Source organism: Erithacus rubecula (genome assembly GCF_903797595.1).
Source record: "Erithacus rubecula genome assembly, chromosome: 3".
In the NCBI taxonomy this organism is placed as follows: domain Eukaryota; kingdom Metazoa; phylum Chordata; class Aves; order Passeriformes; family Muscicapidae; genus Erithacus; species Erithacus rubecula.
The window spans coordinates 103,930,034-104,074,212 of NC_136689.1; the positions used below are offsets into that span (position 1 = coordinate 103,930,034).

General features: G+C 39.0%; 2 protein-coding genes across 7 annotated transcripts; both read right to left on the minus strand.

Annotated features, from left to right (window-relative positions):
* Nucleotides 1–8,157: 8,157 nt before the first annotated feature.
* On the minus strand, nt 8,158–19,290 carry AQP4 (aquaporin 4). 4 transcript variants are annotated; one of them, XR_013773568.1, is made up of 6 exons: nt 19,201–19,290; nt 14,887–15,301; nt 13,791–13,955; nt 13,364–13,444; nt 9,472–11,653; nt 8,158–9,409 (listed from the first exon to the last, which is right to left on the minus strand). XR_013773568.1 is itself a non-coding variant. In XM_079300044.1 (5 exons), exons 1-5 carry the CDS (start codon nt 19,230–19,232, stop codon nt 11,375–11,377), a joined length of 972 nt encoding a protein of 323 aa, XP_079156170.1. In that variant the 5' UTR covers nt 19,233–19,289; the 3' UTR covers nt 8,158–11,374. The 4 variants fall into 4 exon arrangements, 2 of the variants coding, with proteins under 2 accessions (XP_079156170.1, XP_079156169.1); XR_013773569.1 differs by having other exon boundaries at nt 14,887–15,178; nt 19,201–19,270; XM_079300044.1 differs by having other exon boundaries at nt 8,158–11,653; nt 19,201–19,289.
* A 16,420-nt stretch (nt 19,291–35,710) lies between these two features.
* On the minus strand, nt 35,711–120,344 carry CHST9 (carbohydrate sulfotransferase 9). Of its 3 annotated transcripts, none has more exons than XM_079300329.1 (5): nt 119,818–120,344; nt 119,614–119,717; nt 113,463–113,671; nt 51,346–51,383; nt 35,711–37,257 (listed from the first exon to the last, which is right to left on the minus strand). In XM_079300329.1, the coding sequence occupies exons 3-5, from the start codon at nt 113,560–113,562 to the stop codon at nt 36,160–36,162; spliced, it is 1,236 nt and encodes a 411-aa protein (XP_079156455.1). In that variant the 5' UTR covers nt 113,563–113,671; nt 119,614–119,717; nt 119,818–120,344; the 3' UTR covers nt 35,711–36,159. The 3 variants fall into 3 exon arrangements, with proteins under 3 accessions (XP_079156455.1, XP_079156453.1, XP_079156454.1); XM_079300327.1 differs by lacking the exons at nt 119,614–119,717; nt 119,818–120,344 and adding exons at nt 41,942–42,022; nt 116,104–116,222; XM_079300328.1 differs by lacking the exons at nt 119,614–119,717; nt 119,818–120,344 and adding exons at nt 41,942–42,022; nt 113,795–113,876.
* Between the last annotated feature and the right edge of the window lie 23,835 nt (nt 120,345–144,179).

Below are 144,179 nucleotides of genomic sequence, written 5' to 3' on the forward strand. Positions count from 1 at the left end.
TAGACTGCTTAACCAAGGTTGCTTTCCTCTGAGGAGCACTCATTTGCTTCTTCCCAAGTTTTGTGGGAGATAGCTAATCCAGAAAGAAGTGTCTGATAGTCTGTGCTTATGCTTGTGAGAAAAACAGTCACTGAAAACATGTTGACAATTTCTTCTCAAGGTCCCACATCCTTTGTCTGTGTCAATGACAGAGAAAAGGACTTGGAGAACTTTGGCTCCAGAGCCCTGATATCAAGATTAAAGACTTTTGCTTCTTCCAAGAAGAAGCTGCTTTATGGAGTCCAATAGGGTAACCTCAGTTTTGTTAATGAGGACTTAAAGCACATCATGTTGTAACTAGAAAACTTATTTTTGCAATCACTAGAGAGAATCCTGACTTAACCTCCCAGCATAACAGCATTGTTTCCAAATATTGGTTTGACTGAGTAGGAGCAGCAGAAAAAGGAGATTTCCTAGCAGAGATTAGAGCAATTTATTGTTGCATCTGGGACTTTGAGCTCATCTTCAAGTTAGCCTTTCTAATTAGCAGCATGAACTCCTGCTTCCCTTATGAGATAGGTTTGCAACTGGAATTTGACAGAAGCTGTAAAGAAATGTTCTGAGAGACTACTCAGGATGACAAATTGAAGAAAAAGCCCTAAAATACAGTGTAATTCCTCATTTGAAATTATTAGCATGAGATATTACTTGCTGTGAAATGTCTTTTGAAGTGTCTACTTTCATGCTCTTTATTTCACCGTCTATTTTTATACAAATTTTATTCTTAGCACAAACAATTTCCCCATAGTCCCTCTGAATTTATGTTAGCAGTGTCACACTGCACAGAAACACACCACCACCACTACTGCAGCATCTCTGGCAATTTTTGTTAACAATTTTCTGAGACAGCTTCCAAGCCACCTCCTACTATGCAGATCATCACTTCTGTTTCCAACAGATCTAGCCCCATCCAGAGGTGTTTTGAGCTCCCTTTCACTGCTGTGAGAGGCACCACCAACATAATCCTCTGACAGAATTTAATCCCTGAATCATTCCTGGTGGAGATGCTTTGCATGCTTCATCTGCTACAGAAGCATTGCATCATTAAAAATAAATTAATAATGCAAGTGTATAACATCATTGCTACTTGAAAAGTGTTTCATCATCCTGACTGCATTCTTTTAATCCTGGAGCCTCAGATCATGATGTTTCCAGCTCTCACTGTTTTATCAAATGATCGCATGAGATTAAAAAAAAAAAAAAAGGAAACAAAATGCTTTAAATTTTAAACTTGTCTGATTTACAAAAATAATGTTTTGATTCTGAACCTTACAGCACAACTCGCAGTATTTTGGATTTTACACAATAGCTATTGTAAAGCTTTCCTAATGTTATTGCAAATCTGGTGTGTTCTTACCAAACAGAGAGCACAATCCAAACAAGACAAAACTAACCTCCCTCCTATTTAACAGTAGCTGTCTGTCTCCAAGTACTCATTAACATTCTCTTTCAACCCCAAACTCAGATCTGTGAGTCTAGGGCAGCTCAGTAATACAGATAACCTCCTGCAGCCTTGTCAAGCAGGAGAGCTGGCACTAGTGAGCAAGTGGAAGGGAGTTCTGTTTTATCAATTAAAAACTCACCTCATGACTGAGCAGGTTTTTGCAACCCTGCTACCACCATTAGGGAGGGATGGGAGAGGCACAGACACTATGTAAATGTATATATAAATGTATATTCAATCAGGATTTAATTTCTGGCACTGCTCTTCCTTTAGGTTCATATGTAGGTCTGTAGAAGAAAAATAGCTGACCTGCATAAATCATCATGCTTGGGTTATACAGATGCCTCTCAAGCACCTCTCAGCCTCACTAGAAAAATTTGGTCTGTGAAAAAATAACCCTAAAATCCCCATGATTATTTTTGTCGATGTCTTATCAACACCAGAGATGCTCCAAGTAGATAGAAGAATCCACACACACACACACACACACACACACACACACACACACACACACACAGAGAGACAAGTTTAAAAAAAGAAAAAAAGAAATATCTGTATTAGTTCTGTTGATATTCTAAAAGAAACAATCTGGTAAGACCTGCAGTCATGGCTGGAAACAAACTGGCTGATCTTCAGAACTTCTTGACCTGGACTGCATTCAAGAAAGTACAAAGCAGGTAAGCAGGTAAGAAAAATCCGTCATGTTTCAGCACAAGCAAGCTGTATTAAATTCACTCAGTGCAGGTGTAATTATTTGTTACTTATAGAGAGCATTCATAGCTGCATGTTAAATCAAACCACAAGGAAAACACTGTCTATAACAACCATGAGAGCAGACAAGACTTCCTCTTTCCAGATTTATCTGCAGCATAAACATTTTATGTTGGCTGGAGAAATATTAACACTTGTAAGAGAGAAAATACCAATTTTTAGAAAAGAAAGACGGGAGTCAGAGTGCCTGTGTTATCTTTCCTGTCAAAATTTGCTATTAAATCTGTGGGGTAACAAGAGTGCTTAAAGGCTTATTAGCCATTGGTTTTATACATATATATATGTATATATATATATATATACACACACCTTATATTCTTATGTGTGTGTATATAATGTAATATACCTATATATATATGACATTATATACACACAAATGTTATGTAAATTTAAACATTGAATTACATATATAAACATAAAGAAATGTAATAGCAAAAATAGTTTTGACCATTCCTAGAACTACAGAACCCAGCATTTGAAACCTGCTTTAGCTATAGCATTTACTTCTGGCCACTGGAAAGCTTAGAGATTTCCCAACCTCTGAAAATCTGGAAATTACTGTCTAGGTTTTTACCTCATGTTTTTAGGATTATTCATTGCCCAGTTTACCCTGAAACCTGAAATGTTTCATTATTGGCAGAAGTTTGTGTTTACAAGGATATAACATGTCAACTTTTCATGCTCATTCCATCACCCAAGACTCCAGCACTGCCATATATTACTGCCTAAATGTGAATTTTCTCCCTTTACACAATTTTTAGATGTTTTAGAAAAACTGCTGTCCCCTCAGACACTTAAAATGAGAAACAAATGGAGAGGAATATAATATTTAGGCAATTGTCTCAAATATGTAGGTTTAATGATAAATTCTAAATAATTAGCAAAATGTTGGGAAAATGGATTAAAGAGGGCTGGATTCTGAATAAAATTTTGGCACACCATGAAAAAGAGCTCACAGAAACTGTGTATTTTGTTAAGAAAAATGCAATTTGAAATGGAAGTGAAAAATCTGAATCACAAATTCACATGCTTGGAGCTTCATTGTGAAAACCTTTGCAGTTTCCATAGAGTCCCAAATTCATTGAAGGGACAGTTGTCTGTGCAGGAAATATAGAGAAAAGGAGATCATACAGGAAGACCATACAATGGAGGATGCCATCAGATTCTGCACAGCAAACCTGTCAAACAGCCAGAAAAGTTTATCCTCTTTGACAAAAAAAAAAAGGGGAAAAGAAAATAAATTACTGTTCTACTTAATTCCATACAATGTTTGAGGATGCAATCTGTAGGAAAAATAAAGCTAAATGTGGACAACCTGCAAAAAACAGAACACTGTAAGAAGAAAAAAAACCAAACTGCCCCCTCCCCCTAAAGCCTCCCAAACACATAGAACAATTTTTCTTACTGGGGGATAATAAAATCATTTTGCCTTGACCTTTTCCTCACCACTCAGACACTATAGCAATAGCTGCTATATATAAACCTTAGATGCTCTTCAGCTTTGCTCTACCAAAGCATATTTATTTTAACTCAGAAAGGCTAGTGGTAAAAGAAGTTGGGGGACATTTTATTTACACAATGATAAATTAACCTATGGATCATTTCTCTAAGGATAGCTCTAGGAATGACTAGGATGCAGAGGGATCCAGATGGAGTTTTTGACCTCTTTTGTTAAAGCTCCCTCCATGGCATTTGTTGGGCTTTTTCAAAGCTAAAAGCTTGGAGGACACAAAGCTTTATTCTCACATTTTAGTCTTGAGGCTAGAAAAGCTTCTGCATTCATGCCCTAGCAATGCTTGCCTCCAGTAAATCTGAAGTATGCTGGGCAGCTGTGGAAGGAGCGAGAAAAACAAAAAAGCCTTGTGTCTGAAACATTTGTGTTTGTGTGCATCCTACCCCGTACAGCTGGTCTGACTCAGCTCTGAGAAGATGCTGTGCAGCTGTTTCTCTGGAGCAATACCTGTGGGCAAACAACAGCAGAGTCCAGCCTCTGTGTACATCTTCCTGATCTCCAGAGTTCATTTTGTCCCTGCTCTGTCATCTTTAATCATAGAGCATTAGGCTTTTTCTTACTGGATATTCATGCACATATGTTCAGAACTTACAGGGACAATCAGCCATTGTTCCAGTTTTCCTATTGATGTTTTTCTTGCAAATCAGAGCCCAGGGACTGGCCACAAGCCCAAATCCCATCTTTTCAAAACTGATTACTTCTTTGCTGGGAAACTGTTTGCTCTACTGCAATTGTCTAAGACCGGGTTTGGCTGGTGCAAATCCACTTCACCTCTTCTGGAAGCAAAGGCAGGATTTACCCTATGTACTGTACAGCTCTGGAAGGTCAAAGCATAAGAAATGCCCCCCATGATGGGGTAACCATGCTGCTGGCTAGAAAGAGTGACCCCAAGTCTGAAGTGGCAGTAGCAGCTTGAGGAAGCTCACAGAAGGCGGATCTAGAGACTAAATCATCTCATTCCAGCTCTGATGAGCTCATTCAGCTGGAAAAGCAAAACAAAACAAAATATGCATGCATTCTTGTCTGAATATGGGACCACAAGGCAGCTAGGCACTGAGATACCATGCAAATGGAAATAATTAAGTACTGGAACAGAATAGCAGAGATATCACTAGGAACTATCAAAGGAAATTTTCGAGGAGAAATGGCTCCAAAGCCCTGAGATTTGCTGTTCTAAAATAATGAAACAATTCCCACAGAATAAATGGAATTAATGCTAAGGTAGAGTGGAATAATGGTAAAATATTTTGCATGCTAGAAAGCTACAAAATGTCTAAAGTAATCAAATGTTAAATGGTTGAAACGTGGGGAAAGAAAACCTTGTGGCAAATGAACTTTGGGAAGAAGAGCAGCAGAATCCAATTGGCTCCATGACAGTAGGGGATGGCCATGACCCCATTTCAAGCTGGAAGGCATTTGGCTCAGAAATAAGTGAAAATAAATGACCAAATCATTAGGATCCCAGTGGGGCATGCAGCAATCTGAAAAGGCAGATGATCTCCTACAGTTTTACCCACTGATCTTGTCCACTGTTGGGAAGAAGTGAACACTGTGGCTGTGCCACGTTGTGCCTCCCTGCACCTTTCACACACAGGCTTGTGCACACATACACACACAGGTGCACATTCCAACAGACATGTGTCTATTAACAAGACACTCTGAGCATACTGTGAATTCCAGAGGTTTTTGTGAAGACTCATATCAGCAGGGAAATAGGGGTGAAACATCACAGGAAGCTCATGGCTGTGCATGAGTGGGGAATAGCAGCTGGGAATTCTGCCAGGCACGTGCACAGAAAACCTCTGCCTCTCTCCATACCACATGGCAAGGTGAGAGACAAATAATACATCTTTTACCTTTCCAAAGAACATTAGGATAGCATTTTCAGTCAGATTATGCCACAGTTCTTGTACTTGTAAGGATTATTTTTCTAACGAGGCAAGAAAGGTCAAAAGAAATTAATAGCCAAGGTAACAGTTATCAGACTGATATAAATAAAGCAGTGTATAAAGTTTGCAATACACTACAATCTACAACTGATAAAGGAGTCTAAAGCCAAATGAGCATTTAGAATGAAACTGATATTGGAAATATCTACTCTCCAAGTTCTCTTTTCAAGCAGATGAGTGGGTCAAAGTTGCTGTTTGTAGCAGTTGCTGCTGAAGCCAATGTTGCCACTGAAGCCTAGAGTAAGGACATTACTCACTCAGCACAGCTCAGCCTTTCCACGGGGTCCAAAAAAGGCTCAGGTGATATCCAAAAGCTTCATCCACATCCTCATACAATGGGGACCATGTTTTAATGCTGTGACACCTTAGTGCCAGTAGCCCCCAGGTAAGAGGTATACTACAAAGATCTCCCTTACCCACATGGTTGCTTTTGTGCTCTTCATCTTAATACTGCAGACAGCTGATCACCATGTGTTTGTCTTTGTAACTCTCCAGACACCTATATTCCTGTTTTGCGCTTGTCTCAAAATGTCAGAGTGGCTCCTTCCTCATGTGAGTGTGACACCAAAATAATTTTATTACTTCGTGCTAAATTCCCTTGGGAACCTGTTCCAGCAAGGTACAAATAATGTGTGTATAAAGTTATATGCAACATACACACTCCCCTAAGCCTCTTGTGAGGTGCCTCTGGAGCTTGAAGAAGCTGATGGCAAGAGCTGAAGCACTGCTAAGGGTGAATGAATATCAGGCATGAGCTGATAGAAGCTATCCCAGGTGTTTTCATATTAGTCATTTTCAGGATCCTAATTTACCTCCATTAATGTAATAGGACCTAAACTTTGCATTTAAAGCAAAGAGATAGACAACCTGAAATGTAAATGCCACAGGATCTGATTTCAGTTGCTGAAGATGGTCTTGGGAGCTGAGTCTCACAAGCTGTGTTATAGTGAAGAGGGTCTGAGGTGCCAGTATCAATTCTATCACCTTTCAAAACCTTGGCTCTCCACTATTCCTGTGAGTTTTTAATACATTTAGCAATATCAGTGATGTACATATATGACCTGCTTTCAGCTGCGATAATTTCTTCTCAGTAGTTGGTACAATGCTGTGTTTTTGGATTTAGTATGAGAATAATGTTGATAACACACTGATGTTTTGCATTTTTTTTTTTTTTTAGTAAACTGCTCTTATCGCAACATAAAAGTTTTAGTTTTGATTCCCCCCATTTTACTGGGCTAGGAGTGGGGGAGGTGAGCAAATGGCTGTGTGGTTCTTAGTTGCCAGCTGGACTTAAAACACAACAGCATACCAGCATAATTTTTACTTTAATTGGTTCAGCTCATTTCCTTAAAGATATGAAGTCTTTTGCACAAGCAGCTCTCTTCTCTGACGAATATTTTTCCACTAAATCAATAATTTTCCAGTAAATCATTCATTCTCTGTTGCATACACTTCCAGACTCCTCTTAGACATGTTCTAGGGGTTGGACACAGGATTTTCCCTTATTTTTCACTACTGAGCTTTAGGATCATGAAATGTTTCCAATGATTACAAGATGCCTTTTTTTTTTTTTTTTTTTGAGATGTTTATTTGCAACAGTAGTGTGAGATACAGTAGAATACGTGTGGGAACCAAATAATAATGTATTATTTTATAGTGAATTTTTCAGTAGATTATTCCAAATATTACATATGGAAATTTTAAGTCCTATTACATTAGTTCTGATATTATGGTGACTAAGCACTTAAACAATAAGCAGTCTTGTGGAAAAATCCATATACACAGTTTGCGTTACTCCATTTGTCCTAAATTTCAGACTGCAACAGGATGACCTAGATCATACAAGTGGGTAGCAAATACTTCAGTCTATATTTACATATTGTCTCTTTAGAAAGTCCTTGAGAAACCCAGATACACACAGGCTAAATTGAGATACAAAAAATTGTGCATGGTGTTTTCACCTCTCACCTTGAAAAGACTCACAATGTAAATTCTCACGTATTTTAAAAAGATTAAAAATATTGGATGGTGTATAATATCCTGAATGTGTTACACAGCCAGCAGATAAGATGTTTCAGAGCACAGCAGCAGCTGCTCTGCCATCAAGCACTAGAAAGGTAGATGGCCATCTAGCTTTCTAAGCACATCCTGTGGTAATTACTGATAATCAGAAACAAAGCACATTTTGAAACGCTGATATGCAAATACACGACATGAGATGAATCTCACTCCTACTTCCACTGAAAGGTGGAACACTTCAACAGAAGGGTTATGACAATTTCAATGCTGCAGGGTTTCTTTTTTTTTTTTTTTTTTCCTGAGAATAGTTAGAGTTTGGGTGATGAACTCCTCAGACTACACACAATCTAGAAGGTATTTGTGTGGAATCACCCTTAGCTTCCATGCTTTCTTTTCTGAAACCCAGTGACTGAATATTATGAAGGTGCTTTTTAAAGTGCAAATATAGCATTGAAAACAATCGTGCCATCATAGAGGAGTGAGACTCATCCAATTTTTTGGAGCCCCAAGATGATGACAGACCTGACAGTCTTCCTGCAATATCCATCCACCATCATAAACAAAAAACATTTCCCACCAAAACCAAGAAATGTTTTAAGGGGACATCAAGTATGTTATAAAGTGTCATAGGCAGAGCTGAAGAGCTTTAGAACACAAATCTCACTCAAACAGTACCAAAGTATATATATAAAAAATACTAAAGCAAAAGTATCTTGAATCCATAAAAGGGTCATACTAGTCTATTATTTAACCAAGTATGACTATTGTACAGTGATGATACCATTGCAAGACAGCTTAGAGAAGCACATATCCCTGTGCTAAACTAAGTCCTAATAGATGCTGAAGAGTGATGTTCCCTTATATGAATGGTGATGTCTTGTGGTGGGGCAGAATCACCTGTTATCACAGCCACTCCTAAAGATTTACTTTAGGGTGGGTCATAAACCTCAAATTGAATGCATCTTCTAAAATTAAGTATTGTGATGAAAGCCTTGGATTTTAGAAAAAACACATTGAAGTGTGTGAGAGAAGCCATCAGGCCCCAGAAAAGCTCAGTATTATTTCCACTGTATTCAATGGCAAACTCCTCCACGAGTTTCATCTGCGGGATCAGGAGCAGACCTACCACACATTGCTGACCTGCTAATGACTAATGGCATGGCATCAACCTTTACTGTCTGGTGGCCCTTCTTTCCCCTGATCTTTTCAGAAGTCTCAGGATCTTATCCTCAACAAAGAATTCTGCTGGTTCTGGGGCTGGCTCTGAGTATTTGCCACAGTTCATTAATACACAGTATTTCAGGAAAAAGATCCTCTAAACAGAGGTGGCTGGTGCTGTGCTCACATTATGCTCACCTCAGCAGCAGAATCAGGCTGGGTGAGGAAAACACACATCAAGCCATTTATGTAAAGGACCCTTAAGCATAAAACAAATCACAGCTTCTTATTCAAATAACACAGTACCATGCAAAATTCACAAATCAAGGAGTGTCTTTAAATAAAAAAAAATCCAAACATTTGCTTAAAAATCCACCAATTCTTGTATATTACTCTTTAACTTTTTAAGCCATGCAAAAGGTTTAACCAAAATGTCCCTTTAACAAATGCAGATTGGAACTATATAAAAAAAGTTCCCAACTAAATGCCTAGACAAATCCCTCAACAAGTTTTGATCTTTCTCATTGAATCTCTTCATCTTGGTATTTATCCATCTGAGCAGAGCTCTAACACCACACCTGTGCTGCCCTTCCCTGGGGAGACTTAGTCCTTGCTGTGGGAAGGAGCTCTTATCTGCAATTTGACATTGCCCATTGCAGGTCCCCAGCCATGCTCAACTGCAAATGCACAAAGGAGTCATGAATCTCATGCTCAGTGCAGGGAACCTGCACCACACTAACAGGGTTTAAGACAAGAAAAATGTGAAACGTCAAAAAGGACTATACAAGGCTGCAAGCTGGGATACTAGAATTGCCCTTGGATCATAGTGCACAGATTTGAGGGTTGTAGTGGTTTATTATCTCATTAGAAACATCTAATTCCCTGTAATAAAAATTGCATGTAGAGTATGTCAAAGAACAGATGAGGCTAATACAGCCCACAGTCAGGACTAATACTTTTTTCCCTCTCTTGCTGCTAAATAAACTGGGGTATCTTTTCAATTTAAAAATAAAAACTATATAATTACAGCAATAATACCATGCTCCTGACTGCTCTGCAGCTGCATATTGTAAAACTCAAAGCCACTGAACAGAAACAAAAGCATTAAGTAAGTAACGGCTTTACAGAAATGTTCTGCTGAGGTGATTATGTCTGGCAAAAACCTCTATAGGGGAAAGACTGTTTACCAAACATATTTCATGTCCTTTTCCCCCTAAAAAACCCTGCAAGCACATGAACCTTTTTCTCACAATAGATAAAGAAACCTTTGCCAGAGGTGTAGTTTATGACTATAGGAACACTGGAACAAGCAGGGAACCTGTTCAAATAGTTAGGCATCAGTTGCAACAAAAAGCCAGAAGCAGTCATATTTTTATCATCTGTTATAAAAAAATATTTCCCAATCAGTGTCTCAATACAGTTAAAAGTTAAAACCCCTCTGCATTACTAATAAATTAAAAAAACACTATCTCCAACCATCTCGTAAGAAAATAGGTAAGTAATTTAAATCTTTAGTTTACATAAATTAGCACAGAAATGTGTATTCAAACAAGTGCACTGAAAACAGATATGCCTTCTTTTCTTCTGATATCTCTTATTTAAGTTATTAAGTAACAGGAAAGCCTTTATACTTTTTGCATGACCTTGAGAGTCTGCTAACACTAAATGGTCAATAGCCAAACCCCAGGAGAATGTTTCACCAGATAGACAATGACAAGAGGGAGCATGAAGTACAATCAACTGCTTTGCAGCCTTATTACCATACCCTTCAACATTCCATTTCAGCACATTTACTCTTGGGGATGAAGGTAATGTATTTATATGGCTAATCACATGAGTGAAATTTGATGGGTTGATACAATTTTTTTTTAAGGCCTGTTAAACCATCATTTTTTCAGAGGTAGTTTCCAAGGCAATAGTGATATACATGAGTGGAAACAATACTCCTTTGCTTGACTGTGGATAAAACTCTTAAATAGTGCTGGTGCTGCCTCTGAACCTCGCAGAGAACGTTTAATGGGTAAGATGTTATAATCGGAGCTGACAACAGCCAATTAAGTGTCAGAAGAACAATCTGATAAGTAGGTCTTCATGTCTATAGGCATTTCCTGATATGTCTTAACTGTCAATCTGAATGTTACACATCTCTATCTTTATCTCATTATTGACTGATTTACTAAAGGAGAATGCTTTCACCTCTTTTTTTGACTTTAGGGCTGCTCCAGAAAGAAGGAAAGGAAAATAGTAGGAATAAGTCTAAATTTGGAATAATAGATGGGGAATCCTAATTACAGAAAAAGTCCTAATCTTCCAACTGAGCAGGCGTATGGTTTGGTGACACCACTCCATGCAGCTGCCCATGCCATACCTTTCAAGAAGTGGAAGGTGCTCATTCTATAGAAGGTCTGTTTCTTTAATGGGTGGAAGGATATCTGTGGACGTGCTAGCAGGCTGCTCTCTGCTTTCAGTGCTTCTTGCTAGTCATACAGAAGACAACACCTCGCTGGATGGATCTCTTCCCTTCTTGTCCTCACCCCTGTCAATATCAATCACATGAACTATGCCAGGCTTCAGGATCAGGTCATCAGTCTCCACGTGGCTCCTGTTGTCATCCACCTCGATGTACTTGCCCTTGGAAGGCTGGGTTGCCTTACCAAACACGTCTTTGAAGCGGCGCTTGAGCTCAACGTCTGGGCAATAGACGTACTCGTACAGAGCACCAGCAAGGACTGCTCCAATTATTGGTCCCACCCAGTATACCTGCAAAAAAGGGGGTGGGAAAACCCCCAGGCATTAAGCTTTTAAATTAACCATGATAAGAAGACTAAAAAGTTTCAAAGCGAAATAATTTTGTCAAGTTTAATTGATCTATCTCTTTAGAGGAGACCTCTTCTAAACTTCTCCACAAATATGGACTCTTTGCAAGAAGATACACAAAGGAAACACCAATGTAGAAAAGTGATTTTCTTTCTGAATTTTGACCCAAGATGACAATGAACTTCCAAGGAAAAAAACCCCTTCCTAGTGTACACACAAACAGTTCCGCTTTGGTATTTCACACTTATGTTTCCAAAATATTTCAAATTTGGCATTTAACCCTACAGAATACAACAGGCAGTCAACCACAACAGGCAGTCTGATAATCTAATTTGAGTAAGTGAATACAATGGACATAACACAACTTTGTAGGTACCTATCTATTTCTGCCTGACAGGAAGCAGTGCAGTAACTTTAGTAGGTGCCCAAAGCCCACAGGCTCCTGTTGATGGTATGCCAATGTCACTACTCAGGAGGAGGAGAAAAGGCTGTCTTTCCAAGTGGCCAGAATAGTAACTAAGCTTCTCCTGCAAGTTTCTCCATGGTACATTTGTTTATTGTTTATAGATTTAGTTATAAATTACAGGCTTCCTTGGAATATGGATAATTAATCTTGTGAAAAACTACAGCAGTTTTTCATATGAACAAGCCATTCACTGGTAACTGGGTAAATCTGCCTCAATAGGATAACTCTTGGGAACAAAGTTACACATGGTATCATGTTTGCAGAATTGAAGCCTTAGGGCCTGAAGACAATGCTATTTCTATTATTAGCTGCAGTGGGAGCAATATGGGCTTCCTACTTTAAAAATCAAGAAAATCCTTGTATGCACTCTAATATGCAGCTCTTTCAGTTAGCACTGAAAGTGTCCCTAGAAGTGACTTCCCTCTCTATAATTAGGTGAGGCTGAGCTGTGATCCATCTCTCCCTTATAAAATATGAAATGTTTTTTTAGAAGTCAGATTGTTAGATGCCATAGAAATTTACTGCATCATTCACAGCCTGCTTATAACATTGCTTCCTGAGCAACTGCTCCTGGCTAAGATGACACTTTCAAACTGAAGCAGGCAACATCTGGCCTGGTCTGCAAATACCAGACTGCAACCTCTTCATCTCTCACTGCAGGCATTTGTCGAGGCAGGTTCTCCCCCAGGAACCAGATCACAGAGGGTCCCTGTTCTCATTTTATACATCTGCCCCAGTTTGCTGCAGAACCAGGTGAAACGTGAATTCAACAGAATTACTTCCATAACTCCTCACCAGCGCGATCAGCAGGGTTTGCAATCTGCCTTGGAGGATTTTTCTTTCAATTCTTTCAGACTCCCTGGATTGCTTTATTTTTTGTTTGAACTTTTCATATTATTTCCCTTCTACCACAGCTATTACCTCCACAAAACGGCACCTAAATAGTAAAATAGTAAGATGCTATTCCAGCATGCTGCATGCTGCACTGCAGTCCCAGGTGAGGAGCATGATGATGTCTAAGCTTGGGGCAGGTCAGTGCCTGTCTTCCTTGGGGATGGTCTCTATGGGATGTACTAGGAGAGATAACTGAAAGCAAATGATGTATGAAAAATCCGTAAATCCTGACATATGAAAAATCTTGATCACTGTTTGTTGCTGTGATGAAGGAAGTATGAAAGGAGAGTTACCCATTGGTTTTCCCATCTGCCCATGATGACAGCAGGTCCGAATGATCGAGCTGGGTTCATACTGGCACCGGTGTAATTGATCTAAAGCAGAGAGAAAATGTTGCCTGTTATCAAAGTCTGGGAGGTAGTGATTTGTTTTCTATGAGACACCCTGGTTTTGTACAGCTCCTCCTCTTTACAGCACATAGCATCACTCTCCTGACTCTTAACACAAAGTTAAAAGAAGCCATCACATGAACAGCCAGAAAAGTTCTGGTGCAACACCCTACCCAAGGGTACTCCTGAGACTCAAAAAGGCTTTTGGCATAAAGAATACAGCAGCTATATAGCTGTAATTGCTCTAAAGGTCACAGAAGTTTCCATTTACTTCTGAAGTAGTCATAAAGGGTAAAGGGATCTATTTTTTAAAGAGAAACCATTAACTTACAGCAAATAAATGTCCAATTGCAACAGAAAATCCAATTGCTAAAGCTACTGAACCAGTGACATCACTTCGTTTTGAATCACAGCTAGCAAAAATAGTAAAAACCAGCTGGAATGTAATTATCAATTCCACCAGGAGTCCATGCCCAGCAGAAAGATCTCTGTGTACCTGGAAGAAGGCAAAGAAACACCAGAAATGAAGAAAAGGTGATTTTGTAAATCAGAAATCCATTACATGCATAAATTGTATTTCAATGAATAGTATTTCTAAATAGCAGAAAGTGAAAGACAACAATGAAATTTAGAGGTACAGATTCCCCCCTCTTCATTCTTCTCCTTTTTTCTTTTATTAACTTTAATATGTTTTTTTTTTTTTTTAATTTTAAGAGCCATGGAAAATCACTGCTGGACTGAGAACAGAAGGTTTAACAGTAACATCCAACTAGAACTTCAAAGTTACACTGCAGAAGTATAGTTTATTTTTACAGAGGGATTTGCAAATGCTGCACTTCCCTTTCACCATTTTTTTTTTTCTTGGGAGCACTGTAATTTACTATTCAATTATAAATTCATTAATTAGCCCTGACTTAATTAATTTAAATTTCAATTAAAAATTAAGCAGTGTGCAGCTCAAGTGCATTTTTAATAAGTCCTGCAACGGGGCTAACTGATGGCATTCCTTATTAGTGTAGAACAAAGCTGAAATCTAAGCCACAATCTATTTCAAAAGTATGTCATTTTAAATTGATGTTTTTTCAATCCCCATCGTAATAGCACGGAATTAATTTCCCCCCTTCCCAGACCATATAAAAATGGCATTTCACGCATATATTATTTAAATTTTGTGTGTAAATTAACATTACCTGCTATCATCAGATTTGGGGAGGTTCTAGGAAAGAGAGCTTCTATAAAAAGAAGAGCTACAGCTATTACACTGCATAAACCCATCCTAAGGAGAGCTTTAAGCCCTGCCTGGATGCTGCAAATAAACCAGCAAGCTGTTAAAGTCGGTACCTGAGCTCTCCTCATTCTGTGTGACACTGATTCTATTTGTCAGGGTCTGAGCTAGCCTAGTGAAGAGGCAGAGGAGGAGGGATTACCGCAGTGACTCCCAGGCCTCCCACCACGCTGGGAGGTGTGACAAGGTAAAGGATGCCTGCCCCCACGATGGCCCCCAGGCACTGGGCGAGGATGTAGAAGACGGACTTGGCCAGGCTGATCTTCCTCGTGCACACCATCGCCACCGTCACAGCAGGGTTGATGTGGCCTCCGCTGATGTGCCCAAAGCACTGCACCATGGTGGCAATGCTCAGTCCAAAGCACAGGGAGATCAGGACCATGTCTACAGGCAAAGGCTTCTCTGCTCCACCCCAGTTGATCGTGGAGCCGAGGCTGAGGAGGACAAAAATGAGCATGGCCAAAAATTCTGCCGAAACGGCTTTCCAGAAGGGCTGAGTCCAGACTCCTTTAAACGCCACCATAATTCTCTCACACCTACACAGACGTCCACACTTACTGAAAAGGAAAGCAAATCTTCATCAGAAGTCACCAAATAAACCTTAGGCTCTCTTGTCAGGGGTTGCTCTTCAGCAGACTTTGGAGAGAAGGTGGCAACAATGAGTATCCCTGGGCTGGGACAACCACAGACTACACTCTTAGAGCAGACTGCCCTTAAAACATGCCAGTGTTGGAGGGTCTGCAGGACACAGGGTAATTAGTCACTCCTTGTGATAACTCTATAGTTTCAGCTCCCAAAAAGCAACCTCTGTGTACTCTGAAATGATCATGAAATTAAGTGTGTTCTTCTGTGCTTGTTGGCCTCTGATTTAGAGACTCTATATATCTATGTATGTATAGCTCTATCACTTCCTGTTGATCATCATGTTCATTAAATCAGTGAGTATCCTCTTCTTCTATAGGCTAGATAATTCAATAAAAAAGCAATATCTTAGTCAATCCTAGTGGTTTTGATGACAGTGTAGTGTTGGGGAGCTGCCCTGAGAGCTAGAAAAGAAAGTTTATTTGCTTGAACACTCACACAGACCAGTATTTCAATTTATATTTATGCAAAGAGAAGTTTCTTCACTGAGGATGTTGGGTGAAAATTGAATTCAGGCAGGAGAATAGATGCAATCCTACATTATGACCTTTAAATCAATTGTCTAATCAATAAAGTGCTTTCTTTTGGGCTAATGGCATCCACAACCTTGGGAATATAACAATATTTTCTGTATGTGTAGTGTGTAAAACTCTGCATGGCAATGAAAGAAGTGTCTTGGCTTTTCTTCCTTTCTGGAAATGCTGTTTATCAGTCTATACTGCCTTCCTGATGAGTTAAAATTTTGCTAGATGTTCAGATACCTATGAAAGTGGGTCACCAAAGAAAAGTTATTTGTGGTATTAATAAATTAGGAGAATAAGCCAAAAGGGAAGCATTTTAATTAGTTTCTAAGGAATGCTAAAAAGATTCTTCTCTCAAAACAAAAGCAAGAAATATCCAACCCATCCAAAAAGTAGAAAACAAAAGAGAGAATATTCAGCTGCTACATTTGGGAACAGAATTTCAAGTGGAAGACGGATGAATTTATGCTCAGTTATCTGAGGTAACTGAGCTACAGTGCATATTTAATACCAGTTACATCAGAAAGAAGCATAAAAGGCATGTCTGCCCGTTTCAAGTCATTGCAAGAGGAATGGCCCATGAATTTCTTAACAGTTCTAGAGAGTTAGGGAAAAGCAATTTAATGCTGTGACTGGAGCAAATAAGTTGTTTCCCTGACTAATTTCCTATGCTAATTTACTCTGTATTTTGGATAGGTCTTTTGAGCTCCATCTCAGTTCTCTAGACTCTCAGATGAGAACAGTTACATTCTCTCCTAAAAATGGCTCTGGCTTATGAAGGGATTTGAGACACTTGAATGAGACTTGTTCTTCTAGAGAAGTGAAGCCAGAACCTCAAAAAAAAAAATAAAGTAATACCCCAAATCTTCTGATTTTAGGTTGAACTTGAGACAAATGGAAAGATGTTTTTGTAAGATCTCATATTAACAATCAGTTAATGACTAAACATCCAGACTAGACTTTTTGTACAAAATGAACCCAAAATCATTGCCTCCCTCAAAGCTGAAGCTCACAGGTATTTAGTTGTTCCTAGGTTTGAACCCTAGATTCACACTGAAAGGTTTACCTCTGATTCCCTTGCTGCTTCCTCACTAAAAATTTATCTTAGTGACCTGAGTTAAATACAGGTGCTATATCCATACTGAGAAAAGCTCATTTTCCCAGCTCCCTGGGCATGTTCCAGGTGAACACAGGGATGACACATATAGTGAAGCCCATGGAAGAGAAATCTGGGACTGGGTGCACAGACAAGGGAAGCAGCACTCACCTACTCTTTTATCGTTCGGCTCAGCTGGGATGTAATCTGGATTTCCCTGGTGCAAGCCCTGGTGTTACATTTCAAGAGGTTTGAAAAATTTCCAGCCACCAAGGGCACTGAGAAGGGAATGTAGGTTTATGGAGCACGGTGACTCCTGATGCCTTTGTTCAAATGTGCCTGACCATCTCTTTCTGTACTCAGAGAACAGTGAGACCAGCAAATTAATTCCACACCTTCATTCCAGAAAGTGGACAGAAAAAGGTGTTTGCATTTGGCATTAATATCATGCAGTTGGCTTCTCACTAGTTGTGGAACATCTTGGAAAATCACCTCAAGAGTGAGTGTCTGTGCTCATGCATGTGGAAGATCACACCTTCTACTGGGCTGCAGGTGGGCCTGACTAGAAGGAGTCTACCACTTATGAAAGGCAGATCTCGTATTGTTTCTCCAGCTGAGAGCACGTGCAGCCAAATCAGTCGATATTATCTGCAGCCCTGAAAATGCAAAAATGCCGCATGCAAGCCAAATGCTTTGAACACAAAAGCTGGCTCATCAACCTGAGTTTTTGTTTTTCTAGAAAATCATACTACATAGGACTCTGTCAACCATATTGACAGTTAATGAGCTAAACATCTATTTTTAATCCATACATGTTTTTTGAGGCAGTCTGTTTTTCTATGATTTCAACACTAAGCAAAATGCTCAGCTGTCAGGGCTAAATTTTTCTTTTAAACTGCACACCTTTCCTCCCAACAGCAAACTCCCCTATAAATGTTAATAAAAGCTTAATACTGTGTTAGAGTCCTGAGCCCAGACTTTCACTTAAATCCAAAGCCAATCAGCAACTTTGAAATTAAAACCATCTAGAACATCCACTATTTGTTCAGCATGCAGTTTAATTTAAAGGCTGGAGATGAGACAGCGATGGCTGTGACAGGTCTGAAACTGAAATGGGACCACTCAGCAGCTAAGATTTGCCACCAAAGCTGCAAAACAGTTTGTTTTCAGCAGCCATTGTTCACATTTTCCTTTGATAAATTCAAAATACAACAGAAAAACACTTGCATGTGATGGTCACAAATTAATTTCACACGTGGCCACACTGGAAATTCTCTGGTCTGGGCTACAAGATTACACAGTAAATTGCGTCTGATAGGACGCAAGGTGCGTTTTGCACATAACGTTGCCAGCAGGGCTTCAGGCACGGATTTGGCTCCAAAGCCATAACAATATAAATCATAACAAAGGTGTCGGGACAAAAATCAAAAGGTATTCCAAAAATTCTTCGTTTTCTAGCTAATATAATTTCAAGGAGCAGAGCACACATCCTGGAGGCAGCCTTGCGGCCAGCCACTGCACAGGACACTGCTGTCACACACAAGTTCTGTTCGTGCAGTGACCATTTACAGCGGCACCTCCGCTGCAAACTCGCACGCTGCCCGACTGAGCTCGCAGCGCCGGCTGGAGCTCGAATGGCCACTGGGCACCTGCCAGCCAACTTCGAGCGAGGAGGCCACTACTGCAAAACCAGGGCTTGCTTGTAACAATTTTGCCTCATTTCCAAAAAAGCTGTTAAATGAGCGACAGGCGTGAATTTCTACAGAAGGAGGGGAGCCTCGGGATGTCAGTACCGCAACTTTTTCCGCTGTGCGGTACCTGGGCTTTTTCCAATGCAGGACCGCAAGTGGACAAGAAAGAGAGTTTTAACATGCGAAGAGAGAGTTTGCTTCTCTGCACCCTTCGCACCTCTGATGTTAAAACTCCAGAGCGACGCTGCGATAGTTCCTTCGGGAAGGGGGAGCTGCTGCCCGGCTGCCATCCCTCGGTGCAAAACGCAGGAGAAAGGCACCACCGCGGAGCCCCACAGCTGGCTGCGCACCCCTCCCGCGGCCGTGCACCCCCTGGCCGAAGCTTTCCCATAAACTCATCTTTGGTTTGGGGGGGCTGTCCCTGCCCGCCTGCCTGTCTCCTGCCTGTCTCCTGCCTGTCTCCTGCCTTCCCTCCCTCCTCCCCGCTCCGCTCCCCGCGCACTCACCCGCGGCGCGGAGCGGCCGCTCCGTCGCTCATGCCTCCCGTGCGGGCGCGGCGAGCGGCGGGGCCGGGGCGGGGGCTCGGGGCGGGGGCTCGGGGCGGGGGCCGGATCGGGGGCCGGGGCGGGGGCTCGGGTCGGCTCCCGAGCGGGCAGCGCTGCCCTCCGTACCTGGCGCGGCGGGCGGGCTGGCGGCACTCGAGGAACGGGCGGCGGAGCGCCGGCGGCGGGCCGGCTGCGGTCATGTGCCCGTGCGGGGCTCGGCAGGGGGGTCCCGGTGCCGGGCGAGCGCAGCGGCGGCGCCGGAGCGAGAGCGCTGCGCTCCTGCGGCGCGGGGCCGCCCGCCTGTGCGGAGCACTCAAAGCCTTCCCAGCTTCTTCTCTGCCACTCGCTTGGTTGAAAGGGAGAAAAGCCCTAGTAGCTCAGCGGCCAGGGAGTGCATTATTGGAACGCTACTCGTTACAAAATCATAGAAACATAGAATATCCTGAGTTGGAAGCGACCCACTAAGATCGAGTCCAACTCCAGCCCCAAGAATCACGCCATGTGCCCGACAGCATTGACCAAACACCTCTTGAGCTCTGGTGCTGTAACCACTTCCCTGGTGAGCCTGTTCCATTGCCAAACCACCCTCTTGGTGAAGAGCCTTTTAATAGTGTGAAATCTAAACATCCCCTGACACACTTTAATGCTGTTCCCTCGTGCCCTATCATTGGTCACCATAGGGAAGTGATCAGAAATTGCTGCTCTACTACCTCTCATGAAGAAGCTCTAAACTACGATGAGGTCTCCCCTCAGTCTCCTTTTCTTCTGGCTGAACAAGCCAAGTGACCCCAGCCACTCTGCATATGGCTTCCCCTCTAGGTCTTTCACTCTCCTTGCAGCCCTCCTTTGGATGCTTTCTAGTAGCTTTATATAATTCTTACACTGTGTTTTGTTTGTTGAAGTTGCTAGCTAAATTGAATGAAATTTTGACTAGTATGAAATGCCAAATGGAGGCCACTGAAAAGTAGTGTTTAAATTAGACTGTGATGCTGTCTGTTGAGGAAATTCACATGGTCATTACTCAGTGCCTCTATAGCATGAAAACAATTCAATGAAAAACAGCCCTCATGTAATAAGAAAACCCACAAAGTTGCCTATGGCCCCAGGCACAACTATTTCATTAGAGAATGCACAGACACTGTCACTTGAAGAAGACATGGTTGAAAATGGAACAAAGTATATAGAAAATCTGGCTTAGACCTTTGCATGCTGTAAGAGAATATATGCATAAAATATACAGAAAACATTCTAAGGAACATATTCAACTGCTAAATGAGGTTAAACTACAGATAAAGCCATGCATCCATACAGCAATAGTGAAAAATCAAAGTTTGGCATGATCAGCCAGCCTGTACAAGACACATTGTACTAGATAATCCTCTAACCATGAGTAAACAGTGACAGATCTGAAGAACTACTCCAGGAAACCACAGACAGAAAGTCCTCCCTAAGCTTCTGCTAAGAGATTACAGATAATAATTTACAACAGTGAAAAGTGAGGATAATGTATAACACTATCAATTAAGGATACTCTAGACAAATTTGCAGACACTGCAATAAAAAAGTAATGTATTTTTATTAAATGCTGACCAATCACAGTTTATGGCAAATACAGGCTATCATAATGTACAAATGTAGGTGTTTTTCTCAATTTGCCTGCTCCTCCTCTGAAGCCATGCCATAAAGGATGCCAAAAGACACTCACAAATTGATGGCAAAAGAGAAACTGCAAGCTTGATGCTTGCTTTTTTTGTTTTTCTCTTTTTTTTTTTTTTTTTTTTTTTTTGTGTATCTTGAGCTAAGTCAAGGGATGGGCAGGGGGTGGTTGTGTATAGTTATCATTGCACATATCTGCTCTTTCATTTTCTGTGTTTGGGTTTTCAATCTAAGCCCTTCACAACCTGCTACAGTGATTTCAGAAAAAAACTCACTTATTCTTTGGCACCTTGTGGACTCTGCTCCTTTGGCATGTTTGTTTGTTCACAAGCAAAATTCACTTAGCAAAACCAGTAATTGCTTTTTCTTTTCTGGCAGATAGTGTATATCTGCTCTTTTTGATCTGCAGAGCGGATCAGTGCCACACAGAGAAGCCAGAACATTGATAGCTTCTGTCACTGCTACCATTCTTACTGTGAAAGATCTTCTGGAGGATTAGACAAAGGTTGTGGCCACATAAAACAGAGAAAGGCAATGCTTCGGGCACAAAACCTGGAGCGAAGTGCACTGTGCCAGCTCTGATCAAACAGACTATGTTCTGTTGAAAGCACAGAAGGCATCCCTTGAGATGGCACTGAAAATCAGAGGAAAGCTGCCCCAGTTTGTCCAGGGATAAATTTGTCATTGTTGGGAGTTGGGACCACATGCATTCTTTTTTTTTTTTGTTTGTTCATAATTTTCTTCTTTTTTTTTTTTTTTTCCTTGTATATCACCATCTTTATAAAACCTGGGTTAACTCATTTTGGATTTCTATCCAACAGTGAAATACTCCTGCTACTGTGCTCAACATAGCTATGGAAATAACTTACAAAAGAGTATTATGAAAAATTTAAAGATGGTGTTAAAACTTAATCTATGTCAGGGTGGGGGGAAATGTGTGGGGGAATCTTGCTGTGCATCTGCTTCTCCTTCACTGAACATTAAATCTGAGTTTCTACAGTAATTTCTAGGACATCATGAATTAAAGATCTCTGTAGGAACTTAAGCCATGGTGAGAAGATGCTACAACACATAAGACATCCCCATTCTGAACAAGAACTTCCCAGACAGTTGAAGCGGTCTGGATCTGGGATTTCAGTTTGGTCGGTTATGGAGGAGAGGGCACACTGCCAAAGTCAGAGAGGAATGTGCAAACAGCTAATTCCAGTTAAAACAATATGAGGGAGAGAGGCAGAAAAACTCTCAGCACAAGATTCTGTCATCTCACTGAACAACACTGTGGGAAGAGTCCCTTTGCTGCTATGGCAAATCTCATAGATATCCATCCTGGGCAACTCTGCAGACTGTGGGGTTTGTCAGCAAAGACTGAAGCAAATTAAAAGAAAGGTCAACATCTGAAAAAAGAACACAGTTTAGAAGCACTGTGTGTTTTCTAAGTGTCTTAGTCCTTTCCCACTTGTACCCAGTGGATCTGGATTCTATCTTTCCTTATGTTGCTGTTAAGCTCTTCAGCTTGCTTAACTCCTCAGCATTACTTCAGGCTTTTAGTTTCCAAATGCAAGGAGGTTTACATGCCTGTGTCCTTTCTCTCTCCCTCTCTCTCTCTTCCCCCCTCTTTGTTCTGGGTGTTCCTACCCTTTTCAACAGATCTTGAACCCACCAGCCAGTTTCAACTACAGCTGATGGAGGATCAGAAATCTCAAAGCTGTTTAGGCTCCTCCCAGTCCCCCGGGCATGAGTGGCTGCAGGTAATCACAGCAAAAGGGACACTTGTTGTCACTGGCAGGGCAGACTCCAAGAGGATTTGTAGAAGTGCCCTAGTGATGGAGGACTTTGTTGCTGTTTTCAAAGTGGTGCAGACTCCTAGGAGACCAAATTCCTTTGACCTTCCTTGGCTCCTGTCGACAAGAGTGTTTAAGAGCAGGCTATGAGCCTTTTCAGAAACCATTTGCAGAACTCCAGGTTGTTTTTTTTTTTTTTTTTTTTTTTTTTTTTTTTAATCACGAGTGATAAAAAGTTTCATTCTGTTGCGACTAATAAATCCCCCTCCCCTCATCAATTTATGTTTCATAAGTTTGGTTTAAGCTTTGTATACTAAAAGGATCGTACATAAAACACCTCTTACTGAAATGTGATCTTTGCGCATTTCTGAAGTTTTAATTTTCCTGCAGTGTAATCTTGTTACTTAGGTCATTCATTTTGTCACGCCTTGGTATCAGTCTTGTCCAGGTTTGGCTGCAGGGCTATGTTCTCCTGACATTTAGAGCAAGAATTCCCTGGGAAATCAGTCAAGAGATTTGACATTGCTGCTGGCCAAGCTCCAGTAGGTTTAGTTTTACTCTCCTTCTCTATTTATTGTGGAATCTGTCTGTCCACAAGCTGCACATTGAGTTCTGTGCTAGAGAAGGAAAACTAAAAGGGACAAAATGGCCATTCATTTGAGGGATTCATTCAGGCTTTTCAGAAAGGATTTACAAGAAGCTGTGCACTTAAATGACTGCTGAGCTTCCTTAGCCCTGCTCTATTATCTCCCTCACAAGACAATTTGGATTGAGTGCTTTTTCTTTGCCCTGTCCCCCACCCCAATAGGCTTCAATTACTGTTGGAAAAGCAAAATTAAGAGCTAGGTAGTACAAGAACCACCTGGAGGTTTTTCATCTTTAGAAATAGTTTAATTTGAACTTGGCATGGACAGACCCTTTGCTTGGAGGAAAAAAAAGAAACAAAACAAACCAAAAATCTTTTACTCTCCTCCTGCCACAAACTGCTGCAATGTCAGTTGCAAAAAGTTGCATCAGTGGCATAGCTTGGCAGGATTTGATGAACTGGACAGAAGGGGCAGGGAAGCTGCTCTGGTCACTCGTGGGGACGCAGGAAAGTTAGGGGAAAAGCCCAGGTCAACTGAAAATAGAGAAGTGAAGTCTCTTGTGGAGGGGGGCGGTGACATACAGCAGCAGCACAGAGCAAGATGCAGTCAGCTTTGAATGTGCTGGGAGGGAAAACCAGCCCATCATACTGTGTAAGGGCTGTGTACCCTTAGCCAGAGGGACCAAAGAGATTTGTCCAACTTTGCCAGGTGAGACACTGAAATTCAGTTAAGCACTCACAGATTTTATCAGCCACAGAAAATGTAGCACTTGGTAAAGACCACTGTTACACACTCTGTGACATCCAGCTATGCCTTCCTGACCAGTCTGTGTTGCTCTCACTTACAGTCCTTCTGCTGTTTCTAAGCTCCTCAGCTTGAAAAGCTTCTTCCTTCACCACCACTTCAAGTTCCTACAGAAGATGAAGCTCAGTCAAGGAACTGAACTGTGGAGTTCAAGACTAGATTGTAACATAACATTTTCTGTTCAACTTTGTATATTGTAGACCATTACACTTTAGCTCAAGACATATTTCATGAGTTCAGTAACTATTTGGTTAAACATATTTTGAAAAAGCATCCTTGCTAAGATTTGAAAACTCATAGGAAAGAAAATCCACCCATTCCCTTGGTAGTTTTTTTCCCAAGACTAATAATTTTTATCACCAAGAATGGTCTTTGTCTCTAAACCAAGTTTGTATGAATTCATCTGCCATATGCTGCTTCTTATTATGCTGTTATCTGCCAGAATAAAAAGCCTCTTATACTTCTTCTGTCTCCCCATGAGGATACTTATATAATGTGAGCAATTCATCTCTTCGTCATCCTTTTGATAAGCTTAGCAGAGTGAGCTCTCAGTCTCTCCCTCTAAAGAAAATTTAGTAACTTTATTTTTTTTTCAGGTCTTGTTTGTGGCTTCTCTGCTTTTTCAACATGCTTTTAAAAATGCATATTTAATATTGGTCTCCCAGAAGGCATATTCTGAAGTAAAGGCATTTCTTTTAGCACACCTGGGAATTGAATTAGTAATTTTTGTCACAGTATTGCATCGAGGAAGCTTTTTCTTGCTCTTCCACAATAACTCCTGAGACCTTCTGGGGATATAGCCCTCATTCTGTAGATAAGTCTTGTTTCACTCTGAGGCAATGCAATTTTGGAGTCGTTCTGTCTGACAGGCATCACACTGGAGCACAATCCAGTCTGCTGTGTTTGGCCATCCTTTTCTCAATCTGCTGATTCAAGTCATGTTCAAATGATACTGGCAGTGATTCATATTTACTTCCAGACTTACCTGCTGAGGGAAACACTAAAGCACACGAGGCCTCACAGTGTTCCCTTCAGATTCCCCAACAGCTGCCATGATTAGTACATTAAGTACTTTCAGAGATCTCTCAGCCAGGTCTGAACCCATTTACTGTTCTGTGGCTAATGAACAGTGGTAATGCTCTAAGCAAATATAACTTGCTATAGCAGCAAAGGCTCTAGAAACACTGAAACACACTGCTGTTCAGCTACCTCTGTCAGCCATTGTGGGATTTTAAAAATTGAATCTGTCCTGTGTTCTTTTTTCCCTTTGGCAAGGCTGAGCCTCAGTGGTGTATATTTGACATGTGGCCAAATGTTAGGAATTTGCTTTTTGTTCAAGTTTTTTTTTTTTTTTTGGTGGTTTATTTGTTTTTTTTTTTTTTTTTTTTTGGTATATATATATAACAAAAATATATATAATACATACGTAACTTCATATTAATAGGATTTATATATCTAATGGAAATGTATGGCATGAATGGGCTTTTGAAGTACATTCCAAGAAAGACAGTCTTGATTCAGATAATTCAGGTTATCTTTGTAGATTACTACAGTGACTGTTGTCTTAATACTATGTATTTTACAGGGGTTATCTTCCCTCTCCACACTAATACCTTCTAAAAGCTAAAACCTGGGGGGATAGATGTGAAGATGTTGATCCTTTTCCCATGCAGTGGTACATCTTTCATTGAACTAGCCAAAAAAAGGAAGGTCTGACTATGAATATTTACAACTCCTTTTGTCCATAAGCTTCTAAAGAAAACCTGGTAGCATGTTTTTCTCAAAATCCTTTATAGAGTTGTAACTTTATTTCTGACAGATTTTTGTGTTTACAGCTTGGAAAAACTCCAACACATCAAGGTAGTGATACAGGTGCTGCATTTTTACTGGACCAGGAGAAATGCTTCAAACTTGGAAGTGGCAATTGGAGCTATTCAATCCCTTAACTAAAAATATCACAAAAATACATTTATTGCAGAAGACTTCGGGGATAAAAGTTTTTTTTTTTTTTTAACTTATTTGCAGGCTTAATATAGAATAGCTAGTCTGAGACCATTATTCATGGCTTACCTCTTTAAACTAATCAGTCATCTCTTTTTTTGCATTAATATTTTAGACAGATAGCCTTGCTATAAGTTGCTGTTTAACGTGGATTTCGTGAGTTTAATGGAGAAAACTATTTTTGTGCAGACAGGTATTGTACCGAATTCGTGCCTATGAAAGAGCCAAGGCTGGTGGGGCTTCCAAAGTAGGGGATTGGAAGTAGAAGATCTTCAAGGCTCTTTTCCAGCCCAAACCACTCTATGATTCTGGAACACCTCTCCAGGTCAAAATAGTGTGATCCCTGTTAAAAATAGATGTGACTTTATAAGAATACATGCAGAGGAGATTTCTGAGTGGTTTATGGTTTAATGTGGCCCCTTCTGTACAAGCCTGAAGTGTCCAACACCTATGTGATGTTCAGTGTCCCCCTGCACTCTTGACTGACGTGAGCACATTTGCCTCACCCGCAGCGCGGCAGAACCAACACAGCAGTGAAAGGGATTCTTTTCAGCTACACGCCTCACAGCACCCTTATCCCCCTGCTCCCACTGGGGCTTGGCTGCTTCTTGGGGTGTGGGAGGGCATGGAAAACCACCCAGCCTGGCCCTCAGTGCTGCAGGGTGCAATTTGCAGAATGGTCTCTTCAAAAACTAGGTTCAACTCCCAAACTGAACCTATTTAGTACAAAAGGCACTTCCACACAGTGTCAAAATGCAATTTTTGCTGTGCAATGTCAGAAATTTGTAACTCATTCTTAAAGGGTCACCCTGATCCCATGTGGATTTCCTCAAAGACTTGTTCTCTGTATACCCAAGAAATTGTAGATGCTTCCAAGTATCCAAAATCACAAAGAGTTATAAAATGCATATAAAGTCCCTGTAGTCTGTAGCCAAAATAAGCTAATTTTTTCCCTTCCCTTCCCTTCCCTTCCCTTCCCTTCCCTTCCCTTCCCTTCCCTTCCCTTCCCTTCCCTTCCCTTCCCTTCCCTTCCCTTCCCTTCCCTTCCCTTCCCTTCCCTTCCCTTCCCTTCCCTTCCCTTCCCTTCCCTTCCCTTCCCTTCCCTTCCCTTCCCTTCCCTTCCCTTCCCTTCCCTTCCCTTCCCTTCCCTTCCCTTCCCTTCCCTTCCCTTCCCTTCCCTTCCCTTCCCTTTTGATTTTTTTAGTTGTTTAGTTTTTTATTACTTTTATTTTTTACTCAAGTGATGATGCTGAAACAGAACAAAAACCAGGTTTTGAAGGGGAAGATGATCACCTGAATTACAGGCAAGTATAATTTAGTGAGAAAAGTGGAGATTTTAAATTACACAGAGAAAACAATGTGAATGTAAAACAGTAGGGATAATAGTGTAGCCCAAGCAATTGGAAAAATGTGTGAGAGATTTCTATCTTGATCCTCAGCAAGGTATTTTTAGACAGTAGTCTGCCCTGATTAAGTAATGAATAAATAAAAGACAACTCTTTCCCCACTGTTTCTTTGTGTGTAGAAGACACTGAAAGTCCTAGACTATTTCAGAAGTTTGGGCACACCATTGATTCACTTGGGTTTTGTGATGAGGCCAAAAAGGGAAAAGGGAAAAAAAAAAGCCTGTGAAACCCTATAACTGTCCAGTCTCAGTGGTTTTGTTACTCTGCCAAAATAAGGGGTCAAGGCATAATAGCACTAGAAAAGCTCACTTGCTGTAGATTTTACATAACAAGTTCCCAGCTTCTCATTCAGCCTGTGCCTGTTTCTGCAACCAAGACAGCACAGAGAGCAGATTTTAGCTATAAATGTGTCAATGGCTAGAGCTTTTTTTTCCTTTGGTAAACTAAAGAAATGCCTTGGTGCTTGGGAGCCAAGGGTGGCACAGAAAGTAAAATTGAAAATTCTAGAAAGAATCTCTGAAAATGTAGCAAAATATTCCCTCTTTTTCTCCAGGTCTTGTTCCGAAAGGTATGGGTTTGGCAAAGTATCTTCTGCTGCTTCCAAATATAAGTATGGTTAGGGGTATATTTTCATACTAAAAGTCTGTGAAGAACATCATCCTAAAAACTGGGTTTTTCAGCAACACTTAGGAGTATCCCTTAGGGCCATCCTGATTTTCAGAGGCAGCCTTTGCAACTCCCAGAGATGTGCCTGGCAGCAGCAATGGCTCAGCCCACCTAAAAAGTTTTGCCTGCTAACTTGCAGGCTGACAGCCTAACATACATCAGCCTAAGTTGAAAATTTCAGTCTTAGCATCACTTTTAAATAAAGCAAGGCAGAAAATAGACCTGGGCCAGATTCTGTTTGGTAAGTTATTCCATGAGGGGAGTTTCTGTACTCAGGGGCAGTGCATTGTCTTGGACCCACTGTAGCCACTGGGCTGGAGACTGACAAAAAGATACAGGGAGAAACAGGAACCTTGTTGGCAGCAGGTCTGAGACAGAGAAAAAATTTATCTAACTTTGGTTCAGTGTTTGTGTTTTCTCTGCTATTCAGGAGGACCTGCAGGGATCACGAGGATTTTGAGAAACATCATCCTCCCTTGGAGCTGAGCTTTTGCTCTGCTGTAGCCTGAGAGTACTTTGATCAGAGATATAATAGCAAACCAGCAATTTATTATTGTTCATTGTCACCTCCAGCCACAATTAACATTTCCCTTTCTCATTAGAGGTTTTTCCTCTGTCCCTTTTCTCTTTCACTTTTTTCTTTCTTTTTTTTAAGAGGATAGCAGAAGTCATAGCAAAGGTGAAGCTTGTGTGTGGCTTGGAGTGCACTATGGGGATAACACCATAACTTCCTTGGAAGCAGGCAGATCCTGTAAACCCCTACCAAGTGTCCCACCAGGAAACCACCTCCCAAAACCTGTAGCTGTACCCATGACCAGAAGCAGGCACAGCTGGCAAACTGCAGACCCACAGACCTGCCCCAAACATGCTAAAGAAGCAAAAACAAAGGCTGTGCAAGAGGCAGCCTTGCAGTCCATGCAAGTAGTTTAGGTTTGCTTGGAATAATGCTGTGTTTCTGCAACATGCTAACAGACTGTTTATGTGCAGATGTTTTCATGCACCTTAAAGGTCTTTAAAGTCAAATGCAGGACTTTAACTATGTAGCTCCCATTACCATTGTTGCAAAACCTTTGTCTTGGTGTTATAAGACTGACATACAAATGCTGTGTGTGTGCACATGCATTCATAAAACATGTGCATGCATTCATATTGCATTTATGCAAGCTTGTAGGAAGGGGACTATATAGTTGAACTCAGCTTTCTGAATGCTGAGAAACACACATTTTTTTTCTCAGATGATTTTTCTCTTCACTTTTCTCCTACAACTTGAAAATCTGTCTCTGTGGTGTCTGCTTTTGTCAAAAATGAGATAATTCAATATGCAGGTCTTACTCTGAAGACATCCAGTTCTTACATCCAAGTAACAAGCCTGAGAAAATTAAACCTTTAGCATTTAATATCCTACTGACATGTATTTACATTCCACTGAGTACTGATTTAACTTTCTGTGTGCTGAAATGTCCTGATAAATGTGCTTTACTCCTACACCTTACATCTCAGAATGCTGTTTCGTGAATGTAAATTACACAGGCCACTCAAAATTTACAAATCTTGGGAAATGAGCAATACTTTGAGCTTTTGTGGAAAATGCAGTTTCTGCAAGGAATTTGAGAGAAAAAACCCCAAACCCTGAGATAGAAGGAATTTCTACATGATGATATCAGGACAGATATGTGTGCACAGATGGTGGCTGACAGTACCATGCTCTCAGGCAGGTTTATTAGTGCAGCCTCAGTGCCATGATAACATAGATGTTCTGGACTGGACGTGGCTTACACTTGTCAACTGAGAGCAGCCTGGCAATGGGTCTCACCCATTTGTGCTGACATAATTAGAGAGGGAGGGAAATTCTGTGTGAGGAGACAGAGGAAAAGAAGTGATAATTACATATTACATACTAAAAAAAAATAATTATGATCATGGCCTTGAGATTTTTCCTTTCCTTTTGTAAGGACTCATTTCCCTCTCTCACTGTTGTTAATCATAATTTTTTGAAGACAAAAGGAAGAAAGCAATATAGTCTGTCTCAATTTCATCCCTGTGTTATTTGCAGTCTGTTTCTGGTCACAGATACAGTGACTATGTTAGTAGGTGATAAATCCTGAGATGTTCTAGCATGCCAGGTAAAGTGGACCCTGTGACAAGGGGTGGCAAGACCTCAGAAAGGGCTGGGGTACATAGCCCTGGGTACTGGGTCATGCAGCTCTGGTGTTTAGGACTAGGCAGGAGTTTGCATACCTGGATGGGATCCACTGCTTCTGCAGAACCCTCTAGTTGAGCATCACTTTATTTACAGCTACTGCACCAAAATAAAACAGCCTCTCTTTCATCTGGGCTCAGAATAAATTGAGACAGCAAGATTCTCACCCTGTCTGCTCTCCCAAAGGAACTGGAGGGACACTTTCCCCATGTCAGACATCCTGGCACTGGTTTTATGCTGAGGCAGTGCTTGACAGATGCACAGTGTTTTGAAACAGAGCTTGCATTCTTAAGGCTGCCAACTGCCCAGAACAGAGCTGAATGATGTGTTTCTCAGCTGGAGCAAAGTTGGGAAATCCCCAGCTTCCTCCAAGCCATTGGAAGTAAAGCATAAGGAAAGGCAATGAACATCCTATTAAATTCCACACCAACACTTAATTTCTAACCACTGCTCTTTAGCCACACAGTTTAATGATTTTAGGAGAAGACACATGGTATATTTTCCTTCCATTTACAGGACCAATTTAACAGTGGGGACACCAATGCAGAGAGCATTTCATGTCCCACAGATGCATGAAATTACAGAACCTGGATGAAGATCCAGATCTCTTAAGTCCAAGTCTGTCACTCCAGCCACAAGCAGAGCTACATCTAACATTGAAAAGACATGTTGAACTCACTTGAATTAGCTACATTGCCAAAAGAACAACTTTTCTCCCATAAAAAAGGTATTTCTATTATAACCAAACCATCTAAGACATTCTCATTAAATTAAATAATATGAGTGTTTCCTGAATCCACCCACTTGTATACATTTCTGAAGGAAAAGCAATTCCAGATATCTGGGGATATAAACAGATGTCCTTTGCTAAATCAGATAGTTCCACCTCCCAGTAGTGTGTGTGCCTGCCCTGCCCTCTGAACTGTACATTAATAGGTTAATATAGGACAGGTGCATCCATATTTTTAATGAAATATGATGATTTATGGTCAGATTTCAGATTTTATGTTCCAAGACCAAATTAGTTTGGTTTTGAAGGCATCACAGGAGTTATAAAGTTGATAAACTGGTATTAGCATTACAGTTTAAAATACTTTTCTGATGTATTGTTAGCCTTAAGGCACATAGAATAAAGTTGTTTATACGTAACCTACATATACAATACAAAGGTCTAGAAAAATATTTTCCTCTCAGACTTATGCAAAGTGTCACATTGCAATTTTCAGTTAAATTTAAACTACATTTAAAATTAAAGCAGTGATCTCCAATGACATATCACCAAGATAGTGCAGCCTGAGGCAGGAGTAGCTCCAATAAATTTGGCCTTTTGGGGGAGTTCCACCAGAGGAAATTTCCAGGAGTATGTGCTGTGTTTGACTGCACTATGGCTGCACACCTCTGACTTTCAGCAAACAGCAGTTTAGCAGCAGTTTTAGAAGAGATGGGCACAATGGCTATGTCTGAGCTTTGCAAGCCAAATCCTACCTGGATAAAAGAAGCTGCTTTATGTTGATGTATACATCAGAATTTGGGAATGCACACCTATGAAGTTTAATTTATTTATTTAATTAATTATTTTAAAAATTGTTATTAAATAATTTGGTTTTATAAATATTGATTCATTTTAGAAGAAAGGCAGATGTAGAACATTCGGTTCCAAAAATCAAGTTTTAATTTCAGGAGGGAAGAGACACATGAGCCAAGGGAGCACTCTCCTGCCATGCCAGCCCTCCCACACACTCCCTGCAATGCCTTTACAGCACATTTGACTTGCTCTGACAACTGACCTGCATTAGAGAAGTGCTCAGACATCTTCAAATGAAGAAATGTTCATAACTAAAAAGCATTTACTGTAATGAAGCCCCTTAAAAGAGGCTCTGCATGCCACAGCTGATCTCTAGTGTAGATGGAAGTGCACTGAATGTTGTGGAGTGTATTTCCATTCCTCTTCTGCATACATTATATATAATTTTCTGAGTAAAACAAACATCTGTGCACAGTTGTGGAGATGAGATTTTATGCTGGTTATGATGGGTGACCTTCAGTTTTTGTTTTTGCCCAGGATTCTTACAAATTATAAACAAAGTTACAATGCAGCCTCCCACTTTGACCTCTTAAATTTTACTTTTAAAAATAGAGGTTATCTTTTACACTGCAAATTATGCCTTTATCTCTTATAATCCCATAAGTCAGATATCACAGTCCCACTTCAATTATGCTAAACTCTTATGTTAATTTTAAATCATGTAACTTAATTCCTGGCAAAGCAGGCTGATGATTTTCAAAATGTGGTTAATGAGGCAAAGTACCATCTAGATTCTGCTACTGAGATCATCTGAATCCCTTAGGTAGCTGAACATGACTATGGAGAGGCTCTTCTTTACAAAAGTCTGGGTTAGATTTTCAAAAAATGAATTTTTAAGTGCAGTTAGGGGCTATGAAATTTGAAGTTGAGCATACAAAGAAGTTAAATTACTTTCACTAGAGCCATAGAACAACAGTGCAGCTAAAACAATTACGCCTCTGTGCACATACATGCTTTAAAGGCCTTAACTAGTGTCCTCCCCTGTTAAATCACAAATGCAAACCATAACAAATTTTCAAGATGACAGTCTGGGGACCTGATGTCCACGTCCATGGATGTATGCAAATCAATGTCATTTTCCCTATCATTTGCAGAAACCAAACATTTGCTAGTAATTTTTTTAACCCCCTCCTTGACTCAAACAATAGCTTTATCTAAGACCTGCTAGTAGACAAAATCTTATGAGACTGTGCAGCTTTTTCAATGCAATTAAAGCTGCCCCCCCAAACCTCTGTCATTCTCTGATCAGATAAGCAGAACGTTTGCCATTAAAATGAACTCAGTGTGAAGCTTAAATTCTTCAGACTTTCTAATTTACTAATATTGTTTTTCTGAACTGAAGTATTCATACCTAACTCATGTATAAATTGGCCTCTGTTCTTCATTAGCATGTTGCATTTTTTTTCCTCATGTGCTTTTTGAAAATAGTAGTACCACTAGTGTGCCATTTTTTTGTCTCTAAATTAATACACATCAACAACAGACAAGACAAAGCAAATACAGAGACACCCAAAGGTTGGTGGACATTATCTTTTATTTAAATTTACTACATTCAGTGGTCTTCCTATAAGGCAACAGAGATTCACTCAGGATTTGAGGTTGAATCCAATACTTGAAAGAGCAGAGAATCTAGAGGTCAAACCAAGGTCTAATCCAATGAAGTTTTTACACAAGTTAGAAGGTTGCATGGTACAAAATCAAAACTTTCAGGAGCTCTTCTTTAATATCCTGATGCACAGTCACACTTGAGAGCAACAGCTATGAAAATGCACAGTCAAGTTAAATAAAAAATAAATCCTGCAGGGTTGTCTTTATAAGTGGAAACTCAGTGACAGCCATTAGCCAGCATGGCTGGTGTGGCAGTGCAGGGGCTCTGTGCTGGTGTCCAGCACAACAAGGAATGCAAGGGACCATCACCTCTCCAGCCAGGGGCTCAGCACCCAGTCAGGGAATGTCTGTGCTCCCCATGGTGCCTCAGGCACAGTGTGCACACTCCAGGAAGGAAAACCAGGAGGGATTTCTGACAGGGAAGGTGAGAGTTAAACACCATCCTGTGTTAAAAGGGGGAGACTTTTGCTCAGCTGAGGAGAAGCATGTGTGGGGGAGGTTCAGTTGTCATATATCTCCTCCCAAACACCTCTGGGTGCTGACACCTGTGGGTCCACCCATGCACAACAACAGCTCACACAAGCATCAGTGTGTTTGTTTACCTGTCCAAGGCAGCCTTCCAGCTTCTCACTGCTGCTGAGCAATTCCCCACACCTCATGCTGATGGATGGCTTTTTGCTTCTCCTCTTTGCTCCATGGTGCCAAGGAACAGGATGGTTTAAGTATGGGTGTTGCTAGCTGCAGACAGCACAACCCCTGACTTGGGCTGCCCAGTGTGCTTTTACCTTTTCCACTTGAGTGGCTTGTCCAGCCACAAGGAGAGATGTGCACAGCCTGTTTGATTACACCCTGGCACCATGGAGACTGGAGGTGGCTTTTTTCCTCCTCTGAGGACAAAACTGAGGGAGAATCAAGCAATGAGGGTACCTAGGAAATGTCTGTCTTTTCAATTGGGACACACAGTTACTCTTGTGGAAGGACTGAGTCTGTACATCATAATTTGCCTAAGGTGAAGGGAAAAACAACAATAATAGCATTCATTAGTTGTGACCAATGATTGGGAACAGAAGAAAAGGACATTTTACTTGCATCACTTTCCCATCAGGCTGTTTCCTCACACTACAACTTGCTATATCGAGACACTGGAGCAAGATGCCCCTAACTATTTCAGAAAGAAAGGCATAGGTGCCATCTTTATTGTGGAAGGGCATAGAGATTTTTCCCTATCCATTTTAGGGATTTGGTCTAGTGATGGACTTGGTAGTGTTAAGTTAATCACTGGACTGGATGATCGTAGACACCTTTTTCAATGGTTCCATGATCCTATGATTTTGCAGAGATTTCTCCTCCTCCTCCTCCTGGGACACCCTGGCCCAGCCATTGGGAAAGACAGGTTGCAGGAATTGCATGTGTTGGTCAGGCAGCCTCTGTGGGAGGAGAAGGAAAGGAGGGGTAGAAGGTACTTTTTCCTTTTTAAACCAGGACTATGGAGTTCTGGACACATCTTCCTTTGGGACAAATCACCAATACACATTACACCACATAAAAATGCACCACACACCCCACTCCTGGGGCTTGGTGACTGCTGTCAAAGCAGGCAGAACAGCAAAACACAGGTGATTTCAGGAAGCTCTGGGGGCAGAACCAGTTCATAGGTTTTGGAGCCAGTGGGCAATTACCTTCTCTGTAACAGATTGCTGGGAGCTGGGGTGATTATCAGACCCCAGCAGACTGGGAATGGTCACAGCAGTTGCATCCCAGTTGCTTCTGAGAAGTTAAGAAGTTGCTCCTCAGTACAGAGAACATCCCAGAGCTGCCATGCTGAGACTTTGTCCATTTCACCAAAAATGAAGACTACTATGAATATTGGGACCACAGTGTGCATGTATCATATGCAATGATGCATCCACTGTGCATTAAAATCTTAATTTTTTTGAATGCAGCAGCTCTCTGAAAGGAGGGTCATACTTGTCAACTCCAGTGCATCAATCAAACTGAGGTAGTGGTCTGGGCTTCAACAGGCATACCCAAATTTACTCTGCTCATCAACTGACCTGCTGTGTTATTTTTAGTTTGATGCATTTGTATTTAAGACCGTCCTTCAATTAAAAAAAGCTGGTCTAAAATTGGCTACAGTCTAATAATAAATCAAAAAAATCAAGTCTTGCAGCTGAGAATGCTAACATTTTAGAAAATTCGCCAATGATTATTAATAAGTGATGGAAAGTAAAAATACATTCAAAAGTCTTTCCAAAATCCATTTCTAAAGCAAACACACCAAAAAAAGATCAAGCCACTCTGATTTTTTTTTCTTAAACCATTAAAAGAACATTAGGTAAGCTAATGCAACAGCTGTCTGAGCTACTGCTTCCATAGTATAATCCATAATGGTAAAAGCAGCTTTTTCAGGCATTTTAGTGCAATTTATGCTGTTTACAGGTCTTTTTTACTTTGCATTCTCCATAATTTATTGTCAATTGATACCACTCTAGCTTATAAAATCCCCACTAATTCAAGACAACTCTACTTAGCAGTAACTTCATTTCCTTTCAGGGCTAATATCAAAGTAGTTGTTTTGAATTCCAAAATGATAAATATCTAAGAGAAGCCTGAAGCTATTCTAGTGCTATACAAGTGATGATGTATAATTGAACATTAAGTAATCCAAGTAATAGAAGTCATAGGTCAGCTGTCTCTCCTCCTTAGACAGTTCCTTTAAATATTGCCTCACTACTTCTGTACTTGTTCTCTCGTCAGAGGAATGTCTGTCTTTGAATTTAGGGAACTTCAGATTGGCTGGAGCTCCTACCAGCTGCAGAAAGTAATTGGCATCTTCTTCCAGGGTTTCAAACTTCCCTATAAAATCATAGTTGATGAGGCAGGGATAGCAGAGCTTACTGACTTGCTCCCAGTGAATGTCCATTCCGACTGGTCGGTGGGAATCTAACAAATATTGGATAAACTCCTTGAACTTAACTCCTGATCCTGTTTTCAATGCTTCTTCATCTGCATTATGTCTATACTTTTTAATTATTGCCTTCCCAAACACTGGATGGTAATAGCTGTTTGGATGTTCAAACTTATCCCTGAAGGCAGATACCAGTCTTTCCATAGGATCACGTACAAATATAAACTTGGTGTACATGTTCAGGCGTGTGTAGATCCCTTTCAGGTCATAGCTGTCCAGTTTCCTTAGATGCTTTCCATAGTGCACATCGTCATGGGAGATGTTGTTTGCTGAAGCAGCAAGTCCACTGAGCACCATGAGGACCCTTTTCCAGTTGGAGCAGCCTGCTTTTGGCACCTCACAGTACAGAACCTTGTGCCTGTCCTCCACGTAAATTCTCGACACCAGGTGCACCAGGTGGCTTTGCAGCTTCTTTCTGCTGTTGTATTTCCTACAGAAGTTCTGCAGGAAGGCCCTGCGCTTCTCCTGGCTGCTGTCTGTGTCCTGCCACTCACCACCCTTGACAAATGTCTTGTTTAATGGGTGCAGAGCAGGAGGTAAATACAGCCCTCTGAACCAGCTGAGAGGGGACTCACTGGCCCTCTGCTGCTCGGGCACTCGGCTCCCCGAGGAGGCAGCTACCACACTGAAAGGCTCAGCCCTGCCCTGCCAGTGCCTGCTGCTTGACACAGCCATCTCCTGGTTGCTGAGGCTCACAGGAGCACTTCTCCTCCACGCTGCTTTCCTTGGCATCCCCAGAGGCTGCAGAGTAAAGTCCTGCAAACATGGAAAGGATCAGAGCTTAGAGCACAGTGACAGTTGCAGCAGCAGCAAGGATGGTGGGGTGTGCTCATAAGCAAGCTACATCTGGTACTACCAAGTCCCTTTTGAACAGCTTGATAAATACACCTAATTTAGGATCAAGCTGGGCTAATTACTGAAATACACGCTTCTGAAGATTACCTGTTAGCACACAGTGGGTCTTCCTACAAAAAAATAATAGCTCAAGTCACACCTCTTAAGAAATCAGAAATGGTTCACACAGGGTGGCTGGTAGTCCTGGCAGGGGTGGCTGGGAGGGACTTTTCTCTACTGAGCACACTTTTCCTGTGACAGCACTGGCACTGCTGAAGTTGCATGGTCATTCTCTGGAGTGCACTGGCACAATCACAGTAACTGGACTTGGGTCCATTCCTACCCCTGAGACTTGGAGCAGCCCTTGTCCCCCAGTGGTGGCAGGGGACAAATCCAGGGCTCCTAAACAGTTGACATAGTTGGTTTGAGCAGGGTGTAGTAACAGAAAAAATCATCCCTCCAAAATGTTCCTACTCCTGTCTGCATACAGAGAGATGATGGAAGTGGATGCACAGGACTGAATGTACATACAAATGTCTGTGACACAGATGCCTGCACCTGAGCTGCTTTCACAGCTGATAAGGAAAAATAGATGCCTTTGGAGCCTATTCCATCTGACTTATTTAAACATCAACATTAATGACACCTACTAACTAAACATCAATTAGTGACCCTGCAAAGAATGTGAAAAGATGAGACTTTTCTCCTAAACATCTCTTTATGTCCCCAGCCATTGTGCAATCCACAAACTGCAGGAGCAGCAAAGCTTGCATCAGTGTATTGATGTAAGATTCTTCAGGGTCTTGTATCATGCAAGTTGACTGAAGAGTTTCTTGCAATATGGGTATTTCTGCTCACTCATTGCAGGGTGGATTCTCATGTGTCTGCTAAGCCTTTTAGATTTCTTTCTCCTGTTGGTAAGCAAGCCTGATGTGTTGGGACACCTCCACAGCTGCTTATTTTTATTACACATATGTAGAGGGAGGATGCTGATCAAAAGGTTTTTAAACATCTTGTTGCAAGTAACAGGAAAATAGTCAGATGGACAGACAAGCACAGACTACCTGACTGCTTCCATAAGTCTAACTTTTTTGGAAATCTACATAAAAAGGCTTTTCTGGCATAAACTGATTAAACATTTACTGGAAAGTTGATTTGTGGACCAGCAGATCAAAAGTGTGGATTTGGGGGGATGATAAAGTTCAGAGGCCAATTCAAATAAAGCTGTTAAAAATTCAGAGGAATAATGTAAGAAATGATGATGAATGGAACACAATTTGAATTCCAGTTTGAAAAAAAGACTATGAAAAAACAAGCAGTTCCAAGAAAAGTTAGCAGTGTAATAATTTCCCATAACAAAAACAAACCCAGGGGATCAGGCTTTTCTGTAGTGCTGCAAGCCACTGACAAGCAGGTCTTTATGCCACTGAACTGATTTTTGTATGGGTGAAAACAAATAAAAGAAGAGAGTCATGCAGGACTTGTATGTCTGTGAAAGAGAAGGGATGTTGGTCTATTTAGAGACACAAAAGGATTCTTGAATTCACCGGATTTGATGTGGTCAGATCTTCTAATGTATTTTTAAAAATGTATTCTGTCTAATATGTTATTCTTTAAAACAAAGGAAACACATGTGTCTAGAGAGTTATCCCTTCTGCCCTAGGATGGAAATAATTCAGGAGCTAAGCCTGTGTAACAAGAGAAAGCATTGGTAGTAGTAAACCAAGGTGTGACTATGAGCCTAATGGGAGTTTCAGCATCACAGGGAATGGCAAAGTGCCATTCTTACAACTGCTGCTGCAGAACCACAGACTTACAAATAATTTAAATGCTTTTACCTTAAAAGGGAAACCTGGATCTTAAAAAGGTGAGATAAAAAATATGGGATACTCAGAAACCACGACAGAATACAAGGCTCAACAGAAGTAGGAATAAAATTTTAACTATGCTGAAGTAACTAAAGATTGTAAGTTTATCAGTACAAGTTTGGTGATTTTGAAAATTTAGAAGACAGGGATAAATGGCTGTACTGGTGTTCCCCAATGAAGAGAAAACTCAGGAGAGGGCAGTACCTCATGACTTCCTATGGTATGTCCCCTCAATTTAGCAGTTAATTTCTGTGCAAAGAAACTTAAACCATCTGAATTTCAAACTAAAGCAACTAAAATGGGCTCTGTACTTCAGAGGAAAGTTCAGCCTTCTCAAGCCATCCTGTCATCCTGAACCAGTGGAAGATGCCCTAGTTCCACAAGAGCTGGAAGGAAAAGGACAGACTGAAAGGTGTGTGTAGTCTTGATTTTGTTCCATGTCAAAGCGCCTGCCTGGGATCCAGGACAAGCCTTGAGGATAACCCAAGATGGTACCAGAGGAAGATTGTATTTTAGTTGCAGAAGCTGTGAATGCAGCTGTAGGAATCCCTATTAAAAGATTTTTAGTGGGATTAAAAACTTCAGAGAAGGATGGACAGAACTATTCAGAGAAATCTCAGTACCACCATAAAGGAACAACATATGCAGGGTTGGAGTCAATTGGAAGGGGCTCCTTCCTAGAGAGATGAGGCAAAAGGAGAAAGAATCTATTAGCAAAAAAGGCCCAAACAGAAAACAAAATAAAAAAAAAAATCCCCAAACCAAAACCAAACCAAACCAAACCAAACCAAACCAAAACCTCCACAAGCCTACCCCTCACTCCCTATGCAAAATAAAAAAAAAAAAAAAACAAACAAAACCCCAAAACTCTGGGGACAAAGCAATGATACAGGAAGATCTGAGGATGAAGATGTTAAATGAATATGTAAAATATTATTCATTGCTTTCTTCTTCCCCTTCTCTCTGAGACAATTATCCCAATTATGTTGGCTAATATGTGTTTTTATGGTCTCTATAAGGGGTAGTGTCCTTGCAGTAAATGCTGGCTGTAACTTGCTCTAAGAACAGGAATGAATAGTGATATTTTCCAAAGGCATAAATGGCTGGTACATTGCCATGGAAGTTTTCTAACTCAAAAAAATTAAAAAATAAAAGAGGAAAGAAAGAGATCAAACCTTTCTACACCCTTGCTTGAGTAACTAGGTTAGTACCTAACATAGAGATGAATGAAAAGATGAATCAAGCTTTATTTTGGGTGTGAAATATTTAACTAGACAGTTTTCTTAGGAAAAGAAGAGAAATTGTTTAATAGATAGTGCCATGTTCCTCAAGCAAAGCTGCCTGACAGTCTGACACTTATCTGCATGAAAGAACTGAAAGCCACACACTCTGAAAGGATTTAAATATTTTATGACACCAGTCTTACATAAAGAGAGGTGCCTTTTTTGGCTTGCTGTTGGTGTCAGTGACTTTATGTTGTGCATTTTATAACACTTTAAAGATCTGAACATCTCCATGTTTTATATATATATATTTATTTTTTCCCCCAGCAATAACAGATAAACAAAAACTTGTGAAAACAATAAACACTTTTAGAAAACATCCATGTCCATATAACTACATTCCTAACAGCCCATTCCACAAGCTGCTGAGCACTGCTGTTCTGGAAGACACCTGAACAGAAACCAACAACAGGCAGCATGCAGGCAGTATCAATCAGATCCAAACTCTGGATCCAGATCTTCCCATGCAGACAGCCCTTACCAAACTCTTTGAGCAGAGTGTCCAAGGACAGGGATGTCCATTTGTGGCTTTCCAAAGAGCTGCTAAGTTTGGGAACCAGCTGCCTGATGTGGGAGATGAACCTTGGAAAGATGCAAGGCTGTCCTTGAGACATGCTGACAACCTGTGCAGCAGGTTGTGCACATTTACTCTGAGAATTGAAACCCTGTGAGGTGTTGCACCTTTGCCAGTAATTGTGCAGAGATCCCTGTCCTCTGTTTGCAGGGACACATTTGAAAGGAACTTAAGAAGTGGCCATGAGCCCAATTTAGAGGAGTATGCACATTGTCTCTGTCTCACTTTAGCTAGGCTGAAACTGAAGACAGATTTAAACATGAGTTTAAATTTGGGGAAAAAATAGAATTGAATAGAGTATTTGTGTAATGTTTAGCTACTGGCAAGCAACTCAGTGAAGTTGCCAAAACAAAAGGCATTTTAGAGTCATTAATGGGTTCATGGATTTATATATATATATATATATATATATATATATTGCTGGAGATTCCCTGCTCCTCCCCATTCACAAAAGGATTTCTCCTCACAATACTTTATTTTATACACATTGAAACTGTCTTTTCCTTTAATACCTTCATAAGGTACTGGGGTAGAAGAGATTAACTATTGCCAAGAATGGTTAAGAGTCATCCAATTATGCTTTGTGGTGATTTTAGATGCATGGGTGGGATCTCATCTAGGCAGTTTGCAATTAGAGCAACTCACCATGCAAAAAAGATAATGATGTATTGGAAAGGCTGATATTCCAGGGCTGGTTTACAAAGATTTAATGGCCTGCAGTGCAGACAGTGCTGTGCTTCCTAAATGCCTTAGTGCTGGATATTCAGTTTTTACTAACAGGAATAATAAAATTAAATAAGCCCAACAGAAAACATAGCATGAAGAATAGTAAAGGAAAGAAATATTCTGTTTTCTTGTACTTTTCTCTGCTGCCAACTTACCTGTTTACCTAGGATCTCTCTGTAGAAAACTGACAAAGTGTAATTTGAGACAAGGTTCATTTTCCAGTTCACACTCTGACTCTATAATGATCAAGGAGCACATAGAGATGAGTCACTTAAGTTAGACTTTTAGCTGAAGGCAGCTTGAATACTGGGGGACTATAAAACAAACATTCTCTTACTTGGGTGGCACATATCTGTGAGTCTTTGAAAACTTTGGAACCAATGGTTTCAGCCTAAAACCTCAAGTTGTTCACATAATGGTTGGATGGGGCTTGGAGGAAACTGATTTAGTTCAAGATGTCCCTGCTCATTGCAGGGACATTGGACTAGTGAATAAGTGACCTTTAGAAGGTCCCTTCCAACTCAAACTGTTCTGTAATTCTGTGATAATTGTTGGGCACACTTAGAAGAATCTCTTAATCAGAGGACCATGATTGTGGCACATAGGTCAGACTTGGTATGCAGTTTAAATATGAGAAAAAGTTGGTGTGATTCCTATTTTCAGCAAGCCAGTGAAGCCTGGATCCCTGGATCTGTTACTACCTCACTTCAGCTGTACAAACATGAAGAGCTGTACTTGTATGTGCAAATCTGCCCAAAGGAGAGATTATCCTAACTTCTTTTGTGCCAGAAGACTATTTGGGAAATGTAATTCAGAATGGCCAGACTCCTCTACTACTCCTATGCTACCTGAGCTAACATGTAAATAGGGTCAGAACTCTCTCACATCATAGCAGTTGATCCCACAGGATCTCCCAGTGGAGAGACTATTCAGGCTGGCCACAAGTGACAGAAAATATTTGCTGATGAGGTGCTTCACCTTCTGTGCAGTGGAGATAAACCTCTTGATTCATCACTTGTGCTTGTATCAGCTACTCCAAAGATAATAGGCACCACTAACCCCTCACCTCCCAGTAGAGCCATGAATTTTTGGCTTATCTAATTTATTAGGGCATATCACTGATGCTACATTCCTGAAAAGCCAGAGGCAAGACCTTACTGTCACAGACACCATATTTTCTATGAGATATGTATCCCTAAAACCCATGTACTTGTACAAAGCATCTCTAAGATTACTAAACGGGTTGAGGGGGAAAAAATAAGAAAAAAGAGTATACAAGATACCCAGAGCTTCCTTCAGAGACTAAAAGGCAAACCTCATAGTTTGTAGCTGAATTACAATTAGGTTCAAAGGGGATCCTTGTGAACTCTGATCCAGACACAAAATAGAGTAAGTGATCATAGCAAGAAAAAATATACTGCAGGTAAATTTTAATTAACAGATACCAGTAATTTTAAATACTGCTTTTCAAAACACAGCTTTGTGAATCAGTGACTATTGCCCCTAGAATCTGTTAGCAGAAAGTCCAGTCAACATTGCATGGTGACTTGGAGTTATGGCAAGAATACAGACCAAGATAGTGAGGAAGGAAAGGGCAGAGGGAAAGTGAGGATTTTTTCTTGCTATATGATGTGGCCAAGTGTCAGTGATTGGTGTGGAAAAATTTGAGCAGAGATCCCCATTTCAGAGATGGTTTTGGAGGAGAAGAACCCAGGCCACAGGCAGTGGGGAAAGTGGGGAGGCCCAGTGGGGTAAGATAAACAGTAACATTATCACAAGTATAGTGATATATTGATATATAGCATACCTTCCCCACTTAATAAGGAGACAGGAGAAATCCATTTCTCTTTGGCTGAGACCTCCTAAATACCCAACTCCTGGCTTTGCACCAGGCTCCCCTCCTCTCCCTGCCTTGTCTTCATCTACAGAAAGCACAAAGTCATGCTAATGAGGCAAGACAGTCTGCACGAGCCATTTCCACAAGCTGATTCACATGGTCAGCAGCTTGGATGAAGGAAATTAAGCTCTCATTTACTTGCCAGTTCTTGATCAAATCTGGAATTAACTCCCTCCTGTTTCCACCTTCACAGTCAAACCATGCTTTGAATGGGAGAAATAAGAAAGATCAAGACATAAATAATAGAAAATGTAGCAATAAAGATGCTACTATTATCAGAAACTAAGTTTTGTATGGCAGATTAAAGATTCCCCAATACAACTGCAACCAAGTATAGCAAATATAAAAAGCACTCCATTGCCTTATTACTAATAAATAAATAATAGTGAAGGTCAATGATAGCAATAATAAATTGGTTTCAGGATAGTGCAATGCTGATGCTGCTTGTCTTGCCTCCTGATAACAGTTTAATAGTGCAGGTTCTTTGTACTACAGTTTACAGACTTGAAAATAAGCACAGAGCCACACAGCCACACAGAGCCACATACAACTAGTGCTTGGGCAGTCTGCAACCAATTTGCATGGAGTGCATGTCTCTAGATGTGCAGCTGAGATGCAGTGTTAATAAAAAGGCAATTTTCAGGTCATGGACCTCTTAACACATGGCCATATTTAGCCCAACTTCCTTCCTACCTAGCAACACTAGTTTTGGGTACAGGTAAATCAGTGTGTTCAAATGGTTTAATTCCGAGCTCAGTTCTCCTCCTCTGTGTTAGTAAAACTTAAGTCAAACACTGTGGTCAGTGGCCAGAAATCTTCATCAACACTAGTATTTCTATACAGAACAATCTCACAGCAAAGCAATTTAAACAGCCTGAAATTCAAAATGGACTAAACTAAGCATGTAATATTCATTTTATGAAGCATAGGGCTTCATAACAAGCAGGTTTACCTTATGCATAGAGGGAGCTTAAATCTGAAAATGACACTTTCAGGCAATCTCTGTATATTACATATTGATCTCTTATTTTAACTCATTAAGTAATGCTAATGTGCTTACTTTTTCATAACTTCAAGCACAGAAGCAAACCAAATGACCTAAACAAATGTCCTGCTATTGACAAATGTAATTCCCAAAATTGCTATTTTCAAGTGTATTTGAAACACGTATTTGAAAACAAATAATGTCTCTTGCATGTTCATGAGTCAGGCAGGAATTCTGGAGCACATTTCATATTTCAGAAAACATCTATTTTCCTCTTTAAAGAAAAGAGGCACCAACACCTTACCCAAAGAGGGACCATGTCTCAGCACTTGCTGATAAACACCCAGCCTGTGCAGGAGAGACCCTATCTCAATTTCCCTGTCTGCATGAATAGACATATTTTGCAGGAAGCTAACATAACTGCTGGGTGTTAATCCTGGAGGTTAACCCTGCATGCTTGGAGACTGAAACACTGGCACCCACTTTCCAACAAGTGCTTTGAGAATAGAGGCCTGAAATCTAATGCTGTGCTTCTGCACACAAAGCAGAATCCCTCACATTAGTGGCTGTGGCAAAATTCACAGGGATTTTTTTTTCTGGTAAACAGAATCCATCTCTATCTTGTTTGCAGGTAAACACACTTATCATCCAGCATAAATAAGTCATCTTGCTCTTTTAGAAATAATAAGAAAAGTTTCAAATGAAACTAAGTTCAGATGAAGAATATTAATGTATATTCAGGCATGAAGAATTCAATTTCCCCCAAATTGCTTTGGAAGAGATACTAAGATCTCTAGAGGTCTCAAAGCATTTTCCCTTCAATCACAATTAGCATTTAATTCAAATTAGATGACTTTATTGGTAAATAAAAAGGAAATAGAAATATAAATTCACTCTAGGTTGGCAAATATCTCAAAATATGTGTTTACCTACATTTGTACCCTTTTAAACAAATTTGTGTGTTCATTTCTAGATGGAAATAACAATGCTTGAGAATTGATTGCATTCATAAATTACAGTGGGAAAAAATAGACTGTGAATTGACAAAGGGCATTATTCACTGTACACTCCATCCTCACACCAACTGACCCTAAGGGGCTAAGTCATGTCTATCACAGCTAAAAGAAAATACACCCAACAGAGCCACAGTGTTTGGTTTTACCTAAGTGCCTTGACCTTCACACTTCATCTTTCCATGCCTGTAAACCAAGGAAAGATAATAATTGCCTAGCCCATGTGAATACTGTGATTCCTACTTTCTGATTAACACTGGTAGAAAAACATTGCCATTTTACAGAGGAAGAAAAGACACAGAAATGTTATAACTGGGACTGCAACCTAACTTCCCAGTCCATGCTGCCCTTTATTGCTCAAATCTCACATTATGTCTTTCAATACTTCTGTTGAGCATTCAATCTGTTACATATTCTAAAGCTTGGCTTTTTTTTTTTTCACAAAAAGAATAATTCTTCATAAAATTTAAGATATTTTTATGTTCAGACACTGCATTTATGTTCCTGTCTATACAGCCTGAGAAACAGTTTCCTCCACAAGGGACTGAAAAGTTTCTCACATAAAAGTGTCTGCTGTACTTATATTAATAATAGTTCCTCCTGCGTTTTTTTCTGAGAGTCACCATCTTGGTACTATATATTAAGCACTAATCAGTGAAGGACTGTTATGTTATCTGAACTCAGAGGAGGCAGAGAATAAGAAGCACCCCTTATCAGCTTGGAAGAAAGAAAATGTTATGTGTAGGGAAAAACTGAGCATTTTTTCCCAACTGACTTTAATCTGGTAACATATTAGATAAAAAAATTAAAAATTCATTTTAAAAAAGGTGCAACTTCTGCTTAATGATAAACAAAATGTGCAGAGGGAGAAGGAAGGATCTCATATTCAATCAGGCTGGGCTCAGAACTGTCCACCTCAAACAAGTGAACAAGTGAGAGCCTACTGGACATGATCAGGTGACCCACCTAGTGGATCAGGGAAAAGAGGAGTGGCTGGAAAGTTGTCCAGTGGAAAAGGACCTGGGGGTGCTGGTTGACAGCAGTTGGATCTCAGCCAGTGTGTATGCCCAAGAAGGTCAATGGAATCTTGGTTTGTATCAAAAATTGTATGACCAACAGGACTAGGAAAAGGTTTGTCCCCCTGTTCTCAGGAGGTTGTGCTGCCATTCACAAGGGCTTCAACAGACTTGAGAAATGGCTAAACAGGGACTTCATGGGATCTGACAAAATATAATGCAAAGTCTTGAAGCTGGGGAAGAACAACCCCAGGAACCAGTACAGGCTGGGGGCAGCAGAATGGGAAAGCAGCTTTGTGGGAATGGACCTGAGAGTACTGGAGAACAAAATGACTGTGAGCCAGCAATGTGCTCTCAAAACAAAAAAGGACAACAGCCTCCTGGGCTGCATTAGGCAGAGCAATTCCAGCAGATCAGGAGAGGTGATCCAGGTGATCACCCAGCCCTGGTGAGACATGGACACACTGGGAGTGCTGTGTCCAGTTCTGGACTTCCCAGTGCAGGAGAGACATGGGCATACTGGAACGCCTCTAGTGTACAATTGGACATGGAGGTAGACATGCTGGAGTGAGTTCAGTGAAGGGGCAACAAGGTATTTAAAGGTTAGGAGCATGTGGCATATGAGCAGTGACCAAGAGAACTGGTGCTGCTTAGCTTGGAGAACACTTGCAGAGACCTTATCAATGTATATAACCTGGGAGGGAAGAAGTGGGAGGAGTAAAAATGATGGTGTCAGACTCCTCTTAGAGTTGTCCACTGATAGGACAGGAGGATGTGGGCACTAAGTGAAACACAAGGAATTCCATATAAATATAACAAAGTACATTTCTACTGTGAATGTCAAGCACAGGCATACAGGAATGTCCAGGAATAGAGGAACCACTATTCTTGAAGGTGCTCAATATCCAGCCAGATGTCATCCTGGACAACCTGCTCTATGAGTAAGGGAGTTGGTTAGACAACATGATCTCCAGAGATGCATTTCAACCTCAACCATTTGGTGATTCTATAAAGCACATGAGGATGAAACAACAGATCAGTTTGTTTAGTGGGCTAAATGCATTAGTTCTCTCATAGATTTTCAAACTCTTAATTTTTGAGGAATAAAGTATGTAACACTTCATTGACCTCAAACTGGGAAAACAGAAGCAAGGGCCATACCTATCAGATAACCTCAAAGTGGCAGGACTTGGAAGCTGGCATAAATGGACTGAAGTTTTTTTTTAGCCAGGTCATTTGAGATGATGAAGGGGATAGAGAACTGGAGTAAACTACAGCAGTGCACAAGGGCAACCAAGGAGTTTGGTCCAAACTGTGAAGTTTTCACTCTTATTAATATAGATTTATATGTGCCTGAAGCAACCTTCAGGTCATAAGTGATTCCTCATCATGATCTGTGCAACAAATTTATATTGTCATTTAACAGAGTTTTGAGCTGTCTTTGGCACAAGGTGTACACATACTGACAGTATATCAGAGGTGCAGTTACCTGTGGTCCAACCACAGCTCTAGCAAGTACTTTACCTCATCATTATCCTTTCTGTGCTCCTGCTTCAAACACATCTGCAGAAAGAGAAATGCTCCCTGACAGAGCACTTAAAAGACTGAGGGATGGATGTGCCACCTCAAGAGAGTCTGCCTGGACAAAAAACTCCTCAGTGACAAAACACGGGGACAGATATTGTGGAGCACTTTCACTGGTCTCCCAGCTTGACCTGCAGCTTCACTGCAGAAGGGACAGCCTCAAGTCTGAGCTAAAACACAACTGGGATTTTAACTCAAAAGTCTGACTCTGCAAGCAACTTCAAATTCCAAATGCAATTACACATATTCTTGCCACTCCTTCAGAGATTAAGACCAAAACACAAGCAAATATGAGTGGTAAAGATGAAACATAAAGGATTTCCCTAGACACATTTTGATTGGTGGTCTGTAATGTGTTGTTTTGCCAAGATTATTACATAGAAACTCAAGGTTTTTTCTTGTTTCCTTGCATTTTCCTCAGCAGTCGTTAACATGCTGTACATTGTAAGGCTGTACATTGGTGCCAGGATTTGCCCTTGAAACTGCAAAGGTAGTTAAAAGGTATTGAAAATCAGAGTGTATGGTATCTGGTTGACAGCTGGTGGTAGGTGGTCACTGCTGTCAAATGAACATGCATATTTATATACATAAATGACAAAAATGGTGTTTGAGGTAAACCAGCAGATGCCTTATGATCAAAGGGAACACAAGCTAGTGAAGATGACAACTGCAGTGAAACGTTTCTGGAAGCAGATACTCCCTTAGTATTTTGTCTATGTCATGTATCACTAAACTTTGCTTAGGTTATAGAAGAGGTAAGAACCACACAGAAACCACAGTGGTCTTCAAGATTAGAAAGGTCCCAGATGAACACAGACAGTCAGGGGTTTACCAGCAGGAGATCAGTGAGACAGCAGCTTTATAATTTCTCCATCCCCTCTCTGTTTCACTCACCTCTCAACAAGATATTTCCTGCTATTTGCCCCTTTGCACTCCTGTTTCTGTCAAGTCGTAACATCATCCATCTTCTGCAGAGAACTTCTCCCTCACTTAAGTTTCTGGCATCCAGTTTAACTCACTGTTGCTGAACTGAACTTAAAGGGGACTAAAGGATCTTACCCTGCATATAAAATTTTAAGTTCAGCGTTGAAAATAAAAAGAATCCTTCCACAACAGATATTCCACCAGGATCAACACCAGTTTAAATACTTCTGTTGAAGCAATTAAAGAACAAATCAAATATGAAGTGCTTCTGTAATTGTGTTGTAAATGACAGACTTGAAAATTAAATTGATTTCTGTTATGAAACACTCTTCCAGTTTTTGGATATCCAAAGGAAATTCTTTTGGATGGAATGTAACAGCACCAGCTTAAGTAGTATCCATTTAAATGGGAATGCCTACAAATCAACTTTTTTACAGCTTTATTTAGATACATTCAGTATATGAAGACAATACAATATTCTTACAAAATGATCTACTCTTAGGTTAACTGCAGAGAGACAGAGCAGGTGAACCATTCCAGAAGGCAAGACAGCAGCACATGGGAAAAGACCAAGACTGCACACACAAAGTACAGCACACGAGCCAACCTTTCAAAATGTGGCCATCTTTTCTAAAATCACAATAAATTCTTCCTCAGAAAGGGTGATGGCATGCACAGAGCAGATTTTGTCACACAGAAAATGTGCAGAATTAGGTCTCCAATCAACCATTCACACATGGCCAATGTTGCCTCAAGTTGTGGTTTAAAAATACAAGTGCCCCCCCTTCTGGCCAACAAAGACTCCCAAAAGTGGCTTTGCAAGATACTTCAGGCTAATTTTAAAATGCAGTTTTGGTTATAAAAATTAATTAGACTTCTTCTAGCATGTAAACTCTCAGTCAAAGCACAGAACTCCCAGTAAATTCCAAAATACTTCTACAGTTATTTTAAATAGTGAAAGATTTCCTTTGATGGAGAGACATTTAGTCCAGAACATGGCATTGCAAAAGCAGTTTCCCACTAATGAAATGTTGTAAAAACTCTGACTATTACATTGTGCCACAGGACCAGGCTTCCCATAAGTGTCCAGACACGCAAGGGTTTGCCTGGTAAAGAGCGGTGCCAGCTCAGACCACTGAAAGTGACACACTGACATCTGTGCCATGCTCAACCATGGCAGGGGAGTTGCTGTTAGACCCAAACCAGGCTGCTTTAGGTGGTCAGTACCCTGCCAGGTTAGCCCTTCATCTTGATAATCAGTTCCCAGCTAACTGTGATGTACTTACACCAATGCCTTAATATATATAGCTTAGAGGGAAGATGGCTTAAGAGAGGGTAATTGCTGGACTGCAAGTATTCTAATGACCACTTTTTAAGTGGAATTTCAAAACAAACCTCACAAAAAATACAGATGCCCATTTATATGCCATCTGGATGACAGTATTCAGCAAGAGGACAAGAAACCAAACAAGGACAAGCAAGAACACTGCTTCTGTGGAGTCAGATCTTTTTTGATCCACAAGGGCATGCAATTGAGGAAAACAAACTCTGTTTCCTCCTCTCTTTCTGGTTAGAAGTTTTTACAGTTTAAGTTCCTATATGCTTTTCCTGATGCTGAAATGACAAATTACAATATATAAAGGTTTTTTCCTAAGTAATTACTCTTTGTACAGGTGGAAAATGCCTCTGCAAGCAATGTCACAATTTAGTGCAGCCTCAATGAAAATTCATGGCAGAAATAACTTAAGAAACACTGAAATACACAGCTTACATGTGCTATTCAGGTATTTGTGTCAATAGCTTTCTGCCCTTTAAAAGGAATACTAGCAAACAGAAGGAAAAAAAAATAATAATCTTGTGCTACAAAATTTGATACCAATGAACAAATTATCTCTGGGCTTTGTCCTCAGCACCAACACGCTGGGAAGTAGATGAACTAAATTGTTTAAATGGCAAATCTTAGATCAAAATGATGGCTACACTTGAGAATCCAACACATCTGCAGAACCAGCCAGTTGTCTGCTCCTTTGCACACCTGTATGGTTAATATTAGTGTATCTGGTGAAGTTCTCCTTTCTACTTGCCACTACTCTTCTGCCTGAAAAATTAAGTTAACAAAAAGTATGAAATTTCTAAATACCTGATTAATTGTCTCTTCTTGAAGTTTTTTTCCAGACTCTGAAAGGGAAAGGAAACAATTAGTTTGCATATATTCTAATCAATATGATAGGGGACTTGCAGGGCAATAAATAGTAAACAGTAAATTAATAAAAAAATAATCAAAACCTACAATTAATTTAACATGTAGAAATTACTTGATAATTTGAAATGGAAATACACCTAAAAGAAAAGGAACACAAACCTCTCATAAAAAAGATGTGATAGAAAGAAGATTGAGATAGGTAGACAATCTTGCTAACCTGGAACACCACAAGAAATTTAAACATTCAAATGGGATAAAAAAAAAAAATTCTAATATGTAGTATGAAGCCTCTTAATGTTGCAAGATGCACTACGTGACCTGGATGCTGGTAGCATCCAGCTCAGGATTTGACCACAGGAGGAGAAAAGCAACTTCTGCCATTACCTTAAAATAAAATCAAATGCCTGTGTCAAGACTGAGGCTCAGCACCAGCTGGCCCAGGGAGAAATTCTATCCTGATTTTATCCACAAAGTGGCAAGTTGAATTATGGTCTTGTTTCCTTATTGTGGCCTTCTTCTGCAGTGTCCTTCAGAGTGCTCCTGGAGATAAAATCTAAATCTAGACTGAACACTGCTTTTCTACACAACTTGCCTTGGACTCAAGCAGCAAGGACACCTCAAAGCTGTTTGCTGCTTTTCAACCAAAAGGGGCAGTAATTTGCTTCATTTGCTGCTCCCATGCACTGATTGTCAAAAGGGCAGCTGGTATCAGTTTCCTACTGGAGACCATCCACACATATTGGGGAAAGTCAGGAATTTCACACTTGCCCATCCAGCTAGGCTACATGCACCCAGAGGGTTTTTAAAAATAATAATGATAGGACAGGACTTACAACCTGTCAGTATCACTATTAACTGTCACAGGAGCCTGCCTAGCTTGGGTGGCTTCCATCTCCAGCCCTGGAAAAGATACTCCATTTCAACAAAAATTTTCCATATTGATAAGTGTGGCACAAACAGAATTTTTAAAATGAGGTGAAAATATATAAAGTGTTAAAATACAATATCAAGACTCTGCATAAAGGAAAATGATCCTCTCTTCCCATCCCTGAGAATACTCCTCTTTTCAATGAAAGCATTATAGATTATTCAGATGAAGATAATTACTTTAGGCTATAAGATTGTCTCTTATGATAATTACTTCCTGCATGCTTCTGTTGTGTTTTTATTTCCTAAATATAAAAATTGTGTTTTTTAAAAACACCACAGAACTCTCGTTTACTTCTTAAAATGTATTCCCTCGCTCATGCCTCAGTTCATCTTTAGGAGAAATAAGATTTATTGTTGTAACAAATATTTTAGCCAAATAGATTGTTGGTAATAGAAGATTAAAGGAGTATGTGTTTTTAGCATTCTCTAATGATATACAAGTTGCTAGGAAAGCAGTGTGTTTGAAATCTCTGGTTAGATCAACACTATTTTGCTCAAAGGTTTGTGGACTTTGAATACTGATGCTTTCCTGTTTCCCAGTACATTTGTTTTTAGGCTATTTTGATTCACTTTAAAGGAATTTTAATAACTTTCTGTTGACAGCATGGACAGCTGGTCTTGAGAATTAGTGAAAATTCACTTGCTGACTGAGGAAGGAAGTGACATCAATGACTTTCTAAAGTCAGCCCTGAGGGAAAAGTGTGCTCTGCCAGAGTAGCCTTTCATGCCATTGTATTTCCAGTGATCCCTCAAGATGCAAATTGCATTATCAATCAAACTTGTGGTTTCTACCTCAGACAAATATGAAAAAAAGAACAGAAAGACTGGGAAAGACCTGTGCAGCCATTCCTGACACTACTAAGAAAAAGGTGAAGAAAGATTTATGGTTCATTCTTTCCTTGTTCTCTTTCTTTTGGTGATTTAAATGCACAGTACCAAGGCAAAGGCAGTTGCAGAAGTGGCTGTATGATACGATAGCAATGGTGACATGGGTTAAACAGGACAGAGATTGACTGGGCTGTTAAGGATAGAAGAGAGATCAAATTCAAGGTCACCACTAAATTGAATACTGAGCTCTCCATTTATTCGCTAGATGATCCTTGTCCTCATCACAGAACAACTATGTGCATTTGGCAGAGTCAGCACTTGTGCTCAGGAGGGACCAAGGTCTGTAATAACAGACACTCTGCAAATTAGGGTGGAAATATATTGGCACCATTACATGGGGAAACCTGCAAGGTCCTGGTGTGTACTGTACTATTGTTTTAGAAGAAACATCACAAAAAGCAGTGAAAGAACATGACACCTACAACGCTGAAAGAGGGTTCAGTTTCCAGCTACCAGAGGCTAACTGCAGGGCAGGAAAAGGCCACTGAAAGTGGGCAGAATTTTGTTTATCCTGCTTTGGGTTTTTTTTTTTTTTTTTGCTTGCCATTTAATTTTTTTTTTTTATTTTTTTAAATTCACAGAATTATCTTATCTGTTTTATTTTTGTCACTTTCAGTTTTGAGGAGGATGTTCCTGTGTCTATGCCTTGTGATCATTTGTGGTGACAATCACATTCACCAGCAGGATTCAAAAAACATCACTGGAGTGCTCCTAACTCAAAGGACATACAGCAATGGGACACTGACAAAATCAGAACTGTCAGAACATGTCAGCCAGTCCTATGGGCAACACCCATGTCAGTCTCATGAAATTCAGGTAATACCTGACACTTGCAAGAAGCTTAATTTCTGTAAGATTTCTGTAGATGTACACATGCTAAATTTAAAATTTTTGACAGTTTTTCCCAAGCTGCTGCAAAGAGGTAGCAGCCTATGCAGCAATACCAAACTAACTGGGAAATTTACTGCCATCTGAAAAATTACATGAAGCTGCCCAGTAGGTAGCCAGTGAAGTCCCAGAGCATACCTGCTGCAGCTCAGACTGCTTGTGAGCAGCTTGCTCTTCTGTACTTCTGAAATTTCATTTTCCTGTCATCTTGCAAACTGTTCCTAAATGGGCTCAATAGTGCCACCTGAGCAGCCTTAAAATCACAAGCAAGTCCAAAGGCCTTAATCATAGACAAATAACTGATACTTTGTGATTCAAAAGTTATATTTACCAGTACGAACTACCATCCTTGTTTGCTGACACTGTGCTTTCCTACTGTGCTAACTGAGGCCAGACTGCTGCAACTGGATTCCAGTGATGTTTTTGCATCAGGACTGGAGAAACATACCTCTCCCAACTAATTTTTAGTGATTTTCTTTTGTCTCTCTAGTTGCAAAAAGTGTAATGGGTGGTTGACTGGTTGAGATAAATGGCCTTCTTGGGTTGACCTCAAGCTATATCACTTTAGAAAAAAGTTACAACAAACATTGTTTAAAAGATTTCTCTGTATGTTCATACACTAATTAGTATACTAATTCCTGTTTCCAGGGCAAGTTGGTTTTTTCAATTTCTTTTTTTTTTGGTTGTTTGTCCATGATTAAAAGATTACTTACTGAGAGGAATAATGTATGTTTCCTAATGCAACTGACAGCTGCAAGACATGAGAGTGTGCCATAATTGCTGCTGTCACGAGGAATGCCAACACCAGCTCCTCAGCCTTATGCACACAGCCTACACAGAGAGCAACACTAATTCTGCACTCTATGCCCTGCTTACCTCCATACAAAGGAATGTGATATTTGTGCAGGTTTACAGATTAATCTGCTGTAATTCCCTTTAATGTTAAACTACTTCCAGCTCAAATATAATTAAGATCACCAGGTACAAAAGATTCAGATTGGAAATATGAGTACACTCCAACAGAACAAATAACAGCTTGATGTTGTTTTTTTCATGTTCAAATAGTTGGATACATTAAGGATTTTGACAGCATGTTTGTTCTGTAAGTGTATAGATGAAAAAAACAAAGGTTTCATTTCAAAAGGCAAGACATAACTACTGTATTTAATTAGAGAGAAAAATCCCTTAAGTATACAGATCTGCCAATTTATGTGACGTGACTGCTATAAGACCTAGCAACAAAGGACTTTTTTTTCTTCCAAAACTCAAATCCAAATTTATATATACTTCAAGTTTTTATATACTTTCATCATCAATGTCAAAATAAAAGCTCTGGAATAAAAAGTTTACTTCCTTAAGTCTTCAGGTAATTCTACTAATATTTGTGGCACGGCAGAAAGGCAGGGGCTGAACAGAAATGCTTAGTCTGTTTCTCTGTTCCCAGGTATCTGAGGGTTTCCAGCAAGACTGAGAATAGTGTGGAGATCTCAGGGGACAAAAGGGACCCTCAGCCTTGCTCTGAAACTGCTGTCTGCATAATCTGGAGCAGTTCTATTCACTTAATTTCAAGTGGGAATTGTACTTCTAAAAAAAATCATTTGTGAAAAGGGAATTTGGTGCTCTAATACCAATTTAGTTATGTTTTTCCAGTTTGTGAAGTAAACCCTACCAACTTCATCTTTTACCTCATGTTTCTGGACTTAAACACATATGCAAGCTATTAAGTTGTGACCCACCCCACTTTGATTACTGCAGTCCTGATCTACCAGCACAGATTTTGAGAAATGTAAGTAAATCAAAGCACTCATTTTTGATAAACTTCTGCAGCAAATACCCATGGCACAAGAGCCTGGGGAAGAAACACTCAGATTAGTTTTTCAGGCTTGTAACAGACAAGGTGTGACATTAACAGATGATCTTCTGTGAAAGCCTGTAACTTGGCACACAAAGATTAAAATATTTAGGGCAGAACCATACATTTCCTATATATTATCAGCAGTCTCTGAAGTCTGCACAGAGCAGATGTGCAGGTTTGCACATCATTTCCTTCTCCTTCTAACAAGAAATTCAATAAACTGAAAATGCTCATTTATACCATTGCCTTCGAAACCCAGTTTAGCTTACTGTTGCACCTCTATGATAATTATGCAACTAAATATGATTACAGTGGCCTAAAATATATTAATCACATCTTCATGGTATTGCATAATCATTCTCAGTTGTCACAATGCCAGCTCATAAGTTGCCCTTGGCAGAAGGAAACATAAAAAGAAACCTAAGTTGATACTGATTGAAGCAAATGAAGGAAAGTTGGCCATCTCAAAACACTGAGACTGTCACAGCATTCCAAGGTCTCCCTGGCTAATTTTTCGTGATTACTTTTGATATGAAAACAGACCTTTAATTGTCAGTCTCTAATAAGGATGCAGAACTGTTCCCTGGGAAGTTCAATGGACCCTGGGAAACTAAACATTTACGAAAGCTTGAGTAGCCAAATGTCTTGTGCTGATTAACATAGACCATTCAGTTTCCACCTAACAAAGTCATAACAAGAAGGAACCCCAAAGGAAAAAAAGAAATTGGACTGGCAAAGGAACATTAGTCTTAATAAGACTGAGGGCTCTCATTCATTAATTCTGTTGAGCATAAAAAGGAGGTGGGGGTATAAATCCATTCCTGGACCAAATCCTGCATTGACTAACATTGTGTAACTGTACTTAGGGTGAGGAGATGTTACAACATAAATTAATTAAAAATTTGAAGTTTTACCTGCTCTCTTCCTCATCAGCAGTAATAAAAATTTTCAAATGAGACAGAATTGCCAGGATGCCCACAATGGAATTAGCAAACAACCGTGTTTGCCAGTTTTCTTCTAGAAGGCTGTGCTTTCTATAACTGGGAAAAGGGAAAGCAAAAATTTGTCATATTTTTCCTTTAAGGATGGAAGATTTGAGATAATGGAAATGTGCCAGACAGTGTATTTGGTTGTAACATCAACACAATATTGATATCATGATTTGGATGGTTTCCAGCTGCACATGGCACATATTTTCAATGCCTATTTGGCATTCATCCTGTGTCTAACAACAAGAGTAGTTTGTTTCAATTTTGTCTTACAGCTCACTGTGCAACTGCTTTGAAAAGTTTTTTTTCCTTTTATCCAACAGTTTCACTACTTTTTTCACATTCCTGCACTCTTAAGGAACTGAATGGAGCAAATCACACATTCCTATTCATCTGTAATAGACAAGCAAAGCTCAGTTAATCATGTCTTAGTAGGTGCATTTTTTTCAAATTCTATCACAATGTGATCCAAATCCAATGGTAAAAGTTCTCAGTTCCCACACTGCAAGGGCCATTGCTTTTTCATCTGAACTCATACAAACCACAAAGTCTCCCCTTTCATGTTGCTAGTTACATATGGTGCTTTATGCTGCTTTATACAATGATCATCTGCAAGGTAGGTCACATCATCTGTTAAAATACTTTTTTGACTGTGCTCCTATGTCAAGCTCAATTGTTTATGCAGTTGTATAAAAAAAAAAAAAAAAAAAAGGTTTCCAGGCTTTGACACGAAGTTGTTTCTACCCACTTATTTCAGTTTCCTATATCAGGGTTCTTAGTACATAATTCTGTGAGAGATCATAAAATCATACAATGGGTTGGGTTGGAAGTGCGATTAAAGATCATCTAGTTCTAACCCTGCTGCCATGGGCAGGGACACCTTTCACTTGACCAGGTTGCTCAGAGCTCCAACCAATATGGCCTCGGATGGCTGACTAATTTTTTTCCCAAGAAAGGAAAACTATCTGGGTTTTTTACTTTAGGAACATCACAGTAAGAGCTGTCATGATAGAAAAGACCATGGAGAGAAACTGGAGCTTGAATCCACATGCTCAGACAGAAACAAAGCTGTGGACATACAGCTCTCTCTTTAATATACCCTGCTATGGTCTTAGGCAGCAGAACCTTTGCACTGGGCTCACAGTGGACTGAAACACTGCAGTAGTCTGACTTTGGTTTTGATTCCTGCTTGGGTTCTGTTCATATTGAGAACATATGGTTACCCCTGTCCAGATAAGGGATATGAGTGCAGATGAAATTTCCAGTCCAATTAACCACCTCAAGGCAAAGCCTCATGTAGGCTTCACCATCCTGGTCCTCATCATGGTCAGCTATTAGTTTTTCACTGGTAGCAAAGATAAGTTGATCTCCACCTCTGGAGAACACTATACTGACATAATCTTGACTAGAACACCATGGGAATGGCACATGAAGGTACCAGTACCAATGGGAAACAGCACACAAGCCCAGAGAAACTTATTTTGACTCACCTGCTAGGACAACTGCACCACAAGCAGCTGAGCTACGAAGATTCTCTAGTGTGAATCAGAAGCAGTAGTGTGAACAAGTAAAGCACACAGCAAGCCCAAACAGGGATGGAAAAATTCAGCTTCTTGGCACTAATTACAAAGCAGAGTCCCACGGCAAAGTCACCATGGGAAGCCTTAGTCTACAGTTTCTGTATTTCAGAAAATAAAAAGAAGAATTGTCTGTACAACATAAGGCCAGGAAGTAACCAGTGGTGATGAGAGTAAATATTCTTTTAATTTACTACTCATTCTGAGTTCTGCCTACATAAACAAACTGTACTTGTTTAAATCTTCCTTGTTTCTTTGTTTAAGGTCTAAATGTGACACTCTAAGGCATACTCTTAGCAGAATGGCCTCAAAGAACTTCTCTGAAGTCGTTCCAGTTAGAAGTAGAATATTCCCCAGTGAGAACCTGACAGTAACTGAAAGACACTACTCACATTTACGAGGAATAATCTGTAGTTAATTCACTAGTAAAGAGGAGAGGGGCAAAAGGAAAAGGTAAAATAGGAACCCTATGACACAGAACTTTAACAACTGGAAAAGTAAAAAAAATCTGTAAAACAAATAATTTTATAGTGAAAGAAAAGTAGGTGAAGAAAGGCAAAGAGAAACAAAGCCAAAACATAACCTTTTCTACTGCATGGCTTTGAATTAAAATTGGTCAGATACAAACCAAAAACCTACAGCAATCAGTTGCTGCAGGGAGTGCAAATTTATCTACATTTTGTATAACTGGAATATGACCTTTTACGACCAAATCTTGTGGTTGACTTCAGCTGCAGCTATTGGAAGTCATTTGTAAAAGGTCATCCATGACTGAGAACATAATATGAATACAAGATGCACAAGGATTCAGGTTTGTGCTACTCAAAGGAACTTGGGGAAGGAAAAAGAGGGCAGGAAGCTCATCCACTGCTACAGATTCAGTTCTCAAATGGATTTATAATTTGGTAATAGCAGTTAATCTAAGTAATCAATTTCCACTATGTGAATGCAAATTATGAGAGGATACACAGTTTTTATGCTTGTCATTTATGACTGCATTACTTAAATATTACCAAAGAAGATTACATTATCAAACAAGGCTACTTATTTAGCAATGTAACTGAAGTAAATTTTTGTTGTCTAGAGCACGGTAGAACCTCTTCTTCCCACAGATTCTCCACTACAAGAAAAGATTATGGACCCTCAGTTTCTTTTTGTTATAAGGAAATAAGGTTCTTAGGCAAAGATAGTTTGTTCTCCTAAAAACCATATTTATCTGACTTTATGCATACAAAACCTTAGCACTGTTTGGTTTTGATGTTTTTGTTGTTGCTGTTGTGTTTTTTTTTCTTGGTTTTTTCACTAAAGGTATGATATTTTAAAGAGCTCCTTACAAGAAGAGCTGATGATGCATAAGCAATCCTCAACAAGAAAAGTGCAATGATATATAAAAACATGTAAGGTCGTTAGTCATGTTCTCTGAAGATCAGAAAATTCAAACTGTATCATCCAAGGTAGTTGACTAGGGAAAAGAAAAATCAGACAATAATTTCTGTGTAGAAGTAAAAGAAAATCCATGTTAGAGAGAACTGTCAGCAGTTATTTAACCAAGATCTCATGACACTACTTCTCCAGAAACCTAAAATCAATTCAGAAGGCCAGTCTGTAAAGGATTCACCACCACTATATGAGAGCTCATTTAAAATTATGCAAAAAAAAAAAAATCTTTTATGCTTGGTGTCTTTAAAGCCAAACCTGTAGCTCAGGCTTGCAATCTGCCCTACCCCTAGCTTTGGGCAGCTGTGTACAAACTGGGTATATATTGCACCTACCATGGATAATAGCAGCCACCTCCTGTCCTGCAGGTGAAACACCCTGATGCTCCAAGTCTCACAAACAGCACCATTCTCTGCTTGGGAGGAGCCTTTTGCTCACTTTAGGAATGCCTGTTGAGCCTCCCTCTGTGTGCCATTCTTGCTACACCACTGAGGATACTGGCAGTGCTCAAAAGTGGAAAGCAGCAGGGGTGATGAAGCAAGTTCAGCTGAAGAAATCTTTATGAGAACTGAACTCAACATACCCACTGGAAACATAGTTAAATGATTCTTTTTAATTAAACAGAGACTCAATATGACAACAGTAAGGTGGTATATGGTAAGGTTTTTAATACCCAGAAAATGCAAAGTACCCAACACCAAAAGCATAAATGCTGCCCTGGATCAGTTTGATCACTTGGGCAGTCTAAGTAGATGCTCTCAGGTACAGCACATCCTTTTCATGTACAGAGGGTAAAATAAGCTTTAAAACCACACCTGCAGGTTTTGTACATGCCAGCAGTTTCTGCCCACAAAATATACTGCTGCTGCTTGCAAAGGACCATGTGTAACACCAAAAGCTGGTACTGAGGTACAATTTGCATCCATAAATGTGCAGGTGCAGTTCTGTGGAGACCTATGAGAATGTGACCACACAGCAAACAACTACTCCTTACACAGCAGCCTTCAGACAACAATCTTTCCATAGGATGTGCCGTGCCAGGCTCAGCAAGCAGAGGCAGAATTCACAGCTGGAATTGCGGTCGTGTTCGTGACTGGCAGACTGATTTAAGAAACAAGCCTACCCAGGCCTGGTTTGCAAACCATGGGTGTGTACTAATTCTGGTAGCTCTGATGATACCCCCAAACTGAGGGCAAGATTAATGTGTCAGCTGTAAAGCTGAAAATATTTCTGAGAGCACCAAGTGATTCAATATGGTTTTCTATGACTGAAAAAGCCCACCTTGTTTATTCTTCCCTAGTGAACTGCATTCTTTTCCAGGCAGTAAAATTAATTCTGCAAGCCTGACATGAATCAGCATGAGAATTACTGACCAAAGTAAGCTTCAGCAAGTACTAAGCAACACAGTACCATAATATGGTGACTTTATTCACATGTAAATTACTGATTTCTAATGAAGTGAGCACTCAGGATGAAACATTTCTCTTTTCTTCTGCAGGAGAACACAGTCAATATTGTATGTGTTTACCAACCTGGCAATGACTTCCTGCTAACTGCAGGGATAAGGCGTTTGCATATGTCCAAAACTAAGGGAAAAATGCCTATTTCTGTTTAGCTTATTGGTATTATTTAGTTCTAATGGACATAATACTTTATATGAAATCTGATTAAAGAATGTGAAAAGAAACACAAGTGAAATGTGGAAAAATTCTCTTCAGATTAGAAATTATTTTGGATTAAAGCCACACCAATTGCTATTGCTGAATTATTTAGCGAAGGGTAAAAAAGCAGTTTTGAGAGGACTGAACTTCCTGCCTTCCTAGGAATCTGAAAAAGAAAATGTGATAAATGAGCATCCACCCCCCACGTAATTTTTGGGCATCACTAACATACTGACCTATTGCTATAATTAAAGTAATTTGTATACTGTGGATTGTTTATAATTTAAAGTCTAGGTCTAAATGTTGCAAGAATGTGAGATGCAAATCTTAAGAGAAATTTATTTTACATATTGATGTTACTGGCAGAGGTTGAAAGAAGTGCTTTATATTTTTAAATGGCTGGTTAATTAGATGTACAGTCAGAGACTATGGAAGAACAGAGATGCAAACACCTCAGAGCTTAATATTTCTTCTCTTCATATAAGCATACCAATAATGTTCCTACTTGCAATACTTTTTCTCCCATGGATTACAGATAACTACCTCCCAGAATCACATTAAAATCCTGTATAGAGAAAAGCTTAGGTTAAACATAGCAACTAACTTACTGTAGTAATGGAAGCTAGGCTCATCACAGAAGAAATCGAGACAGAGAAAAAAATATAAATTATAAAGAAATTCCTTTATTTTTAGTCCTCATTTCTGAGAAGAGACTATACCAGTTCTATGAATCTATTTCTTTATACTACTATTTCTTTACTGGAAAACTTATTCCATCATGCAGCCACCTACACACACTGAAGACCCAAATAATCTTAGCTAAAAATACCCTTTTATTCAAGCTACAGACAAACATAATTTCTTAGGTCTTTCTTCTATGATTGGTTTAATCTTCCCAATGCCCAGCCCTTGCTGCAGCTGCTGGGGTGTGCTCTTCCTCCTCCCATGTGCTGGCCACTAGTGCAACTGCAGTGCAGGGTCAAGACATATCACAGTCCTGACTCAGCTAAAATTTTTCATCTTGCCTGATAGGCTGATTTTCAACCACATGAGCTCAGAGCAGCTACATCAGCTGTGCAGATCAAGACACCTAGCTGGAAACAGCAGTGGGGATAATGAGAAGTCCCCATCAGCACAAACTTCCTATAATTCCATGTCCTCAGAGCCCTTATCTGCCCAGCTGCTTCAGATCCCTTAGCATCTGGCTGAATAGTTCAGATGTGCAATAATAAAAACAACTCCCTTGACAACCAGCTATTTTCTTTTAGGGCTTGTATTTTATGGCATTCCATTTTTAAATTTTTTTTTTTTTAAATACTCAGATACATCATCTATTTGGCTTACCAAAAGGTATTTGATAATATCTCTCTCACAAGGTTTCTTAAGGAAACCTGGCAGGCACAGAACCGGAGTGAACACCTTTGCACAGATTTGGAAAAGCAGCTGTTCAAAAGGTAGGAAACAGGGCATAAGAATATGACAGAGGACATTCAAATTTCACTGTGGAAGAAAACTGCCATTGGAGTCCTGCTGCCTCATGTTGAGGATATCAGTGGTCTTCAACTTGTTCTGAAATCACGTGAGAAAGGGAGAAAACAGGGAAGAGACAATGTTTGCTGATGATATTAAACTATTTGGGGTAGAAATGATGGAGGCTAAAGAATTTCCTATGAGAGTAGGTTTGTAATAAAATGACACATGAAGCACAATTTATACAAAATTGTGCTAGAATCTTCTAGGGGAAAGCTTAATTTAGACTCAAATGAGTGGACTCTGAACTGAATTACAAGCAGACTGCTATCCAGGAATGAGATCTTTGGATGGTAAAACTTCTGTATAAACAGCATCTTCCTGTTCACCTGTAGAGAAAGCAAATTGAAGACCAGAGAAAACCTCAAAGGCAGCTATTGTGTTTCTGCATATTCATACACTAGCATCTTAAATATTATCTGCAATTCTGATCCTTCCACTCATGTACAGAGCTGAAAAAGAAGAAAAGAGGGTGGATTGAAAGTATAAACTGGCTTACAAGGAGCAACAACAAAACCTGGGAAAGCAATGATCCAGAGGAGATATGATAGGGATCTGTAAAATCATGAGTGACATGGAAGAGGTGAATCAGAACTGACTGCTGCCCACTGTAACACAAGGCTGGGGGCATCAGATAAGCAGGCAGATGGCAGGTGGAAAACAAACATGAGGAAGCAGCTCTCCATGCAACTGAGAAAGGAAATTCAGGAACTCTTTGCCAGGGGATGCTACAGCTGCTAAAACTCTACATGGATTCAGGGGACAACTGAACAAGCTGAGAGACGGGAAATCCTTTTGGGGCTGATAAGCAAACAAAAAGCACCTCTGGCACAGGAAGTTTCTGCAACACAAACTGCTGGAGTTTGAGAAAGTAACGTGAGAAGGTTTCACTCTGCTGCTAGGATACTGAGCAAGACAGAGCTCTGTGTTACTGCTGCATGCATGTGCAACAACACAGGATAGCTAAAAATGAAAGGCAATGGTTTAAAACCCTTCAGAGCCTGGACACCCTCAATAACAACTTGCACCACCTGCACATGCTGTTGACCATTCCTATTCAGCCTCCAACCATAGGGGACTGACCAGTACTTGGATAAATTCCCCAGAAATAGGAAGAACAGACTTATTGAATATTAAAAGCACTCGACTTTGTGTGCAGTGAAAAATAAACACAATGATATCAGTGGCTTCCAGTATGCCCTGGAAAGTTTCCTGTGAGCAAGGGATTGACTTGCAGTACTCTAAGGTAGATGCTAACACCAGACCACCCTGTTATGCCACAGTCTGGAAATACAAAAGGTTGACAAGGCATTACAGGAACTTTTTACCACCTATCAATTTTCTGGTTTACTGGTTCTGCTTCCTTGGAACTACACAAAAATCACTAGAGAAAAACAAATGAGCCTTTTTGAGAAGTGAGCTGTGTTGGATCTTTGTTCATAAGGCAGATATTAATTTAAAGAATACAAATAGCCCAACAGCCATTAAAATGAACTCTTAAGCACTATTTCTAATTATGCTGCATTGATTAAATACAATTATATTTTAATTAAGCTTTGTCATACCATTATCCTTCTTTTTTTCTCCTTCTAGAGATTGAAATTAATATCTTTTCCTAGAAATTCATTTTCATGGCAAATAATGCTTATCACTTAATTTATTTTAAAAGCAAAAGACAAAATCTGTGCAAGACATGAATTGTCTCAGCTGTGTTAGACAAAATCAGTGTCTGCTTCAAAGTTTACCTGCATGGAGATATTCAGTCAATGCCTACACAATTTTCATTGCTGATTTTTAAGACCTACCAAGAGGCTCACTTTCAGTGTTCTGAGCTGTTACAGCTCCAGCTGCTGAGTTATGTTAACAGATTGTGTGAGTGTTCCCAGTCTATTTCCATGTAAAATCAGGTTTCCTAAAATCCGGGCGAAGGAGCAGCCTCGTGGTTTGCCCAGCACTGGGACTATGGAGAAGAGATCCTGAATGTTAGCACCTACTGCCCTCTACCTGCTCCACTTAAAAAGCTTTGGCAGCAAAACTAGAGAAAACTTCACTTTCCAATTTTTTAAATACTTGCTCTTACCACTCTGATTGGAATTGATTTCTGATCTCTTGACTGCAAGAGTAGGAAGTGTTATTCTCCTCTACATTGCAGTCTAGGTGGGGATTGCCATTACAAAAAGTGCAGATATATATTTCTTGTATAATTTTATCCTGCTTTCATAAAACACCCATTTAAAACTTCTCTTAGCAATCAGTGGGATTATGAATTCAGAGGTTCACCATATCTTTCCAGGAAATGTGGTGGGAGGTGTACTGCAGTGAAGTTCATCATGACAGACAGAGAAAAAAGAATTCCAGCTTGTAAATCCTTGCCCTGCAATACGATCCATGTAGTGAAACACGTATACAGGCTATCTGAGTACCTGGCACATACTACAGAGGGACAGACCTTGGTGCCCATGCAGATACCACTGCACCATCAAGGACAAAGCTCCTATAAGCCATAGCAGAAGCCAGCACCATGAATGAGGACCCAGAAAAAGTCTGTCTCAATGGTTTTGACCTTGTATTCAGCTTAAGTGATAATCCACAGTTATTGACTCTGACTTGCACTTTAAATTCTCAGTTCTGCCCAAGAGGATTGCTTGAAATTCCTTAGATATAGAAAATCAACAGGAAATCTATTCCCTAGGGTTTTGTTAGAGGGTACACTAACTTGTGGACTTTTAAACTGTTTTTCTCTGACCTAGAGAATAGCAAATATTTCCATGTCCATTTGTGGAGGGACAGAAGCCATGCAAATGGCATTCAGAGAATCACACCTGGCCTCAAGTCCATGAATGCAAAGGTCGTACTGTAGCCCTGCGTATACGTCTGTTAATCATGAGCTACAGTTCTGAGCAGAAAAGACACAGAAAATCCTGGCAAGCTGTTACAGTTCTATTATTCCACCTGCATGTCTTACAAAATGCACCCCAGTAGCATTCCTTATATGTAAGACAGGAGATACAGGAAAATATAAAAGTCCATTTACATATGCAACTACTTGTGCTTTCAAAACTCTTTAATTTCCAGCAAAGGCTTAACCTGATGCAGTTTGGTGTAAAAAATAAAACAAACCATGTGCTTCCAGTATATTTGGTCCTTGTCACTGTTTCTGCTTCTTCACAAGCTCTATCATCCATGGTCTGGCAGTTACCATCCCTTCCCATTCACAGACCCACTCAGGTTCACACCTGGAATATTCACCCCTGGTTCCACCCACTCACAACAGCTGATTGTTTTGATAATTAACCTGTCAGACTGCCCAGACAGCTCAAAAACCCCAAGTAACACTGGACCAAGGTTTTCTATGAGAGGCTTTGGTCAGAAGCCGAGGACAGAGCTGACAGACATACCATGACTGCATGCCATGCTTGCTGAAAGCATGTGTAAATTTATACTGGGCATTCTGCATACCTCAGCATTAAGCTGGCCTGGCAGATGGGGTCCCTCACTGCCTTCTTTCTCTCTGTGATTGGCAGTAACAGCCAAGAAAAAAATAAAGCAAGCCCCACCCTCTTGGGCCACCCCTTGGGGCATCAGCTCTCCAGCCCACTGGAATTGCTTATCCACCAGAGAAAAGAGGTGCCATGGCAAATTATCACAGCCAGGAGGAAAAGTGCACAACTTCCCAGCACACAGACAGCTTTAAAGGCATGCCATGAGCTGCCAATATGCCCTTGTGTGGCCAGGCTGAAATCACTGGTTTGGTGTCCAGCAGAGCAAACCACTGGAGCATAATAAGCTAGGTGGTCTAGTGAAGTGTCAAGTAAGTTAAACCCAGCTATAAAAGTGCACTCCACTCGGTACTTTAGGCACTTCATGAGTGGTGTGCATAAATGAGGGCTCTGGCTTTGTTTGTTTGCAATAACAGGAGTTTTTTTCATTTGTCAATTTACAGCAGAGATTTTGATACTCGAGAACTGTATCTGTGTTTGTGATTATACACCCCTGCTGCTAAGTATGATGATTTGTTCCACTTCAGGTTTTATTAATTAAATTAATACTAATTGAGCAATCTCTTGGTATAATTTTAGCCTGAGTGATTTTTTTGCACTAAATCCTGTACACTGCAGCCTCTCCTTAGCTTCCCCCTTTATTTCCTGTACCAAAGGAAATGTTTCACTGCACATCACTGCCCTCATACTCTTAGGTTTACAGATATTTATGCCTATACTTGCATACTCTTAAATCAATAATAAAATCCAGTAAAATCAACAAATGTTTTAGAAGATATTTTAGAGAAAGAAACTATTACAAAAAAAAACCCCAAAAAAACCCAAACCCAAAACCAACCCAACCCAAAGATGGCTAATTTTATGTGACTAAGTGCCCTCTAGTGACAAAGTCCTACTTCAAATAACTTTCACAGTCACTTCCACATGTCACACAGTTTTTGTTGTCAGTGCCTGAAACATTGAGGGTTTTTTGTTTGATTTGGTTTTTATTTAATTCTGGTTTTTGTTTTGCATTTTTTGTTGTTTGATGGTTTTGTTTTGTTTTATTTAAAGAAAATAACACAAAGCAGGTAAGCACAATCTATCTGTAATAACAATAACAATAAAATAATAATAATAAACAACATCAATCACTGTGTTAGTCTAAAATACACCTTACTTACTGAAACATGAGGAGCATTTTTCTGCATCAATGTTATTATTCCTATAACTCAAGGGAGACATATGGTGGGTTGTTTAAATTACTCAACATTGCTTGAACTGCTGTTGCTCCTAAGAGCTGTCTGCCACTGAGTGGTGATGCTGCAAAGTAGAAGAGAGAATTAACTCTGGGCCAGCCCTGCAACCCTTGCTCCTTGCTACAAATCCCTCACTCCACACAGAAACCTACTTCAAATCAGTCATTCCTTCCCCAGAACAGCCCACCCACATACTGGAGCAAACATGTCTAAAAGGCACCTGATTCATAATCTTAATTTCATGTACATGGAAAAAATGTACTTTGGGAAGCCTGGATTATTAATGAGCTCTTAGAGAACAAAAAAACCTCCAAAAGAAAAAATCCAGTATTTTTTTTGTCACTCAATCATTTTACATTTGTGAAATCAGAGAAATCATAGAAAGGACACCAATGTTTTTGTACTGCTACTCCTTCAGGTGAAAGCTGAAGATTTACAATCTATTCTTAACAGAGAAGAAAATATTATTATTATTATTATATATCTAGAATCACAACATATATTTTCTATACTATGTTATAATATAAACATTAATACATTACATATTACATATGTAGCACACACACATATATATACACACATATATACATATATACATATATACATATATACATATATACATATATACATATATACATATACACACACACCCATAGCATTTCCATGATCAGATTTTTGGATGCCACTTCAAAATTATTCATCACTCTTCTGTAAATAGCAGTTTTCCTGCTTTTTCAGATGTTGCAATTTGCTTTCTAATGTGGAGAATCTCACACTGACAATCATACTATAGTCTGTAAAACAGCTCTCAGTCATTTTTTAGAAGACCAACAATAAATGTTTTAAGCAAAACTGTTCTCTTCTATGCATTTTTTAAAAAATGAAAACACTTCAATGAAAACATGCTTTTTAAAAAATTGTTTTCATACTTAATGAGCATGGATTATATTTTCTGGTTTTTCTAATGAAGTAATAACCTTACCACATTAATTTTCTTTGCTGTACTCAGTGTCTTTGCACTAAGATAATCAATGATGTTCACTAGAAAAGCTGTTTGCCAGTGTGCTGCTCTCAAGTTACTGTAAAATTGGGGCTTTACTCAGAAGTACTCCTATATTTTTCTGGAACATTAAATTGAAAGCTTAAAATACAGCCTTTCAGTAAGCAGTTTCTTAGAGAAGATAAAAAACAGCTCGTAAACCAAAAAAGGATGTGGCAGAAGAGACAAATTTTTCTAATGCACACAGCATAAAATGCACTGAAGTAAATTCAAATCTCCTAAGGAAATTTTTTTCCTTAAAAACAACAAACACCAATACTAAAATGCTCTGAATTGCAATTTGACCTTTCAAATTACTGTCAAAAAAGGGTACAGTTTTATTGTTAGTTCCTGTTCTCAAGTTTTATCGCAGCAGTTACATTTCTGCCTCTTTGTCCATACTCCACACTGCCTAATATTGGTTAGAATCGACATAAAATATCAAGGATTGTAAATGCAAATGGCCTATCTACCCAGTAGAAGGAATAAACTACCCTTAAGTATTTTCCCAGTCATGACAGAAACATCCAGTGCCTTCTTAAGGCTAATAAATGTAGACAAGAAACATGTTACTCTTACACTTTCATGAGACATAAAGCTCTGCAGTTCAGTGTCTGTGGAAATTTCTTCTGATCATATTAAAATGATCTTAGGGCTCTGCAGAAACTCTGCTCATAAAACAAAAAAGCTAGGATAGTTAAAATTAATAGATCATAAATAAAACATGCATTTCTGTATATATTAAGTGACAGGTCTCAGAAGCTCCATCGCCACACACACGTTCACAAAGCAGCAAAAACACATGCAATTCATTTAGCCCACTCAAGTGTGCTGGTTCTTCCTGGCATTATTCATAATTGAAACATTTCAATTCTCGCTAAGAAAAAAAAAAAAATTAAAAAAATCCTCTAATTTAAAAGTAAAACAAGAAAATTAGTTCTGTGTTTCTGGATTACAATCCCACAGTGTCTCCAACTAACCACATTAGGCCTTAAGGTGGTTAATTTTAAAATGTTTGGGGGGCTTTGTGGCTGCTTTGAGAAAAAAATTTGAAAGAAGTAATGCAGTCCACTCAAGCAGAAATCTTTGCAAAGACAGACCTCTTAAATATTTTTTTCCAGTATGCCATACAAAGCTGGACAGGAAAACAATGAAAAGTGCCAACCTATATTTTGATTATAAAACGAAATGCCATTCCTTAAGTACGAATTTTCTTAAACAAGCATAAGGAACAGATGGGCTGCAAAAAGCAGAGCAGAGCAGTGTATTCTGTGTATTCTGCAGGATATAGTACTGAGGTGAGAGATGATAGGATGGTGGGTGACAGTATCCCCCTACTTTTCACCTGTTTTAACCATAAAAGCTCCCTGCCAAGCACCTACATGGATAGGATACCTCACCTGGACTGCCTATACAAAAGAGGCAAGCACCCTGAATGAAATGGATTGGCTTGTCACAATCAAAATAAATGGCTAAGAATTAGATGCTGCTTATCTCAGACTCAGTATTCATAAGCCAGAGGTGTGCACATCACAAGCTCTGACCCCAATCCACTGTTACTCAGCATTTAGCTTGATCTTGTTCACAGAGATGAGCACAAAGTGTTATTTGCCTATTCTTGTTCTGTTTTAGTGGTTCACTGGGTCTCCATGCTGCTATCCTCAGACAAAGACCCACACTCTCAATTTCAAAATAGAAGAAAATCTGCTGCCTCCACCTTTCCTTAAAGCCTTTTTACATTCTAGGGCCATTCCAACAAAGACCACCAGCTTTTCTCCCCTTTGGGTCCTCCAAAGAAAAAGGATAATTTTTTCCCCCCAAATTTATTCTGTAACATTGTTAGAGCATTACCTAAGTGGAACTGGCAGAGCCCTGGGGGAAGGGACCATGAATTACTGCTTTTTTTCTTGCATTCTTCACTTGCAATCTGCTTTTGGTTACCTACTGCAGATCAGATAACTAGTCAGCAGAACTTTGGTCTGGCTCCACATGGCCCATTAGAACTGGGCAGACAAGAAACCTGCTTATACAAAATCCTATGCAAGTGCAACACTAGATGCAGGAGAAGATCATTATTCTGTGTTGCAGCTGGTGAATTCCTGAAATATAGATCTGTGCTGTTTCTGTTACTTTTTGTCAAAGTATGAAAAAAAAGAAAGCAAAACTTTAGCAAGTTCCTTCTGAAGATCTGAATTTTCCTAAAAAACTTGGTCTATCTTATTTATAATCTCTTAATACAAATTAATATTTTAATGAGTTGTACAGTGAAACAAAAGAGCCTCACAGCTACTTCTATTTGCACAATGAAGAGCTGATTTTACCTGAAAGTGGGGTTGTAGGAACACTTGACCTCACCAGTTACATGGAGCCAGAAAAAAACCACACTTTTACCATGCTAAACAGTTCCATCTTTCAAGTTGTGGAAATTTTTATTATTATTATTATTATTATTATTATTATTATTATTATTATTATTATTATTATTATTATTATTATTCCTTAATACAGCAATATCTGTAAATCTTTACCCAGATGTCTACAAGCCTTTTTAAAAATTTTTTCATTCAAGAGAATAAACTGTTCTGAAAAACAAACCAGCTGAAATAGTTATCATGCCACTGTTTAAACAGCTTCCACCACAAATAAAACTGTGCTGATGAGTCTGCATATGTCCAAGGTCCTTATCTTTGCAAATCAAAGAGATGTGTGAAAGTCATCCTATTCATTTAATAGTCACACGGTATAAGACAGGAGAAAAAAGCCTATATTCTTAAATTCGTCTCTGTCTCTTCACAAAATCGTCCTCATGAATTCAAATAAGAAGAAGCAGCTTGGCACTGCAGTGCCATGGCTACAACACACCAGCAAGGGGAGTAGTAACACTTTGAGAACTTCTGTCTTCAGTGACAGACAACTATACAAAAATGCAGTAAGGTATAGAATATTGATGCCAGGCTGTATAGACAGTGGAAGAGATATTAATTCTACTGAAAGAAAGAAAGCAACCCAAATCCCACATAGACCCTTACAATGCTATTTGGTTTTGAAAAGAAGGTGGATAAAGGATCTCAGATCAGCCCAACATGCCACTCACCAAACAACTCAAGGCAGCAAGCTAAAATAAAGCCCTGTCAAATTTGCCACTGTTATTTCCATTTCATATATATATATATACATATATATATATAAGTAGTTTTCAGTATTTTCTCATTTTAAACAGTAACGGCTACATATTTCTATGTATGTATGTATGTCTATGGGAAGGAGAGACACATTCTATTTCCCTAAGAAAATAAACAGATGGCACTGGTAGGTATGAGAGATGAAGCATTTTCAAACCTTAACTGCAACCCTTGATAAGCAAAGTAGAAGGTGGAATTCCTTGAAGCAGAATTTTGGATTTCTTAGGGACAGATAACTGAGCCAGCATACCCAGAGACGAGTACATTTTATAACTGCTGGCAGACTAACCTTTTAAAACTTGTGCCTGCAGCACTGACACAGACTTGCCCATGGTGGCACTAAAGGCAGAGCTGGACATTCCACCAGAGAGGGAAAGAAAGAGGGAGCACTGACAGCACCTCTGCACTGCATCATTCCCTCTCTCTTTTTCAATCCTGTCCTACCACAGGTACTCTGAAGAGTGGCACTGCCCAACACAACCACAGCCATGGGGCAGAGGACCACAGGTCCCAACCAGGGAAATGCTGTAAAAAAGAAGCAAAGGTGAAAGGTGAAACGAAAACCCACTGCCTGCACCAGGTTCTTCACAACAGCCAAGGTTCCCACATTCCCACCTTTTCTACAGCACTGTGACTTTTTAATAAAAAAACTAGAATCCCCCTCCCTTCAAAATGCTGCAAGTTTTTATCAACTGCTACCCAAGTAGGTAACCAAGGCACTTAATCAACTTGTAAATGCCCAAGTGTGAAGGCAACCTAAGTACTAATCATGAAATTACTATGCATGACAAAATTCAGAATAGTGTTTTGCTGTAATTGTGCATAATTTAACTCAAAAAAGCAAGAGGAGTTATATTTGGATACAGAAGAAAGAGGTCAATTTGATGAGGGGGAAAAAATGCTGTCATTTTTACTAGTCTGAGAGAGAAATCCTTCACCCATTGTAGGAATTTTGGGATGTTACTTCTCCAGTGTGATGCCAGGGGGACAAGTCATCATCAAAGGAACATATATTAGGAAAAAATGATGCTCCAGAGCCACATTTTCAACAAAAAGAAATCCACCTCTGTTACTTAAAGCACATTTATAAACTGTGGTTTCAGACACTAGAGACAGATAGAAACGTGTATGTTACAATCCCAGAGTACAGCTGTAAAAATAATATGAAAGTTTTCCTCCTTCTGATAAGAAGGAATGGAAATATTATGTAAAAAATCCAGGATAGTCTCAACAATTTCCTAGTGATTTTGTAACATTTCTGGACGATGGGCTCAGCAGATTTCTTAATTTTGAGTTTGTAAGTGGATATTGAGGGGGTCAAATCCAGACCTGGTTTGGACAGCTTCTTTTTTTCTAAGGGGCAAGATATGGGATGCAGGGTGACATCTGTCCTGGATGCACTGCCACTGACATGGGTGAGTGACCTGCACAGAGCCTTTCAAAGCCAGGTGAGGGGATGTGTGGATAGTGGATTCTGAAGGTCTGCCCACCCCATCAGGTCAGCCTGTGCTCCCCTGAACTCTGTTAACAGGGCACCAGGCACACAGAAGAGCCACAAGCCTCCTACCCCAGCACTGAAATGTTGATTTTGTCCTCCTTTTGTATCCTTCCCTTCATTAGCACCAACCTGAAACAATTACATTTGTTCTCCAGCACTGTCCTGAGGATATGGGACATAATTTTTGGACCAGAACTAGAAAGAACATGAGATAACATCAGGAATAGTACTTTTCTGGTAACTAAGTGCAAAAAGGGTACAGAGGGCACAGAGGCTATGGTAAGAAATTATCTTTATGCTAATGCAAATAGTGGTGGTTTCTTCCAAAGCAGGCTCTTGCACTTGACCTTTAAGGCACATATTTCCAAGGAAATAATTTTATCAAATCCCAATAAACATTCCCTTGGGTTTATTTTAAATACAACAAGTAAATTGCATTAGCATAAACACATCACCATCTTAAGAGACTGATTCTTTGATAGGTGGCTTTCAATGCACATAGACTGCAAAAAGAAGAGGATAGCTTTAACAACCAGCCTCTAAACTTCCCTAGAATGCAGCTGGACTGGTAACTCTTCCAAAAGTCATAAAATGAATGCATTTTTCCACTGAAGATTTATGCCTTTGCAGCTTTTGGTGACTAAGAATATTCTTTATTGATTGTGACGATATCTGGAAAAATAAACAATTTTGTTTACTTGGAAAAGGTAGTAGTATTAGGATATATTTTCAAGAAACAAGTATGTGTAAACACAGAATTCTCCTGGCAGGCATGATATACACCACAGCCATGTCTAAGATGTCATATGCATTCTATAGAGACTTTGTTCATAATCTAAAATAGATCATATAATGTTCATGTGACCAGAAATTGTTTGCTTTTTTCCCTGAAAGGATGGCAACTTTAGACATTGTACTAAGTTTTTTCATCTGCATATCAACAGCTCCATTATAGAAAATCCACTTCCTTTTGCAAATATCAATTGGGACCCCTCTGGCCATGGGCCTTGCTGGGTCAGCCCAGCATAGAAAGCCCTGCTACCCTTGGTGGGAACACAAGGCATGATTAGAAAAAAAATCTGCTAATTTTTCTTTTGGCCAATTCCATCTTCCCAATTTTCAGTATCTGTATCACAAACAGGAGCAGGGTAACCCAGTTTTCCCTGTGTTAGTTGTCTTCTTCCTTATGTAATTAAGCCTGAAAGGATAATTTAATTTGCAAAAAGAAAAAAAAATACTCAAGACATAAAGACAAACAGGATGCTGGACAGAAGTTCTCAGGGATGAAGTTATAAAAATTAACACAGCTATGTCTGGTCTTTCATCTTTCCATCATCATCCTAAGAAAGATCTTTCTTTTTCTGAGCCTCTTGGCTTGCATATGTGTGCCTTATCCTCCTCCTTTCTCTTTTATTTCTCTCAAGTAGCAGAATTTTTTATCTCTAATCCCCTTGTCATCTGCTAGACAAAAATAGAGATTCAACATCTTCATTTATTTTTGAAAAAATGCATTATTATCAAGAATGTTGCTAATTATCAGTTACTTTGAGAACTATGAAACACTTATCCTACTTTGGGAAAATATTTGGGGTTTTTAAAAAACTTTTAAACTCTAAATCAGGAAGAAGAATATAAGATTAGAATTACTTTTTAACTTTTTAAGAAAGAGTACTTTTCACTCCTCTGACTAGCTGAATTTTCCAAATAATTCAAAATATGTTGTCCTTTTACTTAGACTGCAGACTCTTGACAAATTCAGAATATCTAAGAAAGAATTCTTTTATTCAGAAGATGTCAAAACAATAATGTCAGCAGAGTTCTCCAAAGAAATGAATTTAAATAGAAAATTGATTTGAAATTTTATTTCCCACACACTGTTCTGTGGTTGCACTGGATCAGCACCTCCTTCTGAAGGAGAATGTTCTGTCACAAAAATCCCTGACTTGTTCTAGGGCATTGTGCTTACTTGTGTTTTAGCAACAGGACAATCAAGTCCTGAAATATATTTCCTTACTGAAAAGTAAGAAAAACCCTTCTTCCTTGGGGTCCAGCTGCCTGTGATCCCAAGCCAAGGGCTGGTCCAGCCCAGCTGTGCTACCTTGGCTCAGATTTCTGAGAAAACTGGTAATTTTTGAGGCGGAGGTGTGAGAAAGTGGCTAGAACCACTCAAGAAAAGAATGGGTGAGGTGCAGGCAGAAGTGCAGTTATTGAGCTGAGGATGGCTGCTGCTGCAGGATTCAAGAGAAAAACACCAACATGAGAAAGTATAAAGCACTTAGGGGACTGGAAGAAAAATACAGCATCTTACTGTTCTCTAATTTCTGGAACTAATGAGTATTCAAAAAGAAAAAGCACCAAACAGACAACTAAACTGACTGCAGTGGAAGTTCAATTATAATCTCAAATATTAATCTGTGCAATTTCAACTCAGTTCCCATTGCTAAAGTAGGTATTCACTATGTATGAATGAATAAAACAGTATTTAGCATTATCCTCAAATAATCTTTCTGCAGAATACTTAATTTTTGATCCACATGCTTCTGTGTGTCAATGGTCTAAATTTAACCTGATTATTCCCATTCTACTGCATTGTTTATCCTATCCTCATCTCATAGCTTGGAATGGATCTGTAAATCTGTGTATCTAATGGCTTCCTCATAAAGCACATTTTCCAATACTATTTTTAAAGCACTTACCAGGCAGCCTAGCTAGGGGCACTGTGTGACAGCTGCTATGGAATCACTGAACATTTGAATATTACTATATTAATTTTAGAAGAAGTGTTATACATATCCACACGGGCTTGTTAGTGATTGTATTACAGCCTAAATGATCAAGAGATGAGTTACCAGAGGAACAAGTGATCAGAGTGGGTTGGGGATACTGATACCTGAAAAGGCAGGTTCTATATCACATCCACAGTGGTCTACAACAAGGACATGTATTATTTATTATGCATTTATTAATTCTCCTGCTGCAGAAGACAGGTGACCTACTCTTCACTAAGCATACATGTAGCTTGCTTATAGATAATATGTTCTCTCTTTTCTGAATGAATCCTTTTTTGCTTTAGGAAGCCCTACTTCTCACCTCATAAACTTGTCACTTCCAAACCTGGTTCAATTTAAGGGAAGATGATGCACACAGGCAAATGGGTTGATGACCACCACATGATCCAGGTCACAAGACTTACAGATTTAGCTGGGAAAGCAGAGCTTGTGGTGCTGAATGAGACATGCTCATCTGGCCAGGGCATGTTCTGCAAAGAAGGATACTTCTAAGATTTCCAGGAAATAAAGCACCTTTCTGATCAGATGAAAGGTGTGTATTGGAACTGTGACACTCCTTAGAGCCTTGGCACAAAGCTAGACTTGGCTCTGCACTAACATAAAAAAACCATTCCTTTTGCTCTCATAGATTTAGTTTAAGAAAAAATATTTTCCTGCTGTTGGAGCCAAGACCAAAATGAACACAGCCAGTTCCTTTTATGTACACCACACTGGGATGACTTTTTCCAAAGCTTGCTCAAGCAGACAGGCACACTGAGCACTAGCCATTTACGACTCCACAACTCCAGCTGCTCTCAAATGGCATCTCATTCACAAGCCCCTCTTGCCTAAAAGAAGTAAAGAACTAGTCTGTGCATACTTGTATACTTCAGTTTCTTCAGAACCTATAAATACAGGACTTCCTTTGCTGAACCGCATCATCAGAACCAAATTTGTAGCAATTGTAGAAACTGTCTCCTTAATTCTGAAGGTAAGGTGTTCAACAGAACTGCATCAGTTACTGTCTGCCATTGGTATGACAGTGGATGATAACTGGTTTAATATTCATTAAAAATAAAGCAAAATGTTCATGCTAATTTATTGGATTAGACATCAAGTTGTTTGCATTACAAAGTCAAGGAACAACTGCTTCTGATGATGCCAATGCAAATTATCACAAAACAAATCATTTATTTCACAACCCAGATTGTAGATGTGTATGGTATTACCAGATACACTTCAAATACAACCCGGTTGCCACTGTCTGCCAGTTTTTCAAACTAATAATTTAGTTTCCTTGTGGCATTACAGTGATGCACAATCTGTATTAATTCACATCATTTACTAATTGTATTTTTTCCTTTTTCTAAATTCAAGCTACACACAAGACTAAAGATATATCTTCACATCTGATTAATTCATTATCATTTATGCTAAGTCTGCTCCAACTGAACCTAAAAATGTGGAGGAAAACAGTTTTGTTTTTCTTTAAGCTTGGATTTAGATTTAAGAAGACAAGTAGCAGCAGCAGCACGAGACACATATAATAGGGCTTAATTACATCTCATACAGGCTTAATTACAAGAAGTGGCAGAAAGAACCTGCAACATTTCATCATTAGAGAAAAGTTATCAACCATGTTTCCCAAACTTTTAGTACAGAAGTGCTATTAATTGATAACTGCCTGCATACAGAATTCACATTTGTTATTCAGGCTGATATACATATCACAACTGCCATGAGAAATGGATAACTGAATTAGTTTGACGAATTTCATAATAATAAACATAACATTTCCACAAGAAGCTTAGAAAATTGAGAGCTTGCACTTATGAGTTCTGATTTCTGCAGCAACTGGTTTGCCTTTTTTTCTTCTTATAAATTCAGGATAAAATATTGCTATTGTTATATCCTTTTATATCCTTATTTAATTCCCAGTCCATAGAGAAGATAGTCTATATGCCCACATAAGTAAACCAGTCATTTCAAAACTAATTGAAATACACTATTTCATCCACAGAGACAACTGGAAACACATGGGTTTCTGGACACAGAAAATGAGAAGAAATTGAAAAAAGTGGATTTCAACAGTATCCCATACAACAACTTTATAAAAATTTTTATTGTAAATTTTAATTTTCATTATTTCATGACATATCAGTTGCAGTTTTACACAGTTGTTTAGATACAAGTGATGACCTTTCATTGCAACCTGGGGGGCATAGATTTAGGTGAAAAATGCTAATACTGTATTGATTATTGTACCATTGACCTATTCACAGACTTTTATCTAGACTGCTTGTAACACACCATTATGTGTTCATCTTAACTTATGTATTACAATATTTTGGAGATACAAACAAGTTACAGAACTGCTGAAATAGTTTCCACACTTGGTCGCAATCTGTCAAGAAAACCCCAAAATTTTTTCCAGCAGTGCTTTTACAAGACATGCATGTTTCACTGAAAGTAACCTGACAAAAGAATATGGAGCAGGCCTAATCCATTCCTGGCTGCTTTGATGGCATTTAGTACTCTCTTCTTAGACATTCTGCTGTATTATTGTTGTCAACATGTTTGAGCAGCAGCACTCCAAACCTCGCCTGCACTCCTGAGCTCTCCTGCCGTGCTGCAGAGAGCATGTATGAAATACTGACTCCATGCTGCCATTCTCTGTTTCATCCCATGTCTTCAAGGAACAAGGTGTAAAAAGGCTACAGAGACAGAAGTTACACACCATCTTTCTTTAAAGATTTCTTTAAACATTTTGTTGCTTTTTTCCCCCCAGTACACAGTGTGATGCTTCAAGCAGCAGAGCTTTGAGTAGCTTTCTTTAGGTAATCATTCTATAGCTTGAAACACATCTTTGACAGAAAACTAAACTTCCTTTAATTTAAGGATTCCTGGAATCCAGCTGAACACTGCTGCTAGTTCCCAGTCACCCAGATTCACTTTGCCTTTCTGTGGTTATCAACACTAGTCCAAATTAAGACCTTTCTCTGAAATAATAATAATAATTTTGAAAGAAAGTGTTCTTTAGTCTCCCTGCTTCTAAGGTCTAAGCATTTCTAACAAATATGAATTTTTAATCTTCTGTCTGAAGTTAATCTAGTAGGTATCAATATTTTACTTATCTGTCTTACTGTCATTTTTGGAAAGGGGGGAAATCAATAGCAGGCTGAAAAGATGCTATAATAAAGATGTTAAAGAATAAAAACTTGAACTTAAATCCTGATCCCTGTAGAGCCTCATTAGTATAATTCACCCTGTCTCAATTCATCACCAGTCATCACTGCTCATTATTTATAGTCCTTCAACTCATCTACAGTCTGTATGACCATATTTCTATCTAAGCCAACATGCATTAGTTATTTGTGTATGCTTTGGCAAGATGGTATCAAAAGGTTTACTGAAATGCATGTGTTATACCACTTGCCTTTCATCTTTTCAATTGCTTATTTTGTAATCTTATCAGAAAGGTAAAAAAGCAATCTGGCTAGATTTATCCTTTCTAAGCCTATTTGTCTTATTGCTTATGGTTCCATTATTAAAGCTGAGGAAAATAATCTTCTTTACTCAACCTCGCAATGCATTTATCATTTTCCTGCTTTTTATGGTTCTAATTTCACTGGCTCTTCCAGTTATAATCATGAAACACTCTCAAAAATGGACCCTGACATGGAAAAAGAAACATGTGCACAGTAAGGATAAAGTTTGTGGAAAGATGTAGAAACACAAATTAATTACAAACAGAAATAGAACACAAGGTATAGCAAATTTTGATCCTAAATCTGCCTCTTCTGACTACAATAAACTGTGTATACTAAAATTTAGTTCTGCAGCCAGCACTACAAATCAGCCAGCCAGAGCACTTCAGCACTGCCTTAGTTTTAACCACATGAAAGTCCCTCTTGACTTCAGGGTCTACTCAAGTGTCACAAGCTAAACACAAGTTTCACAGAAGGAAAAAAATCAGCCACAGTAAATTACAAGCCTCATTTATTAGCTCTGAGGGCCTACATGCTGCAGATGGAGGAGGCAAGAATATAAGGCATGGATATTGGTGCCACTGAGGGCCTCTGAGTTCCAAACCTGGCTTTGCACTAGCCAGTGCTTTTGCTTTTTTCTGTTATGCCTCTTGGTCAGCATTCATTTGTATTCCTCATTCTCTTCATTATTTGCTGTTGGATTTCCAAACTGTTTTTGCCATTCCCTGGGAGGACCTTTTGTAAGGGGTTATACCCTCTCTCCCCTTACTAATAAGTAGAAATGCACAGAATTGCCCTCTGCACCAGCAAACTGCAAAAATGGTTTGAGATGTTACCCAGTACACTGCAGATCAAGTAGAGATTCTTTAGTCACCAAAAAAACCCCAGGCATCTCAATTTTGTCCACAGAACCTTTGGGTAATATAGCTAGGAGCTGCATTTTTCACATGTCATTTTCCAAGTCCCATTACACACTGAGACTTACTGAGTGTCCCTACAACATTTTTCCTCAGGTATGTTTTCCTCAAGCCAGCAAAACCCAAGCCATGTCTTAAAAAAACACCCACAAAACACAAAACCAACCTTGCTAAAACTCCCAAATCCACTCCAGTAGTCCAAGACAAAACCAACCCACCATTACTGCACTATAATGCTATGATGCTGCTTCACAAGAGGTCAAGGAAAAATAAAATAAATAAATTGTTAGCAGCTGAAAGGGTAACAACATATGCCAATTCAGTTTCACATGAAAAAGTAGCTTCTTCTCTCTGTAGTGGAAAGAAGATACTGTCAAAGGTCAGTTAAAGAGAACCTGACCAAAAGCTGGATTTTCAGCAACAACAATAAATATATGAAACTGTTCAGCAAAAGAAAAGCATGAACACAGTAGGGGAGGTAAAAGGAGAAAGAAAAGTCAAGAGGAGAAGTCAAAAGAGATGTGATTCTTAATAATAAGACATTAAAAAAATCATGATGTTAAAAGTAATCATGGTAGAGACTGCTCCAGAAGAAAATGCACCCTAATAAAAGGGAATACAGTGCAGGAACACTTGAAATTGGGGAATATTAAAGCAAATGCTGACGAACAAGCAGTGACAAAAGAGGAACAACAATGTTCAGCCTGAATTGGATTCAGAAGCAATTTGAATCACTGTGTTTACTCTCCCATCTTCCCCCTTCCCTTTTGTTTTATTAAATAAGTTTCTTCTGCTTATTCCAAAGGATAAGAAAAAAGCATTCAACCTCTCAGACATCTGTGAAACTGAAAACTCTGTGAGGCCATCCAGGAACACTGTGGATATGTGGAACAGGGTTCAGTGAACAAAATGGATTTGCTCAGACTTCTGTGAATGTTATTGATCTCCACAAGAATGAAAATATTAAGATTAATGATAGCATCATGAATGTTATACCACCAAATAGATCAGGAGACCCTTGAATAGATTTTAAAGAGAGGAGCTGCTCTAATTTTATTTCCTTCTGTTTAAGACACATGGCTCGTGGGGTCATGCTAACAGGTAACAAGCAATTTAGGAAGTGGATCACCTGGCTGGTGCAATTCCTTCAACAGCCTAGGGATCCTGAGGGCATTTTGCAACACAGCAGTTGCTAATTGAAGCACAGGGATACCTCTTTCACTCATGGAAGTACAGAGCACTTCAGCACTACTCCGAGATACACGCTGTAATGTGTTCTGGCAGCTGAGGCAGAGGGCAGAGAGGCACGCACGCACTGATAATGCAAGAAATCCCACTCATAATTCCCTCTGCACTTCCCAGACAAATAAGTTTCCTTGCTTTTCAGAGCTGTAAGAGAAAATCAGAATTATGATTCGTACAAAAAGGCGTAAAGGATGCTGCTTCACACACATCACTGTGCCTCAAAATTCAAGTAAGATTTACTTTCTCAGTTAAGCTACAAAAGAGGCAGAGACATTCCAGGACATACAGGACTTCTGAAAACTAGGTAATGTGTAATTAACATGTAAGCAGTATTTAATTACTAATTATTCAGAGAGCATAGAATTTAATTACACTTTCTTCCATTTATTGTTATTCCATCCACCTTTACAAATACAATGGCTTCTAGAGAATAACCTCACGTAAAAATTTTCAAATCTGTCTTTAGTCAGATGTGCAGCTATATATCTTTTTTTTTAAACAACAGTAATTTTTAATTGCAGACTATTTTGCTTGCTTAGATGTACTATGCTTCTGAGCCGCATTATACAACAAAATCTTACGCATTTGCAAAATTGCAGTGCACAGCTGTTTTGTTACTTATACTCCATCTTAAAATTGACTGGCTGTAAAATGAAGTTTGTTTGAAAACAGCCATTTCTGAACTCATTTAAGTTTACAGAACCCCCATGAAATTCTCTCTTATTTGAACTGAAAATGTGATTCACCAGTTAAAGAAATGCTACACTAAAATTGCAGTGCAGGAATAAAGGGGCATTTTATTTTCATTCATTTCTTGCTGGGTGGCTTTCAACCAAAAACCTAAAAAAATTATTTAAGGGCAAAAGATCCAGGGAGACACAGCTGACTCAAGCTAGAAGGTCAGTAAAGCTAAGAAACAGCTGCATGAATATATTATACCGATTAGAAGCTAAAATAAAAAAATTACACAAGCTAAAATAAATAATTACCCAAGATAAAGTCAAACTAGTTCTGTGAACCATCTTTGCGAATTGCGCTCTTAAAGAATTAAAAGCACCAAAAGCTGTTTTCATAACCAGTTAGTTAGGATAGGCTGCAAGCAGGGAGTTAAGAGATTTCACTCAGCAAAACCAGAGATAAAAGACACCATCAGGTAAATCTCAGGTAAATCTGTGGCACAATTTATGGTGATTTCAAAAACAGGATTCTTGGATCTCAAGAGTAAGGATGGCATTTATTTCCTAACCAGAATTTCTTTCTCTAATACTAAAGAGACATACTAGAGAAATCTCTCAAAAATTATGGATTTGTTTGTTTATTTAAACAAACCAAAAGGAAACGAAAGACATTTCTTTCTGCAAGTGTCATCACACTAAGTGATATATTCATAAGGGGTTAAGAGGACATGTAGCAGGTGGCACCAGTTCAGGTGACATCTGAGGTGAAAGGAGGCAGGGGAACTCTTAGAGAAGCAGTTTTCCAAGAGAAAATGCTCTTAGCTCTAGACAAAGCAAATACTGAGGCCTGATATGTTGCAGGAGGGAATTTCAGCTAATGAGGGACAAGACTCAGAAGGATGAGTCAGAGATCCCCTGCTACACCATAAAATGCCATAACACACCTACATCAAGATCTTTCTGTAGTAAGTTCAGGTGGCAGTGGTTAGAGGAAAAAGCAGCAATTTTCTTTCGAAAGGAGTCTGGACTTACATAGACATCCTTGCTAAATAAAAAAACCCACCATACTTTAACAGTAGGCTACCAGCTGTGAACAAACCAAGGAATTGCCTATTAAATGCAACAATCTGCCCTGTCTGTTTTGGCAACAAAACCTGGAATACTACCAGGCACTAAAGATTTAGACTGTGTAAAGGAAAGAAAAGTGAAAAGCAAAATGATTGCTGATGGATGTTAGCCCATTCTAAATGGGCTAAAAATGCATCAGGACAGCTACAAGGAGCTACAATCAGCAGCTAACCTTTCACAGCCTCTCCCCTACAACTTCTGCAACACACTGAAAGGTTCACATTGTCACTGAGCAGCAAATATAAATATACACCATCCAATGGGCGGGAATAAACATCTCTATGGATTTCACCCAGAGACAGGGCATGACCGGTATAATTAAGTAATTTGAAAACTGAAAAAATAGCAGGTTCAGCAGGTTTTAAAGCCCAGGACAGAAATCTGTGCTTCTGCATTGTAATAGGCTATTCCTTCTCTAAAGGCAAATGTTTATGATATTCTGCCAGTCCATGGAATTGTCTCAAGGTAACTAGTTCTTCTGCATTCAGCACACAAATACATTACTCCATTTTATTCCTATACAAACAGCAATTTCCCACTATTATGAAATGAGCATACAATGAAACTCATATTCACCCTACTCCCACAGTGCCTATTTATACTGAATGAATACAAAATGTGAAAGAATTGAGCTTGTGTGGCCAACTCATATTCTAACACCTTTCGAGTGCTTGAAAAGTAAATGTCTCCAACATTTTATAGATACATAACATTCAAATATGTATAGATAAAATTCAGAGTCCTCTTATTTTTGTATATATACACACATGAAGTTTTAAGAAAAAGCTAAAAATGCAGTGCTATTTAAGACAAAACATCCATTGCAGCTTCTCCTTTTCTCTGTTAGAAAACTGTAATTATAAGCTTAATGCCATATCCAATGTTTTGTGTATTTTTTAAGTATAGCACTCAATACAAAAGTCCATTTCAGGCCTAAAAACCTTGGTATGGTGCTATAAAGCCATTAACTCTATGTTAAATTATACTACATTTCATTTATACTACATTTCATTTTAGCTGTGATGGCCCAGTAATTACTACTGATTGTTTCTGATCTCTCACATATTAAAAAGCATGGCTGGCGAATTAGTGATGATAACCAATAATAAGAAGCAAGAGCATTTATACTTTTTCTTTGTACACCATTCAATTATTATTTAAAAAAATCCATTATGCTCTGTATTTTACTACATAAGCCAGATATAACCCACGAAATACATATTTTACTTTCTCTCCTTTTTTTCACCAGAGATCACAAGATATTATCATATTACCTTTTCTCTCTCACTGCACTGCCAGGCTCTGGCCAGCCAATTCTGAATTTGCTTTCACTTTCAGACATTTATCTGCATACAGTTAGGTGAAGGGTATTATTAATCATATCCTGTTGCTAGGCTACCTGGAGATGTTCATTTAAGCTTAATGTTTCTCTTTGTTATAAAGTGCCATGAGGAACACACAGATCTGAGACAAGAAAACTACTTTGCAGAAGCTGCTTAAAACATAAAATAAAATCAAGGATCTCATAACACAATATGCATTAACAAGAAAAATAATTTTTAATAACCCCATTACAATTTGCATAGTAAAGCTTCATTTTAGCATGAAACTTTCAGATAACTGATGCACATGAACCTTTAAGATAACTGATGCACAATAAGAATTAAAACTGAGGTTTAGTGTTCCGCCTCAGCTGTTGGAAAAGCTTTAAAGACACTACAATGTCTTTATTAGAAATAATTCTGCAATGAGAACATTATCTAACATTCAATGGAATAAACAGAAATGTACAAATTACACACAATTTTTCTTTAAATATATATATATTATATATATATATATATATATATATATATATATATATATAATATATATACATCCATGTAAATTAGCAAATTATTTATAAGGTTTTTGGTCCAAGCTTATGTGAAGATCCACACCTCTGCATAAAGATTCATATCCATTTATATCTGCCACATATAGGGAGAGTCACCAAGAACTTGACATGGGCTTAAGTCACATGTTAAAAAGTTCTGTGTAACAAGAGATGGAGCAGCACAAATGTGGGATGTAACTTTAATGGCTCTTTTAATCTAGTGAATAGCAGTTGCTCAGTGGAATTGGAAAACATGAAGCAAAACCCTAGCAAAGACAAGGCCATGTATATTTTATTCCAAGACAACAGGATGAAATTCTCTGACTCTCTCAAGGTGTCTATACAACCAGCTATCTCATTTAAAAATCTGCAAAAGGCCATGTCTGTGTTGCAGCTTTAATCACATTATGGAACTTAAGCAAGACAGTCCAAATTGTTTCCCTTCCACTCTGCTCCAGCTTGTCTGAAAAAGAGTTGGACATACTTGAATGACTTTTCAAGTATTTTGGAATACTGATACTCATTTTAATTCTCTGTAAGATCCCTTTCCATTACTGAAGACAGAAAGCATTCACTTTGAGAGTATTAATATCTGTGCACACACCCATTAGGAAATTTGGGTTGTAGCCCTTAAAAAACATAAGCAGCAGCCCCCACTCAGCATGGTGGTCCCTCATAACATCCTAATACATCCACTCTGTTGAAATGCAAAAATTCTGAATACTAGTATAGACTGGCAAATCTTCTCTGTTTCTGGAGAAAGTAAGCTGTTTTCTCAAATTTTGACCTGCAAGCTGACATAGCACTTTGACAAAATGACAGTAAGCAGTGTTACAGAGTTTTCAATACAGAATCCTGGCTTGGATTCTGGTTATCACCACAAACACACATGGATGCAATAAGGAAAGTAGTCTTCACCCTTTACAGAGTTAAGAAAACATAAAATTACTTTCAGAGATCAGCAGTGACACAGGACTCCTTTTCCAACTCCCACCACCTTGGTGCTTTCCAAGTAACAACTGCAAACAATGCTCTTTCTGATTCTTCACATGAAAAATAAGTGCAAAATACTTCTGCAAGACATTACTTCAGTGCATGGATATGTCAGGAAAAAAGTGTACAAAAATGGCTGTAGTATAGAAGAATAAGGGATTTTTCAATTTCTTTATTAGAGACATTATTTCAAATTAACTTTCATTTCTGCACTAACAGTATAGACATAGAAAAGTTTGCATTCAGCATTTTCAGAAATACTAAGCATGGGACTTTTAAGTCCATAAGTAGAGATTTTTTTTAAAAGCTGGATCTATGGCATTGGGGTTTGAAGTATGTACTGGTTAGCTTAAGAAGAATTTGTTTCAATCAATATTCTATTCTATTTATTCTTTATGGAGAGAGACAATAAAATGCTGTCCAAAACAAACCTAAAAGCCAGCAGGTACATTTCCAGCACCAATTCTGGTCTAAGATTTCTTACTGCAGTTGTGTTTCCCTATGAGAAGGTTCAGATGAAGCCAAACAGACAATGCTGAGGACAAAGCTAGTGCTGCTGATACCATCATAAGATCCAGGACCTGTACCTCTGTCACTGTTTTTTTAATGATAAATGTTGTACCAGACAGCTGTTTCTTCAATGAAGATCTATTTTGCTTAAAATCTTACACTTAAATGGTTTCATACTATGGTATTTTTTTTAAAAATTAGTTCAAGAAAGATAAGTTTCAGCTTCATTAAAAGACCAAGTACTTCTTCATGGAGAGAAAAAAAAAGTGCTACTGCTCCAGGTTTACCAGACTGTGCATTCTGGTTTGTTGGTTCTGCTTTAATAATGCTTTCTAGCAGTACTAACTCCATATTGTCACCCAAGTTATTTTTCCCTTTTACTTCAGATTTCAGCTGCGTAGGGAAATAAAAAAAAAAACCAAAAAAACAAAACAAACAAACCAAAACATCCTTTCTTGAAATGAGCTATAATTACAAAAAAAGACTAATTTTTAGCTTATCACAGTTTTATTAAATAAAAAGTGTAGCAACATATCCCACTTGTAAGAGTTAAAAGGATAGCTAGAAATGTATAATCTCATTTTAGTTTTGAAGTTGGCAACAAATGCATTATGGCATTTACATCTCACCAGAAGGAAAAGAAAAGAAATACATACTTTTAAAATTGTGCTGTGCCTGGTGTTCTGATAACCACTACTGCAACACTTATGGTGTGAAACAGATCTGGTCCACATGTCCTGATCCCTCAGCTCTTGTAACAGGAACAAATTCCATGCTTTAGTACTGCAGAGGGAGATCCTTACAGCATAGATAACAGACCTACCATTTAATTTCATATTTTTTCCCTGAGTTTCCACTCACACTCTGTTATTTTATCCCTTTTTTTTTTTTTTTTCCTTGGCCTTCCTTTTCTGAATTGATGCCTCTGTTTGTCCCGCCAGATGTACTGGACAGGTCAGCTGATCTTTAAAAAGCCAAAAAATAATTCTTGCTGGTATAGAGGGCAACCAGCCTCGATCTAGGGTAAAACTTTTTAAAGTTTTATAACATTAAAGTTAGAGGCTGTTCCCCACTCCACACTGCTTATTGTGTGGGAAAATCTAAACAGCCTTTATTGAAAAGGATTTACTAGTTTGGAGAATGGAACCCTAAGATTTAGTATGCGGGTCCTACATCTAAATATTTCTTTGCTTTTGCTACCATGCCATCTTACAACTGTGGGAGCTGTTTCCTCAGTAAGACAGTAGGGTGGCAGAGATTGAGGGCACTCCAAAGAGCAAGTGCTCTTCTTGGTGAAAGCAAGAAACATCAGTTTGTCCTGAAGCAGCAATGCCAACGGGGCAGCATCCTGATGTCAGGCACCCTAACTAAAGCATGCAGGGCAGATTCAGTCAAGGATACATTTTCTGCAGCTTCAGCATGCCCAAACACAATAGAGAGAAAGTGGATGGTTTCCTCCCCAGCCAGAAGATAACTTCTTCTCATCCTTCCATGCCCCCCATGGGGACCATGCCAATGAAGTGCTGCTGTAGGAAGTGTCACATGGAGTCTTCTGCAGCCCATGAACATTGGGGTAACTTCTGTATCCCTCCAGAAATACCCAACTTATGGCCAGGGGCTTCTCAAAACACCATCCCTCAATCAACTGCATGTGAGAGCAATTTAAAGCTAACTGAAATTAATTTTCTAATGAGCAGTTCCTAAACACACTACACCTGCTATTTCACCTAATGAGATTAATTATTACCATTAATGAGTAATCTTCCTACTGCTCATAATTTTAACAGCCAGACTTTTTTACTCCCACACTCAGCTGCTTAAAACACTATGCTGAGAATGCAGTTTTAGTGATCACTTCTACAATTCAATGTACCTGCAAGGACTCAATTCTGTGCTAACACCTATTGCATTGAGGTTCTGCACATAAGTAATGATGCCTTATTTTCATGACACCCTTCTGAGCTAACAACTGACATTCAACTTTTTGCTGCTCAGCTAAAAATGACAGCCTGCTCTTTCCTAAGGGCCAAGAACAGCTTTAGTTTCACAGGCAACAAGGAGACACCTTTCCACCTTGCTCTTTATACTCCTCAAACATAATTCTGCTTCCTGTAACAATGCATTCAGTCTTTGCACACAAGCCCTTTCCTTGTGGGTAGGCTTTGTTTAATACATTCCCATTTATCCTATAGTACATTTCAGATCTAATCCCATTGCTCTTTCCTTGGATGTACAGGAGCCACAACACTTCCTGTCCTCCTAGCTCTGTGCATGTAGCTCAGCATCTCAAGAATTCCCAGTTTTCTGTAACAGAAGTAAGATTTTAGCTAATACCACCAGTGTATTTTCCAGAGTTACAGTCTGTGCCCATCTTACAGCAACACCCAGATATTTTGGCATGCTCCAGGCTTGAGAAGTGTTTCTTTTCTTCTACCTCTAATTGAAAATGAGTTATCTAAAATACAGTTTGTCCTTCTTAACCTTTGTTATCTTCATCCGTCATGAAATATGTCTCCCCATCTGGAAAACTCCTTCCGCTTGAGTTCCACTCTGGTTCCACCTGACAGCATCCCTCTGTATTTTCCATCCAAACAACCTCTGTTCCACTGGCTCAAGAGATCTGGCCCTGAGATATGGCATTTGAGCTCTGATGGCCACGCACAACTGTTCATACCAGAATAATTGCAGTCTGAGCTGATGATTAATTCCAACCCATAAATATTTGTTATTAACAGGCAGAGGGCTGTAACAGAACTCTTCCACATGGCAAAATAAATGAAAAAAAGATTTTTATCTCTGCAATACTCTACAAGTATACAAGTTTCAGGACATGCTTTGAAACACACTTTAGTTTCAATTATTGTTAACTGCAAAACATGAAGGTCATAGCATGAACTATACATCTTCAAAATGTTTATTAAAGTAACACTGATGAATAACTTAATTAGTCATAGCTGTAGCTATTTTTCTCCTGATTATTTCCTTCTCTTCAAATATTTTCAGATTCAGAGCCATTTTTTTTTGGTATTCATCTATAGCATTTCTATAATTCATTAATAGTAATGAAAATACATAAGATTTTCAACTTTTCTAGGAATTTTTCCACAATAGCATTCACCAATCTGTGCATCAAATAAGTGGGAAAAAAATAGGACTCAGTCTGATTACGAGTACTTTTTAAAGCAAATTTCAAAACACAACACATATGTTGCTGATACCAGCCTTCAGGTGACATTTGAAACTCTTGAAAATCAAGTATGCCAGTTGGAAATAAGTGTTACCAACAAACTTCTATAGTGTTCTACAAAAATTTCCAAGCAGAGAGCTTCCACTGCTGCTATAGTAAAACCCATAGAAATTTAGAAAAAAACTATTCTGAACAATAAAGTACTGCAAAAATACTACTCTAAAAACAGTATATCTAAATTAGAAGCAAACTTTCCAACACAGTCCCCTATAGACTGTTGAAGACATTCTAACAAGTATGTAGGAGAAAAACAAGAAAAACAGAAAAACAACTGACAGAACATTAAGAAATCCACTTTCTATACTATGACTTAGCTGTTCCCAAAGAGTGAAAGGGCTGTACCTTCTGAAGGAAAGAAAGAAAAAGTCTGTTATTCTGAGGTTTCAACATCCAGTTAGGAATCTATCTGCCTAAAACCTTTATGTCTATGTACAGGCAAGTTTGTACCTTGTTGTCTTTTACTTCTCATGTTTCTTTTAAACATGGGCATGATTTTTTGGGATGATTTAGATTCTGGAGTGTCTTGGAAAGCCTGACTCTTTACTAAAAAGTTTCACCCGAATTACATATTTTTAAGATGCCACAGTATTGAATGGAGAAATAATTTATGTTTGGAGACACAAAAGGAGTAAGAATAAAGAATAATTGCTTTGTTTCTATATACTCTCACATTTATGCCCCAATGAAGAGAGCAGAGAAGCTCAGTAACACGTGGAGAAGCCAGTACAATATAACAAAGATCTGCAGATAACTCTATCTCCATTTTCTGCTCTTTGGTTTTATAAGGAGTCACAAAAATACTTTACACTTCATTATTTCTATAGCACCTATGAGCAAAGTGTACTCTGTTTTTTCATGTCAGCTAGCCAACCATTAAACTACCAGAAGTTAAATCTTTTAATATCTTACATTCAGTTCTGCAGGCTCCATACATAAAGTAAGGGTGTGGCAGAACAAACTCTGCCATTACTAGCCAAAAGGAACAAAGCATAGTTCTGCCTGCCAGCCTCTAACTCTTACATCACTTGCAATGCTTCACTAATTCTATTTGTTTTTTATAAAGCATTAAAAACATGGCTGAAGCTATCTAATGCTTGACAAGTAAGCACAACAAGATAATGAACTATAACCACTTGGACACAAAAATAGTGAAAACACAACAAATCACTGAGCAGTTTTAAGTCATGGATGCACCAGAGGAGAGAAAATGAGCCATGAACAGTTTGTGTTAAACCCAAGCTTATCTGGAAAGAAAAGCCAAAAAGTTGGAAAAAAGTTTTCCATTTCTCACCTACAGCTACCAAAAATTTACTCTCAGTGCCCAAGATCCTACTGCATATCCAGGTCAAAGGGACAAGAAAGAATGCAAAAAACAACAGTGTGTATAGTGTGTATATGTGTACCATCTTTATTTAATGACATATTTAGTTGTCCTGTGCAACAAATCAGAGCTTTATGAAGCCATTGCTTTGGATAGCACACAAGAATACATACAGAGAGCCAAGCATTGTGTCTTTGACCACTAATAAGAGCATAGGTTTTTTTTCCCCACTCTGATTATAGGTATAACTTTTATTTTACTTTAGCATATATTGTAAACATTTGCTTTTCAGGTTCTTTTGGTACAAAAGAACAGCCTAGCAATAAATCATTATGTTACTTTCAAAAAGGAGTTGGTTTGAGGCTCTTGGGTGCAGATAAGAAAAGCAAAGGAAGTTAATTGCCCTCCTTTGTTTATTCGTGCCTATTGGCTCTCAATATTTTCCTTCTCCTTATTAAATATAGCTGTTGGAATTAAAATTATAGGAAAAGAACATTCTGCATGAAGGACTGCAAGAGAAATGTGAGAACAAAGACAAGCAGTGAATCTGACAAGCTCAGATAAAAAGAATACTCAAAGAATTATGGGTGGTAGTTTGGATATTGCCAAACAATATTAACAGTCAAAAATTGTGCCTTGGGATGGTATTTCCTTGATAATAAGTATCTGTAGTCATGTCAAATTGATGTGTTGACACAAATTACCATCTCTCACACTGCCTTTTCCACTGTCTTTACTCCACTCTTTAGAACAATCTTTCATACAATTGAGCAGTTTATAGCTCAAGTACGCAGAAAACATGAACAAATCAATAAATCTTTATATGAGGCTCAAAAACTCCCATCAAAAAAGCATCTACTTTGCTTTTGATAATGAGAGGCAACAAAAAGAGAAACAGAACATGGCAAAAACTTATATGCAGAAAGATTCAGACTCTATGAGGACTCTTAATGCAGCAGATGCAAAATGTTTAAATATTAACATTAAACCTGAGAAGCAAACATAAAACACAGATGATATTGTAAAGAAGAATATATCAAGGTTATGAAACAGCTCATGGTTAGACCACAGTGATCAGCATTAATCCCTTCAACATAAACATCACTGAGACATCTCCCACCAGATCTTTGGTGGGAATGGGTGCTGAAATACAAGACTGTATCCTTTGTATACATTTCTGGCTTAAATGGTTAGTGAACTATATGTTGTATTTTCCCACTTCTTTTGACTCTAAATATGTGAATACTCAAGTTATATACAACTGCCTTACAGGTATTGACATAATATTTATTGAAAAATTATAAATTGTGAATTCATTAGATGTAAGTTTTTTAGTTCAATGTTTAATTTATTATTTTAATTACCTATTCAATTTTACTTAATATTTTAAATCAATATTTGTTGAGGGTGTTTTTTTTTTTTTAAATTTCACTTTATTAAGACATATATAAAAGAACACACAGACCCAGAAAATTTGAGACAGTGAAGAGACTTTGCTTCTAAATGCAGTAAACTGAATACTCATACTGACAGACTGATGAGTTAGATAGATCTTAAACTAGGATAAATTGGAAAGTATTTTTATAGTTTAGATTTTATACACCTCCTGTCTGCTTTGCAAACTGAGCTTCTGAATCTGGATGCAGTGACCCTTGCCATTTACAATAAATGATTTATCTGACTAGACAATACCTTTTGATAATACAAATGAATTGGTTAAAAGAATTTTGTAAGCCATGAAACAAGAGCATAAATCTTGAGCAGTGGCAAAATTCTATCTAAGGATTAAATTCATAATGACATGGATTTTCAGAGTTACTAAGGAGAAATGGAATAAAGAGAGCTTCCTGCTGTAAGGAATGTTCTCTTGCCTTTGTAAGGAAGGGTCTCAATGCACACCAAACACTATGCAAGCTTCCATTGAACCTGAAATTCTGTGTCTCTGTTAGCACAGGATTCTAATACTGGAATGAGCCTTCAAAGCAGGACCTAGCATCACCTCTGCTTTGAAGACAGGGACCTAGGGCACAGGTTTTCTGCATTATTTTCTTAAGAAATCATTGGCAAACTCAGAACCTGTTATTTTCCACCATATCTAGGACCTTGAATGAGAGATCACTCCTCATCCCACAGGAGAGGGAGGCAATAGAGTTTGATGGCACAAATCTCTGAATTTCCTGTTTACCAGGTAAGCATATCACATGTAAAAGAAAGGCCACCCACCTCCATGAAACAGAAAGAAATTACTCAATGTATAATGGCTGAAAGAGGGAGCAACACAGCATATAACACTTCTGCTTGCAGCATTTTATGTGCCAGGTCTTTTTTCCATTATTTTTCTTCTATATTCACAGAACAGTATCTGCACATTGTTGATCATCACCTGAACTGGTCTTTCAAAAGGATCTTAAAATATTAACTAGAACTTGACTTGGTTTCTGCTGGGATTGAGTTAACTCTCTTCCTAGAGACTGGTACAGTGCTGTGTTTTGGATTTAGTATGAGAAAGCTGTTGTAAAAACACTGCTGTTTTCAGTTATTGCTAAGGAGTGTTTATACTAAGGCATGGACTTTTCAGCTTCTCATGCTCTGACAGCAAGAAGGCTGCAAGGGCAGAAGGTGGTGGAAGACACAGCCAGGACACTGGGCCAAAGGGATATTCCATTCCACATGGTGCCATGCTCAGTGCATAAACCCAGGGAAAGCTGGCTGGGGGCCACTGCATGGCAACTATCTGGGCATAGGTCAGCAGGGGGGTGAGCAATCACACTGTGTATCACTTGTTCTGCATATTCTATTTCTTTCATCAGTATTATTATTTTATTCCTTTTCTGCCCCATTAAATTGTCTTTATCTCAACCCTCAAGTTTTCCTACTTCTGCTCCTCTGATTCTCTCCCTCATCCTGCTGTGGGGTAGAACACATTGTGTGGGGTTTGGTTTCTGTCTGGGGTTAGACCAGGACAGAGCTACACAACATACAGAGGGTTAACTAAGCTCAAGAAGCACAGAAGAACCTGGCAAACCTTTGCAGTTTTATATAGCCTAGCAATATGAAACCCCTTTCTATTCTTGGCTAGATTTCCTTCACACACCCTCTTTAAGAAGTTTATAAAGAACACAAACTGTAGTACCTCTAAGGGGTACTCTCAAGGCTAATTTTAGGCCGTGGAAACTAGTCTCTTTCTAGACTTTCTCTCAAGCCTGTCATCTACTATGGCTACACAGAAGATGGTCGGAAAAGGATATTTAAAGTGAATTTGTAATTATAAAGACACAAAATGAGAAAGAGAAAGAAAGAAAGAAAGAAAGAGAGAGAGAGAGAGAGAGAAAGAAAGAAAGAAAGAAAGAAAGAAAGAAAAAGAAAGAAAGAAAGAAAGAAAGAAAGAAAGAAAGAAAGAAAGAAAGAAAGAAAGAAAGAAAGAAAGAAAGAAAGAAAGAAAGAAAGAAAGAAAGAAAGAAAGAAAGAAAGAGAAAGCCCTATAGAAACCAGTCACACATCTCCACCTGCCTGCTCACCACTCATTTTTAGCTTCATCCAGACAAGTGTTCCTGTTCATGCCCATGCTCCAAACAACAAATATTATATGCTCTCTGCCCCAGCCTTAATCTAAACCAGCCTGTGAGTACAGCCCCACTGACACTACACCATCTTAGACTGAGAACTGAAGTTATCTTGCAGGACAAAAAGGAAGATAACCATTCTCCACTAACCACACTGCTCAGGAAGATCAGCCTACCAACCCCAGCATTTCTCTTTCAACTCCTTTCTACACATCTTGTCATTTTTTTCCCCCTATATTTCATGATTCACATCCCTAGGCTTAAGATGCAAATTGTGAATTGAAGTATTTTTTACATCTTCTTTGACGAATCTCCATACATAATTTACAAATTCTTACATAAATTCCCTTAGACCAACACAAATCTTCTCCCGTATTCATGTATCACCATCATGGTTTAACAAGACATGGAAGATCTTGATCTTCTGCAATTAAATTAAGGTTTAAAGGACACCATAACCATAATTTACTAATGTTTGAGGCTAAAATAACACAGCAAAGTTCCATAAAAAAAAAAAAAAAGAAGAGAAACAAACAGAAAAAAACTCTGTAGGACTAACAGCACGTACCTGAGCAGGAAGAGGAGTGCCATCCACTACAGAACTATTTATTTTATCATCCTGAGTCACTTACTTTGGAGTTCTGTAATCCAGGGCTAGAAGCATTCATCAAAAGTATCTTGCTGGCAACACCCATGTCATGTCCACTATCACGTGGGAAACATGTTACAATGAGTTATTGCTCAAATCCAAAATATCTCGAACTTTTCAGACTAAAAGTGAGCTATGGAAGTGATCTTATTTGCTTAAAGCATGAAAAGCATAACACTGAAGTAAGTTGACATTACCTTCATTTCCATAAACCACTGCAGCTACTGACTGACATTTTGCAAGTTAAGCAAGAGAGGAGTCAAATTCATACTGGCATTTTTACTGTCAGGCAAAAAAGTGTGAAGCGTGCATAAACCTGCAGTCCCATCTACTGCTTGTCACCGCACCCCTGAGAAGCAAGTGCATATGTCACTTTCTCCTCCTCTCCCTTTGCACTGCACACAGAGAAGCATGATGCTCTGAACCTTCTCAAACAGTGTTTTATATTCAACAGTGAGCTTTACTGTTCCAGAATAGTGCCCACTCGGACAGCATGTTTGATGGAAACCATCCGGCTAGAACTCACCCTCAAAACAGTTGCCATGTGTTTAGGCAGCAGCTAGACTTGTGTTTTTAAACAAACAAAATCACTGAATTTCTTTGGCAGAGATTCAGCAGCCCAAAATTTGCATTATTGCACCTCCTAACTGGATAGTGACCAAAAAAAGACTTATTGATGAATTCTTCCTCCTAGAAAGTTTACTCTTGAAGGAGGATATATTTTGTCACAAACACAAGGTTCCTCCAAACAACAAATGCATAAAAGGAATAACAGAGTGAGGAGACTTATATTGCTTTTATAAGGAAAGATTTAAAATATTTGATTAGGTCTGCTTTAGAGTTTGCTCAATCTGGGACAGAATGCTGTCTTTTTCTAACTTTCAGGAATTGAATTAATATGGAATGTGACCTCTATCTAACAGTTCCAACAAAAGACAGTACAATTTCTATCAGAAAATGTAACTAAGTAGAATTAAAATAAAACCCTCACAGGTTTAATAAAGGATGGGAAAAGTTGATTTCTACATCAAACTCTCCAACTCATGCTTCAAGAAACTGCACAGGCAGACTTTGTTCACAAAATTCTGAGGACGTTTCATGTCAAATCAAGACTTAATCAGTTGATGTTGCAAGGGCTCTTTATGTGAAATCATTCTTTAAAGGACAGACTGCAAAATATTTTCTAATAGCCTATGAAGTACTGTAGCTAATTAAGGAAAGTACATTTGTCAAATAAATTAAGTGATACATTATCATTTGCCTTCTCAGTAATCTATAATGCATCTCCAATATATCAGAATGAGTTAAAGGAGCCTTTGTTACAGCTAGCAAAAACCTCAATTACTCTTCTGAAGAAAAGTCTAACATTCTATTTTTTTATCCATTCATAACAGGACACTGTAGTTAAGCTATATATCATATACTTCTTTGAATCAAAATGTTCCTTAAAAAGTAAAGTCCAATATTCAATAAAACAAATTTGATTAATTTTTTCTTTGAAATAAACAAGAAATAGCTTTATTTTTTAAATTGTATTTAATTTCTACTTTGATAAAGTTATACTTTCCACTGAAAATCATTCTGAGCTATTTAATCATTTTTCTTCTAGGATAAAAAAAACCCCAAACCCATATCCTTAACAAATTATTTAAAATGTCTTTACTGTTTAATATTTCATTTTTTTCAACTATAAACTCTTGCCAGGAAAATAAGAGATTTTTAAAATGAAAGCAACTGTAGGTAATTGCATCTATTTAGTGCTTACATAGAACCTTTCTTTAGACCACCTAGCTTGTGGGGCTTTTAAAAAGTCATTAGAACTAAATTGCTTGAAATTAGTAAAGTTATTTTTCCATTCATGCACCCATCTCAACTGAGAAAAATCATTCAACAGTGAGCACTTGACAGCGCAGCCACTTTCCCCATTAATTGTCGACCAAGACAAGAAAATTGAATTTTTGTCTGCTGAAGTTCAGGCAGCGGTTTCCTGGGTAGAACACCCTCAGCTGCTGTCAGCTGCTCAGTTTCCCTAAGCTGCAGAAGTGAGCTGGCATACCTAGAGCTGCTAATGACAGACAGCTCTTCTGAGACAGAGTGGCAGCAGGTTAGTTCCTCAAAGCAATCCACAGGGCAATGGAAATGGCTTCACAAACACTGCTTAATCGTTATGCTGCTCCCAAAGGTGTTGCAGCTGATTGATACGCTAAAATTTCATTCTAGCTAGTGATAAGAACCCCAAGCTATCACACAATTCTATTTGCTATCCTTACCCAGCAAAGGTTTTGCCCAACTCAGGCTGTCAGCTCCATTTCTAATCACTGTACAAGTAACATTAAGTAAATGTGGCATTTGGAACACTTGATGCTTTACACAAAAAAAGCAGAAATCCTCACTTATTTATCTTCCTCTCAATCTTAGGCACTAAGAGATGCATGTTTTGTCAAATGTATGGAGAAAATATACATCTAATAAAAAACTAATAATTTCAGTCATGTTACTGAACTGACTGGCAGAGAAGTGACTTTTTTTGTTACTAATTTTATGAAGAAAGTCCTTAATACCTAAACCACTCTCCCCTCAAGCATTTATTGGTTCTCTGATCTGCTCTGATCAAAATTTCTCTTCTTGAAAGACAGTTTATTTATACATGTACAAAGTCAATCCCAGAACAGTCATGACTGCAGTTAACAGACATCTCCCTCCCTCTTACAAAAAACAATTATTGAATAACAGTATTCTCCAATTCACTATCAACACTTTCATAGGTACAAAGCTGAAGTGATACAATCAATAATTTCTGATTAGTTTTTGATAAAGAGATGCACAGAAAAAGTACCAAAAATGTAAAAATGTAGCCAGGATGTTCTGCTGAGCCATCCATTAGTCACTTTTTGATTTTATGATCTTACAGGGACAGAAGGTGGAAATTTTTTTAATTTTTAGTGATCCAATGATAACACAGTCTGGAGAATATTTCCATGGAATTAAAGAGCATGATGGGAAAAATGCTTCCAGTAGTATCCAGTATTCAAGGTGGATTTCTCATCAGAGGAATCTCAGAGGAAAGGCATCAGTTAAGACAACACTGTACAAATGGATGGAAGAAGGAATAATTCAGGGCTACTGAAAACACCTCCAATCTAGGCCTCTAAATTATAAAACACAAAAGGCAAAGAAAATTCTCTGAATTATTATTATAAATTTCTCTAGTTTACAGTCTACTCTAAGCACTGTCTGCAGAGACAATATATGAAGCTGGAGAGACCTTTGAACCTGACCTGATTTATTACTTCTTTTTCTCTGTCACAGAAAACTGGATTCCTAAGGCTCTGCTTGAGCTACCTGAAGGCAGAAGTGACCTGATATGTTCCTACATGACACAGAGTGATCCTCTTGCTACCATATTTGCTTGGCTCAAGAAGCATTTCTCTTGGAAACCTAAAGTTTTCAGGTCTTTATCTGTCTGAATACCTCCCCTCACTGGTATTCATGGCAGTCTAAGATTAAGACATTAGATCTTACAAACATTTCTCATTCAAAAATGTATTTATGATCCACTCGATTACACTGTCTTCCTATTCAGAAAAAAATACTCAGAGCAGTATTATTTGGGCATTTTTCTTGGACTAACTTGTTGAATGTCACACCACCAAAATTATTTAGCTCCTCTTCAGGGTCTACCTCCTCTCCACCATTCCTCATTTCCCAGCTCACAGCATGACACCATTACAAGGCCTCCACATGCAAATTTTTACTGTTACTTTGGATGTTTGGACATAAGATTAAGCCTCACTCCCCCACCACAAATATTTTGTTTTATTAGTAATTGGAAAGCACTCCTACATAGGTACAGTTTCAAGTCAACATTTTTGATAATACAGTATTTGGCATTGCATCGAATGCAAACATAATTATTTGCTCAGTTTTATGGCTATTTATTGAAAAACAAATTGTGACTGTCTGTAGCAATAGAACTACCTGAAACATTACCTCTATGCCACAAACACTGTTGTGTAAGTGCAATATCACATCAGAGGAAAACATCAAAACCCAAAGCAAAAGAATATTTAGAAAAAAAAGCAGGAACAGAGACTTGGGTACTTCAATTGGTCAATCTTCAGTGCTCCTCACACGCACAAAAAGTTTTCATTAATTCTACTGATTCTCTGAAGCACAGACTGTTTGGGCAAATGGTTATCTTAACATGAGGAAGATACTTTTAAATTGCACCATAAAATGAGAAACTATTCCTACAAACCTATCCATTAAAAACTTTTACAAACTGCAGCCACATTAGCTGCTTCCATAAATTTAGAGGGAAAGAAAAGAAATATCACTGGGAACCAGAGTTCTCGAAAAACTTGAAATGTCAGAAGTTTTTCAAGGCCAAACCAGAGTTGTGGCCAGGATAGTCATAATGAATGGCTGATTGTGTGATGACAGCCTTCTTTAGATGGTGTCACCAGAGAACAATTTTATGATAGAGAGTTTAATGATTGATATGTGAGAAACAACATAATTGAAGGACAGAAAGATTTTAGTGATAGGAGCTGCCAAGCAGTAGTCTGAGAAAAGCAAAATGCAACCATGAAGAACAAAAACATTTACAACAAATATGTAATAATATAAAGTAAGTTTAGCACATTTCTTGTAACAGAAATCATATCAGAAGTTAGAATTAAAAATCTATGGCCTACCCTCCTTTTCTATCATCAAGGACCCATAAACCATTTTCTTTTCTCTGCCATTTTTTAAATTGTTCTTGTTTTTCTATGGTTTAACTCATAGAATAATGAGGAACACATTTGTTAGTGAATGTGTCAGCTACAAGAAACACATTGAACAGAATGAATAAATGGTTTTGATCCTTTCTGTGGTCTTTGGCCCTTATGGAGAGACAAAACTAAGAAGATGTTGTTCTACCAGCTGTAGAGTTAGACATTCTGGCAGCCCTCTGACCCAGGTGAAATACCTGGTACTCAGCCCCAAAGGAAAACTGAAAGGACAGGAAAGTTTTGTAAATAAACATGTAACCTCTCCCAAGAAATTAATATGATTGCCTTAAGTGGATACTAATCCACATGGATAAGCTCATTTAAAATACCAAGATTAACTTCTAACTTTCCAGAAAGTCAGTTATTAATTTGTGTTGGTCATCACAGACTAGACTGTGCTTAAACTGCTTCCCAACTGTCATTCAACTGTATTTTATTTATAGAATATTAATACAAGTTGTCCAATATGCACATTTTATTAACTGGAGAGTCAAGGCTGAGTCTTTTTGCCAAGAATACCTTGAACCCACCTGTCAGTCACAGCATCTGGCAGCTTTATCTGCCTTGTATTTATAAGTACATCAGTCCTAAACCTGATGCCAATAGAGTTTTGTTATATTGCATGATCAATCATAACTTAAGTGGTAGCACACCTCAGCTATTTGCAGATTAATTCTACTAGAAATAAATTTCTGCTCAAAGGTTAAATAAATCATGAAGTATTTATACCTCACTGCAACTACCTCAGCCTAGGTAAGCTCAGTCTCCTCCACTTGTTCATCTTCAAAATAGGCACACTGAAGTGGAAAGATTGTAACAGAAAAGAAGTAGGGTGAAATTAATTTTGCCATCTGTAAATATAAAGCAAATTAAAAAAAAAATTCTCCAAAGTCCATATTGTTTGTTATATTTCACATATACTTTGTGCTGGCCCCATTCTATGAAAGTATTTTGAAATCTAGGAGCAAAGCCAGGGTTTTTTTTTTAGATGTTCTTCATTGTCTTCTACCTGCCACCAGACTGCAATGGCAAATTCTCAACATAAAATTGCACAGAGGAAGAAGAAAACTCATCAAATAATTATTTGGGGGAAAAAAAGTGTAATTTTTTTTAAGGTTTGTTGCTTCATTGGTATAATTTAATTGGGGGGCAGTCAGCCAACTCTCACTTTAATGATTCTGATCTTACAAGTAATTTCTTTAGTGATTAGGAGTATATTCATATCAAATGGGCTTTATATTGCATTAATAATTCAGCAGCTACCATGGAAAAAAGATAAAAACACATCCAAGTAAATTCTCATCCCTCCACCAGCCTGCCTGAGCTGCTTCTTTCCCTCCATCACAGAACATGACAGATTTGGTTTTTCATCAGTGCCAATATTTTACATATTTGATGACCTCTTTGAGGACTGTTGATAGGCAGGAAAGGTTAGAGAACTTGAGAATCTTATATTCCCACTGAAATTTCAGTTTCTAGGGGAAAAAAAATCTTTCATGTCTATTAACAACTGTCCTGTAGAGCTACTTGGCTTGAGTGTTTCCAAATAGTTTTTAAATCAATAAATGAAGTTCATGAAAAGTCTTGACTCTTTGGCCTAAAATCAAGAACAGAAGTGCTTTCAAGAATGTGCTCCATATTTCTTGACTGCAAATATGGAATCATCTTAAAGCAATGACATTTAATGAATTATATGCATAATGTTTAAAGTAACAGGCTGCATTTTACACACAATTCAAATACCATGACCTGTGTTAGCAGATTGTACCTGTTTGTTCTCAGTAGTGGACAAGGCATATTGTGCATTAATGACTCTTTAATGAGAGCATGAAAAAGCCAGAAACAAAGAAAAACAAAGGAAAACAAAGAAAAACAAAATAAAATTGATGCATCTATGGTTTTTTTTCTAATTTGTATAGCCAGAATTCATTCAAAAAGTGCAGTGTGAAATACACCATAGTATACTTTTTTTTAATGCAATAGCATTATTGCAAAAGATTCCACTGCATTGTTTGGTCACTAAGTGTTCTTCCAGGAATGAAAAAAATGATTTCACACAGATGAGTGGACCAGAAAGTGAAATTCGATTTACCCAGTTCTATTAAGCTTTTGCTAACTAAAGCTTTTTCTTCTCTTCGCTGTTATAAGGCCAAAGTCAAAGTAAGTTCTCATGACATAATACCTCTGAACAGCACAAACATTATGGGAGTATGGCAACAATGCTGAAACAACTGTTTTCCACTCTTCCCATGAAGAAACTCCTATTTTTAAAAATTTAAGCAAGAGTAAAAAGTATAATCAAAACTGTCTTTGCAAACAGTGTTTTCTATACTTATTTCCTTTTAGACATATTTTCTTTTCTTAACAGAGCTATTTATGGATGAATGGCAAAGCATCAGGCACTGATATTTCCCTGTTTAATGCAATGGAATGTTTCCAGCTGGAGCTAGCAGAACTCATGCAGCACATCTCCCTAGCTGACCATAATCAAAACCAAACACCTCCAAACCCTCATTTCTCTTGCATATAATTTACTGAGAGGCAATACCAGGGCCTAACAGAATGACTCTAAACAACCCCAAGTTCACTTGAGCTGATCCTAAATGCATGCTTGTATTAGGCCTAGGTTATAACACATCTGTCACAGAAAGTATTGCAAACTTTTCTCCATCTATGTCCTCACACATGTACACAAAGCTGGGCAAGTTCTTCTATTGTTGGATTATAATTAGTACTGAAATGAGCTGCTCCATTCCAACTATATTAAATATAAAACACCTGGCATGTACCCACAGTGAAATTTAATATTGGTTCTGATTATTTTTAACTTTACACTGCTGATTTTCAGTTACTTTCCTGGATGTTACCCTGTGTCTATGACATACAGAAGACATTCTCTGATGTGCATGTCAAAATTTGTGGCTATTATGCCATCATCTGTTATGTTCTGGGACAATTAATTTCTTTGCTAAGAGACAAGTTTTGCCTTGCTATCACTGTTACTTAACAAAGTCAATTTTTCAAAGCCAATGACTTTCTTAAGAGCTCCTCCCCTCCTTCCCCCTTCATTGTCTGCTTGGCTCATAGGAGTTTTTGTCCATGGGAACTGAACTCCTTGCAGCCATTGACTCAACACTGTATCCCACCCCTGCCATTCCAGGACCTTCTGTCCAGCACCAGTGAACAACAAAAAAACCCTCAACCAACCAACCAACCAAAAAACTCAACCAAACAAAATGGAATCACTGTTCATTTGGAAAAGTCTAACAGTGACCAAGGCTTTTTTGTTTGTTTTTAATTAGAATATTATGGAACTGTAAACATGAAAATTACTACTATAATTCTCCAGGGAAAAAAAAAAAAAAAAAAGAAGAAATATGTCTATCATTCCCCAAATATTTTGATAACTCATGTAATTTCCTCTTGTAGATGGTGCCAAGAGACAAAATCTGTGCCTACTCAGCCTGATTTTGCTAGAACTATGTGCTGTGAATTCCTGGCAGGATTGTGTGATAGAAAGCCGAATGGTCAATATAAACAAATAATTTGAAACAACAAAGCTATGAAGGACAAATTGTACTTCTAGTACACAGGTTTCACACAGGTTTAATAGAGGTCAGTGATAGTCTTGGATGTTGTTACCATGGGGAGGCTCTCAAGTGACAAGGAAACAATCATTTTTGGTGATAGGAGTGAGACTGGGGGAGTGAGAATTCCTAAAGTACCACTGTAGGCAATAATATTTTCTAGGTTGCACTCTCTGCCAAGTATGGCTTTGCAGGCAGCACAGGATGCTGCTGCTGCACATCTTCACTAAATCAAGATCAAACCAAACCAAATCCAAAGCCAATGGATGTGTGTGATATTCTATTCCCCATCACTTTACATGAAGTGAAGCTCATACATGCCTGGGAACAGTTTATCTATAACCAGAGCAATGCTTAAAATACAGCATATTTTTCAGTTTTCTTGAGTAACGAATATTTACTGTTTTACAAAAAGCAGAAGCTTTAAGCTGATCTGATTATTGACCATGGCTTTCAAGAGAAATGAGCAAATATGGGAGTTTTGGAAGGAACTTGCTTCTTTGTTTATTTTAGATTTTGTTGTTTAAACGTAGCATTTGATAGAACCCAGTAGCTCTCTCTTCTTTGTGGCTGAAGACAGTAACATTCACTCCCACACATATAGCCACAAGGCTCAAGGTTGAAGGGGCTGCAAAGAAAAACACTGTATGCTGATGTGTCATGCATCTTCCCAGTTTCAAACTGACAGATAGGAAATGCCTTGCGCAGGAAGACTGTAGAATGTAGAAACATTCTTCTTCTTTGAATACGCTATTAATACAAATTAAAAAAATAAAATTTAAAAAGTGAGACACTTGTCTGAAGAAGCAGGGACCCAAACTTGAAAGCCCAGCCAATATTCCTGCTGCCGTGAATAATGATTACCTTTACAAATAAAAAAATCCACAAAAATAAAACCAGGTTATTTCACATTAAAAAACAAATAACAGGAGAGGACATTAAAGGGACTTTTCTTCCTTGAACCTTTTGCTCCTTGACACAAATTTCATTTTTCTAGCTAAATCATCTGTCAGACATTAACCCCTTGTATGCTAAAATGGCTCCCATTACTTGAAATCTCTCAGCCTCCTGATCTTTAAATGCATGTTTCACACATTGCAAGATGATCCAGAAATATCCCAAATTAATAGCAATAACCTGTTTATAGTAAGATCAAACTAGTAAAATAGAAAAGATAGAAACAAAGGTTCTAGAGTGTGGATAAAAAAAAAAAAAATTCTTCAATATAATTTCATCTTCATGTTTCCCAGTAGTTGGCTGTGGTTAGAAGATAGGTTTCCATCTAAAATATTTTTCCTACCAGGAGTATCTGCTCCCACAAAAAAAGAAGAAAAATAAAGGGGATACTTTAAACAAATATATATATGTTGCAGAGACCACATCACATGTTTTAACAGGACTGTTTGTAACCAAGTGACATATCAAAGCAGTTCAACATCAAACACAGAGGTAAGCAGCCTTAAATATACTCCAGCAGCAACCACTTGCTCTTCTAAAAATGTGCAGTGCACGTAAGGAAAATGAAACAAGCCAGGAAAAGAAAAACATTAATCTTTTCATCATCATTCCTAGATAGTAAACCGTATGAGGAACAGCTGAGGGAGCTGGTTTGTTTATTCTGGAGAAAAGGAGGCTCAGGGGAGATCTTATCATTCTCTACAACCACCTGAAAGGAGGGTATAGCAGATGGGGATGGATCTCTTCCCACAGGAAACCAGTGGCAAAATTAGAGGACATGGCCACAAGCTGTACCAGGGGCATTCAGGCTGGACATCAGGAGGAATTTCTTCATGGAAGGATGTCTTAGGTTGCAATACAGCATGTGACCAAAAGTATGTATTCTATCCCCATCTGTTGAAACCAGGTGTGGCAGTCATCTTTATCTTTTCCACAACCCATCCTCCCTCCAGGAAGATATCACCTGCTGCTGGCCCATTCAGTCCCACCGTATGACTGATAAAATTACATCATCCCATTGGGAGATGCTCCAGCCAGGGGGAGGAACCAAGCCTTTCCTACCTAGATAAAAACTGAGATTTGGAACACCAAATCTTTTTCCATTGGATCCCAGAGGAAAACTGGATCTTTTCCACATCATCTCTGGACCTTCAGAGGAAAACTGGACCTTCTACAGGAGCACTGCTTCAGCTGAACCACACCTGCCACTGCAGGGGGACTGCAGCCACCATTGAATGGGACTGCTGCCAACACCCTGACTGACAGGGTGTCAGGCTGTATTCTGACTCTGTCAGGGTTGGGATTGTTCTTTGTAATACTGTATTTCTATTTTAATTTTCCTAGTAAAAAACTGTTATTCCTATTACCATATCTTTTCCTGAAAGCCCCCTTAATTTCAAAATAATAATAATTTGGAGAGAGGGGGTTTACATTGTCTATTTCAAAGAGAGGCTCCTGCTTTTTTTTTTTTTTTTCTTAGCAGACACCTGTCCTCCAAACCAGGACAAATGGGTATTTTAGAATTGGAAGTGACTGCCCAGGGAGGTGGTGAAGTCATCATCTTGGAGGTGTTCAAGAAAGACTGGACATGGCACTTAATGCTATGGTATAGCTGACAATGTGGTTATTAGTCAAAGGTAGAACTTGATGATCTTACAGGTCTTTTCCAACCTAAATTATTCTGTGAATTTAATTTTTTTCTGCTGTTACATCTAAATGATGACTTGCCAGGTGAAAAATACCTCTCCACCCTTCTTGCTCTGTAAGACTGTAAGTTTGTCTTAAATGGTGCTGCATCACAAAATCCATGCCCAAAAAGACAAGACTGCAGGGCTGTACTGCCTGAATGACAAGCTTTTGAAGAAAAGATTTTTTGGAACTGAAGAAATGCCATGAACCAAATGTTGTTGAAAGCAACAGTGGTGGACATTACATGAAAATTAACCACTTCACTCAATGGCAGCACATCTGTCAGGAAATTTAACAGAAGTTGGAAAACTAAACAAAATTCATATATCGTGTTAAAAAAAGAAAAAGCATAGCTACTCAATAGAAAGAATGACTGCTAAGGACTCTGTAAAATCACATTTCTGAACACCAGCCAGATATTCTGCTCTGAGGGTCAGACTAACTGGAAAAGAGCATGAAGGGCACCCATTACATGTTTTGTATCCAATTCAAAAGAGCATTTTGAAAACAGTGTTACTGTTACTCAGCCTTTCCAGGAAGGAGGATACCCTAAATCATAAGTGTTTCAATATCAAGCCAAAAAGCCCTCCAGGGATACCTATAATTCAAATTTTGAATTTAATTCATTTGCATGTCCATAGATACAAGAAAATTACAGAATCCTCTTCTGAAAGTTCTGTTTGAAAAAGGCAGGAAAGATTACATTCAGGTGTCCTTAGTATATATAATTAAGGTATGTGCTACACCTTTCTAGAAGCAGATCTCTGTGATCTAGGTATGAACATGCTTGTGTAGGTTGTTTAAAGCTTATACAACAATAATACATAAAATGTCATCAGCTTCTGCTCAAACACGAAATTGAATATTTGGTTAAGAGGAGCCCCAAAACCTCCTCCTACTTAGTTTGTTTTATACCACCAGAATGATAGAAGCAAAATGAATGAAATGCTATAGGAATGATAAAAGTAAAATGAATTAAATGCAAGATGAAAATGGTTGAATTAAAAAATTAATTAAATGGCTGCCAAACAGCCAGACCTGGAAGAAATATCCTCAGAAACAGAAAAATATAGCCTTAAGTGTTATAAAATATGAAATTTTAACATTTTTTTCCTAAAAGCTTCTGGGGTTTGCAACTGTGGATGACAGGGTGAGACTCTACAATCAGCACAGAAAAACATCTTCTCTTATATTCAACTTTTACTTGTGTCTTTAGACCATTATGGTTTAAGAAAATACCAATTTCCACCTGTTTCTTAACAGCTTTTTTCCTGCAAAGGCAATTGTTCTTTCCCTACAACTTTCATCTACTGAAAGCTGAGTGAGGGGAAAGGAAACCCATTCTATGTTATATGGAGAAATTCTACTAATAAAATCTTGTAGCATTTCTGGGATTTCAATACTTGTGTTATTGCTCACCAAGCAGCATTTACTGATCCTATTGAATCTTCTTTCTTTTGTTCTTCAGTCCAATAATGGGACAGATTAAAAAAAAAAACCAAACTCAAAACAACAAAGAGACAGAAAGAAACAGATTCATTTCACACACAAAACACAGCATATTCCAACCAGAAGGGTGAAACCTAAGTAGACCCAGACTCATTAGAGTCACTAATCACTGGGCACTGTAAACCTGAAGATTTGTTTGCCATATCAGTGATGTTCTCCAGCAGACTTAGGAAGACTCCCATAAACTACCCAGGACTTCGACAGCAGAAGTACTTCAATTTTACTAGAAGAATTAAATTATTCATAATTAATATCCATGATTGAACAGTGTTCTCTTCATCTTTATCTACAAGCCTGTTTTCTACAAACATATTACTTTAATGCATTTCCTGATGATTGTCTAGAAAAACTATGACTTCCATGAAACAGTTGCCTTTGCAATTCATCACATATGCATGGTTCTTTAAGTCACAATGTTTCTTAACTTAGACAAAGTTTAAATAAAAATCAACCCATAAAAATAACAAAGAGTAAATATTATCATGTGTGCACACATATTCAATTGCTACTTAAGAGTGCCAAGATAAGGAAGAAAGGCATTCCATGATCTCAAAATATCTCACCAGATTACTAAAGGACCCAAAAGACCCCCATGGATTACCAAATCTGGCTAGGTGGGGGAAAAAGCCCACCTGTTTATGCCAAGGATTATGTATAATGGATACAACCTGGATGGCTACAGCAATAGCAGACTAAATTTTGAAAGCTCATGCAAAGAATTGCATGAAAACTCATGAAATTTACATCTTTTTTAAAAATGTGATTTTTATCTGAATTTTTATTTTGTTTCTTTACGAAAGGAGGACCTGTGGCCTGAGGAATGGGTATGAAGTCTGTGAAACTCCTCAGGAGGTAGATGCACAAAATGGAAGGAAAGCACATGAACTACAGATGATGCTACAGAACTGATACTCTGCAAAGTGAAGCAAACAGAAAAATCTCTGCATCTTTAAGGTGAGATACAAAACTGCTGGGAAAGAGCAGATGCAGAGTTTTTCACTCTAGGGAACCAGAAATCAATGGGAGGGCAGTGCACCCTTTAATTGGTGGTAAGACTACACTATTCTAAAGATTAAATTTCAAGTGTCCTTTGTACCCCACAACTCCCCCAATTCAGGTGATTGCATGGCACAGAGCTCAACATCAGCCTTGAAAGACCCAGTGGTTTGCTTCACCTGAATAATATCAACAGCACTGGAAATTTCTAAGTGTGTAAAAAATAGTGATTGCTTCTTAATCAGTGCCACAATATTTGATGCTTGCTAATGCAAGATCCTATAGAGAACTGTCAAGTAAAGCTGTGAGATCAAGCTGAATTTACATCAAGCTTCATTCATGTATGTGAATTTATATACAATGAATATATTTATACATGGAGAACATGAAGTGCTTCATTTATACCACATTATCAATATTGTGAATTAAATTTTCATCCAGATGTAGTCTGTAGGTATTGATGCTCACACTGACTATTGACAAGTCTGTTCCCAATTACTCTACTGAGATGAGCTGAAGCTACCCAACAGAAGTAAAGATATATCATCCTGTCTTTATACACTCCATGCCCAGAGCCAAACCATGAAACTCCCCTGTTCTCTCAGTCTGCTAGTGTCTCTGAAAAGCCATCAGAGAGGATCACCATGTAGCTAGCAGCTGCTTCTTAGACATCTTCGAATGAAAGATTTTCTCTTTTTTAAGGTATAGGGATGATAAACACGACTAGAAATATTCTGAAGAGTCCAAGCACAGTGGGAGGGAGCAGAAGACATGACTGTGATGAGAGATGCATCCAGCTGCTGAGCCTGCTGGTGGCATCTGGAGTAGATGGACAGGATGAAAAATTAGAGGTGTTCCTGGGCTGGATACATTTGAGTAATGAGGGAAGTTTGTAAAAATAAATCAGAGTACAACATGCTTGCATAAGATCAGTCTAGAGCAAAATAGGACAAAGAAGGGAATAAAATCACACTTGAGATCTCAGTGATCTGAACAGGAAGTAGAAATAAGAGACCCCAAAAGAGAGAAAGCAAACCATGAATAAAACTGGCACTGGATCTAGTGTGAAAAATTATAGAATAGCTAGACTAGCTAGAATTCTAGAATAGCTAGAAAAAGTGGCAATAAGAATGGCAAGTGTGAAAGAAAACAGTCCAACTTTAAAACAGTAGGGCAAACATTAAAACGGAAATTGAAAACTACCATTTCCAGTTTCCCCCCAGAAATCTACATCTGGTTGGAAATAATTCACACTAGAGAGCCTGAGAAATAAGTATGAACATTACAAACCACAAAGAGCAAAATCCACTGACTTTTCCAGAGATTGTGATTTATAAAGGCTCCAGATATTCAGAAGAATGGGGTAGTAAGGAGAAGCATTTCACAGGTGCAAAACAGATACTTTCCTAAACTCAAACACATCCAACTTTCCATTCCTTCAGCAACCAAATGCAGACATGGATGCTGTAGGTCTTGAGCTAAAAATAGTTCTGCTACAACAAACACTTATCTCTACAGGCTCATAGCACGGCAATTGGAAAGCACGAGGCACACTTCCCATTTCCTAACAGAACTTCACCTCACATGCTCAGCCACTTGCAGATTAAAACTAGCTGTCTTACAGCTGTGCAGCTAGTGAGAGGATTAAAGGAACACATAAAATCCTTGCAAAGATACTTGTCAGTTTAGGATTCTCCAGATACAGCTCATTCCCCAAAAAAGCCACAGTGCACAGCACATGGCATTATGAAAAACAGAGAAGAAGAGGGAAAAAAAATTTGCAAAATGCCCATAACTAAACTCGTATATATTGTGAATATGCAAATATGTTCTATTTCATATCAACTCTAAAGCAGCATACAGGAGGGAACCATTAGAGAATTGAGCCACAGAAGATTTTTAGGGGAGATACAGGTGTTTGAAATAAAAAAGAATGGCTCTCTAAATGTTAAATTGGAAGAAGCAAGAGCAGACACCAAAGAATGAGTTTTTGCCATGCTCTTGCCAATGTGCATGACCATATACATTCTCTACTGCTACTGTAGAGAATGCCAAAATTCTTTTTTTTGGATCTTGATGAAGTGCTGTCACAGCAGTCCAGTGAGATAAAAGGACACTCGAAACTGCAGTCACACTTTAAGCTCACTAACCATTCTGTTATTCTCTGATAGCTTCCATTTTATTAGAGAAATGTTTCCACATGGAAATGACTTATGTGTGTGAGGAGAAGCCTCTCTCCTGAAAAAGATTATAGCAATATATCAAAGAAAACCCCAAAGAAAGCATCTGGTTGGCCAAAAATACAGAGTCTGTCCTAATTCAACCTTTATTTTATTTTTCCTGTTTCTTTTTAATGGTAGAGAGATACATATAAAAGAAAGGAGTAAAAAAAACCCCAAACAACTGCAGTGAGAAAAAGCAACAAGGAGCACTGCAAGGAAAGAAAGGTTAATTACAGCACAAGAAAAGATGCAAGGAATGTGAAGAATGTCAGCAAGTAAATAAATCAATAATCTACAGTCATCATCTACATTCCTGAACTACCTTGAAAGCAAGTGTATCTGCCCTTAACATTCCTGACAACAGGAGAGATTTACAAGGAAGACCCCCCTCTGCTGCATGCTCAGCTTCTGCCAGCACCCCTGTCAACAACTGATTACAAGGGAACCTTTCCAAAGGGAGCCTGTATTACCTCTAACAACAGTTTTGTGAACACTTTGGGACAACCCAGAAAAATTAACAAGCCAAAATTAATGCTGTGATCACTGCACTTAAAAAAAAACCCTCAAGATCATTGTCAAACAATTGCAGAAATGGTGCAATATACTTCCCCCTCAACACTGCTCTCTAAAGCACACTGAAGCCTTGCAGCTCATATGGAATAACAGCACAGATCAATAAAGCCAGAGACTAATGTGGTTTTACAGATGTATTTCTTCACAATGGTATCAACATACTATAAAATAAAAGTTTTACAGAGGAAATGAAAGCTGAGTGAGAGAGACCAGAGGATCAAAAAGTCAAGACTTAACAAGTTAGAAACAAACAAAGAAACATTGACAAAAAACCCCAAGCATATAAACCAAAAAAATCCAAAAAAAAACCCCAAAAAATGCCAACCAAGACCAAACCTTGAAAACAAAAGCCTAACCCCAATACAAGTATAAAAGTTAAATCAAGGATATGCCCTCAATAAGGTGACATAACAGTAGTGGACCTGCAGAGCAAAACTGTGGAGAACCTCACTGACATCCACCCCTTATCATACATTTTGTGTAAGATTACTTCAGATTTGCTCTAGACTGGTCCCATGAACTGAGCTTCCAGTAGGGGTTAAGGTAAATCACCTGGTTTAGTTTTGTACATAAGATAAACTAGACCAACCCAAACCATCATAAATGGGAAACAACAGAAATACAACTCAGAAGAGTAATCCTGAGCCAATGTTAACACAGATTTACCTGAAGTTGCTATATGATTCTGATGCTATATATGAAGTCTTGTAAGCCCAGTCTCAAACAACAACAAAAAAGAAAGGGAAAGGATGATTCCATGAGCACTGCTGCTTAGAAGACCACTTTTGTCTATAAAACACTGCACTTATTCTCCAGAAATTGCTTTACCACATAAAATGTAATGTACAAAACTCACAACAAGTCATCATAGAGAATAATTTCTAAATTAGACATGCAGAATGCTTTTGCAACACTTGCTTTTGCAAAGGAAGCTGATACAATACGATTAGGTAGCTGGGGGCATCTTTTCATGTGACTGAAGAAATTTCTTAATGAAGTGTAGCAATTAAAACAAGTCTATTTTCATTTTACTTCCAAAGAATGGGGGAGGGACTCCACCCCAACTGTCCTCAATAGGTTTTATGGTCATCTTAAAATAATAGATGCAACTAAGTTAAAAAAATTAAAAATGAGAGAGAAAAACCTATGTACCTGTATGTTGTTCTTCAATCCAAGCTTGCAGATACATGAAGAGGAGTAGACCAGCTACTCCAAACAGCAGTACAGACACGAAGACTTGTCTTAGGTTCATGGCCCTACAAGGGGGCTTCTCTTCAGCTTTCAAAAGGACTCATTGCTCACTTTTCTGAAGTCTTCAGCATGCCTGCATCATCTTTGGTACCTTCCCCAGAGACACCAACCTGAAATAACAAGAGAGGGAGGTTGATCTCGTGTTACACTTTTGTTCTTCACCAGAGACTGATACTATATACAAGCTGGAACTCTCACAAGCTATTGCTTTCAGTGCTTATATTTCTGCTCACAATCTTGATGTTCTTTCAACTCCCAGATGAACTCCAAGCAGGTGTGTTTCTCAAAGTGGCTGAAAAGACCATTCCACCTCCAGAAGAGCCAACATCACCTGCTGGCATAAGAGGAAGGTAATGACCCACACGAGGTCACTGGGTGTCACACCAAAGCCCCAGTGTGCCACCAACCACCTCAGCTGGGAAGCTACAGCAGGCAGCTGGAGCCTCCCAGGGGCTGGGTCACACCCCAAGAGGCTGCCAGCCCCTGTGATGGGCAACCCAGCCCCTCTGATTCTGGACTGCATAATCATGTGCCCTCAAGCATGGCTCACCCCACACCACTCTGCTCTCAGAGCCTTGGTGCCAGTTCAGCCGTGCATTGAAGAGTCACACAATGATGCTCGACCTCAAATACAAATCCAAGTTGAGTTTTGCATGATTAGGAAAAGTCAGCATAAGATGGTCTCAGTAACAGAGCAGAAAATTAATTAATGGCTCATCTTTTTATTCAGCTGTGTTTTGCAATATGGAGAGGGACTTGTCAGGAACTCAATTCTTGCTACTAAGTTTAATGAAAACGAGCTCAACTGTAAAAACTTATCAAAAAGATTGTTCTATTGAACAGCAGTGAGCCCAGAGGAAGTAATTTACCTGATATCCTGCATCTGTCACAAAGGGGCCGTAAAATTCATTTTACAACATCAGAACATGAAGACACTGTGGATCACTAGAGGACAACTCCTTAATCTGAATGAGAATGTGCACACTTTTCAAAGTGCATTATTAGAAGCTGAAGAGCAGTTGTTGAAACTGGCCTGCACAGCAAAAGAAAATGCCTTAAAATTCAACATAATGGACACTGTTGCCAATGAATATGACAGAATGCTAGGAAAACCTCAAGTTTTTAAAGGAATATAGCTGACTGGAAGATATTTGAAAGATAAATCTGTTAAATACTCTTAAAGAAAATGCATAACACTTATCCTGAATCATACAAGTATTTCATGTTCCGCAAGTTTGTGTTTTTTAATAACACTGTTACATCTATAATTGCTGCGTTTCTAAAAATACAGTAGACATAAAGCTTAGCAGGAACTCCCATTAAAAACAGCTGTTGAATGAACAAACTATGTTAGAAAGACGCAAAAGGTTTCAAGAAATCAAAACTATTCAGGACTTTTCAGATGTTTTTCCAATTTTGTGCCATTAAACTATACACTTCTCTTAAGCACAAACTTGCCTGCAGAGAATGTAAGCTATGGTTTAAATATTAATCATTTGATGTGTAATTGTTCTGTAGAAGAGAGATAGCTAGATATTAACAGAATGTAAATGTTCTGCCTGAAGTTTTTTTTGTAAGGGTCATGAGGCAACTGGTTTGAACCAGGCACATGAAAGGAAGGTGATGGAGGTTTTTTTCTTAACTTTGCTTTTTCTGCCTTGATTCTACAGAGAGGGAATTTCCTATATGTTATATACAAGTACCTGTTTGCAGCTATTGTGATGATGCACAGGGTTGGAAGGAAGAAATGAAGGTTGGGCAAAAACAAAGAAAATGTTTGGGGAATGCTGTGAAATGCTTTTTGTGTATGTGTGGGTTGTGGAGCCTCATTTCACCTCCTTTCATAAAGTGCTCTTTGCACCTAACTTCAGTGCTGCAGCAAGTGCACTGTTTGCATGTCTTCAGAAGCCACTCTGCTGATGAGACAGAAGCTTCTCAGTTAAGCAATGCTTCAAGAACCACCAGTCATAGAATCTATGAATACAAACCTCTTCTGTTTTCCCACAAACAAAAGCTGTGTTGTTCATGTAACAGGACATTGACAGCATGGATTAGGAAGAAAAAAAAACCCTCAATGAATAACTAAGATATGAGGGTCTGGATATATGTTTGAAATAAATTACTTAAATTAGTAACAGAGAGCAGGACTCAGTTTTTTGCTGTTTGTATTCACAAGTTTCTCTCATTATAAAAGGTAAGGAATCCACACACCCAATGACAGTGTGTGCTTCCAAATAAGCCAAGTTTCTTGATGTTGTTACTTTCTTCCATGCCTGATTACACAAAGCTCCCATATATTCAGCCCTTCTTCCTGAAAAACAGTGTCCTTGAGTGGGCAAGGAAAGCTTTCTCAGGCCGCATGGATGATGCTGAAAGAAAAGTATCTCACACCACATCTCCATGGACATTTCTGACATTTGTATGCTGGCACTGCTGCTCTCTCCACCCTCTTGCTCTCATCCTCCCTGTCTGCCCAGCTCTTGCCAACACATGAGAGCTTTCTGACCAAATTTAATAAAATTACAGCCCACAAAAGATTTACCCAAGGAACAGTGCCAGGGGTTTTTCCTTTAGCAGTAGCTGGTATCACTTGCATCAATGACCCATGACAGCAAAGGATGCAGAGCTGGTCTTGCCCAAACACCACCATGGTTGCATGCTGCACCATCTACAAGCCTTGAAAGGTGATGATGTAAATGCACAGTAAAATATGGAGCACTTTTAAGCAATTTAATCTGTTAGTAAGAAAACAGATGTTTTTCTACAAGGTTAGTTTTGGTTTTGAGTGGAAAGAAGTTTGTAAAGGGAAACAACAGTTCAAGGTGTTTTTCATTTTTCTTTTTTTCATCTAGCAAACACACCCTAAGGCAGATTCACTCCACCATCACAGTTGCTATAATTATCTTTGTATCAAGAGTTTACATGCTGCTTGCAATTAGTTTAATTTATTTAAATTTAATTTATATGAAACTGTCTGCTTCATTTATGTGTTGGCTAAGTTTTAAGATTAGTTTTAAACAAGGGTAACATTACTTTAAATTAAGACTACTGGTTTTAGCTTAGGTTGGAATCTAAATACATCAAACCCAACTATTCTGCTACCTTATAAGATTTTAAAGGCTTTTCAGCTTGAATGAGTAGTTTAATTTATTTAACACAGTGATTTGTAACCCACATATGAAAAAATTATAGTGACATTTAAAAAAATCTGTGTCTGTGAATCTTCTAGTAGAACATGAAAAATGACTGCACAACACTGACAAATTTGCTCCTTTTGTATTAAAAAGCAATGGTCATGGATTACACTCTCAGGCATCCTGGGCAAGAGAAAATACCTGCAAATATTCTTTAATCAAGATAAATGCTTTCTCGCGGCTGTGAAAGGCCAAGAAGCAGTTACTTTCAACCCAAGTATTTTCAAAAGAGATCAGCCAAATCCAGACAGAGGTTCAGCACCCCAGCTTAAGCTGTGAATCTTTTTTTTTTCCTCCCGTTCTGGGTGACATGGTTCCCCTGAGTGGTACCTTGATCATCATGCTGGGTGGTTCTTGCTATGAGGAAACTAATGTAGCCTGGAAAACTGCTCTGTGCTTCTACCTATGCTGAACTAGACTCTTGCTTCTGTCCAATGCCACCCCCTTCTCTTTGGGATATCTGGACCCCAATGTCCCACCTGCTTGAACTCAAGTCATGCACTCTAAAATTTCAAATTCTTTTGGGTACTGGAGAGAGACTACTACATATCCTTATCCATCCTGGAGAAGCAGTAAACCTGGCAGACAATAGCACTATGTTTCTTAGATGACAAACACAGCAAAAATTTAGAAATTTTACAGGTTTATAGTCATTCACTTCTGAGTCCAAATTGTTTAACATTTGTCAAATATTAAGAGTTTCAAGAATCCTCATTCTATTGATATAAAAGCTTTGCATTTTCCCCATTATGTTTTGGATTCAAATAGGTACATTCCTGTACAGGGCAAACACAAGCAATTGAAATAACACAGCCTCCCAAAAATGGGGAAGGGTGCACCTCCTGCTTTTGGCATGATTCCTCCTTTCATGATATTATTCAACTTTTCCTCTTTGCAGTCAAATATACCTGCAGCTGAATAGAGGCACCTCAGTACTCAGGTACCATTTCTGGCTCTTTCCTGTTCTAGACCACACAAAACCAACAGCATCTGGAAAGTATGTATGGCTAACTTTAGATTTGCTTGCCACCATAAATTCCAGCATTTTTTCCTTCACCTGGAAATAAAGAATATCAAGATGCAGGGTTAACCAGCAGAATACAGATGAAAAAACCCAGACAATCTTTATAATGGTCAAAGCATTCATATTACTGTGGGATAACACAGATTCCTACCATTCAGTATCTCCTTAGACACTACTGAATTAATGAAAACAAAATGAGAAAAATAAAGCTATTGCAACCGCACAGATTTGAGTAGGGTTTTTTGTTTTTTTGTTTCATTTTCTTCCCTCCTTCCTTACCTCAAGAAGTGCTGCATTTCCTGATACCTCCACTGGAGTTATTATGGCAAGAAAATTTTGCAGTGAGGAATGTTCTGCTGGACAGTGTCCCAGACTACTTTCAGCTCAGTCAGTAGAAGGAGGCAAGGATATCTTCTCACTTCAACGCTCCCCCTCCTCCCTCACTTCTCATCTGTTAGCTCATGTCCTACTTCACACGCAGATGATCCTCCAGGATCACCTTTCCACTGTCCACATCTCAACTTTCTGCCTTCACAACGACTAGCACGAGGCAGAGCTCCAGCTCTTAACAATGCTTGCACAGTTCCTCACATCAGGCAGCACTGCTTTTCATCCTGGTGTGTTGCAAAGGTTGCTAGAAATAGAAATACAGTATTTGCCATTTTCTGTCTCCAGCAAGTTATACTGAGTGTTATGGCTGGGTGAAGTCAAAGGCCTTACAGAAATTTGAATTAAGTGAGTAAGCAGATCAAGATAGCCAAACAGTGGTGCTGAGAAAGTCTGTAAAAATCAGAAAAACTGAACCAGCCAACCCCTCACCAAACATCCCCCAGGAAAAATACCAAACAATCAACAAAATCCAAACCAAAATTCACATAATGGAGCTTTTCCTGTCTGTGGGAATTTACTAGGTGTATACAGACAGCATACAGGCCCACTGTTACATCAGTCCTGCTGATACCTCAGCAACTTCTTCACCTGAAGAGCTGCTTATAAGAAGTCTGTATAAAAGTATAACTGAAGACACCATCTGGCCTGCACAACTTTTATTACTAGCAATAATAGAAGATTACTACCTACCAACACTGCAAATCAAGTTAAGAGAATTCTGGGACACAAATAATGAAATATTTTTTTTATGAAACATATAGGAATTTCACTTCAAAGGAGGGACCTGTTTTTATTAAAGTGAGCATTCTTCACTCACCCACTGCCAATTATGAAACAATAAAGCCCCTTTAGAAAATAGAGATTAAAAATTTAAATTTTAACAGCAGTCAGGAAATTCCAAATACCAACATCACCAAAGTAATTCCCACCCAGTCAACTTGTACATATTTAACATTTTTCAACTTCACTCTCCCTGGTTATATAGCAGACTACAATGCTGTTATAGCAATTACATTTTAAGTGCACTTTATAGCTTACAAAATATTAAAAAAAATTAATAACATTGCAAAGAAAGTATGGTTTGCATATGATTTTGCCATTTTATTATATTAAGATCACTAGTTCCTCATTATCCTATTGATATATTTCCAAATGAAAAAAAATCAATTTAGTGAAACAATGGCATAAACAAGAATCACTGCTTCTGGGAACATGCACACCACTTACCTGGTTCTGTTCCTCAGCCACAAATCCTACTAAACTTTAGACCATATCAGCTTAATGCACATAGCAACTTGCCTACACTTGTAGATTAGTTTAAAGCTGCAGTTTTAAACAAACAAACAAAAAAAGTTATGCTTGTTTTAAGAATAGATAAATTCCAAGTTGTCCTACCTATGAGTGTGCAGGATGACACATGAGCATCACGGAAAGTTTTGGTTACTTTCAGAGAGCAGAGAAGATACTGCAAGCATCAGGTCTGGAACTTCACCAGTTCACCAGATATTCAGTTTCAAGGGTTCCATCCTACAGCTGCTGGACACCTCGCTTCAAAAAGGAAAAATCATTGTTATTCTTAGTAACATGTCCCAGAAAGGACTGAGAGACCTCGGCAGAAAAAGGCAAGTTTGGCAGGGGTAGCTCTTACCTGTCTGAAGCACTCCGGGGAGGCAGCGAGCAGTCCCACGGAAGTCGCCTGGATTTTGGGAAGTTGAACAAAAACACTGCTCACGAGCAACTTGATGGCTCTCAGTCTCCCAACAGGATTATAAGTGGGACTTCTTCCCACTCTCAGGATAAGGAACATTAGCAGAAGGACTGTGTCAAAGCCGCTTTTTGAACTGCTGAAAGGACACGGTCCTGTTTATGGGTGCAGTGAGCCGAGGCGCTATCAGCACGCCAGCAGGACTCGCAGCCTGCCCCAGTCATTCACTCCACTGCTACAAAACGCACAGGCAAAACACCAGCCCGTTTTTTTTTTTATTTTGGAGACGTGCCACGAATTCCCGATTCCCGGCGTGTGACGAAGGCAGAGGGGGCGTGCGGCTGCAGGGAGTCGGCAGAAAAGTTGCTGGGTGCGCGGAGCGGCGGCGGGGGCTCCGCGATGTCCCCAGTTTGTGGGGACGCGCCGCGCCCCCCGGGGCTGGATCCCTCGGCAGGGACACGCCGGGAGCCGGGGCTGGCCCTCGTCCGCAGGGCCGGTCCGGGACGGCCGAGCCGCCCCTCCGGGAGCCCCGGCTGCTGCCGGGGGGTGCGGGGCAAGCAGATCCCGCCCAAGCTCGCCCCAGGTGGGTGCCCCTCGCCTCCCGCCGCTCCCGGGACGCGCTGCGCAGCGGCGCCTGCTCGCAAAGTTTCCTCGCCAAATTTCGGGTCCCGGCGGGTGGGGAGGAGCCCAGGGACACCCCCGGACACAGTGATCCCCCCGTGTGCCCCCTGACATCGCGCTCCCTCCCCGCCGCCCGGAGATGGAGAGCTTTGCTGGAAGGTTTTGTTTGCTGTTACACAGGCGGGGGAGGCTCTCCCTGCGCTAGAGAATAAATATGTCCGAGCTGCCAGGCAGAGGCAACTCATAGCTTTAATTAGCTGCTAAAACAGGTAGCGTAGAAACTTTATTGTTGTCTATGGGAAACAGGATGACAGAGAAAAATGTTTAATTAGTGCTTATTGGAGCTTCACGTGTGCCTTGCAAGTCTTATCTGCATATTGTGACAATAGACCATCCATGGAGATAAATGGCATTATCTCTCTTCGACGGGAATATCGCTTTACTTACATTTCTTCAGGGAAGTCCTTGAAGAAACAGCTCTGGCCCTTGCTAAGGTAGAGTGAGCACAGAGTTCTGACTTTGCAAAGCTGGGCTCAGACGACTTCGGTCTCTCTCTTTCTCTCTCCTTTAGGTATTTCGCTGCAGTGCCATGTTATGAGAACTATCCCAGCAGACAGGTAGATACTTATAAAATGCTCCTGGATTCATTGCCCATTGCTCACTTACAGCATTGAGGCATCTCCTGGAGTAACAGTAATGTAACCTTTCATGTTTTTGCAACATCTTTCACTCCAACAGGTCTCAAATCATCTCACATTTTTGAGAGAGTGCACAGGGATCTCTTCCCCAGGCAGGGCAGGAAGCTGAAATCAAGTGTTTCAGAGCAGAGGGTACAGAGCTGGGTGCTGCTCAGATTTCCAAGGGGAGTTAAATGGGCAGAGTGTAATTACCCTGCCCAAAGCTTAGATGTTGGTTGGAAAGTGCTCCAGGATCTCCAACAGCCGTAGGCAGCCAAAACCTGTGTGCAGGAGCATTCCCTTGGGTTTTCAATCCAGGTGCTAAACTGTCCTGCTCCTGCTTAGTTTGGGTTGTGTGAATACATATAACCTCACCGTGGTGCTATAAATTTTCTCATTTAAGGGTCTTCCTACACAGTTCATTATAGGAGCTAGAAACTCAGAGAAAGGCCAGGGAGAAAAGATTTTTTCCATTAAAGCCAACCATGGATTCATTTTAAAGTTCTAGTCATTAAAGACTATCCCTCACACCTGTAGCTTGTCTGGCTGCCTAGTAGAAATAAAAGGAGAGGAAGGGGAGTGTGAAGTAGAATATGGCAGGTTTTTGCTATTTCAGGGGAGTTGAGCACATTTCCTCTTTTAGACAACCTGGCAGGGATGTGATTCTATGTTAACCATATGCCTTAACCAAAAACAAAACAAACAAACAAAAAAAAACCACCACCAAAACAAACAAACAAAAAAGCAGCCTCATATTTAAATTACAGATCTATTAGTCCCTGATGGCCAGTGAGATTTAGAGAAAAACAACATGCCAACTGAATTTTAGTTTCCTGATGTAATTCACTCAAAGGACTGTAATGAAGGTCACTGAAGCTTCTAGTAAGGATATACAGGTTAAGCTTCTGGGTGTTGTAGATTCAATTTCACTCAGTAAGTACATGCAGCAAACATATTTCTTCAGATTGATCTACTCAGTCTGTATCCATCAACTAATTAAACTTATATATAAAACTGAATAGATCAGATGTCTTTATTTTTTTATTTTTCTTCAGTTAACGGAATAAATTAATTGCTTTGGGATGAAGCCAAGTCTTGTTTTACAATTTAGCAAAAAACAACCAAAGAAAGAAACCCCAAACCACAAAGAACTCCAGACTAGTGCATTTAGTTTTGAAAATTCTTGTTCCACACAGATTCTCCTGGTGCAGAGGGCATAGTCCAGCTATTGATATAAGAATCTTTACCAGATTAAAGATTAAAAATTCAACATGCAGGTGAAATCAGACACTGGATTAGGAAACACATCAACTACGTAATTGTAATCAGCACCTTCTGAAGCCTGACATGTAGCAAAAAAGAAACAAATTACAAAAGGGTGGCGGCAGTCTGTCTGTGTCAGCAGAGCTGGTATGGAGCCAGCACCTACATCAGAAACTCTATTCTTGGCAGGTTTCTGCATGTTTGCCATGATTTCTGGTAGACAAGTGGCTCAAGAGTTAAAGAAGCAGCAGCAGCATCCTCTGAAAGCAGTGAGACAACAGCCAGGAGGTGATGCCTTCTCACAGGAACAGGAGTGTTCAGTGCACTTAGAGAAGAAAGGTAACAGTTGTGAATCCAGACTGCAACCTGCCAAAAATTAGAGGTCAATTTGCTGAAATAAAACCCTTTACTCTGCAATAAGACCAATTGAGGCTCTATACACACATGTATAATCTACAAATGTAGATTTTCAGGAGCTGACATGGAGGAAAGTTTGGTGTGGAGGGTAGATTGGTAGGTAGGTCACCATAACCCACACTCAGAGCTGCTTCTACTTCTCTGTGGACTGTGCACTGTGTACAGCCCCTAAATTTGTGGGTGCTCAAGCCATGGGGCAGAAACCATCCACATCATTGCTGTAAGCTGTTAAGAAATGCCCCTCACTTGCTGAACTGCCCATCCAGCCTAGGTTTCAATTTGTCATTTTTCAAAGTTTTCTGCAAAGCTAGGGTAGCCATCTGCACATTTCAAGGAGTCAGAATTTGAGATTCTTATGTTTAATGAAAAATTTAATATACAAACCCTGGCTCAAGTAGCAGCAGTGACAAAACTGTGCTGATTTGGCCTGATCTTTTTCAAAAGGGGAAGGATTAGACCTTCAGAGACATTTTTAGATTAGCCAAATTCATTCCATGTGCTGTTATCATTTGCTGCACTGACTTTTAGGACAGGCCACACTGGCATAGTTTCAGTGTGTTATATATAAATATAGAGCCCATTAAACAAGCCTTTGGTGATTAAAAACATTTTATCATTATGAAGGTGGCTTTTGCTCCAAGGTGCAAACCATTCAGCAAGTAGTTTCATTTTATTTCCTTGAGCTTTTTTCATTTTCAGCTAATTAGCTAGAAATACACCACCCAAAACATTCCCCTTTCCTTAGTTAGTAGGCTAAAATTTGCCTCTACCAAGCATTGCTATGGGGGATTTGCTTTGTTCTTTAAAAAAACTTCTAGCAACTTGGTACAAAATTCATTTGCTCAGTAATGTATGCTGGGGTAATTATCAAAGCCTTTCTAAGCAAGCTGTGTGCTCATTCAAAAATATTAGGCAATTCAAAGTGTCTGTGGTTCTTCAGCTATTACAAAGTTTTGTTTTTAAGCAGTCTCCAAAAACTTAACTTAAACACTTCAATGAGTTGACTGTGAAGCTATTTTATCCTAATGGGCTCCTGTTCTCAGAAGACAGCCAAAAGTAAACACTAGCAGCATTTTTTTTTTTTTCTGAAGGTTGGTGCATTATCTTACTCCAATTCTGTAATGTTCTTCAAATAACAGATGCTACTCTGTCAAGTGCTGCAGGGTTGCAGAATGCCTTAGGATGCCCTGAAAAGTTTATTTCTGAGAAAAAAAAAGGTGAATTAATTCTGTATTTGAGTGACTGGTGAGGAATTCCATTAACAGGTATAAATGGAAAGGTTGAGATTAGCTCCCTTTGCCTTACTCCCTCTGTCCTAGCTCTGGGTGAACAGGCTTTCTGTGAGTATTCATGCTGCTATATGATGCATTTATATCTTAGAGGAGGTATATCCAGTTTTACAGGTTCCATGCAGAGAATCTTTTCATGACAAGGCTGGATAGACTCCTGAGCAACCTGGCCTGACTCCATGGCTTATCCAGACGTGCTGGAGGTGGGACTCCAGGTTTCCTGTGATCCCATCCTATGTGAGTTGTCCTATGCTGTCTTCCTGGATAGCTCATCTGAAGATCAGGTCACACTTTCCCCCAAATGGTCTCATCTCACTACAAAAATGAGGTTTGGATGCCCTCCACAGAATCACAGACCACAAATGGGTGAATGAGGTCCTTAATTAGTGTCAGAAGGGTTTTTGAAATGTGGCTTGTATAGGAGGTTCCTCTGGGAAAAAAAAGCCTGTTTTTCCAGGCCTTTTGAAATATGTTTGTAATAGCTATGTAACATTGTAATTTCTAGTTTGTCTCGTTCTAGAGAAGAGGAAACATTCATCTTTGTTCCACCAAATAATGCTTGGTTATGGTACCTCCTGGAATAGAATAGCCTGTTGTATCAGAGTGCTGAGCTGGAGACAGTTTCTTTGGTCTTTCAGTTACTGGTATCATAGTGACCACACAAAATGAGTTGGAAAAAAATCCTTAACAGTGTGGTTTAAATGCTTTAAAAGTATCCATGAAGATCTTGAAGGGTATGTTCTTGTCTTCTGATTTTCACTAAGGGATACTGCTGATGTTCTCCATCCTTACAGTGGTATCTAGATTTCTCAGCTACAACTGACTGCTCTTAGATATTACAAAGACTTAAAAGAACCCTTACAAAAAACCTCTTTTAGACCAGTTTTGCTATCTTTCGCATGACTACTAAATGCCATAGAAGTAAATTCTATATATTGCCCTTTGGTCTCTACACATCCCCTGAATATGAGACAAAATAAATTCTCTTACTCCCAATAACACTCTTGATAGTGCAGAGTTCTGCACTAATTCAACATCTGTTGACAAGCTGTCCATATAAATCGACAGAGAAACAAACTGATTCATGAAACTGGGGGTGCCTCCAAAGTAATTCACAATCTGTTGAAATCAGACACCACACCAGTAAATACGCAATTCCAATGTTCTGGTTCCTCTTGCACCCTAAAATACCTGGAACAAAAAGCAAAAATACGGTGACATGACAGTCTGGCGGCTGTCCTGAAGCTAAAGGAGAAGTGAATAAAATAAAACAGGATGGCTTTTTCTTCCCCAGTGTCAGCATTGGACTATGCACTGAATGTTAGCATTGCTTGTTAAAACCAATGGACGTATCTTGAACCTATTCTGGCAGCTTGGATTCAAACACTGAGCAAATTATGATATTATGGTATTTATATGTGCCAGAAAAAAAAATAAAGTTCCTGATAAATTCTGGGACAAATGAAGGTGGAAAGTAGAATAAATACTGCAGACTGACAACCACAGTATGTAAGAGACAGAAAAAGAACTAAAAGAACTAGAGATTAAAAAAATTATCCAAAATCTTGTATGAACATTAGTCCCAAGTATTTGGTCATTGTGTAATGGTTCACATATGGGCAAGTGTCGGGACTGTCCCAGTTTTGCATCTCTGCAAGGTAATATTACAATGTCAGTCTAAGGAAAATGAGGCCATTTTCCTATTTATACTGGCTATAGGACACATGCTGGCCAGCCTAAGATTTGCAAGTAATTTCACTGCTTATCACACACCTCCCTTTAGCTAGATGCTGAGGTACATATAAAACAAAGGACAAATTTTCCAGGGGCAAAACCAGGATGCTTAACCTATTATTGCCTATTTTATGCCAAAAATATTCTCACATCTGGGATTTTAGATGAAGATATTTCACTGAGACAGTGGTGATTGCTCTGGTGGGTCATCTTTTAGCTATAAAATTTTAGTTTAACTGTGCTAATGTAGCTGAATCTGCTGGCAGTGTTTGGTTGGCTTGACCATCATGTGGCGCTCTTATCATAAGATCCAGCAGGGTAGATAAAGCTGCACATCTCATTCTCTTAACCCTTCTCCTAGCCATTTCCTAGTTTGGAGTTGTGCTGCTCATTCTGGGAATAGCCTCATGAATTTGAAGCTCTTCATTAAGACTGGGCTGTGAGATGGATTTGGGAGTCAGCAGCATGCATGGGCAATAAAACTCTTCATCTTCATAATGGCATGATCAAGCTTTCCAAACACTAAAGTGTATGACTTCACACACTAAAGGGAAGAGTAGCCTGGGAAAACTAACATGCCTCTAATGTTGGACTGTTCAAAGAGAAAGAGATCTGGAAGAGCTGTGTCAGCTCAGGCTGGGAGCTAGGCTTGGAGCAATTCTGGAAATGTGGGTAATGGCAGAAAATTCTCTAGCCAGGGGCATTTCCCTCCTGTGACACACCCACAGCCATTTTTGCTGCCTTCAGGCCCCACTGCTGCAAAATGCTGTACAAAAAAAATGCAAGTGAATGCCATGATGGAGCCTCAGGATCATAAAATCCTAACACATCTCACAGGATTCCTGCTAATTTCCCTTGGCTCAGCTCAGCTCAACTGTATATAAACCATGCTCTCCAGGATTTGGCTTACTTTCTCTCAGTAATTAGGTTTCACAGGAAGGTTTTTCTTTATTTTTAGGAAACTTTTCCTCATAACCAATATAGTTTTCCCCTGTTTATTTCATGCACTTTTCTTCTTGTTCTTTTCCCAAAGGACACGGGATAGTTCACTGCCTTTTTTTGTGAGAATGCTGTATGGTAAGTTCCTACCAAGGAAACCACAGCTCACAGCATATTGTTCCCTTAGTAGGAAACAATCATCCTTCACTCTGTGTTTGAATTCTGTAATGAATTTATCTCATTAATACAGTGCAAGCCACCTTCTTTCTGTCTCTGTCTCATTGTAACCTGCTGAATAAAGGTGACTTTCTTAAGGATGCTTTAAATAACCCATTCTCTAGGACTTTCTTTAGGCGTTCGACTACTAAACTCATCCTTTCCAGATGGTATCATAATTTTCCACCCTTCCATCTTTGCAATGAAATGTAAGAATACTTAATAAGTAACTTGGGACAGATCATGAACTTCCACAAATACACTCATGCAGTGCTTTCATTGCTAGAGACTGTTACTCCACATCTGGAGAGGGAAATGTGATCTGTCAGCCTGTATTGGTCTTGCATGGCAATATCTGGGGGCAGGGGGAGGCAGGCTACAGGGATGGCTTCTGTGAGAAGCTGCTAGAATCTTCCCCCTGTCTGAAGGGTTAATGCCACCACTGCCCAAGGCTGAGACCATCAGTGAGAGTGGTAGCACTTCTGGGGAACAGTTAAGAAGGGGAAAAAAGTTGCTTCAGAGGAGCAGGTTGTATCTGGAGAACAGAGAAAAGAGAATATGTGAGAGGAACAACTCTTCAGACACCCAGATCAGTGGAGAAGGAGGGACAGGAGGTGCTCCAGACACCAGGGTGAGATTCCCCTGCAGCTCATGGTGCAGATCATGGTGAGACAGCTGTGTCCCTGCAGCCCATGGAGATCCTGGTGGAGCAGAAATCCACGTGTAGCCTGAGCAGGACCCCACACCAGAGCAGGTGGATGCCTGAAGGAGGCTGTGACCCCATGGGAAGCCTGTGCTGGAGCAGGCTCCTGACAGGACCTGTGGAAACATGGAGAGAAGCCCACACTGGAGCAGGTTTGCTGGCAGGACTTGTGACCCTGAGGGACATATTCTCAAGTGCCTTTCCCAGTACACACCTGATTTGGGCTGCATGGAGGGGTTGTTTATACTTGTTGTAAGTATATATATATTTTTTTTTTTTAATATGTGCCTGGGAATTTAATCTAATTTTGGAAATGGAAAAACATTGATGTTTCTGTTTTGTAATTTTTGGGATTATTTTAATTATATAGGAAACCAGCTAAAGAATAAACAAAGCAGCCTATTATTCTCTTGTGTGCTTTATAAATAAATGCTCTACTTTGTAATTACTCCTTTAAAGCTAAATTCTTAGGTAAAAAATATATTGCTCAGGAAAACTTTACAGTCATCATGGCAGATATTTGACAGCACTTGTAGAACTAAAGCACAGATACCACTATTTATTTAATTGTTTATAAACTGTGAAATTCTTGGTCAGTAGAGCTGGAAGTCTTTTTATTTTAATGCTAGACAGGAGTAGAAACTGGAAGAATGTGGGCACTGTACACACATAGGAACATCCTTGACCAAACATTTGTGAGTTGTCATCAAACTATTTTTTATTGTGCATATTAAAGTCAACACATTTAAGTCTATATGCATACATGATGCATTTTTATCCAAGGAACTGTGTGTTTCTTTGTTTCAGTAAGTCATCTGAAAATAGCTTAGCTTATAAAAACAATTGAAACTTCCAGCAGTGAATTAAAATATCAGGGATTTTTGTTTGTTTTCCTTAATCTCAAATTGGTGTGAGGTACACAGTTGCTGCTTGTGTCAGTGTAATAACACTGGCTGCCAAGTTATGTCAAAAGCAAATAAATTGAAGTAGTCAGGATTTTCAGGATCATCTACAGTTAAAAAAACTCCATATGTTAGGTAGCTTACAGGAAAACCATTATTATCAAATCCCACAGACACCCTGCTGTCAGAGGTCCATATATGACACAGAAGCAAATAAATTCTCACTACAGTTTGGATTTATTAACCTACAAGTTCAGAGCTCCACAACATGAAACTCCTGCTGTCTGTGCAGCCAGATTTTTCACCTGTGATCCCTCTTCTCCCAGTCCAGGACCTACACAAAATTACTGCCACATCCCTTCTTCCAGGTGGACTAACTAGTCAGCTGCTGGTAGCCAGCTGTGAAACAACCAGATTTTACAGTGAACATCAAAAGGATCTAAGAAGATGGAAAAATTCAGGCTCTCACTGAATCACCAGTCTTACTATCCATAACTGCCAATTTACATTGGGAAGGGGGAGAGAAGAGAGGTTTTAGTAAAGGAAATAAATGATATTTAGCAAATGAGATAGGGGCAGTTCTTTCTTCAGATAATATTTCCTTTCTAAGTTTCTGCTACATGCTTTTAGAATGTATTTTTAATATAGGGATTATTTATCCTGTATAGGCAGTCAGAATAACTGAGTTAACAGAGTTTGCTCAGGCCTCCTTGCCCCAATAGTTGTATGCATAGTGCTGTAATACTGTTGTGGGTCTACAGTCTGTAGTTACAATTTCCATTCTGCCACCCTACCAACAAAATGGGGCCTCTCATTTATCTACATCAGATCATGGTTTGCAATTGATAGATCAGCTTCAAATAAAATGTAGGAAATTCACCTTATAATATAAATGTATTTTGTATTCAGCACCTGCCTTCATTATGGTACATTCTGTAGCAGCTGCCTATAAGGATTACGTTGTATAGAAAAAGAGACTTCTGAGCCATCAAAGAGGACTGAGTTCAATCCTTTAAGAAGATGATGAGAGCGTGAAACCTGGTCATTTTCAACAACTGAATTACAACACCTTTCAGGTATTACACTGCCCCTGAACATCCTTTTTTCATTTCTACATTGCTATGTTTGCACTTTCTGCTTCACTAAGGTATTTTCTTCCTCTAGCATAGTGTTAGAAAGCCAGAACCATCACCATTACCCCCCTCACCACCAGAAGATGGGATAATTTGACAGCAAAAGCTGCTATATCAAGTGCTCACAATTTAGTGTCCTGCAGTGAGCAGATGAAATGTGTTCTTCATCTGTTTCATGTATGTAGCTTACAGTGTATGGGTAGGTTTATTCAGACCAAATGGCTTTCTTCTAGTCACCAGGACCATGATGATGCTTCATAACAAACATTTTCCCTCTAAATGTGATAATGGGATATCCTGTATTCCAGAAATACACATTTTACATTTGAGGTTATATTAAGCACTGATCAGAGCAGGCCAAGAAATTTCACATTTCTGATTTTCACTGCCTGCAGTGATCTTGTAAATCAGCGTAAATATTTTGAAATGTTACATAGAGCTATTGCAAAACCTATGGGGAGCACATGTCATGGCAGAAACAGCAGTTTATGGCGCTGGGAGAATGAGATCCTGTTGCCAATTAACAGCTTCTAATGGGCACAGGTTAGCATTTTGTTCTGGCATGTCTGTGCTCTCCTGCATGAGCATGAGTAACTGTCAGATTGATGCTGCCAAAACTTTTGGGATAAAAGTCCTGGAGCCAGTGGTGGCTGTGTCTCACTGCCATCACCCAGCCCAGCACCCTCCTCCACACTAATAGAGACAAAGTCACTATTTCCACAGAGAGTTGCAGCCACCTCAATTCATTGCTCCCTCCTCTTTGAGAGCATCCAGATCTTGATCTGTTTCTCAGAGGGAGTGTAAGCTCAGCTGGTGCTATGATTATTCAGAATTTCCCTTTAGCTGTTGTCAATTCCTTTCTCAAGCAGTGAAGGAAGAGATCCTCAGGCTCTCTCTGATGAGATAGTGGCCAGCCAGGAAACCAGTGTAAAAAGTTTAGAGCTTACCAGTTCATGTAGCACTCAAATGCTAAGTGCTTAATGGAACTGCAAGGGAAAAAGTATTTTATCTGTGAATAACTAACCCCACGTTTAAACACACCTGTGTAAATCAGGATCCATTTTGAGTCTGACAGGACAGCCCTAAAATTACCTCATTTAGCAGAGCCCCACATAAGAAATGGGGTGCATGCTCAGGAGGATGGTGTCTCTATCCAAAGGTTGAGGTATACAAAAAGACTTCAGGAGCTTGAGGAAGAAAATTAGTGTGTGAACATGAAAACCTGAGGAAGGGATGATGAAATTAATTACCAGACTAAAGGAAAAATGAAGAATCATGAAGAAAAACAATTAGTAGGTGGAAATGCTCTGGAGTCCAGTAACCTTGGAGAATGCATTGAGCTAGTGGTTGCTGTCACTTTAGGCAATTATTGGATATCATATAAACCTTTTTTCAAACAAAGACAGAATTGTTTATGTTTTAGGAAGCAGCCATCAATAGTGAAATTAAATATCTGAATGAATGCAGGAGCATGTTCTAATAAAACATAAGGAAAGTAATCAGGAAAGATTATCTGTCTTGTCAGCCTGATATTTAGCAGTGATAAAAAAGGAACTAGTTGCCAGTGCACTTTCCATTTTGCAAGCTGAGCCTATATAGTATAATATTAAATGGCAGAGACTCATAAAGAGTTTAAATGCTTCTCTGCAGGACAGAGCTGAAGACACACACAAAACTGAGATTTATATTAGATTACTAAAATGGTTACTCTTAATGCCAAACCAGGGCATCCTGGGATCAGCAATAACATCCCATGATTGCTCAGAGCAGCCTCTGGTCACGCAGTTGACCTGAATTAGAGACTGATGAGTTGCAAAGAAGCAAGAGTTTATACCCTGGACTAAAGGAAAGCATCACTGGACCAGCCTAAGACACAAATTCAGCACCCACTGGTAACCCACTGATCTTTTTTCCCTGTTCCCAGGGGAAAAAAGGGAATTATGGCAGGGCCCATCTACAAAATGCTGCCTCTGTCTGGAGGTCCCTGCTACAAATTCCCATGCAGAGAGCTGAAAAGGAGGTCACTGCTTGCAATTACAGTCTTACACTGTACCCTGGGTACAAATAACACCCAGCCACGGAGTACAGCCTCTGCCTGCTTCTGTGGCTCAGCAGATGGAGTAGTTGCTAAGCTTAGCTTGCAGGATTGAGAAATGGATTTTTTGTTTTATAAGCAAAACCATGTACAGATGAACTGAGAATCACCTATAGATCACAGAAATAAAATCTCTTACTTAGCAATTTTTTAGGTCAACATACTAATGTCACTCACTTCTCTCATATTTTTTCTGCTTATTTTGTTCCAGTGTTTGCTTGCTTTTCTGCTGCACTCCAGAGCTTAATTTTAGCAACTGAGGTTGGTGTGCCTTGCACAGAAAGCCTCCAAAATTTATTATTGCTCATCTTTAATGAGGTGGCTTAATAGAGATAGTGCAATATATTTGTTTATAATTTCACATGGTTTTTCTGTGCTTGTATTGTAAGTGGGATTTGTATCAAAACCCAAAAATAAACCATAGAAGCTTGTGTTAAACCTTTACTGTGAAGCTTTGATGCAAACATCTGCTTTTTAATACATTCTTCCTGAAATCTAAGAAGGGTATTTTAACAGCTTTGGATACTGCATACTTTGTACTTAAATTCTGATGACTTTCTACACCCAAGTTACTACTGTGAGGTGGTAACCATTTAGTTACTTTTCTCCACACCTCTAGGCCCATTATAGACCTTTTAGAACCTCTAGGCAGGACTTTAAATCCCTGAAATGCCAACAGAATGAATTTTCTGACCCCTTCAGACTAAATCCTTGTATTTACCTTAATGGTTAATATAATTATTAAAGTGATCTGCATGAGTGAATCTTTAATTTGCATGAAGAAAGCTGTCTTTTTGTCTATTTGCTTTTTTGTTTTAAATTAACATTTTCCCAAAGTTGACCAAAACATTTTAATTGTTTATTATGAGCCAAATTTCCATGATAAAGGAAAAAATTTCTAAGTACATCTAGAGAGAGCTTTGTGTGTACTGGATAGATACCCTTAGAGGCAATGAAAGATGTAATTATTTGGTAATCTGAAGAGTACAGAGCAGGTTGCCTTCTGAATGTAGCCATTACAATTTACAATGTCTGCCATACTATATATTGATTTCTCTATCTTGAGAATCAGCACGTTTCCCTGTTGATTGAATTCAAATTATTCACTCCATAGTTACATTGATTTTAACAGTCTTCTGGACAATTTTGGACCAGGCTGGTTTCAAATTATGCAAGATGAATTCATCATGGCTATTGATATACAAACTTCCATTCTCCAGCAACTTGAAAAAGAAACAAACTATTTTTTTTCTCTTCTGCACAGGCCAAACTTGTGTCACACTCACTGTGCTGTAGCAGTCAGTGAGCTTAGCCTACATCTCATGACAACTCTGGGGAGAAAAGGCAGAAAAGAAGAGTTAATTTTGTTTGTCTGAACCCAAGGGTGAGTATACCTATAGTGGATGGTGATTAAATTAACTGTACTTTTAACATATTTTATCAAAGACCATAAAATCTTCTACCTGCCCGTTACATTCAGGTGCTGTTTGGGTGTTATGAGCCCCCTTTACTCTGAAGTCATGAGGCATGGATGATGGGCGCCAAGGTGCCTGTTTCAGCCACCTGGGATTGTCCCAAACCTTTCTGCCTCTCCCAGGGTCGCTCACCCATTGAAACGTACCCCTGCCTGTCTGATGCACATACAGGAATGGGCATTTGCATAAATCAATACCACAGCCCAAATGTTTTGCAATTAACTTTAGGGAATCCTTTTTGGCCTCATGGATTTTTTTCCACTTACCTTGGACAATGACTCCCTACTCTTTTGAGTTATTGCTATATAAAGGAATATTCAATATTCAGTCAGGCTGAAAACTACTGATTACATTCCTCAGCTTTAATAAGATATGTTATTAGATCTAACTTTCTGGAATTATCTATAGATCAAAGATATGATCAATGGCAGCCTTTAAACATTTCCAAGTCAATATTTCCAGAGATTTATTCATTCAAAAGGACATAGAAGAGTTTTACAATTGAAAGTTCAGATTCTACTTGCCAGCTTTATTTAGCCTTCACCTTCTTTCTTCTAACGTTCATTAATTTGTGTCCTGAAGTTCTTGTGCCATAAATGGTTGAAACAGTGAGATATAGAATAATAGAATCATTTAAGTTGGAAAAGAACTCTAAAACCATCAAGTCAAACAGTTAACCCAGCACTGCCAAGTCCACCCTTAAACTATATCCGTAAACACCATATTTATAAGACTTCTAAATTCCAGGCCCTTAACAGCCTGCTCCAGTGCTTGGTAAATCTTCCATTGACAAAATTTCCCCAATATCCAATAGAAATCTTTCTTGATGTGCCTGGAGGCTATTTCCTCTTGTCCCATTTCTTGTTACCTGGGAGAAGAGCCTACCCCCACATAACTACAACCTTCTTTCTGGTAGATGTAGAGTGGATCACCCTGTCCTAAAAGGAGACCAAGTCAGCCAAGGAGGTCTGCAAGTCCAGACCATATCTGGTGTTTATATTTTTAAGACTATATCTAAGCTACCACATACACTATTAATGTAGAGTCCTGTCCATGCAGACATCTCCACTGTGCTTTCAAGCCCACTTTGGGAAGGACATGGATATGGCCCTGTTTGCTTGCACCAGCATCATATCCATGGGAGGGAAACAAGGTGCTCAGAGCCCAACCAAGCTGTGCCCCCACAGCCTGATCTTGTGCCTGTGCCCCAAAAGGATTCAACTCCTGCCTGAGCCTGCTGGCCTCCTGAGATGGACTCTTACCTGCTCTCTGCTGGAAGAAATGTGACTCTAGAGTACAATTTTCAGTGTAAATGGTACAACTGTGGGTGCGTCAGGGCAAAAAGAAATTATTGGAGAAAATTAAATCAGATGATGATTTTGCAGCACATGTCTATTGTGCATTCAAAAAATCACCTACTTCACTATATGCACCCATTCTAGAAGGAGCATACAGAAGTTTTACTGCAATGACATGTTGTTTTCTTTTCTAATGAGGAAATGAACAATGAGTTATCCTCCTTTAACCTTGCGTGTAGAAAATAAATCCAGCAGGCAGGAGAGTTTTATGATTTAAGATGTTATTTTCTAAATTATTAAGCTTCCTGTGGAGATGAACTTGCAATCTCTGACAAACTATCTGGTGATTACTGTGATAAGAGTAGTAAATGATCTAAAAATATGTTCATCATCTTTTGAAGTAGAAAGGAAGTTTTACATGAGTTCTTTAAATCTCAGAGCAGAGTCGTTTGTTCTCTGTTAGGATAAACACATCATGTTAGGGTTTACCCTGAGCAGCCTAGCAGAAAACAATCTGCATAAATAGATGAAATTTTATCAAACAATGAATAAAAGATTCAAATAGAGAATTTTTTTTTTTTTTTTTTTTTTTGTTTCTAAGAGGTCTAAAAAGAACAAAATTACCGAGCTGTTTCTTTTCCCTTAATATCTTTTTTTAGATAATGGTGAACAGATGATTCTGTCAAACTTCACTTGCAATGAATTTGAGACAAGATAATATCATCATCCATCTTCTTGATGAGCCTCATCATTTTATCTTCAGTCTAAATCCTGGAGAAAAACTTAACAAGCTTTACACATCTCTTCATTTAAAAATTATGGTTGAAGGAGAGAAAATGTTTAAGGTCAAGTTTCTAAGCTACCATCTGGAGCTCATTTAACAATTGCCAAGAACATCTGCCACTACTGCATATGCCTAAGACAAAACTTAGCCACATCACCTTTTCTTTTAAGGACAAAATCTTAGAGTCACATGACCATTGACTGAAATGCCTTTCTGCCAGCAGTCAGAATTTAGCACAAGTTTAGTGGTTTGACAGCCCAGTGGACCTTTTAATAGATAAAGACAGTTTTGTAGTTCAGAACACAGAGTTCACCACCTAAAAGTCTGGTTTCACAAACAATAGTGTCATTTACAATTCTTCAAGACCCACCAAAATTTTGGGGGTGGGGTGGGGTGGGGTGGATATCCCCTGACTGATGAGAGCTGAAATGCAGTTATGGGGTAGTAAAATAAAACTCCCATAATTCTCATTCTTGGAGCCACCCCTCTGCTTTGGCTCTCAGGTTGCTGAAAGCAGTATTTTTGGAAAATGTTGTAAGTGAAATATGAATGCAGACACTTAAGAGCTAAACAAAACACATCCTCAGAGATGGGTATAATATTCTCTCAACTTTTATAACAAAATATAAAGATATAAAAATCTGGAAAACATATGGCATACAAAGTCTAATTTCTCATATAAAGCTTTGTGTCTTTATTCATATTTATTCAAGATATAGCAAATCCCACTGGCTATTAATTCCTTACATTGGGGAAGATGTTTAGAGTCTTAAAAGTAGTGTAAGGATGATATTCTTTACTCACATACATGAATTCTTAGTTGTAAGATGTAGACGTGTAACTAAATAAAAGAGAAATGGTTTGGGGGTTTTTTTCCTAGCTTGTATGGAAATTATCTGCCCTAAATGATGGACATGACATATAAAATGCCTATTAAGATATGATGAAAATTTTAACTAGAAGGAGACATTTTACATGGTTGCATCATTAGTTTGATTATTTGATCAGACAGGGCAGACTCTTTCAGACATGCTTAGTGTATCAAATTTTTGTAGTTTGGTAAATGTCATGCTTTGGATTTTTTTCCATAGGTGAAAAAGTAGTATAAAATACTAAATATTTAGTGATTTGTCTGAACTATGTAATAACCAGTGTGTGCAATTCAAGGTAATGCATATGTATATTAATAGGTATAATGAATAATTTAATTCCATTTATAGAACACTGAATCCATATTGTAATGCTGTCTAGAAAGCAGGGAGAATTGAAGTGATTTAAAAACTGAATGAGACTAAAATTCCTGGATTGAATATTGATCAATTTACCTTTGAAACTGAAAAACAGGAGCTATGCTTCATGTCTTTTTCTATATGAGCTTTTAAATTATGCTACATTTTGTATTTTAACAGATGGCACAATCTAATCCTTATCAGGGGACAGGAGTTATGTAGAAACTGGTAGTATTTGTCTCATGGTGTGGAGAAGATTAATGGGAAATATAATGTTTTGGGGTTTTTTTTAAATTATAGCTAAACATAGATCTTGTAAAAAATTATCAAGTTGGGTTTTTTACAGAATTTTTCTCTTTGTGTGAAAATGAAGAGAACGATGCCTGCAGCCAAACCTCCAATCTAGCAACTATTAGCTTTCCAAAATTCAGAGCATCATTATCAAATCCATGACACAAACAACATTGCATGTGATCTCCACCCAGGCTTTTCTTTCCAGTTCTATTCAAGAATTTTAACTAGCAGACGAACCTGTCACTTTGAATGTGATTTTACATTTTTTCTTGATGCCTAGAAATTGTTTATCTTTAGTAGGATCTAAATGTTTTCTCTGCTTTTGAAATGCCTCTAGTCTGAACAGTCTGCTTACCGCTGAAACAGAATTTGTAAGCAGGCTGGCATTCATGGTGTGACTCTGAAAACACTTTCTCACCTGATCCAGGTTAATTTAGACTGCCACTGAATCCTCAGTCTGCTAAATCTCCCTGAAGTAACTTTTCTACATTATGAAAATTTAAAAAGAACTTCTGCTTTTAAGAACGAATTGACAAGTGAAAAAATGATAGTTCACAGAATACCCACAGATGTAAAGCAAAATGTCGCCAAACCTTCATTACAGTACAAGGATAAGAATGCTGAGATTGGTGGTAAATGACATTTATAAGAGCAAACATTTAAAAGTTAGGAAAGCCTAGAAGTTAAGGTCGACAGGCAAAGTGTATAGGAGTTTTTATACATTTTGCATACTTTAAAGTAGAGGAAAAAAATAATGTTTTCTGCTTAAGGTGGAGCCAAAGAAAGACAAGTCTGAGCAGAAATGCACATGGGAGTTGTGTATAAGAATTCATTCTCATTCTTTTCAATAGAATTGAGCTTTTCATTGGGTTATTTTAGATATTAGTTTTTATTTTGCAAATAATGCCGTAACTCTAAATTGTGGGAAAGGCTAAATCTATGCTTTGATTATTTGTTTGTGGTTGGTAAACATATGTATTTGCTTCCCATGTTTGCTAAGCTGTACTTTTGTGTGTTGTTGAGGCCTCGTAAAAAATTAGGATGGTTTATTGTGTCAATGTCTGTCTTTGTTGTGGTTTAATTCCACTGGCATTGAAACATCATGCAGCCTCTCATTCACTCCCCCCACTACCCTGGTGAGGTGAGGAGGAGATTCAGAAAAAGGTAAAACCCACAGGCTTAGATAAGAACAATTTAACAATTGAAATAGAGTAAAGTAGAACAAAACCAGGAATTGTAATGAAGAGAGAGAAACAAGTGACACACAATAAAGCTGCTCACCACCCACTGACCAATGCCCAGCCTGTCTCCCAGTAGCAACCAGCCCCACTGCCACCCCCAGTCCAGTTTAGGTTCTGAGCAAATGTCCTGTACTGTGAAATGTCCCCCTGGCCAGTTGAGGTCACCAGTTCTGCCCCTGCTCCTCCCATCTTCTTGCACACCTGCTCAGTGGCAGAGGCTGGGAAGCTGAACAGTCCTTGACTTTGAGTTAGTACTCACAGAATTCACAGAATTCACAGAATCACTAGGTTGGGAGAGATCTTCAAGATCATTGAGTCCAATCCAATCCATGCTCTAACACTTCAACTAGACTGTGACACCGAGTGCCACATCCAGTCTTTTTTTAAATGCATCCAGAATGGTGAGTCCATCACCTCCCTGGGCAGACCATTCCAGTACTTTATCACTCTTTCCATGAAAAACTTTTTCCTAATATCCAACCTAACTTTCCTTTGGCACAGCTTAAGACTGTATCCACTGGTTCTGTCAGTTGCTGCCTGGAGAAAGAGGCTGACCTCCACCTGACTACAAACACCTTTCAGGGAGTTGTAGAGAGTGATAAGGTCACCCCTGAGTCTCCTTTTCTCCAGGCTGAACAGCCCCAGCTCCCTCAGCCATTCCTCACAGGGTTTGAGTTCCAAGCCCCTCTCCAGCCTTCCTGCCTCTTCTGGACATGCTCAGGCATCTCAATGTCCTTCCCAAGCTGAGGGGCCAGAACTGGACACAGCACTCAAGGTGCAGCCTCACCAGTGCTGGGTACAGGGGAAGAATGACCTCCCTGCTCCTGCTGGCCACACCATTCCTGACACAGGCCAGGGGCCATTGGCCTTCTTGGCCACCAGGGCACACTGCTGGCTCATGTTCAATCAACTGTCCATCAGTGCCCCCAGGTCCCTTCCTGCCTGGGCACTGTCCAGCCACACCATCCCCAGCCTGTAACACTGCAGGGGGTTATTGTGGCCACAATGCAGGACTTGACACCTGGACTTGTTAAACTTCATCCCATTGGACTGTGCCCATCCATCCAACTGTTCCAGGTCTCTCTGCAGAGAGACTGGTGACTGATCCCCAGCTGGTTGCAGCACCATTCACCACCACTCTCTGGGCACAGCCATCCAGCCAGTTCCTAACAGTTGTTGCTGTTTAGCAATAACTAAAACATCATCATTATTGTCATACTGAATGCAAATCACATTGCTAGGAGGAATGTTAACTCAGTTCCAGACAAAACCAGGAGAGTCCAATAGCAGCCAGGGTAAAGCTGCTGCACAATGCCATGTTTGTCTCTCAGCAAAATAGGGACAAAAATACTGTTTAGAGTTTATCTCAGTGTGGTATTGTGCTCCTTAATTGTGTCCTATCAAGCAGGCACACTTAAGCACTGGAAGTCACTGAAGAAGAGTGGGAAAAAGAAAACAGGAAAAAAAAAAAAAAGAACAGGACAATTTGGAATTAAATTATTTTGGCAGGTGAGGGAACTTTTAACCTGGTTCAAATTAATATCAGGTGGATGATTTGTAAAGAAAATCCTCATGTGGCAAATATTTTCCCTTTGCTTTTATCAGGGATATTTATAGGTTTTAATAAGTGCAAAGGCTCACACTCAGCATCTATTGCAGCACTCTCTGTTGTGGTAACAATACTGATAATGCCATAAATAAATACAGTGGTTTAGAGCTGCTCAAGTGATGAAATAATCTTTTCTCATTCTTCCTTTTGCTAACCCAGCTACATCTCCTGGTTCCACCAAAGGTAGGCAGACTTTTGAAGAAGCGTAATACAGATGAAAGGAGATGAAAAGTCATGTCACCTATACCTTTCTGGCTCCCAGCTGCTGAAAGCTGATGTCCTAGGGTATTTTCCTCTACCATTAGGAAGAGGCTATTATGGAGATAACATGGTTTGTGGTGGGGTTCAGTTGAACTGGGGGAGAAAATTCATGGAAAAGGGAAGAAATGGGCAAGGAGCAAAATGTTAGAAGAAAATTTGATATTGCAAGAAATAGGGGAAAACTGAAAAATGAGAGGCTAAAAAGTAGGTTAAATTGTCTAAGGAAAAGGGTTGGGAGGAAGGGAAGAGAAAGGAAAGGAAGTATTGAAGGTTAGTTTGAAAGTTTGCTGACGGTCTCAAAAAATATGTAGTATCAGGAATTCCCCAGAACTCCCCAACTCTACAAACAGGAGAATACAGGCAATGGCTGAAAAAGCTGGTCTTATTTTAATTAAATGTTTATTTAAGTCTAACATATTTAAAAATTATAATTGGTTTCCCCCAGCAATGCCCTTAACCAAGCCTCTTCACAAAGATCTTTGAAAAGCAGTCAACTCGTGAAAAATCCCAGTTGGCAACCCTTTTTTTTCCCTGCAAAAGAAGCTTACCGAAATCTTCAAAGGCCAGAATCTGGCATAGTTTTCTCTTGGGCAAATTTGGCTGTGTGGGCTGTAGCCCTGCCAGGCAGTGTGACGTGCTCCAGCGTGGTCTCTGCGCCCCCAGCCCCACGGGCAGCAGTGACTGTCCTCTCTGCACAGTGGTGCCTCAGCCCATGCTGCTGCCCCTGCACATGGAGCCTGTTTTGGCACGGCCCAGGTGGGACACTGCAGCTGCAGCCAGGAGCGATGGTGAGGGCAGGGCCAAGGCAGCTGTGCAGTGTAATCATCCCTCTCTTGGACCATGCAGAGTCCAGATGTAGCACTGCACAGCGTGTTCCATCAGTCGTGGTCCCACAGGAAGAGCAAAGCACAGGAATTTCCAATGAGCTTTGTTCTGCACAGAGCTGGTCCTCTTCAGTGTGGGCAGAGCTTCCCTGTAGCAGCAGATGAAAGACAAGGTGCCATAACCCTGCACCTGAGCAGGTTTTCATCCAGAGACCATAGAGCTAAGGCCTGGTTTAAGGGATTGTTTCTTTGGCAGGACTTCTGACGATTGTGATCAACATTGATGTGTAAGAACAAACCTTTCAGAAGAAAGAATATCACATCCTATTACTCTGCAATTAAAATCTACAGGGATATTTGGAGAAAATTAAAATTCATGTCCTTGCTGCAACCTGTGTAAAAATGGATGGAGTGACTCGATGCCTGAAAGCTCAAATGGACTACAAAACTTCTAAATGAGGCTGATGTTGGGAAAACACAGCCCCAGATTTCTGAAATCCAGACTCTTTTAATGCATTCTAGGTAAGATACTTAAATATTCACATCACATGATCTATGCAAGTCTGATATTAGAACAGACACAGAATAAAGGTCAACAGAGAGAAAAGTCTGATAATAATAAAACAAAAATGCATATGCATTCACATCTTTAACAAATACACAATGGAGCTGGCTGGGCATGTTTAGAGGAAGACATTTTTCAGGCAGGAAAAATGGTTTGTGAAAGAAAGCTTTCATCAATACTTTATATACAGTTTCTGCATGGGAAGTATTCCTGGTGAAAGTACTTGTACAACCAATTATCCACTGACTGCAGCTGCCTCTGGGCAGGAGGAATAGCAAGTTGTTTCTATAGCTCATTTTGTCAAGAGACCTGGCCCTCTGGTTCAGAGAGCCCAGACTCCTGGTGGAAGTGGGAAGTGGGAAGCACTTTGAGGGGCACATTCAGAGTTGTACAATGCCTTGCCCCAGCTCCTCTGCCTCACACTCCCTTCTTTCCCCCAACCCAGCCCAAACCATGCCTGGGATAATGGCAGTTTCCTGGAATGTGAGTGGGAATCTAAATGAGGATGTCTATCACTCTGCTGGCCCCATGGTACCTCCCTCTCTATCACTCCTGATGGTTTTTAGCAGTCAAGAAGTTCATAAGAGGGAAACGAGTTTCCCATTTCTGAAGAAAAATCAAATTATTTGCTTTTCAGTCTGAGACATAGCCAGGCACAAACATACCAAGTACAATTTAGTGATATCAACTTAATTGCACATTTCCTTCAAGCTATATGAAGTGCAGTTAAGTATTAAGATCTAATATATGCTTTCTTGGAAGCTCCTGGAAAATTTTTTGTTTCTCTTTGCAAATGAGTGTTAAGAAAGATAAGAACCAACAAGTGTCTAATATTGTTTTTTCCCAGATGGAAATATATTGATTTCTATGAACAAGATTCCTTGATATGTAAACACATTATTCTAAGGCTTAGAAGAATCATATACTTTTATTTCTCCTGTCTTCTGAAAACACTTGAAGGAAATATTTTATCAAAATAATTAAATAAAGTGTTGTGTATGTTCCCAGATGAAAAAGCCACCAAGCATATAACTTATGTTTTCATATTGTGGACATATACATTCCTAATTTTACCTTATATTTACTTAAATGAACACTGTAAGACGTGAACTTTTGAACACTAAAAACTTAGAACACTAAAAGATGTGAATCTGCAAGGTTTTTCTTCTGTGTGAAGTGGCATCAAACCTGTCTGGAGAGCACTCATTCTCATTGTTTAATGTGAGCTAATCCTGTGAGGAGTAGGGATTTGGACCTGATGATCCTTATGGGTCTCTTCCAACTTGAGATATTCTGTGATTGTGTTTTGTTTGATCATGAAGGTGAATATCAGACAAGATTCTTCTTCTTCTTACCACTTGCAAGGACCTCTAATGTGCTCATTTTAAATGGTGAATCTACTGCTTTAAAGCAACACCAGTGACCACCACACAGGTAAACTAGGGGTGACCCAGTACAAAGCTCCTTCTTTTAGGGGGCATTTTTGCAACTGACATTTAGGGTTCTCCAATTAGGGTGGTCATTCCTATAATTTCATTGACTAGGGAAGCCTTTAAAAAGATTATAAAATTCCATGAGCAGTCTGTTAGTTCTCAGATGCAATCAGCTATTTCAGCCTCTGCACTCTTATTTTAGAGTAATTTTCCACTACAATAAGCATGACAGGAAATCTTTGACTGATTATCTAGTTATTTCTATATTTCTATAGAATATATAAATATGCATGAATATGTAGTTGATAAACATATTATACATTTATTTATTGCACATGCATCTAAAATGATAAGCTAATGCTTATAATGATATAAATTGTATTATTAATTATTAATTAATTATACACATATACATTTTTATATAGAAAAATAGTTATTTCCATATACCCAGAATGAGATAAACTTTCCAGACTTCAGAATTTTAGATTGCAGAAATATCCTCCACTCCTCTAGTTTTTTCTTTTCTATTTTCCTCAGAATGGACCACTATCATTCAGATTTAACTGGGGCACAGATTGTTCTAACTTATCAGCTGAAGTACACTTCCTAAAGAAGCTTGACCATGGAGACTATAATTTCATAAATATCTTCCACTTTCTAGCAGTTTTGCCTTGTCTTGAGCATGCACAATGGAAAAGGAAGGGCCCAGGAGTTACCTGCTGCTCAATAAAGGAGAAAGAAAATTCCTATGTCTGCCATGGAACAGTACAAAACAGCAAAGAAGAAAAGCATGTGTTGTATTTGTAGTTAACCAGGACAACAAAAGGAGGGGAAGCCCCAAGACTAATAGGCAAAAAAAAAAATCAGATTTGTGATGGTCACAATAATAGATGGAAAAACCCCACCATGTATTTCAGTTGCAGTTAAATAAAAGCCTGTTTTTGCCTAACACTTTTGATAATTTGTCCATGAGCACTGAGTTATTTAAACAGTGTTCATGTGGTAGAGCCAAGTTTAGAAAGGATTTATTTAACATGCCATTACAGCAATTAGCCCCAGGGAAAGTTCAGCTTGCATACCCTGCTTCTAAATATGTCTTGAGTTTGTATTTATCAAGAGAGTTTCCTTTTTCCCCCCTACTGAGTATAAACTTTTCCTTTTTTTTCCTTCACCTCACAGCTCTTCTGAAGCATTCAACCTGAGCTCTTTTTGAACACCTGGAGCTCCAACCCAGATCTCCCCTTCTACCTTTCCTCCCGAGGACACTGGCACAAAGTCCCTCCTCAGTCAGGTGCATCTGCCA

What these genes read in the sequence shown, in the direction of transcription:
- AQP4 (XM_079300044.1), bottom strand. Translation starts at nt 19,232, where the DNA reads ATGAGCGACGGAGCGGCCGCTCCGCGCCGCGG. An exon ending in GAGGCCTGGGAGTCACTGCG is followed by an intron (nt 13,956 to 14,886) that starts GTAATCCCTCCT and finishes GCCTTCTTCCAG; the next exon opens with GTACACAGAGATCTTTCTGC. An exon ending in GCAGATGGGAAAACCAATGG is followed by an intron (nt 11,654 to 13,363) that starts GTAACTCTCCTT and finishes CCTTTTTTGCAG; the next exon opens with GTATACTGGGTGGGACCAAT.
- CHST9 (XM_079300327.1), bottom strand. Translation starts at nt 113,562, where the DNA reads ATGAACCTAAGACAAGTCTTCGTGTCTGTACTGCTGTTTGGAGTAGCT. An exon ending in GATTGAAGAACAACATACAG is followed by an intron (nt 51,384 to 113,462) that starts GTACATAGGTTT and finishes TTTCCCTTTCAG; the next exon opens with AGTCTGGAAAAAAACTTCAA. An exon ending in AAGAAGAGACAATTAATCAG is followed by an intron (nt 42,023 to 51,345) that starts GTATTTAGAAAT and finishes TGATCATTATAG; the next exon opens with AGTCAGAGTGTGAACTGGAA.